The following is a 144,179-nucleotide window of genomic DNA, read 5'->3' on the forward strand; positions in this document are numbered from 1 at the left end:
GTGCACCATACAACGTACGGAGACCAGTCAGGAACGAACTCCTGGCCAGAGACCCCTCTTCTCCCCAAGCCACAAGGTCACTCTGACCTGCTTAGAGCTACTAGCAACTGGATACCTTCCTAAGTGTGGAGTGGTGGAGGCACTTGGAACAACTGGCCATTGACACCAGCAGTGACTGTCCAGTTCCTGAGACCCTACCCTGACAGCAGCTGATCCACTGTGATTAGTCCATTAAAGATGAGTTTCCTGCTAAGCCAGCAGGGTTGCCACTCCTTAGAAAGATCAGATCCCTGACAGAAAACGTAGTAGCTACATTTTCTTGTCTATCTGAATGGAGTGTATTTTCTCCCTCACTAAATACGAACACCACTGTGACAACTATGGTGAAGCGATGTAATCTCTTACAGAGAAACCTCAACTAATCTGTGCGATCGGGTAAGGCTGAGCGGGTGATGTGTGAGCTGAAATCAGAAGAAGGAGTGAGAGTTAACTAGGCAGGAGAGTTAGGGGACCAGCCCAGGCAAAATAACCTATGGAAAAGCCACCTGTGGCAGCAGGAAACAAAGGGGAAGCCTTGAATAAGGCCTTGCCACCATATTATAGTCACTGGTCACAGCCAAAAGGGCTCTGTAGAAATTTGTTGCATAAAAATAAAAATAAAACTAGAATGGTCTCTGGACCTTCAATTAACCAATTGGTAAAAGCATTCTGCCCTGTTTTCTCTGCACTCGGTCCTACAGGAACCTGATTTCTCCTCCCAACACTAGCTCATTATCCAATAAAATCTACTTGGCTGACTTTCCATCAAACCCTCATTCTGGTTATTTCAATGTCCCAGCATAGCTGAAAGTTGCAAGGTTTCCCTGGAGTACTGTCCCTATGTTCTCCATTACTGCAGACATAAAAAGGACATTTGGTGGGCATACCACATACTGAAAAGGCCATGGTGCTATAGGAGCATATCACTAAGACACGTGACTCTAATTAAAATCCTTACACAAGCATTTGATAAAGAATTTAACCTGTTCACTCCTTCCTTTTGAATTGCACTTTTGCATCTCCCATGAAAGAAGTCTTAAAGATTGTCATAGAGTCATCAGCCTTTTACAATCATCATAGTGACCTTATCTGAATACCACTTGGTAATTTACAATATGCTATAAATCCATCTTTCATTTGCTCTTTTTCATCTGTATGAAGCAGATAGGACATATACTATTACGAGTTCTAGTTTATACATGACCAAACCGGGGCACAGAATACTTGGTCTAATGTATTGTTGAGAATTTAAAAATAAAAATAAAAACACCATTATTCCATTATTCCGAAGCTTAAAACAAAAGCCATTTTTTTGCATCTCATGATTTTGCAGTTAAGTATCTGAGCAAGGCCTCAGTTATAGGATTCTTCTGTTCCATGTAGCACTGAGATCTCTCAGTGGTATTTATCCAGCAGTCCACTCTGGAAGATCAAAAATGGCATCACTCATATGTCCGGTGCCTTGACAGTCATAGCTGGAAGGCTGCACTCAAAGGGGACTTTTTCTTAACTTTATTGAAGAATAACTGACAAATATGATTGTGTAGATTTGAAGTAAACAATGTGATGATTTGATAATTTATGCTGTGGAATGATTATCAAGTACAAGGGGACTTTAGACCAGAGTGCCTACACATGGCCTCTCTACCATGATGGTCTCTAGTTAGTTCCAAAACAGAGTGTTCCAGTAAGCAAGGTGGAAATGGCATGACATTTATGACCTAAACACAAAAGCCACATAGTCACTTCTCCCACATTCTATTGGCCAAAGTAATCATAAATTCACACACATTCAAGATGAGAAAGCATAAACTCCATCTCTGGCTGGGAGGAAATGTCAAAGGACCTGTGATTATGTTTCAAGACTGCCATCGGCACACAGGAAATATTGGATTTGTGATTTAAACCCATGGTTTTCACTCCAAATCCCATTTCCTTGATGCACTGTCTGAGGCGCCCCCCACAACTCACAAGCCTGCAGCGAACTATGGCAGACTGGAAAGCAGAGATTTAGGACTAGCCTGAGAATCCATTGTTAGGTGTGTCGATCTATCACCAAAATCTAGAAATCCAGCTTTTTATGTGAAATCTCCCAGTTTTAAATTATTAGTAAATAAATTAGTAAATACTTAATAGTAAATCAATTTTGAATTACTAGTAACTCAAAATTTTAATGCACAGTATGCAATGTCTAACCCTATATCATCTGGTTCGAACCATTCCACTGAGTTTTTGTGTCTGAAGATAATTATTTGTTTCCTTCAAAGCAAGTATAGGTTACAAGTTTAGGTTAGGAGTCAGCCTTAGGCTCCAATCCCAGTTTTACCACTTGCTAATTCTGGGCCTGATGTTAAGTTACTTATGCCCTCTGAGCCTATATTCTCATTTATAAATGGGGATGATGATAATGATAGTACCTCAGAGGACGGCTGTGTGAAAAAATGATGCAATGTATGCAAGAAGCCCAGCATAGTTCATGACACACGGTGGGTTCTCAGTCAATCAAACCCATCATCATGAAGGGAAAAACATCCTTCCACACTTTGACATGAGCCAGTGTGGAGAATTTACACCAACAGTCAAAAGACCTGAGTTTTATTATGGGTTCTACCTCTGACTTTTTTTTTTTTTTTAAGATTTTGTTTATTTATTTGAGAGAGAGAGAGAGTGCACACAAGTAGGGGGAGGGGCAGAGGGAGAAGGAGAAGGAGGCTCCCCACTGAGCAGGAAGCCCAAAGCAGGGCTTGCTGGCAGGACTCTGGGATCATGACCTGAGTCTAAGGCAGATGCTTAATGTGACTGAGCCACCCAGATGCCCCTCTACCTCCAGCTTTTTGACTTCCGTTTTCTGGTTTTATCATTTCAGAGCCTTGGTGACCTCACCTACTGAATCGGAATGGTAGTATGGGCTCGACCTACCGCAGCATGCTGAGGGACACCAACCACACCTGTGAGCCTCATCGATTGCTCCCAACATCTAAGGCATAAACACAAACACCACCACGGGTCCCTGGACGTTCGGACCCCAATCAGATATCAGAATCAGAAAAGGAAAAAGCACACTGGGCAGGAGTGAATCCAGGCTGTGGATCAGCACATGGGGAAGTTAGAAGGAAGGAGGACCCTGCAAAGCCGAGGACCAGTTCGGGCTGTGAATCGAGCAGAGACAACATGAAAAACAGAAAGCACGAGAACAGAGGCCACGGTCTACACAGAGACTAAGGACCAGGCAAGCAGCATGATGAGCCCTTGGCTGTGAAGATGAACTGAACAAGCTCATGTGAATTATATGACAATGTCTCACGCATACCCTCAATGAGTGGTTATTGAATCTGACTGTAAGCTCTTCTGAAGTCAGGCAGAAGACTGGAGACGTTTCCTCTTTAAAACTCAGAACACACACACATACTGCATCTAGAACTAGTGAAACCTGAGTAAGTTCTGGGAACTGTATCAATGTCAACTTCCTGGTTTGAGTATTGTACTTAGTTATGCGAGATGTGACCACTGGGGAAAACTAGTTGAAAGGTATACAAGAGATTGCTCTGTGCATTTTTTTTTTTTTGCCACTTCCTATGAATCTGTAACTGTTTCATAGTAAAAAAATTTTTAAAAATCAGGGGAAACAATATAAACCAGAGAGAGAAAGAAAGAGAGAGAGAGAAATCAGCAAGACAGAAAATGAGGCAAAGAACAGAAAAGGGAGGGGTTGGAGGGTGCAGGAGAAAGTACAGGAAATCCACAAATATTGAAAAAGGCTCCATGAAGCCTCTAGGGAAATGAACAGCTGTGGAGTGCGAGTCCTAAAACCTCAAACCTGAGGCATTTTCTCTCACAGCCTAGACACTTCTTGCCTGGTTACTATTCTGTTAAGAGAAATATCTCAGTTTTTGGCTATTAGAAGTTGCTTTGAAGAATCATATATGGGTTTTTGTATGGACACAATGTCCCTCTCTGACCCTGGTAATTTTCTTTCTGAAGACTGTTCTAACAGAAGAACAGTCATTCTATTTCCCCTCCCCTTTTTAAAAATGTTTACATGGTATATTTTTTCCATTATTTTACTTTCAACCTACCCGTGTTGTTATATATGAAATGAGTTTCTTATATGCTATAGAGAGCATCGAGTTGGGTCATGTTTTTTAATCTCTTCTGCCAATCTGTCTTTTGTTATATTTGGACAGTTTATATTTAACATAATTATTGACATATTAGGGCCCAGTATGTCATTTTATTTTTTGTTTTCTGTTTCTCTCTCCCTCTCTCTTTTGTTTTTTTTTGTTTTTTTTTTTTTTTGGTTTTCATTTCTTCCTGTCTTCCCTGGGGTTATTTGAACCTTTTTTAGAACTCCATTATGATCTGTTTATAGTTTTTTAGCATATAATTTTGTATGACTTTTTAAATGGTTCCTCTAGGTCACTCTCTAGTACCTTCAGATAGGTTTTTTTAATGTTTTTTTATTATATTATGTTAGTCACCATACAGTACATCTCCGGTTTCCGATGTAAGGCTCGATGATTCATTAGTTGCGTATAACACCCAGTGCACCATGCAATATGTGCCCTCCCTACTACCCATCACCGGTCTATCCCATTCCCCCACCCACCTCCCCTGTGAAGCCCTCAGTTTGTTTCTGAGTCCATAGTCTCTCATGCTTCATTCTCCCTTCTGATTACCCCCCCTTTCTTTATCTCTTTCTTCTCCTACCGATCTTCCCAGTTCTTATGTTCCATAGATGAGAAAAACCATATGATAATTGTCTTTCTCTGCTTGACTTATTTCACTTAGCATTATCTCCTCCAGTGCCGTCCATGTTGCAGCAAATGTTGAGAAATCGTTCTTTCTGATAGCTGAGTAATATTCCATTGTATATATGGACCACAACTTCTTAATCCAGTCATCTGTTGAAGGGCATCTCGGTTCCTTCCATGATTTAGCTATCGTGGACAATGCTGCTATGAACATTGGGGTGCATATGAACCTTGGCCAGCTTCTTATGTTACCCAGGACAAAGCCAAAACCAACAAGACTGACTTTTCACCATTCTGTAGCAAGGTAGTGTGGTCAGCTCCTTCCATCTTAAGTATGTAAATATTTTTGTTACTTTAAGTGGATAAGCACTCCTGCCTTGACCATACATTCATGCTCACAGATAAATGAATGCATTCAACACATACTTATTAAACATTCACAAAGTCCATAAAGCTTATATTCTAGAGGAGGAAGACAAGTGATAAACAGAATCATACATAAATGTCAGACAGTAAAATGAGCTACAAAAAAGAATAAGGTAGAGTAAAAGGACAGGGTAAGGAAGGGGAGTGTTCTTTCAGGTATCCCCTAAAACAGTAATCTCTGAAAGGGGGGAATTCGTCTTTTAATTTTGAAGTTTTCTATAATGCAAAGTCAAAAAAAAAGCAAACACGTTCCCCTTTTCCACTTAATATTCATAATATACTAATAATATCTGCAAGCATACAATGGTTTTTATATTCATTCAATACATTTTACTGAATAGACACTGAAAGGAATACATGCAAACAAATAAGATGTGTAATAAAAACATATTTCCTGCCCTCAAGGACCTTAATGTCTAGTGAGAGATTCCTATACATGTGTACATTCCTATACATTTAACCAACTGCAACATATTTCATAATGAAATAATCGTTCAAAGGTTTTTTCCGGGAATAATGATTAATTGCAACTGGCAAGAGATACTGGGAAAGGGAAGGTTTTATTCAGTAATATTCAACAAACGTTTATATGTTCATATTCAGTAAGTAAAAATGAGTCATGTGAGGTAAACATCAGAGAGGAGAAGGAAGCCAAGGAGAGAAAGAAAAGCAGAGAGAGAAAAGCTAGTCTAAAAGCCAGAGAGTAGCCTGATGAGGCGGAAATGTGCAGTTGTGGAGACAAGACTCAATGTCTTTCAAGAGTGATTTGTAGTTTCTAGAATATAGATCCTTTACGTCTCTGGTTAAGTTAATTCCAAGGTAACGTATGGTTTTTGGTGCTATTGTAAATGGGATGGATTCCCTAATTTCTCTTTCTTCAGTCTCATTATTCCAATAGCCAAAAACTAGAAATAACTAAATGTCCTATGATAGGTGAATGGTTACAGCAAACTTTAGTGCACCCATATCATGGAATACTATTCAACAACAAAAAACTATTTATACAATAATTTGGAAAAAAAAACAAAGAATTTCGCCTTGAAAAAAGCCAGTGTGAAAAGGTTATAATAGGATTCCACTTAAATAACATTCTTGAAATGACAAAATTATAGAAATGGAAAAAAGATTAGCAGTTGCCAGAAGCTACGGAGGGTGGTGAAGGAAGAGAAATGGCCGTAAAAGGGCAACCCACACAGAAGACCTTTGTGGTAATGGAAATGTCCTGCTTTGACTGTGTTCGTATCAATATCCTAGCTGTGATACTATATTGTATTTCTGCAAGAAGTTATCGGGAAAAAGCAGGTGAAAGGTACACGGGACTGCTCTGTACTATCTTTGCAACTTGCCGTAAATGGGTTACTTTAAAATAGATGATTCTCCGTATATTAGGTTTTCATTGTTCAAACTATTCATAGAAACTTGATATTAATAAAAACTGACACAATACCTGTTTACACCTTTGTCCACTCAATCCATGATTTCTATTTAAAGACCCGACACTACTGGAGCAAAGCATTAAGCCAAAGCAGTATGAAGAAAAGAGCAGGTAACTTCACCCAACAATCTTAAAGGCAGGTTTGGATAGTGGTGGTAGTGATTAAAAAAAAAATAGACTTGGACAGAGCTCTCTAGTTAGTGGCATATTCCTCAATCTCTGTTTACAACGGGAAGACTCACTAAAACTAAAAGGAAAGAGCAATTCACACTTACTTGGTCAACCTCTAAAAGATACAGTCCCTCAAGATAATTTTTTAATTACACAGACTGTTTAAAAAAGGAACAGAAAGTGAACAATAATTTCCCTAACAAGGCAGACTATGGATATTTTTTTAAGTAATTATTAAGACTAGCCATAGGGGAGCCTGGCTGGCTAAGTCAGTAGTGCACGCAACTCTTGATGTAGGGGTCGTGAGTTCAAGACCCACCTTAGGTGTAGAGCTTACATTAAAAAAACAGAACAAAACAAAACAAAAAAACAAAACTAGCCATAAAAAAGTCATAAATGGGCCATAACTTAATAATAATAGGCCATAAATAAAACAAAATATGAGAACCTTTTCTCCCTGCGGACTACCACTGTAATCCTGCTCCCCAAAGGCAACCACAATTAAGCATCTGGTAACACATTCTTTAAAAAAAAAAAAACAAAAAGAATGATATCTACCCATTTATATTTTTAAAACAGCAATTACTTAAAAATCATACTTGCTTTTCTTTAGTAAGCTCTTTAAATATGAGCAGGCAGGGCAACCTGATTCTGTAACATCTGACTACTACAGTGAATGTTTAACAACTTATTTAAACAATGTCCATTTTGATGGGTGTTTTCAGTGTTAATATAAACAATGTTGAAATAAATATCTGTTTCTACTTCTCCCTACCTCCTATTCTACAGACAGTGGTCTCCCTTACCCAGGGAGGACACATTCCCACACCCCAGTGGATGCCTGAAACTGAGGATGATTATGCCTCTTATATACACTATGTTTTTTTCCTATACATACGTACCCAAGATAAAGTTCAATTTACAAATTAGACACGGTAGGAGATTTTTTTAAGGCACAATAAGAGATTAACAACAACTAATAATAAAATAGAAGAGTTATAACAATATACTATAATAAAAGTTATGTGATGGGGCACCTCGGTGGCTCAGTCGGTTAAGCACCTGCCTTTAGCTCAGGTCATGATCACAGGGTGCCGGGATAGAGGCCTGCATCATTGGGGCTCCCTGCTTGGCAGGGAGTCTGCTTTTGCTCTCCCTCTGCTCCTCCTCCTGCTCATACTCTCTCTCTCAAATAAAAAAAAAAAAAAATCTTTCAAAAAAAAAAGAAAGAAAGAAAAATATCTCAGGACCCAGCCAGACCAATGGCTACAGGTAGAAATAGGTAAAAGGGAACACATGACTAGAAAGAGACGGTGTGCTATGTAATAAAAAGGAGACAGGGAAAGAAGAGTGGCCATCAGAAAACACACCAAAAGTGGGTCATTCATCATGCTGTGTGTAGTCTGCGTATGTCCCGGAGCTTGCTCTGAGGCAAAATCTTGAATGGTGTATTTGGCTTTCAGGCAGATTGGTGATCATTTTCTTGTTTATACAATCCACAGAAAGGTTAATTATGCTAGTGACTGTGGTTGGGAAACAATTCTTGGAAAATGCTTTGGTAACAACAGGTTGGCAGTATATGGAAACCATCTGCTTCCCACAAATGTTAAGGTAAACTTTCAAACTTGTGGGGTTAGTAATTACAGATTGTATCCTAGTTCAGTGGAGGGAAAATACATGCTGTGTTGATGTACACTTTCTGGATCTTCCTGACACCCAGCCGAAAAGGAACACCGTGTTACAAGAAGGATGGTCTTTGGGCGTATCAAAACTTTAAGTCATCTTTGTTTGCACGTATTAAGCCCAAACGAACAAGAACATCACACAAGGGAATAGAGTATTTATACTGAATGTCTCCTAAGTAAATTAAGCCTCTCTGGTTTGGTCTTGCCTTGACCCACTAATGGGAACAGGATCATAGATGGAAGATTTGTTTCTTATAAAAATATTCAGTTTATTCTGCAAAGGAACGTAAAATGCTGCCCCTCTGACCCCGTGGCCTGAGCTGTTCTCAAGGGCTGCAATTGTGGTTGCTCCAGCTGCTTTGTCATGAGGCGGTCTAGTCCCCAAGTCTGCTGGAGGCCGAGCTTTCTGGCTCCCACCCCCGCTCTGGAGCAGAGAAATGGAAATGGCTAATGTGCTCCCAGCTCAGCAAACACTGCTAATCCATCACTCTGAGGGTACTTCTCAAAGAGGCAGATTCTTGTGAAACTCATTCAGCTGAGGCTAAGAGGGAACATTTAAAGCAGAGTGGAATTCCAAATTATGAATGGCAGTGGGGAGTGGACACAAATCATATTTGCTAATGGAAGTGAAAAATCTAATTGGTCCCTTGTGGTGTCAGCTTGAATAGCAACACCTTATAATGCTTAGGCCCTAGGTGGCTTGTGTCCATTACATATTGAGGAATGGCCACATAAATATAGGACTTAAGGTCTCAGGGAATCTTAGATCTACAGATGATTAACACTCGCCATGTAGCATTCCTACCCTGATTGACTGTGATGCTTCTGCTAAAGTCTGGGAAGGCAGGGGAGTAGTGGTGTTGTCAACCTCAATTTGTATATGTGAGCATCTTGTAGGAATGGTTACAAAAAAGAAAACTCACATCCCTACTGAAGACTACAGAGCATTAAAACAAACACAAAATTGGAAACAGATGACTTGTTTGAATAGAGACTTTGCCGCTAAATACTGGGCCTTATGCTGGCTAAACCCAACCACAGAATTCTCATCACTAAAGTAAATGGGCATCAATAATATGCTTTTCATAGGACTGCTGTGTGAGAGACGGGTATCTCTCCCTGTGATAGAAACCTATGAATCCCTCCTCCCTGTTAATCAGGTCTCAGTTTTGCTTATAGGGGTCATAGTCTCCCCGGCTATATTCAGAGAAAGGACCCCCTCCCCAGGCCCAAGTGGTTAATCTTGACCAGTCTAAGTGAAACATGGTCATCCTATTGCCACTGATGATATCTGGTTTAGGAGTAGGCATGTGACAAAATTCTGGCCAAAGAGACATATGAGAAGTCTTTGGGGGAAGGAGGTCTCTAGAAAATGGATTATTCACTCTTACATAGAGCCCCATAAAGACAGACTTCATTTTCCTACCTCAAGACAGTTTCAGCTATATGTGGCACCTGCAACTTCATCAGCCACGCAAGGACCATGAGAACAAAGCCAAGAGAATTTTAGAGCAGCCAAGCTAGATCAATGCAAAGTTTATGGATTAACAACCAAAGAGACTCATCCTATCTCTGGACTTCTCATTATATAAGATGATAAACTTATTTTGTTTAAGCTGGTTTTTTTTTTTTCTTTTTAACTTGCAGCGGCCAAAATATAAAGATAAAATAAATAATGCCTGTGGAGGGCTACTGTCTCGGTATGGGATAAACCAGAGACAAATGAAACCTTGCCAAAGTTGTAACCCAGCTTCAAGCCATGTCAGCCTAGGACTATATTAATCTCCTCTGTCCTCTACTTACCATCATGAGCGTATGATAAACTCACTTTGGAGGAAAATGCCATCACTGAGAGCTTCTATAAATTCCCATACATAGATTCAATTAAACCTGCCAGACATATCAACAAGCAGGACTAAGAGAAAAACAGAAATAATAGAAAAGGAACTAGAAATGACCTGGTTTGGGGAGTCATCAGATATGAACTTCAAAATAACTAACATGTTTTTAAAAAATAAATGACAGGGGCGCCTGGGTGGCACAGCGGTTAAGCGCCTGCCTTCGGCTCAGGGCGTGATCCCAGTGTTCCGTGATCGAGCCCCACATCAGGCTCCTCCGCTATTGAGCCTGCTTCTTCCTCTCCCACTCCCCCTGCTTGTGTTCCCTCTCTCGCTGGCTGTCTCTATCTCTGTCAAATTAAATAAATTTAAAAAAATCTTTAAAAAAAATAAATAAATAAAAATAAAAAATAAATGACAGTCCAACAAACAGAAGTCCAGGACCACATGGCTTCACAGGCAAATTCTACCAAACATTTAAAGAAAAGTCAATACTTATTCTTCTCAAACTATTGCAAAAAATCGAAGGAGAAGGAAGGTTTCCAAATTCATTCTATGAAGCCAGCATTACCCTGATACCAAAACCAGATAAAGACACTACAAAACAAGAGAACTACAGGCCAATATCTCTGATGACCATAGATGCAAATATCCTTAATAAAACATTAGCAAACCAAATCCAACAATACATTAAAAAAATCATTCACCACAATCGTGTGGGATTTATTCATAGGATGCAAGAGTAGTTAAATATTCACAAACCAACATCATACATCACATCAACAAGAGAAAGGATAAGAACCATATGATCATTTCAACAGACGCAGATAAAGCATTTGATAAAGAATAGCATTAACGCATGATAAAAATCCTCAAAAAAGTAGGTTTAGAGGGAACATAACTCAACATAATAAAGGCTATATATAAAAAAACGCACAGCTAACAGCATATCCAATGGCGAAAAACTGAGAGCTTTTCCCTAAAGGTCAGGAACAAGATAGGGATGTCTACTCTCACCACTTGTATTTAACACGGTACTGGAAGTGCTAGCCACAGCAATCACACAACAGAAAGAAACAAAAGGCATCTAAATTGATAAGGAAGAAGTAAAATTTTCACTATTTGCAGATGAAATGATACTATATATAGGAAACCCTAAAGACTCCACCAAAAAAACTGCTAGAACTGATCAATGAATTCGGTAAAGTTGTAAGATATAAAATCAGTGTAGAGAAATCTGTTGCATTTCTGTACACTAATAATGAAGTAGAAGAAAGAGAAATTAAGAAACAATCCCATTTAGAATTACGCCAAAACTAATGAAACACCTAGGATTAAATTTAACCAAGGAGGTGAAAGACCTGTACTCTGAAAACTATAAAACACTGATGAAAGAAATTGAAAAATAACAACAAATAGAAAGATAGTCCATGCTCATAGATTGGTAGAATATTGTTAAAAATGCCCATACTACCCCAAACAATCCCCAGATTTAATGCAATCCCTATCAAAATACCAACAACATTTTTCACAGAACTAGAACAAATAATCCTAAAATTTGCATGGAATCACAAAAGACTCCAACTAGCCAAAGCAATCATGAAAAAGAAGAACAAAACTGGGAGGTATCACAATCCCAGATATCAGGATATACTACAAAGCTGTAGTAATCAAAACAGCATGGTACTGGTACAAAAACAGACACATAGATCAATAGAACAGAACAGAGAGCCCAGAAATAAACCCCCACTTTAATGTTCAATCAATCTATGACAGAGGAGGGGGAAAAAGAAAATCTCTTCAACAAATGGCATTGGGAAAACTGGACAGCTACATGCCCAAGAATGAAACTGGACCATTTCCTTACACCATGCATAAAAATAAATTCAAATGGATTCAAGACCTAAACATGAGACCTAAAACAATAAAAATCCTAGAAGAGGGCATATGCAGTAATTTCTCTGACATCAGCGATAGCAACATTTTTCTAGATAGGTCTCCTGAGGCAAAGGAAACAGAGGTAAAAATAAATGATTGAGACTACAACAAAATAAAAAGCTTCTGCACAGTAAAGGAAACAATCAACAAAACAAAAAGATAACCTACTGAATGGGAGAAGATATTTGCAAATGATATATTGATTAGGGGTTAGTATCCAAAACATATAAAGAACTTATACAATTCAATGCCGAAAACCAAATAATCCAGCTACTATGGAAAACAGTATGGAGGCTCCTCAAAAAATTAAAAATAGAACTACTATCTGATCCGGTAATTCCCCTACTGGGTATTACCTAAAGAAAATGAAAACATCAGTTCAAAAAGATACATGCACCCCTATGTTTACTGCAGCCAGGATACGGAAGCAACTCAAGTACCCATCAATAGATGAATGGATAAAGAAGAGGTGGTCTATATATACAATGGAATATTACTCAGCCATAAAACAGAATGAAATCTTGCCATTTACAACATCATGGACGGATCTAGAGGGCATAATGCTAAGTGAAATAAGCCAGTCAGAGAAAGACAAATACCATACGATTTCACTCATATATGGAATTTAAGAAACAAAGCAAATAAAAAAAAAAAAAAGAAACAAACCAAAAAACAGACTCTTAAATACAAAGAATAAACTCGTGGTTACCAGAGGGAAGATGGGTGGGGGGATGGGTAAAATAGGTGAAGCGGATTAAGAGTACACTAATCCAGATGAGCCCTGAGTGAGATATGGAATTTCTTTTTCAAGTTTTTATTTAGATTCCAGTTAGTTAGCATATAGTCTAATATTAGTTGCAGGAGTAGAATTTAGTAATTCATCACTTATAAACAACACCCAGTGCTCAGCACAAGTACTCTCCTTAGAGCTGTTGAATCACTAGACTGTACACCTGAAATATAACTCTGTATGTTAATTATAACGAAATTTAAAAATACATAAATAGGGGCGCCTGGGTGGCACAGCGGTTCAGCGTCTGCCTTCGGCTGAGGGCGTGATCCCGGCGTTATGGGATCGAGCCCCACATCAGGCTCCTCCGCTGTGAGCCTGCTTCTTCCTCTCCCACTCCCCCTGCTTTTGTTCCCTCTCTCGCTGGCTGTCTCTATCTCTGTCAAATAAATAAATAAAATCTTTAAAAAAAATACATAAATAAGTAGATTTTCTTTCTTAAAAATAAATAAATAAATGACAAGATGGGGAATGCAATCAGAGAACTGGAAGCTGTAAATCAAAGATTCCGGAACTAAAAAATATAATAATCTAAACTAAGAATTCAATATGAACTAACAGTGAACCTGAAGTCAACAGAAACTATTCAAGCTAACACAAGGAGAGCAAAAAAGATGGAAAATTTAGAAAATATCATGAGAATATATGAGAGATGATTAAAAGGTCTATCATGTATATAAATGGAATCACATAAAAGGAGAAGAGAAAGGGTCAACGACAATATTTGAAATAGCTGAAAATTATCAAAAGATGACAAAAGATACGAAGTTACAGATTAAAGCAGGATATATACAAAGAAAACCACACCTAGGTCTATCATAATAAAACTACTAAAAACCGAAAACAAAATCATATTAAAAGCTGCCAGAGGAAAAACCACATTTACTTTCAAAGGAGCAATAACCAGACTTAATGGCTGACTTCTCAATAGAAACTTTAGAAGCCGTCGAACTATAAAAATGCTTTTAAAAGTGCTCCAAGGAAGTAACTATCTACCCCAAAACCAAAACAATGAAAACTGGTATATACTCAACAGAAATAAGTGTTTACGTCCTACAAAAAGACATGCACAGTAATGTTCATCACAGTTATTCTTAATGGCCAAAAATGAAAAACTCTACGGTCCATCAATAATAGAAAGGATAAACAAATCGTGGTATAGTCATATAATGGGATACAACATGGCAATAAAAAAAAATGAACTTACGGTACTCATAAAAGATGAATTATTTCACAGACCTCATGTTGAGTGTAAGAGCCAGGAAGAAAAGTACATATTGTGTGATTCCATTTATATGAAGTTTAAGAACAGACCAAACTAACTCAGGGCTGGAGAACACGGAATTGCAGTTACTTCTGTAGCAAAGTATGGTCTGGGAGAGGGAACGAGAGAGGTTCAAAACCTTGACTTGGGTGGCACGTGCAAAAATGCATCAAGCCGAACACGTAAGATTTGTGCTTTAGAATACATGTAAGTTGTTGCTCAATGAAAACAATGTTACTTATATCAAGAAAAAGAAAGCAAAGGGTAAATAAAACCATTGCCATACAAGCAAACAAACAACTCTCAGAAATGTGTTGTCAACAGAACTACACTAAAAGAAATGCTAAAAGCGGTTCTCTAGACAGGAAGAGAATGATCCTAGACAATAAAATAAAAATGCAGAAAGAATTAAGAGCAATTGGTAAAGATACATAAGAATATAAAGTGAAATGACTTATCTGTATAAAGCAATAACAATAATGTTTTGTGAAAGCTAAAATGTGTGTATGACTTCACTTGGCATCAATCACCAAAAATCAAGAAGAGAATAAATGGAGCCTAAGTGTTCTAGATCTTAGCAATGTCTGGGAAGATATAAAAGATCTAATATTACACTGTAATTAGTGAAGGACGGTTGTTGTGATTTCTTGGATACCCACTCTGGTAAAAGAATGTGTGACTAGTTAATGGAGGAGAAATCATAAAGACATGCGTGGCAGAGAAAATAGAATCCACAGACTTGTTAGTACACACATTAAGTGGACTGAATATTTCAACTGAAGATGAACATTGTCAGGCTGAACACAACACAACGATATGCTCCTTGTAAGAGACACTCTTTAAACATAAAGACATAGACAAACCATAAGTAGAAAGATAGCTTCTTAGGCCAGGTTTCCACAAAAACAGACCCTGGCACAAGACTTTGAGTGTAAATCGTTCGGTATTAGGTGAGGCCAGGATCATATGTAGGGTAGTAAGAAAAAGAAGACGGGGGAAAAAAAAGCAATATGGGATCTGTTAATGAACGGCTTAATTCTTGAGACAATCCTAATGAATCCTGGCATGGACTGCTGAGAAATGGTATAAAATATATATCACAGTTGTCTCCCCAGAGGGATGAGGAAACTGAAGTATTTATCCCTAAAATCCCTACCTTATTGGCAGAGGGCTGTATCTGGAGGGCCACTAACCACCGCCGTCCTGCCTGCCCCACGAGTCATGTCAACAACCCTTCAATCAAAATACAGAAAAAGAAAAACATGTTTAAAGGTAAAACTGTCAGGGAGAGTCACAGGTGGCTTCACAAGGACTCAGGAGGATGCTCTGGAATGTACTGGAAGAGGGAGCACGGAGGGCCTCAGCAGCTTCAGCCACAAATGAAAAATATATCTATCATGCAAACACTAACTAAACAAAACAAAAAACTAGTGTGGCATAATCCTAGTGTCAGACAATGTAGGCTTTAAGGCAAGGCATGTTAGCAGAAATAAAGAATATTTCAAAGGAACACCTGGGTGGCTCAGTCAGTTAAGCGTCCAGCTCTTGATTTCAGCTCAAGTCATGATTTCAGGGTCTTGAGGTCAAGCCTGCACTGGACTCTGTACTGAGCAGGGAGTCTGCTTGAGGTTCTCTCTCTCCCTCTGCCTCTGCCCCTCCCCCTTCTCTTTCTCAAATAAATACATCTTTTAAAAAATATTCTATTAAATATTTAGCATTTACTAATTAATAAAAATTCAATTGCATAGCTTCACAATATATAAAATATAAATTGATACAAGTAAAAGGAAAAATAAATCAACAAACACAGCAGAAATATCAGCATGTCTCTCTCAATAATGATATGCACACTGACAAAAAAATACCAGTTAAAAAAAAATGGCTCGGCCATTTGGACACCCACCCAATTGGAACCTTGGTTCCAGCTCAGGTCATGATCTCAGGGTTGTGGGGTCATGGGATTGTGGAACTGAGCCCCGCTGCTGGCTCCATTCTTAGCGTGGAGACTGTTTGTCCTTCTCCCTCCTCTTATCCTCCTCCCTCCCCCCTCCAAAATAAAATCTTTAAAAGAAAAAAAAAAGATCTGAATAACACAAATAATACTCTGTAACTAATTGACAGAACACTGAAAATGAAAGCAAGCAGTAACAGAACACACATTATTTTCAAGTGTACAGAACATTTATCAAAATTGACCATATGCTAGACTATAAAGTGAGTCTCAACTACTTGCAAATAATTGAAATCATAAAGAATATGCCCACTGAGCGCAGTGGTTTACAGCTAGAATTCAGTAACAAAAATCTACATAGAAGGTCCCTAACACTGGGGCACCCAAGTGGCTCAGTTGGTTAAGCATCTGCTTTTGGCTCAGGTCATGATCTCAGGGTCCTGGGATCTAGCCCCTCAATGGGCTCCCTGCTCAGCGGAGAGTCTGCTTCTCCTTCCCTCTCTGCCCCTCCCTCCCCCTGCTTGTGCTCTCTCTCTCTCTCTCATTCTCATGCTCTCTCTCTAAAATAAATATACAAAATCTCTTTAAAAAAGATCCCTAAAACCAAAACTTATGTAAAATATTTCTAAATGACTATTGAGACAAAGAACAAATAACAATGGAAATTAGAAAATGTTTTGTATTAAATTACAATAAAACATATCAAAACTTGCAGGATACTGCTGAAGTATAAGCTTAGAGGAAAATGTGTAGCCTTAAACGCACAATATTAGAAAGAAATTTTTAAATGCTCCAAATCCAACATTTTAAGTAATTAATTCAAAAAGTATAAGGATGGAAAAGTTTTTAAAAGGCAACAAATAATGAAATGAAAAAAATAGAGAAAATGAAAAAAAGCAAAAGTGATAATTAGAATAACGAATAAATTCCTAGCAAGATGGAGCATGGAGAGATAAAGAAATAGAGATGATAAACAGGTATGAAAAAGAGCATATCACAATATATCTTACAAACAGTATTTTTTTAAAAAAGAAAGAAGGATAAGAGGATATTCTGAATAAATTTATGCCAAAATTTTAAATTTTTAAAATCTAAATAAAATTGCCAAGTTCCTTAAAAAACAAAACTTGCCTAAATTGACACAAGAATAGAAAATTTGAATGATCTATATCTACTTAAAAAGTTAAACTTCCAATTAAACAATCTACCAAAGGTGCCTGGGTCGCTCAGTCGATTATGCGTCTGCTTTTGGCTATGGTCATGACCTTCGGGTCCTGCAGTCGAGTCCTGCATCAGACTCCTTGCTCAGTGGGGAATCTGCTTCTCCCTCTACCTCTCCCTCCTGCTCACGATCTCTCTCTCTCTCTCACTCTCACTCTCTCTCTCAAATAAATAAAATCCTAAAAACAACAACAGAAAACACAAAACAAAACAAATCTATCAAATGTAGAAGTCTCCAGGCTCAGAGAGCTTAACTGGTTCGTTCTTTCATATATTTAAGAAAGAAATATCAATCTTAGACATTTTTCCAAATAATAGTAAAAGGCACATAACTTTATGAGACCAGCATAACCTTGATTCACAATTTAGCAAGAATATTACAAAAAAGGAAAATGTCAAAAAATTGCTCTCGAGAACATGTAAAAATCCTAAACAAGCAAACAAACAAATGAAGTCCAATCTAGTGTATGTAAAAGTGGTTGTTCCCAAGACCAATTAGGGTTTACTCCAGAAATAAAAATTCTTGGTTGGGTTAGCGCTCAAATTTCAATCCATGTAACTCAGTACATTAATAGAATGAAGAATAAAATAACGACAATCTCAACAGATGAAAGCATTTGATCAAATCCAACACCCTCATTCTAAAAATTCCTAGCAAACTTGGAATGGAGTAAGCTTTCTTAATTGGATAAGTATAATCCTTTAAAAACATATTACTTATCATACTTAATTGTGAAATATTGAAACCTTTCTTCCTGAAACTGGGAATAAAAAACATGCTTGATACTACCATTTCTATTCAACATTATACTGAGGACTGGACTGGTACAACAAGGGAAGAAAAAAAAAGAAGTGGTATGGAAGAAATTAAAATGTTCTTATTCACAGGTGACAGGATTGTATGCAATAGACAATCAAAGAGAAGATACAATTAGAAGTAACAAATGAAATCAAAAAGGTTAATATAAATATGATTTTATATAGCAATAACAAATAGAAAATAGTATTTTTTTCCTTTTTTAAGTTTTTGTTTAAATTCCAATTAGTTAACATATAGTGCAATATTAGTTTCAGGTGTAGAATTTAGTGATTCACAATTTAGAACACCGCGTGTTCATCACAGCAAGTGCCCTCCTTAGTACCCATTACCTATTTAGCCCGACCCCACCCTCCTCCCCTCCAGCAGCCCTCAGTATGTTCTTTATAGTTAAAAATTTGTTTTCCAGTTTGCCTCTCTCTCTTCCTCTCTCTTTCCCCTCTGTGTTCATCTGTATTGTTTTTTAAATTCCATATATGAGTGAAATCATATGATATTTGTCTTTCTCTGACTTACTTTGCTTAGCATAATACTCTCTAGCTCCATCCATGTCATTGCAAATGGCAAGATTTCATTCTTTTTTATGGCTGAGTAATATTCCATTATGCATTCCATTAATCTGTTACTCCATTCCATTACACACATTCCATTGTGTGTGTGTGTGTGTGTGTGTGTGTGTGTATACACACACCACAGCTTCTTTATCCATTTATCCATGGACACTTGGGCTGTTTCCATAATTTGGTTATTTGATAATGCTGCTGTAAACATTGGGGTGCATATATCCCTTCCAATCAGTTAAAAAAATAGTATTTTTAAAATGCCATTTACGACAACATCAAAGACATGAAATACTTAGGAAAAAATGATGAAAAACGAGCAAGACTTCCACACTCACAACCGTGGGATATTCATTAGAGAAATTAAAGAAAACCAAAATGAAAGGAGGGATATACCATGCTTATATATTAGAAAATTCCTACTAAAAAATGTTAATTCCCTCCAGAATGGTTCACTGGAATCAATACTACCCATTCAACATCTCCAGCAAAATAGCTGTTTTTGTCAAAAATGACCAGCTGATTCTAAAAGTCATGTGGAAATACAAAGGGCTAACAATAGTGTCTTGAAAAAGAAAATACTGGAAGATTCGTCTACCAAGTATGAAGACTCGTTTAAATCTACACTAGCACATTGTAGTATTGGTAGTACTGATGTGTAGATAGACAACTGAAGACTAGGGAGTGTTCAAAATTAAACCTATACTTATGTGGTCCCTTGATTTGGACAGATAACTCTCTGCAATGCACTTTGCAACAAATGGTACTGGCTCGAATGGAAATTGTCATGGAAAAAGTAAGTCTTGAACCCTTCCTAACAATAAATACTACTTCCCATGAAACGTAGATCTAAATGTGAAAAGTAGAACATTAAAACTTCTAGGAAAAGAGATAATATCTTTATGACCTGAAGGTAAGCAAAGATGAAACAGGACAAAAAATCAACAACATAAAAGAAAATGTTATAAATAACACTATATAAAACTTAAGTATTTTTATATGCCAACAACAGCATTTAAAGAGTAAAAAGTCCAACCACGGAGTAGAATATATTGGCCAACATATATACAGCAAAAAAATCCATATCCAGAATTTTGAAAATGATTTTTTAAGAGACTTGAAAAAGTTTCTTAGACAAAGAGACAGAAAAGACAAAAACCAGAACAGGCATTTCATAAAAGAAGATATGCAAATGACCAGTAAGCGAATGAAAAGGTACTCAACTTTGGTAGGCATTAGAGGAATGCAAATTGAAATAATACCACTATATACCCAAAGGAACAGGTAGAAATTAAAATTCTGACCATACCAATTGTTAGCGAGTATGTAGAACTACCAGAACTCTCCTTCTCTGCTACTGAGAGAGTAAATTGGTTGAACTACTCTCTAAAACCTATAGCCAGTGTCTAATAGAGCTAAAGATTCACACGCGGGTGGTCCTGCTAGCTACCGAAACGTGGACATAACCTGTTCTTATACTAAACACTTTACAATTGCAGCAATCAATTAAGTCCCAGGTACCAGGCTCTGGGTTTTTCTTCGATCATGCCAAGGAGGTATTTTTGTACCCATTATACAGAGGAGTATAATGAGGCTTGGGGAGGTTCGATAACTACAAATTCACAAAACTAATAAAGACGGAAGTAAGGATTTGAATCCTTGTCTATGGGACTTCCAGGCCTTATTCCTAACTGCCACCCTCTCCTGTGAACACATGGCCAGTAGTTACCTATTTAGGTTTCTTTTTTGAAAGCCCAGATGAATAACAAGGCCTAAGGTTCTCCCACTTCCCACACGGTCTTCCTAGCACTTATCTTCCTTTATCTTTGATGAACAGCGTAGGTGTGACTCGGGAAATGAAAAGGGATAAGACATGGCAACAGCCTGATTTCCTACAAAGCTGTTTGGAGTTGGGTCCCCGGCAGTGTTTCCAGGGTTTGCACATGCTGAAGACAGAAGGGCTCTAGAAGTGTTTATATTGAGCGCTCCTTTCATTAAGTCACGGGAGAAAAGACATGCCATTTCTCTCAAAGCAAATTGTGCTCCTTCCATCCTACAGAAGGCATTCCTCTTTATTCTCAACTTAGCCTTGGCCTCAGGCTGCTCACTCACCTGCAGAGTGGAGCCCACACTGAAAACCCTTCTGTGTGAGGTCTTTCTTTCCCTGTGCACTTCTTTCACTGAAGACTGCTCAAGTGTTCAAGCACTTTCTCGACACACTTCAGCACCCAGTCCTACTCCTCTAAAATCTCATTAAAAACCTGCTTGTCGTGGGCTCCGGGCTGGCTCAGTTGGCATCTGAGTCCTGATTTAGGCTTGGGTCTCGATCTCAGGGTCATGAGGTGGGGCTATGCACTCAGCATGGAAACTGCTTGAGATTCTCTCCCTCTTGCTCTGCCCCCCTCCACATGCTCATGTGTGTGAGCACGCTCTTGCTCTCTCTTAAAAACAAAACAAAACAGGGGCGCCTGGGTAGCGCAGTCGTTAAAGCGTCTGCCTTCAGCTCAGGGCGTGATCCTGGCGTTCTGGGATCGAGTCCCACATCAGGCTCCTCCGCTGGGAGCCTGCTTCTTCCTCTCCCACTCCCCCTGCTGTGTTCCCTCTCTTGCTGGCTGTCTGTCACATAAATAAATAAAATCTTAAAAAAAATAAATAAATAAATAAATAAAAAAAACAAGCAAAACCAGACAAAAGTGCTTGTTGTTTACCTAGTAGGTGATTGCTACAGCCTTAGCTCAATTAATCGTCATCATACATCTTTAGGGTAACTTTTCAGATTCCCATTTTGCAGAGGAGGAGAGTGAAGGTCAGAGGTATGAAGGGGTATGTTCAAGGTCACACAAATATTAAGGGACAGAGCCAGGATCTATAGGATACTTGAGATCTCTCTTTCCTTTCTACGCACTACCTAACTAAAGCCCACAGCCAGAGGCAGAAACAGACAAAAGCCTTAGTAACCTGGGGCTCAGCAAAAGGCCAATCTTTCATATTTCAGTAGCTTCTAAAACATTCGTAATTGAATTGCATTGAAAATATTCAGATTTATTTTATAATGACTCGGGCCACTTATACATGCATTCGTGTCAGGCCTTTAGTTAACATTGGATGCCAGGTACTGGGCTAAGAAGTGGAAATTCACGTGGGGTTACTGTTATTATTATGACAGCATGCTACCCACCCTCACAGACCTTACCATCTAATTGGAAAGGTAAACCTTTTAATTAGCAACAAGGTCAAGTGTGCTATCTATTATGACAGGGGACACTATGACCTAGATCATCAAGTAGAAACACAATCATAATTAGAATTCTGTTGTCAAGAAGATAAGGTAGAGTAAGATATATTTTAGATTTAAATCAAGATATTATTAACATGAGTTTGGGGCATTTATATGTATATGCTTTAATAGCTAGAACAGTATCTGCTAGTTTTTTTGGATGCTGCAGAATAAATAAGAGCTTATTCCAATATGATTGATTATCTGCCTTTCTTTTACAGTAAAATCAAAGCCCATTAGCATGTCTTCTACCTTCTATGTTTAGCAGAATATTGTGGAAAGAGCACAGTATTTAGAAGCACAAACAGTGTACACATCAAGTGTGTCTCTAGTTTTTCTGGTTCTTTATTTTCCTTCTGTTAGAAAAAGCCGTTCATGAGGATATTGACACAGGCTTGCTGTGCGAACGGAGGAAACCAGTGTATGGAAACATACTTTGTCACGTATTCTATCAGAAACTTTTTGGTTGTGAGTGCTGAAGATCTAACTCAAATTAGCTTTAAAACTGGTATTGATTGAACACCACGTCCACACAAAAACTTGCACATGGATGTTTACAGCGTTTTACACATAGTTGCCAACACCTGGAGGCACCCAAGATGTCCTTCTGTTGGCAAATAAATTGATGAACTGTGGTACATCCAGACAGTGGAACGTGATTCGGCTCTAAATAGAAATGAGCTATCAAGCCACGAAGAGACGTAAACGAACCTTACGCGCATATTGTTAAGTGAAAGAAGCCAGTCTGCGTACTGTATGATTTCAACCACACGTCACCCTGGAAGAGGCAGAACTATGGAGACAGTACAAAGGTCAGTGGTTGCTGGGGATGGGGGCGGGGCACAGTGAGGGGGCGGGGCGCAGAGGACTTCTAGGGCAGTGAAAATACTTTATATGATACGATAATAATGAATTGATGGCATCATACATTTGTTCAAAGCCATAAAATGTACAACAGCAAGAGTGAACCGTAAGGTGAACTACGGATGTGGGGGGTCATGGATCAGTGTAGGTTCACCAATTGTAACAAATACACCTACTCCGGTCGGGATAATAGAGGAGATTCTGTATTGTGGGGTCTGGAGGATATGGGAAATCTCAGTACTTTCAACTATTTGGTGAACTTCAATTTGCTCTAGAAATAGGTCTTTTTAAAATAAAAATGGTATTTACTGACTCCAATGACCCAAAAAGGGTGGGGTGGATCTCACCTCCTGCACTACAGGACTTGGCAGCTGAAATGATGCCATCGGAATGCTCTCCATCTCTTGCCTTTGATTCTCTGTTGGCTTCATTCTTTCCTACTGTAACAGTCTTCCTGAGTCTTCATGCCTCATCCTGGCTGTCAAGCCTACAGGAGAGGAAGTCTCTCTCTCCACTCTTGTATATACAAATCCCAGGGATTCCGATTGTTCAAGCTTTCATTCTTGACCTACTCTTTGAGTCAACTAATGAGACTAGAGTGAATTCTTGTGACTGGCTAGGCTGGTCATACTTTTACCGTGTGGTGACGGAAGAGGTACGTGGCATTAGCAGCCGTATCAGAATACTGTGGAATATGTTCTGGTGGAGGGGCAATTCTCCAAAGAAGAAGGGATAGAGGAATGCAAGCTGGAGAGTCAAATCGATACGATCCACAACACGGCGTACCTAAAGTTAAGATCTGTGGATTTCTACAGACACCTCGCAGTAGTCTAGCTATGTGATCTAGGCCTGGACATTTCACTGCTCTGTGCTTCGTTTTCCTCAGCTATAAAATAAGGTACTTCCTAGGGCCCTAAGCATTACATGAAATCATAAACCCAAGATGCTTTGTATCTGGGACATAGAATTGCTCTGTAGATGGTAGCCATTCGTGATAATGTTAATTCCCGGCTCAAAGATATGGGAACAAAAGTTCAGAGAGGTTGTGACTTGCCCTTGGCCACATCCCTTGAACACCATGGTAGAGAGATCATAACAGCAAGTACAAGAGCCCGGAGCCCTGCAGACATCCTTTGCCAGCTGGGAATTACACCAATGATTTATCAATGATGACATCTGGTCCTGAGGGAGATAAGGCTCACTTTTAGCTGTGCTTCGGGACACTCGTATAATAATTGTAATGTCTTGTACTGCATGGTGCTTTTATTTTTCAAAGTGTTTCCCATCAATTACATCATTTTACTCTTAAATATCCCTATGAGTCAGGGAAGACATTATCACCATTAGTTGTTCTTATTATTGATTTTTTACTGCCCTGTTTGTTACAGAGCAAATACAGCCATTCTCACTTTTTTAAACTGTTTCAAATATTTTTTTTTCAATGAATTCTGGTGCTTAGCTTTCTCTAACTTGAATTGTTGTCTCCAAGTTGAAAATGGCAAATTTCCTTGACAAATGCACGGCAAGATGGCTTAGAAGAGAATCACTAAGGAGTGGGAGAGCTGAAAATGCATTTTTACATGCAAACAAATGGATTACAGAATCTGTGTTTCCCAATCCTGAACTTCTGCAGGAGCTCAAGTCAGGAAGACCAAGGAATCTGTGAACTAGCTAATACCACAAGTTAGCAGATGTTCACATGCGTCCCAGGCAGTTGCCAAATGAATACATTTCTCAACGCAAACAGAACCAATGGAAAATCTGGGCTTCATGAAATCCTGAAATCTGCCAAATTACTCCAGCTGAATGAAAATGAATTCTTACCTTTTCTCATTATAGAGTAGAAAGTGTGATGCAGAAGGGGGAGGTAAAGGCCAAAAGTTCCGGATTCTACCACTCAGCTCTGCCACTGACCAGCTGTGTTACCTTAGCAAAGTGAGTCCTGTTCCCAGAGCCCCAGTCCCTTCTGGAGAATAGATATACCGTGAACTTCTGAGGAAGGTAGATCTGGGTGTAAATCCAGCTTTCCTACACATTCTGAATGCATGACAACTGATCCAATTTTCCCAGCTCTGATTTCATCACTTGGACCGCTTATATTTGAAGATTAAATAGTTTCAATATGCATGAAGACCTAACAGTATATCCGGCACATAACAGATCAATAATTATTCATTTCTCTTTGTATATATATATATATATATAGAGAGAGAGAGAGAGAGAGAGAGCGCATTATGTGGATAAATTAAAATTCAGTCATTTAAAATGATAAGTGCATGCAATATATAATGTGTAATATATAGTACATTTTTATTCTCCATTATTTTGAATTCTTGAATAAATATTTTCTCTTCAAAAAGAATATCACTGTGTAAAAGCCAGGATTGGATCAGTCTATTCGGTCACACAATAATTATTGAAGGACGTCCTCTGTGCCAATCACTGTCACGCACACAACTACCAGCAAAACAAATGCATCTGATTGATGTTCAGGCGGTGATAACAAAGGGTTGCTCCTCCCTGAGCAAAGCACCTAGGGAGGAAATCCGGGGAACACATCAAACAGCCCCTAGACTCATTTTCAACAGTATTTAGCCCGATGAACACAGAGGTAGAGGATTCTAGATAGAGCAAAGGGCACACATGCATTAGCTTTAAGGAAGCAGCTGAGAGACATTTCCTAAGGCAGAATCTGTGGGAACTCACTGGTCAGAGACAAGATCCTTATCTATCCATGTAAGATAAGCGACCCCGTAGGATGAAGGTGATCTAAGGAATTCCAATTTCTCTTTTTAAAAAAAATGGTCAAACACAAACACAAGGCAGAAAGAAGGTTAGCTGCTTGACATCCTTCGGTAGCCCAAAATTCTTGAACAGGTCTCTAAAGGTAATCAGTCTGGCTAAATCATTCACTGGTCATTTGTCTCTGGGCAAGTTGCTTAACACCTAGACCTCAGTTTCCCCATTGTTAAATGTTGATAGCCATAAACCAGTCCACTCCTCTTTTCAACCATTCATAGGAGACCAACAGCTTTAATGAAAGGGGTGTTTTGATATCACCTCCTGCCCTGTGATTTTATGCATTTAACATAAAACCTGATTTTATCATCAGCCAATAGCCACTTATAAAAAAATGGAAACATCCTTGTATAAAAAGACTCTTATGGGAATAGTAAAGGAATTGGAACTCACTTATAAAAATCAAGTAGCAAAACGACTTAGCTGTTGGTTCACTCCAGCCTGGGCTGTGCTTTGCATGAGAAATGAGCTCATCTTTGAATGTAGCAGATTCTGCTTGTTTGGGTAGTGCTTCTAATCGAGGCATATATATTTTGCCTCAATCACAGGAAAACAAATTGTCAGTGGCATATTGCTTTGGTATTTCAACCATTTGTTGGATTTCCCGCCTCCCTAAATGTCTTAAACAGAAGCATGAAGCATGAATAGGCCAAACTAGAAAACCCAGTATTTACGAGCCTATTCGAACCTTGTAAAGATTTGATCAGCAAATATGCCAATTGATACACCATAATGTTTTACAACTGCAGTTGTCTTGGTCTATAAAACTTATTATAATTCTGAAGGGATTTCTGCTTTCTTTGCAGACATTTCAGTTTTACTGCCACCTAATGGTGTATATTAGAACTGACAGTTTTGCTGTTGGAGTTTCAGGCGGCCGAGGTTTTCAAGTATACCACAAACAAACCATCCCCATAGGCACCTTTCTCTCCTGTCTCACTCATCTTGCTTTTCCCACACACACAGACACTATTCCAGTCAGAATCTATAAGGCTCTAGTATAGATTATGGCCTATGAGGTAGAAAAGATCCCAAATCTACTTTTGCCAAAGAGCTGTGATCTTTACTAACTACTGAACCATTAACAAAGCTGATATTTTGACTCGTTTGACTCCTCTTTCCAAAATTTCGATCAGTCCTAATGCAATACAGAAAAGCTTCTAGTCAGAGAAGCTAGCAGCCAGGATCAGTTCCTCAGATTACTAGGCTTGAACTTGGCAGACACCTGGCCCTGGACCAGCACACTGGGATGGCAAGTGGAGTTCTTTTCTAGGAGATTCCTAGAGTACAGAGCAAAGGAACCAAGAGAAAAATCTCAGGCCCAGTGTACTGAGCATACAGAAAGAAAGGTCCTCTTCCACAGAGACTCTGTGGGTTCCCACAGAAATATTGGTTCTAAGGCTGCAGAGAATGCTGAGTCCCATTAGATCACCGATTTTCAATTCAAGAACAGCATCCCCACATGAGCATTTGAAATAGACGAAGGCCTATGTTTTGATTGCTACACTGAACGGGGTACGCTCCTAGAATGTAGTGTTCAGGGGTTAAAGTTGCTGAATGTCCTGCAATATTCTGGACAGTCTTGCACAAGAATGCCAATACTGTTCCCACCAGGAAACACAGCATTCACCTGAAGGAATCTTCATTCCTTCTTTCATTCTTTGATAAAGGATTTTCTGAGCCCCTTCGTGTCAGACCTCGGCTTAGAATCTATAGATCTGATAGTAAAGACACAGCTTCCCATAAATTTCAGAGGATCCCCATGGGTATTCCGTGCATTCTCACCAACACACCAACACTTTACTGTTGTTGATTTTCTTTTTTCCCTTGAGGATGTGATAACTGGCCAGGAAGCCAGTTGAGGAGGGCAGAATCTTGCCACTGTCAGAGATGAGGGTGCCCTCCAGGAGAATGTTGATTACTGGCCAAGGATGCTGTGGTCCAGAGAACTGAAAGCAACACACCCCCCAAAAGACTCTAGCAGAGCTGCCTTCTAATTTGTTAGTTTTCACACCAAAGTGGAAAGAAACAGTCTCTTTTCTCTTTTGTGTCACACCTTGTCATCTGCTCACCAAACAGGTGCTGCTTGTGTCTCTGTGTCTCAGAGTCTCCCTACACCATCCCCTTGATCGTTTGTTTCTAGTTACGTGCAGACTCAGGCTACATGGGTGGGATACCTAAATTGCAGACGAACACCATAATGTCTATCCTATTTCAGGCTCCGTCCTACATATTCACATAAAACCAAGTCATTTTTCTCCTTCAGCAACTCTTCTCCATCCCTGGAAAGATCCTTCACGCAGGTCTTATTCACCAGTTCGGTTCATTAGATACATCTAAATCTCCCTTTAGACTCAAGGTGAAACACTCTCTCCAACTACACAGGACCTGAATCAATGTCCTTATACATGTTAATGATAGATGATTGACTGATAGATGGACAGATACGATAGAGTATCACATGTAAAACACTTGGCATACACCTGGTTCTCGGTTTCAGCTATTATTATTAATATATCTTTGAAAACTCTTTGTTAGCAATGCCATTTTTTTTAAGTAGGCTCCACACTCACCGTGGAACCCCACACGGGGCTCAAACTCACTACCCTGAGATCAAGACCTCTGCTGAGATCAAGAGTCGGACGCTTAACCGAATGAGCCACCCAGGTGCCTGAGCAATGCCATTTTTAAAATGAAGAAACTGAGGCTCAGAGTCACAGAGGAGTTAGTTCATCGAGTGAGGCTTCTAACTTATCTCTGACTCCAAAGCTCAGGCACTTTTGATCAAATCCTACCAGCTCTATATTCCACTCTTTGTAAAAATAAGCTATTTGAGATCATGTAACATGTTAATATCACATGTAGGCAACCGTGTGTATACCCATCATGTAGGTGTTCTCAGTTCTTTAATTACGGGTTTTTCTCACCTCACACTCTGATGAGGGGGTGTTCGTTCGGAAGCTATGGTCTATGCTGGTTAGACGACAGCTCGCAGCTGAAGCCAACGGAGGTGTCAGCTGCGTGCTGGCAGAGCCTACGTCGCATGCAATGTATACCAATTCATGCTACTCTAGAGATAATAACAGGCAGATTACAGAAATAAGTAGATATCTTTCTTTCATTATGTGCTGTGGGTGGATAAACCGTAAACAACATTTCCTGCACTTGAAAGTGGTAAATGCAACAGATGGGAAAATTTCTGTTAATAGTATATTAGAAATCTTACATATTTTTATTTTGTTTGTAAATACAATCTTGTTCTGAATCATAGTAATTTTTCTTTAAGTGTGGATACCACATCCACATTACGAGGGCCCATCAGTATCCACTTCTGTCTGTTCAGGCATAAAGAAACCATACTTCCCAGTCCCCTTTTTTATGAAGTAGGCCATGGTACTCATCGGGCCAATGGGCTATAAGCAGAAGCAGTGCATGTGGGATTTCTAGAACAAAGCAGTTAGTTCCAGGTGGGTAACCTTCCACAACTTTCTTCCTCTTGCCACAGTCATCACAGAAGCATGTGTTAAAATGGAGGTGCCATGGGGTCCACAGAGACCAGACTGCTGAACCAACACATGGAGGTAATTGTCCTGGAGAACTGCCCAAGTCCACGGCAGAATGTGCAAGAATATAAAAATAAACTTTTGTTTTCTTAAACTGCTGAGATTTAGGTATGGTCTCTAACCACAGCATAACTTGGACTCTCCTGACTACTGCTGTGGGTGAGGACATTTCATCCTTACTGTAAAATAGAATCCATAGCTCTCTGTCCGAATCAAAAATACTATGCATTTTCATCTGATACTCAGGGCCTTCTACAATCTGGGCCAAACCTGCCATCCAAATTTTGTCTTCCACCATTCCCCAGATGAAACTAGACACAATTCCTTAACCACGTGTCACAATTTTTTTTTTGTCACCACTCCCTCTGCTTAGCATATTGTCTCTCCCCTTTTCACATGTCAAGTTACTACCTATCTTTAAAAAGCCAAACTCATATGCTGTCTTCCATAGAACCTCTCCCAATACCACTATCTTTCCTTCAAATTTTCATATTCATTAATACTCCTTTCTTTATATCCTCTATTATGTTTTTTTAACATATTACATTAGTTTCAGATGTACAACATGACTCAATATTTGTAAACATTGTGAAATGATCACAATAAGTCTAGTTAATATCTATCAACATGCAGTTACAAAATTTTTTTCTTGTGATGAGTCCTCTTAAGATCTCGTCTCTTAATAACTTTCAAATACATAATGCATTATTAACTATAGTCACTATGCTGTACATTACATCTCCATGACTCATTTATTTTATAACTGGAAGCTTGTACCTTTTGAACGCTTTCACCCATTTTACCCATTCCCCACCCCCTACCTCTGGCAACCACTAATTTTCTGTACCTATGAGTTTTGTTTGGTTTTTGTTTTTCAGATTCCAGATAATTGAGAACATACAATATTTGTCTTTCTGTCTGATTTGTTTCAGATAATGCCCTCAAGAGCCATTCATGTCATTGTAAATGGCAAGATTTCCTTTCTTAGGGGTGAATAATATTTCATTTTATAAATATATAATAGTTTCTTTATCCACTTATCCATCAATGGACACTTAGGTTGTATCCATGTCTTGGCTATTGTAAAGAATGCTGTAAGGAACATGAGAGTGTATTTATCTTTTGAGTTAGAGTTTTAATTTCTTTGGATAAATACCCAGTAGTGGAATTACTGGATCATGTGGTAGTTCTATTTTTAATGTTATGAGGAACCTCTATACTGTTTTTCATAGTGGCTTCAGCAATTTGCATTCCCACTAACAGTGCATGAGGGTTCTCTTTTCTCTACATCCCTGGCAACACTTGCTATTTCTTGTCTTTTTTTATATTAGCCATTCTCACAGGTGTGAAGAGATAGTTCATTGTGGTTTTGATTTGCATTTCCCTGATGATGAACGTATATCTTTGGGAAAAGAAAATGTCTATTCAGAGCCCTTGTACATTTTTTTGTACAAGGATTTGTACATTAGGATTGTTGGGGGGGGTTGCTATTGAGTTTTTATGAGTTATTTATGTATTTTGGATGGGAATCCCTTATCAGAGATATGATTTGCAAATATTTCCATTCGGTAGGTTGCCTTTTCATTTTGTTGATAGTTTCTTTCACAGGGCAGAACTTTTTAGTTTGATGCGATCTTGTTTGTTTATCTTTGCTTTGTTGCTCTTGCTTTTGAGGTCAAATCCAAAAAAATTATCGCCAAGACCAATGTCAAGGAGATTACTGCCTGTATTTTCTTCTAGGATTTTTATGGTTTCAGGTCTTACATTCAAATCTTTAAACCATTTTGAGTTGATTTCTGTGCATGGCGAAAGATAGTGGTCTTGTTTCATTCTTTTGCATGTGGCTGTCCGGTTTTTTCAACAGTATTTATTGAAGAGACTGTCTTTCCCCATTGTATTTTCTTGGCTCCTTTGTCACATATTACCACCTATGAATGGGTTCATTTCTGGACTTTCTGTTCTGTTCCATTAATCTATGTGTCAGTTTTTATGCCAATATCATACAGTTTTTATTACCGTAGCTTTGTAATATAGTTTGAAATTAGGAAGCATGATGCCTCCAGCTTTGTTTTGCTTTCTCAAGACTGCTTTATCTACTTGGAGGTTTTTGTGGTTCCTTACAAATTTATTACTGTTTCTTCTATTTTGTGAAATATTAAATGGAATTTTGATAGAGATTGCATTAAATCTGTAGACTGCTTTGGGCAGTATAGACATTTTAACAATATTAATCTACCTAGTCATGGATTACGATTATTTATGAGCAAATTTTAACTCTCCTATTGGTACTTTTGAGAGGATCATTCAAATCTGATTCATCATTGTATCCTCAGCAACCTGACTTGGGGCCTTAAAATTATGCCCAGTAAATATTTAATAGATTTAGATATATCAGTGCTACTAATATAGTAAGTTTAATCACAAAATCAACTGAGGTCTTTTTCAGGCACCATCAAGAAGCATCCCTTTTCTCAACCCCTTTCTTACTTCCCCTCCAAAAAAGTAGCATTATCTTAATCAAGCCATGCTTAGTAGCTGGTGGGGATACTGGGCACTGAAAAAATCCTATATCTACACAAATTCTTCTTCTAGGCCATGAAGCAGTATTAGGAAGTGGATCAGGCTCCCCGCTTTTCCCACAAGCATTCTAGAATGGAGTTTATGGCATTCAGGCTTGGTTGGCATTAGGCAGATTGGACCTGGGAGGAGGGGAGCAACCGCACTGATATTTATTGAGACTATAGAGTGTGCTTTATGTTTACCCCTTGCTCTAACCCCAAACAGCAGGGAGGTATTAACATGGTGGAGAGTACGTAAGCTTTGTAGCCAGACTGCATGGGTTTAAATCCCAACCTTGCCACCAACTGAGTGACCCGGGAGAAGGTAATTACTCTCTTCTACCTCAGTTTTCTTAATTGAAAATAATACTCCCCACCTCATAGAATTATTGTGATTATAAACATGTTGGAAAATACAAAACACTAAGAAGAGGTCCCGCATATACTAAGTGCACAATAAATACTGCTTTGAAAAAAGAAATTATATAACTGTTATTCCCCTCCTTTCACAGATTAGGAAACTAAGGCATACATGCTAAGCCCACTGTCCAAAGACACGCAAGAGTAAATGACAGGACTGAGATTCGAACGCAAGCCTTCTGGCCTCAAAGTCAATGCTCTGAATTCTTCTACCACAGTGCCTTTGGGGCCTCCAGAATTACTAGGCAAGAATGTTATAAAGAATATCCATGCTCCATCTGGCTGGGTGGAGGAACAATTAGACAAGGTAGCTTGTGAGGATCCTTTCAACCTTGAGATTTTGTGATTTAGAGATGTTCAAACTTAAAAGCAAGTAAGGTTCCTAACAATCCAGGGCAGAAGTGGCCAGAATGATTTTTCTCTGGTTTCAAGCTTCTCTGTGGTCATTCTCTAGAACCTTTTAATATAACCGCATTTTCCCAGGCCTCTTGTACTATACTATAAAGATTAAAAACCCATATTCCAAGGAGAAGATGCAATGCTTTAGAGTCACACAGATACGAATTTGAATCATTGCTCTACCATTTTTTTTTTTTTTTTTTTTTTGCGCTACAAGACCTTGGGCAAGTTATTCAAACCTCCTATCTGGTTAATCTCTACCAGATTCCTGTAACTTTCTGGACATTAGCTCTTCTCCAGAGCAAATGGCTTCTCCAGGATTTCAGGATTCTGCTACTACCTCTTTCTCCCCTGTGCAACAATTTATTGGTTCAAATGTCTCCAAACTAGGCCAAGAATAATTTTCCCCTAGTAAATGGGACTAAAAAATTCTAGGTGTACTGGTCTCTTGAATGGAAATGATGTAAACTCATGAATTGTTATGAGTGACTTTCTTTCCTGTGGTCTTGGGATCAGAAAACGGCAATGCATAGTCAAGAATAAATGATGTGGATGCACAGGGAGGAGCAGAAACGGCTTAGAAAAAGAGAATTCTCCCCCATGTCCCTAACTATGTCAGAGGGCTGTTCATTTCTACATTTGGCTTTTATGACCAGTGGAGTTTCTGCTATTTACCACCAATACTCCTGTCTAATCTAGCACTTGAGACCAGATTCCTCATCAGCAGAGCAAAGAAAATAACAGACCCCCTTTTAGGATCATTACTGAAATTAAATGAATGCCTCCCTCTGTAACTGGCACCTAGTAAACCTTAAATAAACAGAAGATGCTATCCTTTGTTAAATTGTGGTTTCTTAACATTATCATTATTATATGTCAGAACAAATTATCCAACCTCTGTTTATGATCACATACTAGGTACCAACACTGTGCTTAGAACTGGCCGCATAACAAGACAGCACTCACCATCAACAGGAGGAACTCAGCAGGGAACAAAGATCTTGAACTAGTAATGATAGTGAAGAGTAGTGGGGATTAAGACTGCTGGTTTACTGAAGAGAGCACACCTACCTGTCTGGGGACACTGAGAATAGATAACTTCACAGAGTTGGTAACATTTGACTTTATCTTCAAAGTTAGAAACAGGGCCACGAGGAAGGCATTTCAAGCAAACACAACCACCTCTGCAAAGGCTTAAGGGATAAAACTTACGGAAGCTTTCAGGAACTGCGGGTAATGTGGGGCAGCTTCGGTTAATGAGGTGGGGGGAGAGAAGGTGGGGGACAAGGGTGGAGAAGTGGGCAAGAACCAAGTCAAGAGCGGCATAATAAAGGGCGTGCATATTATATTAAGGGAGTAAGGCCTGGCAACAACTTCCTACCAGATACCAAACACTATCCCAACCATGTTAATTCCTTTTGACTTTCCGTTATTGTTGGTCTTGGTATTATCCACAAAGAAATGAAGTTACGATTGCCCGAAGTAACAGCATAGTAAGTGCAGAGCTAGGTTTGGAGCCCAAGCAGTTAGGGCTCGTATTGGGTTGAACTGTCTTAGCTGAAGGTACTAGAACAAAAATACCACAGATTAAATAGCTGAAATAGCAACCACTCATTTCTTACAGTTCTGAAGTCTGGAAGTCCAGCATCAAGGAGCCAGCCAATTCAGTTCCGAGAGACAACCTTCTTCCGGGCTTGCAGGGGTGTGACTTGCGGTATCCCCACAAGCCGGAGAGAAACGGAGCACGAGTCCCTTCATTTCCTTATGAGGGCACGGATTCCATCACGAGGTCCCGCCCTTATGACCTCACTTAAACCTAATGACCTTCTAAAGGCCCCACCACAGATACCATCACATTGGGGTTAGGAATTCAACATACGCATTTGGGGGGGGGGGGACCACAAATATGCAGTTGATAGCAAACTCTATCCCCTCCCAATTGAAATCCTAACCCCCAGTATCTTAACATGTGAGCTGATATGGAAATAGGGTGATTGCACAGGTAATTACGGAAGATGAAGTTATCCTGGAGTAGAGTGGGTTCAGATGTGCCAGTGAGAGAACAAACAGTTTGTGAGCAAACTCACAAAGAGGCTGAAGTTACCGGCCAAGGAAGGCCGAATATTGTCAGTAAACCACCGAAAGCAAGAAGACACAAGCATGGAACACATTTGCCCGCACCTCCCTGAGAAGGCAACAACCCGCCTGACACCTTTCGGGACTTCGAGTCCCCAGATTTGTAAAATAATAAATTTCTGTTGTTTAATCCCCCCACTTTGTCGTTACTTCATTATGGCAACCCTCGTAAATTAACGTAGCGCCCAGAATTAGCCCATCTAATCAGCATGCTCCATGATCTTGTTTCTCCAGAACTGTGAAAGGGGTTTTAAAAAGGAAAAGGGGGGCGCCTGGGTGGCGCAGTCGTTAAAGCGTCTGCCTTCGGCTCAGGGCGTGATCCTGGCGTTCCGGGTTCGAGTCCCACATCGGGCTCCTCCGCTGGGAGCCTGCTTCTTCCTCTCCCACTCCCCCTGCTGTGTTCCCTCTCTCACTGGCTGTCTCTCTGTCACATAAATAAAAAAATCTTAAAAAAAAAAAAGGAAAAGGAATGCGGCCATGTCCACACTCTGTTCTAAAATCAGCCTGTTGTTGCTCTTTATCTGAAGTCCTCCATTAGTCATAAAGATCATTGGCTTGGGTCCTGTATGTTTCTTAGGGGGAAAAAAGTATAATGCCCCAAATTCTTTGCAATACAACTCAGCTTAATGTCAATACCAGTCCCCTCTATTCTTGAACAGGGACCTCAATGCAAAATCTTTCATTTTTATAGATCTATGATTAAACTGTTCAAAAAAGCAGGTTTTTTTTTTTCAATTTTTAAAAAGATTTTATTTATTTATTTTAGAGAGAGAGAGCCTGGGGTGGGAGCAAGGGAGGGGCAGAGGGAGAGAAAGAATTTCAAGCAGATTGCACTGAGCGAAGAGCCCAACACAGGGCCTCAGTCTCATGACCCTGAAGTCATGACCCCAGCCGAAATTGAAAGTTGACTGCTTAACCCAACTGAGCCACCCAGGCGCCCCCAAAAAAGCAGTGTTTTATTGCTTCCTGTTTATAAACTCATTCTACTTTGACTTACATGGAGACAATTTTTTTTCTCCTTTTCCTTACTCTATTTCATGGTAAATGTAAAATCATGAAGTTTTAAGAGGTAGCATTCTTCGGTTTCCTTACAGCTATTCATCTTTCTTTGGGGAAAGAAAGAGAGCCGACTCTGTTGGAAAATGTTTCTCTGGAATTTTTCTCTGGCGACTTGTGATCTAAAGCTGTTGAATTCAAGGAAAGTTTTAACCACGGTATTTAATCTTCTGGAGACATTTATTGCATAGCTTTTTGTTTTGCCTTGTTTAATATAAACCACTGGAGAGACGTTTCCTGGTTGTGTCATTTCGTAAACCAGAGTGTGATGTAGAAAATCCCAGATAAGAAGAGGCCACTCCTCCTTAAGAATGCTATCATAGAATCTGCATTCTCAAAGGGAACTGGAACCTTAAAACAGTGCCAATGAAAACATTAACGTTAATAATAACAATAATAATAATAATAATAGAAGGGGTGCCTGGGTGGCTCAGTCTGCTTTCAGCTCAGGTCACGCTCCTGGAGCCCTGAGATCCAGCCCGGCATCAAGCTCCCTGCTCACTGGGGAGTCTGCTTCTCCCTCTCCCTCTGTCCCTTCCCCTACTTGTGCTCTCTCTTTCTCCCTCTCTCTCCGTCAAATAAATACCTTCAAACTGACAGAAGAGCTGCAATGGAAAGCCTCCCTCTATGTCCTTGTGTTTCAAGTTGGCATTTATAAAATCTTTAAGTCAAGATAAGGTCAAAGGAGAGTCTTTAGTAGAATATCTGATTTGATCAAAATTGATTTACTTCTTCAAGCTTTATCACAGAATTAACAATGAAACTTAAAATGCCATTGAATCAATTAACTGCACCCCACATATGAACCTGAACAACCTGAAGTTTGAAACTCTCTGCATTCACCAGGGCTCTTTGGGTAAAGACGAACAAACCTCAAAATATCTCAAGAAAGAGGGAAATATTTCACTTCTGTGTTTGGGAGTTCTAGAATCTTTCTAGCTTCAGGCATAGCTGGATCCAGGCTCTTTGCTCTCATCCCCTTCCCACACTGGCTCCATTTTCAGCTCTGATCTGGCTTCCTCCTCATCTGCTGAAAAGGTATTTATGAATTGACATAAATATCTGCCAACAGCCTCAAGACCTTATCCTCACACTTTAGTGACCCCAACAGACAGAAGGCCTCTTTTTCATCTGACACCTGCACATTGGTCATCAATAAGAACTCTGTTTGGCCTACTTAAGCCACAGAGTGAGACCAGTTCTTTAAGGAAGTGGGTCCTTCAATAGCATTGCATTCGTTTCCCATGGCTTGCTATAATCAATTATCACAAACTTGGCGGTTCATGACAATACAACTTTATTCTCCTTGAGTTTTGGAATCCAGATGCCTAAAATCGGTCTCACTGGGCTAAAGTCAAGGAGCTGGCAGGGTCTGGATCCTTCTGGAGCCTCCAAGTTGTTGTTGTTTTTGTTTTTCGTCTTCTAGCTTCTGGAGGCCACCAGCATTCTTTGGCCCAAAACCCTTTTTTAAATCATTCTAACCTCCTGCTTCCATGGTCATATCTCCTCTTTCCTCTTCTGTAGTCAAATATTCCTCTGCCTCCCTCTTCTAAGGACAATGGCAATTATATTTAAGACCCACCTGGATAATCCAGGGTAATCTCCCCATCTCAAGATTCTTAACTTAATCACATCTGCAGAGTCCCTTTTGCCACATAAGATAATATTAACCGATTTTAAGGATTAGGACATGGATGTCTGGGGGGCCATTACTCAGCCTACCACAAGCATCGTCCAGGAAGGTATGGCAACCGATGCAAAAAAAATAGTCATACTATCAGGCAAAGAAAGACACATTTTATAAAAGAGAGAAACCACAAATTATACAGAGAGAGGAGAAACCATTTTCAGCTTCTGGGATCTGACCTGGCTTCTGGACAGATAATTGTAATAATGATGACAGCAAACATTTATATTGCCCATTATGTGTCTGCCATTGTTCTAAGTACCTTACTTATATTACACAATTAATCTTCACAAAAAGTCATCCTCATTTTATAGAAGAGGAAACTAAGGCACAAAGACTTCAAGCGATTTGTCAAAGATCACTTTGAACTAGCACAACTAGGATTGGAACCCAAGGTATCTGATTCCCAGGTGCATACTCTTGACCATTTGAAATAGAACTTAAAGGATGGATTACACTAACACAGTGAGTAAACAGAAAGGTCTTGTACCAAGAGAACAGAATGAATAAGGCACAGAAGTAGAAAAATAAGAGACAGATTCAAGCCAGTTGGTAGACTGGATGCAGTGGAGTATAGCAAACCTGGGAGAAGTCGTGGGAGATCAAACTAGAGATCTAGCCTGGGGATAGGGCATAGAAGACTTTGAAACCATGGACAACCTCTATGACTGGTGGGAGTCCTTTGAGACATCAGGCTCAAGGGGGCTTATCACAACTGTGCCTTGGGAGGACTGATCTGGCCCAATGTGAAGCTGGGCTGGAAGAGTAAATAGGGAGCTGCCCCCTTTCCTCTACTCTGAGGTACTTTGTAGATCACAGAAAGTGCCTGTGTGTCTTGCTCACTAGAGAGAGAGCCCTAGAGGGGAGCTGAGTGTATCCTCACACTGCGTGTGCCAGTAGATGATACAGTGAACCAAAAAACACAGTGGAGCCAGAGGGTGGGGGCAGGCAGTATGGATGCCAGGGCTGCTGCTGCTGCTGAAAATAGTAGCATCATTTTGGAGTCAGTTTAAAATGTCTTTACCCATGTTTGCTGAAGTCTTTAAACATAATTAAAATTTTTCTGGAAATTCGGGAGGTGTAGGAATATATTCAAATCTAGGCTCTGTCAGTTGCCTCAGTGGGGTCTTGGGTAATTAATTACTCAACACTCCAAGCCCTATTTCTTTAATCTTTAAAATACAAATAAAATTATGTTATTCGTAATTGTTAACTTATAAGGTAAGAATAGTTGTCGCTGAAATCAGAGATCTGCCATGAAATTATATTTTTACTCTTATGTAATTTCATTGCTGACTTACCTATACGTCTGCGTTACTACTTTTCCTCATTTTACAGATAAGGAAATTGAACCTCAGGGAAAAGAAGGGATTTATCCAAAGCCATACAGTGGAAGGGCCCGGATTTGAGCGGGCAAGTGCAAGATTCCAATTTCGTGCCAATCTCGCCAAGGGAAAATGAACCTTAAGGGAAAGAGCGGGACAAGCGTGACTACACAGGTGAGCGAGATGAGCTTCAGGAAAGGTGCACACAGCCCTTGGAGAAGCTCCAAAGCACAGATTTGAGAACACTGAAACTCCTCGCCTGTCTGCAGCTGCACTCAGGCGCCCGCACCGGGATGGAAACGTGGTCCCCGCCCAGCAACAGCCTCTGCGTCCTTAGCGACCTGGGCGGGAGCAGCCCCAGAAGCCGGCTTGTGATTGGCTCTACTCCTGGGCTCCAATCGCCCGCCCTGCTAACCCGGCTGGCAGCCGTGAGTCTGGATCCTGGGGAGAAGCACAGACGGAGTACGCCTGAGCTGCCTGGGTGGGGAAACGCACCTCGGCGGTAAGGCCAATCCCTCTGTTCTATCCCAGAAAGGGCTCAGGACTGGCGCGCGGCTGCTGGGCAGAGAGGGGACCCCACCGTCACAAACTTGAAAGTTTCCAGACAGCTTCAAAGAGGTTGCAGGTCTTCTGGATACCCCTGCAGACCACACACTAAGTGAAGCTGGGGTCCTGGGGAAAGCGCTGGTCTGCCTCAAACCTGAATACTAGAAACGGGTCTGGTCACACTCGCTGTGTGAGCTTGAGCAAATGATACACCTCTCTGGGTCGTGGTTTACCAATCTATAAAGCCAGCTTTTGGATTAGAATGAACTCTGAAGAGCTTTCAGTCTGTGAGAGTCTCTGAGAGAGAGTGATCAGCCTGGAGCCAGGTTTATAGAACTTCTAAGTTGCCCTTGGCATCAGACCTGTATAAACACCCAGTGTTTATCTAGTATAGAATCTCAATTTCAGATTCACCGGATTATTGGAGAAACACACACCAACAATAACAACAAAAATCCCTCTTTCCTATGTACAGCACTCCTTCAGATGCGTTATCATATTGGATTCACCCTAAATCCCGGAAAGTAGAACTGGAATTATGCTGGTTTTGTAAGAAGGGAAACTGAGCCTGAGCGCTGAATATAAGATTTTCATATAACCCACTAAAGCCCTGGTCTCCTCTCTGACCTCACAAGAATCCCATCTGGTATCAGGAAGGTAGAGTCTCCAGATGGCTCAGTAGACCTGTTTTGCAGACCTCTTAAATGGGATTCCCAATTCTGCTAATTACTGATTCTATGCTACTGAGTAAGTTACATAACTATGTTATGCCTCAAGTGTAAAGCAAGAATGATAATAGTAATTAAGAATATCTTATCATGCCTTTATTAGGAATGTCAAGTGAGATAAGATAGGTAAAGCACTTGGTCCTGCTGTTAATTTTGTTAACATCGACAAGGACGCTACACTGACTAATGGGAAATCAAGAGGAAGAAAGATTTACTTATTTTCCAATCCAAGGGTTTGAAAAGGCTTCGAGAAGAAGCGTGCCTATCATTTGGGAGACTCCCTGTGGATCAGAAGCAATGCCTGAGACGGTGGTGAAAATCATTGGAAGTAAACACTTTCCGTACCTTGTGGAGAAGCCAAAGACGTAAGTTTACCGTTTGACAAATATCTGCTTCGCTGGGAAGATAATGAAGTCTGGGGCTTTTTTTTTTTCTTTAATCTAGAAATTTACATTTTTAAAATGTCCATGGAAAATTAAGTCATTAAGAAGTAACAGAAGTAAAATAGTGTTGATAACTTCCATGCACCCTGTTTTCCTGATATTTTTCATCTTTTTAATTCCCCTTCCCCTTTAATTACTTAGGCAGATTTTCCAAATAGATGAGGAATAGAAGCATTGAGACATTTATAACTATTAATGGGGTATTGCTGCTGCTTCTCATCACGTTTGTAATCCACTACATGTAGTAATTTGGCGGGGGGGGGGTAGTGTTAGTCAATTTGTTATGAATTAAAGGAATGGGATTAATAATGAATCATAAATTATAAGATTTTCACTTACTCTTATTTATATTCCATACTCCTCCAAGCAGGGGCTTCTCGGAGCATAGCTAAATGGTCTTTCTTCCCTTCAAGCTCATCATAGTCATATTTGAGGGAAGACACTCGGGTATCTCTAAAATTCACCAGATACTTGGCACAGAAGGGTATGACTAAGTCTTCCTTCCAACATTTTGGTGGTTCTCAAAAGAAAAAGGCGGCACTAGACCCACCTTTCCTCTAGTCATTCCGTAAGTACGCAGCAGCAGTCAATAGTTGCCTTTCCCGCCTGAGATTATTTCCATAGCTTTTGCCTTTATTTCAGAAGCCCACAGACCAAACAAATAGACAAACAGAAAAGACCCGACCTCACAGAACATAGGTACAGAAAGTAGTGGATATCAAACCTGGTTGTCATCAGAAACATCTGGAAAATCCTTAAGAATAAAGATTTGGGTTCCAACTCAAGACCCACTGAGTCAGAATTTCTGAAATAAGGCCATCGGGACCACTGTTAGGGAGCACGGCATCAGCAGGGCAAATTGCTTTCACTCTCCACCATCAGTATTGTCAGCCGAGAGAAATTCCAGAGTGAGTGCTGTAATCAATTAGTAATGCCTGTCCTGGCACAGGAAGTGAGCTTTGCAGCCCATGAGTCCTGCATCTGGGATCCCTACAGAGCTGAGAGATGTGAATTTGAATCCTGGCTCTGTGCCTTCCTGGCCTTTTGACATAAAGAAAGTTAATTAATATCTCTGGCCTCAGATTCTACCATCTCTCACATAAGGCTAAAACTCATGTATCTAGTAGGGTTGTTGTGAGGACCAAATGGGAAAAAGCATGCAAACCACCTTTCTAGGGCCTAGTAGTATATTCAACATGCTCAATCAATGGTTCTGCGATTATTATTGAAGCATATCTCTCCAGGGATACAAGACACTTAATAAAAAATCAAATCTCATTCTATTCTATTCTGTTGCCATCCGTTTTATATTCTATGTCTGGGAGGCAGTCAACCTCTGTTTTGTAGATGAGAAAAGTAAGACACTGAGATATAATCTTATAATAATCATACTTATAATAATAAGATCTACAACCAAATGCCCATGATTGGCAAGGAAAGTACTAGGATCAGTTTGGATGCTCTGCTCTGTTCTCCTCCCACCCAGAAGATGACATTACTGCTCTACTAATTCCACTCCCCTCTGGGGTTCGTTATTTACCCCTTTCATTCCAAATCCCCTCCTTTTTCCAGGAGTATCAGAGTCTCATGTTCCTAAGGGGGTTGCTGGGGGAGGGTCCTTGTCCTTTCACATAGGGAAAAACTCCCTTTGTCTTATGGAAAGATGCCTTTTATTTTTTCTCTCTATTCTTTAAACTTCATAATCCTGGAAGTAAAAGAGTACATTAGATTAGATACATAAATTGTGAAATAAAAGACAAAGTTCTGTTTCTTCTATGACAACTGTAAAAAAAAAAAAAGTTTAAAAAAATATCAAGATAGGTTGCTTTGTTTCTGTTTCCTATGGGTTTCATGTTACTGTTGCTGGAATGACACAGGACCATTGACTGTTTGCTAAAATATTTCTGTATGGTTCAAGAATAAAAGATTCTCAGAAGGGTTCTTGTTGCCGAGTAAGGACAGCCCTACCACTGTCATGTCAGGCATGTCCCAAACTCTGTCTCTGAAGCACTCTAGTTGTCTGCATCTATACTTTCAGCCTGAGCCTCAAGAGGGCTTCTTCTCTGGGCTGAATCTGTTGAGTCTATTAGTAAAACATCTATGTAAGAAACAGAAGTGAGGCTTTTTCTGCTCAGTGTCTCAGATTCATTCTTAAGGAACTGAGAACTTAATCTTCCAAAATGTCAAGAAGGCCATCTTCTGCCCCACCTCCCACCCCAGGTTCTTCCACACAAATGCCCAGCACACCAGGGTTTATGGGTTACAATCCATACAGTCCTCTCGCCTGGAACAACTGCAGGCTGGGCGGGAACCCGGGCACCAACAGTCAGGTCATGGCATCCTCCGATATTACGATTCCCAAAACCCCCAGAGCCACCAGCAAAGCCGCTGATGGCCTAACATGACACATAGCAGAAAGTAAAAGCTTCCAACTCTGACCGGAAGTTGTGGGAGATTGGCAAGATTATTGGCGGCATGTGGTGAGATCTCACTGATGAAGAAAAACAAGACTATTTAAAGGACTATGAAGCAGAAAAGATAGAGTACAATGACTCTATGAAGGCATCTGTCATAATTCCCCCCTGCATACCTTGCTCACATAAATGCAAAAGGTCACGCAGAAGCTGCTTTCGAGAAAGAAAGTCGTCAGAGAGTCTCGCCTGGAGAAAGGAGACCCTTTCATGAGAATCCAGCAGCTGAAGAGCCAGATGACCATGAGGATGGCTTTTCAGTGACACGTACGGCCACCGCCTGTTCCCAGGGAAGCCACCGCCTCGTCAGTGAAATCCTTAGTGAGAGGGTGGTGACACACATGCAGTTGTCACAACAGGTAGAATGCAGGTCCTCAAATGACAGGTCCAGTCCTTAATGGTTCATCAGTGAAAACTAGAAGCTGAACTTCTTTCAATAGAGAAGCGAGACCAGGAAGAGAAGAGGAAATTCCTGGAAAGCACAGATTCATTTAACAGTGAACATAAGAGGTTGTGCGGTTTGGAAGTCAGCATGGATCATGGAAAACACTACCTCTGAAATTGCCCAGGCAGAGGAACAGGCTGGTAAAAGGCAGACAGAAAGGGAGAAATTGGCAGAAGAGCAAGCTGAACGCCGTCAGAGCAGCATGGTTCCTGAGTAAGATCAAGGAGAAGGACGAGAGCATCCCAGTGGAGACGGGAGATGCCTCGAAGAAGTGACAGAAAGCCAACAGGATGGTGAAGAAGGCACGTCTACTCCTGAGGACAAGGAGAGCGGGCAGGGTGGGGTGGACAGGATGGCTGAGGAAGGGACCCGTGATGGTAATAGTGGCTTCGAGAACAACAGTGCCACAGTGGAGGGGCCACCAACAGACCCCACACTGGAAGACGAGACGAAAGAATAAATGTTGCCTTGTCTGATGTGTTCTGAATACTTTTTTAAAATGAAAAAAATAATGTTTTTTGAGTTTAAAAACAAAAAAAGAAACATAAGTGAAAGCCAAAAAAGGAAGAAGTCTTTAAAAAGAAAAATCACCAATTAATAATGGATGGAAAACAGAAATCTTCCTGTATAATCACACATTTAGTTCAGATTTCCCGTAGGACGTGTGGAGAGGATGGAATAGTATGTCAGACCTGAATGTGATCTTCGTGATAGAAATCAGTGTATTAATTTGCTAGGGCTGCTGTATCAAAGCTCCATAAACTGGGTGGCGTAGACAACACTGTATTGTCTCACGGTTCTGGAAGCTACAAGTCTGAAATAAAGGTGTTGGTAAAACTGTGCTTCCTCTGAAACTGCCCGAGAAGGAGAGCTTCCAGGTCTCTCTCCCTGCTTCTGGTAGTTTTGTTCCTCGTGGCAGCATAATTCTAAAATTCCCATGGCAGTCTCCCTGGATATGTGTCTGTGTACAAATTTCCCCTTTCTATAAGAACACCAGTCAATTGGATTAGGGGGCCATCCTATTCTAGCATGACCTCAATTTAACTAATGACATCTGCAATCACCCATTTCCAAATAAGGTCGTATTCTGAGGCCTGGGGGGGTTAGGACTTCAATGTATGAATTTTAGGGTTCCATTCAGCCCATAACAACCACCTCCCATTTTACAGATGAGACAACTGAGGTCTCGGTTGGGCTTAAAGTGAGGCCAGTTACTAACAATTAAGATTGGAGTCGAGCTCCCTCCCTCTTTCCTTAATTTAGCCTGTACAGTTATTGACAGATGAACGGAAAATACTCAATACCCATTTAGTAGTCAAATTCTTCACCAAGGAGATCAATCTCCAGGCTTCAGAGAGCGAAACAAGTGTCCCTGAGTTTTGCCACCATCATTTGCCTCCCAGATCACTCCACCATACTTTCAACCCGCCCTTTCTCTCTTTCTCTAATCTACTTCATAAAAGTATGCTCCCCAAAGGGTAGGCCATGGACCACCAGCATCAGCCTCCCCTGGGAGGGAGCTGGTTAGATGCAGACTCGCAGGCCCCTCTTCAGACACCATGAATCACAGTCTGCATTTTTGTCATTTCTCAGGTGAGTCCTGTGCAACATGACAGTTTGAGAAGCCCACTTCTCATGTATGGCCAGCATCATCTTTCTAAAATGCAGATCTGGGGCGCCTGGGTGGCACAGTCATTAGGCATCTGCCTTCGGCTCAGGGCGTGATCCCGGCGTTCTGGGATCGAGCCCCACATCAGGCTCCTCCGCTATGAGCCTGCTTCTTCCTCTCCCACTCCCCCTGCTTGTGTTCCCTCTCTCACTGGCTGTCTCTATCTCTGTCAAATAAATAAATAAAATCTTAAAATAAAATAAAATAAAATGCAGATCTAATGAGGTGCCATCACCTCTAGCTCCAGATTCACCCACCCCCCACCCCCGTGGGCTTCCATAGGACCCTTAAGGGACTACTACACTCTGTGATGATTTCCTATGCATTTCTGGCTCCTCCATTTAGCTGTAAATCCCGTGTGCACCACTGCACCCTCAGCACTGAGTACAAAGTCTTATACATACGGAAAGCCTAATAAATGAACTAGAGCACAATGGGTGCCAAGAAAAATAAAGATCTAGAAAGATAATACTTCGTTGCTTTAAATCCGAGCCTAAAGGCCCATGTTGCTAAAACAGCATGCACATGTTACCGTGGGACCCTGAGGGGTAATCTTTGATAGCTCATGGAGAGCAAGATAATGCCAACCGATAGGAGACAAATATTCCCATTTTCTAAAAGGAGATAAAAGTGTGTAATAAAATCACAAAACTTGAGGCCTGTGGGCAATCCCTGGCAAAACTGCAGGCCAAAGAATTAACTATATTAGTTGTAAAAACAAAAGACAAAAGTGATGGGCGGTAAGGGTTGGTACATGTTGACTAAAACCAGATTATGCCAACATGGTGGTGACTGAACAGTTGATGTCAACATTCTGTGGTAGAGGTGGAGAGGTTGAGATGATTTGTGTGTAACCCTGTTTTTAGTCAACATTGTTTAATCCATAACTGAAATCACTTCAGTAAACGTGTAGGTAGAAGAAGGCTGAAAAGACTTGGCAGGAAAATGAGCTAAAACCAACAAAATGAAATCAACGGAGATATACGCAAAGTCTGTCTTTAGAGAAGAGTACGTGTAAATCATTATATGGAATAAACGTCTGGGTTTTACTTGTTGCAAAATAATAGAAATTATATCTGTTGGTCTCTGCTCCCAGTTCCCGGCATGGAGTTCCTAAAACCCTTGCAGTTTCCTAAGAGATAATAGCCCCAGGTGCATTTTTGTCCTAATATTTGGTCTTTGACCCTCGTTCCTGACACAAAGCCCCTATATCCCTTGAGATTTCCTGGGGGATGCGGTGTCTCTGCTCCCATGAGGATACTCTCAACGGGCTCTGGACAGCTTCCGGATGGAGGCTGGTCACCAGAGAGACCAAGCCATGATTACAAACTTAGAACTTTCAGCCCTACCCGCCATCTTCTGGAAAGGGGAGAGGGGCTGGCGATTGAGTTAATGATTGAGCATAACTACATGATGAAGCCTCCCTAAAAATCTCAAAAGTATGGGGTTCAAAGAATTCCCAGGCTGCTGAACACATCTATGTGATGGGAAGGTGGTGTGCCTGGAGAGGGCATAGATGTTCCTCGCCCCTTCCCACATACCGTGCCTTACACATCTCTTCCATTTGGCTATTCCTAAGTTGTATCCTTTTATAATAAATCAGTAATTTGGTAAATAAACTGTTTCCCTGAGTTCTGTGAGCTGCTCTAGCAAATTCCTCAAACCTGAGGAGGGGGTTGTGAGAATCCTGATTTATAGTGGGTCTATCAGAAACACAGGTAATAACCTGGACTTGTGATTGATGTCTGAAGGGGGTGGGACAGTCTTGTGGGACTGAGCCTTTAACCTGTGGGATCTGTGCTGACTCTAGGCAGATAGCATCAGAACTGAATTGAATAGTAAGTATACCCAGCTGGTGTTGAAGAATTGCTTGGTGTGGGGAAACCCACACACATTTGGTGACTGGCAGTATGTGGTAGTCGTAGAGAGTAGAGGATAAAATGGAGTGTTTTCCCCTTTACATTTCTGTTTGTGCTCAGCATGAGCCAAGAGGCTGCACGGAGAGGGCTGCGGGAGGCTCAGTGTATTCGGAACTGGGTATGCCAACTATGCAATACTGTACCTCCTGCATGCCCCATTTTAGGAGGGACGCTGGCACACTGAAAGTGTGGGCACTAAAGCTGTAGCATGATGGAAGGTCCAGGGTGTGAACTGTGGCATAAGGGGAACATTTACAGAATCTGAGGATTGAGTTGTTCAATAAAAGAGGAATTGGGTCCATTTCCAGAAATGCCTGTGAGGAGAGATGCTTCGGTGAGTAAAGTTGGCCTCTGTAGATCCTTCCAATGCCAAGAGTCAATGACCCAAAGCACTTCATTCCACAGTTACACTGCTGTTGGTATAGTAAAGTACAGGGGAAGCTGGCTGCAAATTTTTACGGGAGAGGGTAGCAAATTTTTTAATAATGTGTGTTGATACTGGTAGCCTAGAAATAATAAAGTTTTGGTGTTTTCTCACATGACTATCCTGGATCCCATATTCTGTCATTTTTTGATCCCTCAAAGCCCTTCATATTAACACATTATTTTTTTTCCTTTCTTGAACTTTTTAAAAGCGTTGATGTTAACAGTTTTAGAAATTAGTGCATATATGGAATTCCATCAACATCCTTGCCACAAACATTAATTGAGCACCTACTGCATGCCCAGCCTTGGGAATACAGCAGTATACCTAAACTTCTAATGATGGGAGACACATAGCAAACCTATGAATAATAACTGTTCAAGTGAGCATAGTGCCTTGAGGAAAAATAGAGGAGGATCAAAAGGGTATATTGAGTCACAAAGGGTGTTCCCAGAAGGCCTGAGTAAGTGGCATTTGAACTGAGACAAGAGCCGGAATTATCCATGAGAATTATCCATGGTTACTTAGCAATGAGCTGGCTAGGATTGGCCCTACTTTATCCTGGTGGGCGTGGCTCACCAGATTCTAACTTCCATTCGAGTTTCTTCTTCCTGCTGCATCTTCAGAGAAGAGGCTGTAACTTCCCACAGCCAGAAGTTCTCCAAATATTAGCCATCTGGCTTTCCCAGCAACTGCTATACACAGCACCTGCTAGAAATAGCACCTAAGTTGACCACCTGGAGCCCGAGCGGACTTTTTTGTACAAGGCTGCCTTATCCTCACTTCATAAAAAGTGAGAGAACATGGTTTTGCAGGAGCACAGTACCCAGAGATCAGGGCACCCACAGAGCCGCCACCATCCTGCCCTGGAGATTCAGCCCGTCCCAAGTGACACCACAGGAGTTCACCATGAGCCTGGTGCCTGCACGGATCTGCACAGAGAGTAAACCATGCAAATCCCCGAGGAAAGAGCATTGTGGGCAGAGGGAACAGCAAATAGAAAGCCTTGCAGCATGTTTAGGGAGGAGCGAGGAAGCCAATGTTGGTGCACAGAGTGACCAAGGGAAGAGAGGATAGGAGATGAGGTCAGAGAGGCCAGCAGCGCTTGGATCACAGGCCCTGTGGGCCGTGGTGGGAACTTAGGATTTGTTCTATGTAGAATGAGAAGCCATCGGAAAACTGTGAGCACCAGAAGTCACCATCTAAAGGATGGTTCTGGCTGCTGTGTGGAGGATCAACTGGAAGAGACATGAGTAGAAAGAGGCCATTTAGGGAGTCATTATAGTAATCCATGCAGGAGACTGTAACAGTGACCAATTACAGTCTCTATATAAAACCTGGACAAAACGGTGATTTAAGAATTCAAGTCCCCTACTTAGTCTTTTTTGAAAAGAAATAACTGATCATAATACCTTATCTTTGTTTATTGCTTTTCTTGCTATATAATCGGCATACCTTAATATCCATGAATTCAGTCTTTCCTTAAAGCAACACCAGAGCACACACTATTATATCCATTTTCACAAGTTCAAAGTGATGGAGTATTATGTTAAAATCCTACTTCTCTTATGCCTTTTTACTACAGGAAGCTGTTTTTAATTATTCTCCAGGGTTGTAAGACATAGGCATAAGACCTTCAGTAAGAGTATACAGCAGTATGTGAATGAATGCCAAATCAGTGTTATATATATAAAAAAAAATAGGTGCCCATCAATCCTAAATATTGAGACTATGAAGTAAAAGTTGTTATTTTACCATTTGAAATTCTGTATTTAAAAAAGCAGAATAAAAAGTAAATTAAAAAAACAAAATACTATTTACAACATATATGACAGGGGAAAAATTAATCCTCTTAATGCATGAAGAGCTCCTGCAAACCAATAGGAAAACGATGAGCAGCCCAGTTTCACAAAGTGGCAGAAGACCTGGATGGGCAATTCACAAAAGAAGAAATAAAAATGAACCTTAGATATGTGGGTGGGGGAGATACTGATTGGCACTACAAAAAAATTTAAACAGCAAGGAGACATTACCTTTACCGATAAAATCAGAAATATTTTTATAATGGAAATATCCAGGGTTGACAAGGATTTAGAAAAAAGAGTACTCATGTGCTATTGGCTTTTTTTTTAATGATATTTTTTATTATATTATGTTAGTCACCATACAGTCCATCCCTGGTTTTTGATGTAAAGTTTGATGATTCGTTAGTTGTGTATAAGTATACTTATCAAAAGCCTTAAAAGTGCATGTAGTTTGTCATGCGCACTGGGTATTATATGTAAGTGATGAATCACTAAATCCTACTCCTGAAACCAATATTACACTGTATGTTAACTAACTAGAATTTAAATACAAACTTTTAAAAAGTGTATGTACTTTGGCATAAGATCTCTATCCATGAATCAATTCTGTAGAAACGATTATAGATGGATATATGGTTTGGTTTCAAAAATTTACATAATAATGTACAAGCCAGGTCCGGTAGGAAACAGATTACCTAATTCAGATGAGGCTGGTTCAAGAAGGGTTTGTTTATAAGAGTCAGAAAAATGCAAGATGTAGCAGGAACCACAGGCTAGCAGAGGCAAAGCTGTGACCAGCTCTCAGCCTGCAGAAATGGGAAGCAGAGAATGCTGCCAAGGAGGGAATGTTCTGTAGCTCAGGCCACCTCGAGAAAGGTAGTGACCTTTGAGTAAGAAATACAAGGAGCTTAAGGCAATGTTGCAGGACCGAGCATCTTCTGCCAGGGCTACACATTGACCCAAACCAGCCGGAATCAGAAGGCATGAGAGCAGATCATTAGTCCACACAGATCAGCTTCCCGGGGTGAGGAAGGAGGCAGGGAGCTAGCAGCAAAGGAACAGGTCCAATAGGGCAGCAATATTTAAATTAGCAAAATTGAGGAACAGTAAATGTTCAACAAAATAGGACTAGTTAAATAAACTCTTGCATCTGCATGCAATGAAATACCACTGAGACATTTAAAATGTTCTCACAGAGACGTAAGTATCAATATCTGTAATGATAACGATATCTGCATTATATCATGGACTGGATATTCTTGTAAAAGGTTATAAAACAGTATAATCCTAGTTTGGTTTAAGAGCAAAACAAAACAAGTTCCTGTATGCCTATGTGGAAATTTTCTATCAAGAGATACTATAATACTTTGCCACATTTAGTTTAACCACTTATAATTTTGAGAAATCACAGATTTGTATTTGTATAGTACACTTTTTTTAGAACTTAATTTTTCTTAGAGTAGTTTTAGGTTCACAGCAAAATTGAGAGGAAGGTACAGAGATACCACATACACCCTGTGCCCACCCGCATTTATGCATCGTCTCCCCGATTATCTGCATTCCCCACGAAAGTGATACATTTGTTACAGCTGATGAACTCACTTTGACACAGCATGATCACCTGCAGTCTACAGTTTACATTAAGGTTCACTCTTGGTGTCCTACAGTCTAAGGTTTTGGACAAATGTATAATAATAAGTATCCATTATCATAGTAGCGTACAAAGTATTTTCCCTGCCCCCAAAATCCTGTGCTCCATCTATTCAACCCTCTCCTCTTTCCCTACGGTACACTTTTTAAATCCATGATCTCCTGATACCCCGATTTAGTTCAACCTAATTAAACAAAATAACATAGCGATAATTATCACTCCCCATTCCCATAGACCACGTGGATGTGTCCAGAGAGAGAACTGTTTGTGCTACATTCTCTCACAATACGGACAGAAGTCCTGGATCAGAAATTGTGCCGTAAAGCACTGAGTTAATTAGGGGAAAGGTGAGTCAGTTGCACAATCACTTTGCTTAGACTTGCAAAAGCAAAACAGGCTAGAATGCAGTGCAAAGGACATGAAATTTCAAGCTGATCAAGAGTGGCTCCCAGATTTAAAAGCAGCACAGTCTGCAGAACTCCTGGGTATAGTCCACCTGAGGACATCATGATGAGACAATGTTTGGGTTTTTTTTTTTTTTTCTTGGAAAATTAAGGAAAATGATTCTGAAGAATTGTGCTTAATGAGAGCAGATTTTGATACTGATTAATCTGTCTTGTTTTTTAAAGTGAGTGATTTCTAGAAGTTGTATTCACTGTTACTCGTAAATTACAAGGTGGTCAGTTAGATTACATGATCTCTTTTTATCTATTTAAATAAATTTTCCTAAGTTCTTATGTATTACAAAATTTTGATCTTTTGAACTTTAGTTTTGCCTATCAATAAAGAAAGTTCTGAGGTTCCAAAGGAAAGAGCATCCTTTCTGTGCTCGGGTGATGAGGGAGGTGTTAATAAAGGAGATAGCTCTGTACTTTATGACTAACATAAAATCACTATTCGCTAAGGGTTGACTGAGAACCAGGCTTGGTGCTAAGTATTCTATACATCTTATTTTGATAAGGATTATTTTTCTAACCTCACAGATGAGAAACTAAAAATTAGACATGTGAAATAACTTGCCAAAGTCAAATGACATTTGGAGCTCGGATTCAAAATCAGGTGCATGGGACAGATAGTTCATGTCTTAAACCACTATACTGCTTGTCATTATAGGCAAATTTTCCACAATTATGGAAATAACTTTTTCTTTCTCTCTGCTGTTGTTTCTCTAACTTTAGTGTACATAGGAATCATTTGACATGTTTGCTAAGAATGCAAATTTTCTTGTCCTGTTTTCAGAAATTCCAATTCAATAAATTCCGTGCTATCCAAGTCTGTGTTTTACTATCCAGGTCCCTGCATGTTTATGACCCACCTCAGGTGGTCTGAGGTTCAAAGGTTAGAAATCACTGTCATTTTCTCCAGGTACAAGCACTTCATCCAACCTGGAGTATTTTTCCACATCTCATTTCCTCTTTCGGTTACATTTTAAATGTCAATTCCTTTGTGAAAGAAGATTCCAAAGGGAAATAAACATTGCTAAGAGAAGCATTCAAAACAGGGAGGAGAGGATATTGAGGAAGCAAGGCCTGTGCATTGTCTCCTGTTTCAATTTTTAGAACACCTTGGACTTTTGACTTTTGTCAATTGCAACTTGCCAATTGCACCTCCACCACCTCCTGGGACACATCCTTCCACTTTGGACTGAAACAGATATAATGTAATATCGATCAACTAAATAGCCACTTGGGTATTAGTTTCACTCTGTCAGCACCAATCAAAATTCCTTCAAAACAAGCTTTATAATCTTGTGGGGTTTGCCTTTTTAAGCGCGCACTCTCTGCTTGCAATTTAGAACACACGTTCCATTTCAGTCAACTGTGTGCCTCCAAAATTGCAATCCCTCAAGACCCCAAACAAATGCTTTTGCTTGCTTTCTAGCTTTTCCTTGGTCAACACCTTCATGGAATCATTTCCATCCTCCTTAAGCAGATTTGGTTTGAAATTCCTCTATGATCTCCTTTTTACATCCTCTATTTTTTCAGTTCTGACACTATTTTTCATGAATTTTGAAGACAAAACAGTCCACTGGATGCCCAATAAGACGTTGACCAATAAGGTAGCAATGCAGAGCTGAAAGACAAGTCAGACAGAAGAAAACATCCATGTGTAAATATGTATCTCAGCTCTAGAACTGCATGTACGTGAACAAAGCAGGACACAGAAGAGTAAGTGTGTTGGGGTATCATTTTCTAAAAGCTACAAGTGCATCCTACCAAAGGACAATTGTTGACTGGATGGGCTGCTAAGTTTGCGTCTAAAATAACCCTTTTCTTTTATTCTGCCCTGAAAAAATAAACTTTGGTTATTTTCATTGATGTCAGAATTTGGCTCAACGTTATAAGGAAAGAAATGGGATACTTTGGGAATATAATGCATTCCTTGCCCCTGGGAAGTTCACAAACCAAAGCTGAATGTCAGCCATTGAAGAGTTCTGTAGAGGGACTTTAAGTCTAGCTGGGAAGATAGACTAGATGCGTTTATGTATGTTCTTTTTTGTTAACATTTTAAAAGAGAATAAAAATCCTATTGTTTAAAACAGACAGTTTGTATATTATGGGTATAAAATTGAGGAGCAATTCAGAGGAAGGGGCATATGATTTAGAGCCACACAGATCTGGCTATGAGTCTTAGATCTCCACTTGCAGGGTGGCCTTGAGCAATGTACTTAATCTCGCTGATCGTCCATTTTTTTCATCTGCACCATAGTGATAATAACATCTACTTTTCAGGACTATTAGAATAACATGGAAGAATTTATGTAAATGTATATGTGGCATCTGATGTATATGTTAGGTCATATAATTCCGTTGGTGAAGAGATGATTTGGGCATAGGTTTGGGAGTTAAGTTAAAGTACTTTAAAAATCTTTCTGAAGACTAAATTTCTATGATAATAATACATGGTATAGCTCTCTGGCATTAAAAAGAGAGAGAGAAAAAAAAAAAACCCTCACACTTCATCACAATAACATTTGCTGCAGTAGCACGAACTTTACATTTCAGTTTCCCCATGGAGTTGGGTGAGATTTTCAGCTGCACTCCCCTCCGCAGCCCCATTTTATATTTTTATTTTGTTGTTGTCTTTTTAAAAAAGGAAAGTCTGGTTGTGTTGATTATCTGCTATTACTTCCAAATAAGAACATGCTTTCATTTACTGAAATTAGATCCCCATTCACTGCGTTGGCACACTCAGGACTGTCTCCTCCAGAGGGTTGGAGGCCTGTTAGATGGCGCACAGTTGGAAATTGGTGGCACTGAGTTCCTGCCAAGGCTGGCAGACCTTTAAGATGGCATCTGGTGACCTTTTTGCTGAGCCCCCCTGGGTCCTCCATTTGAGATTTGATGTTCTCGGCAGGGGTGTAATCCAAATCAAATGTGAGATCTGGTCGAGTTGGAGTTACATGGGAGGTGGGCCGATGGGAGGTCTCCACACTGCTCTGGGCAGAGGATGCTACCAGACGCCCTTGCAATGTTTCTTTCTAACCCCGAGACTCTGAGCTCTAGTGGAGGGTGGCACTGGTTTGCAGGAAGAGCCCAGTGTGACAGGAGACCACTGAACAGTTTTCGCCTCCTTTATTTATCATCTTCTCTAATTGCTGTAGTTCCGGGATGACCCTGAACTTCACAGCGTCCCTAAGAGCAGCCGCTGAGGAGGGCGGAAGTACATATGAAGAAGCTAGGTGTGCCTTGCTTCCAAGATAGTGTTGATGGCATTTTTTTTTCTTTCTTTCGAAATGGCAAACTTCTATTTTCAGTACCTCAGGTAGATAGTACACAAGTCTAGAAGAAAGAACTGTGAGGTTGTGAGCAGCATAACAACCCATGTTGTTGACAAACTGTTTGTGCTAACAGGCACATGCCGTTTCTCAGCTGGGGAGTCATTTTCATGATAATTTTGAAGTGCTATGTATGTTGTTGTTGTTGTTGTTTTTTTAAACAGCTTTTACTTTGAACAGATTTAACAGGTTATTTTTGGTTTTACATCTACTGTGACTGTTTTAACAGGCAGGCAGATACATTGCACGTTTCTCAGGCAGTTCTGTCTTGGACTGCCCACGAAAGGACGTGGAAGGTGATTAAAGCAAAGCTGATTGCCTTCAGTCAGAGGAGTGAACTCTCTGCCCCAAACCCATTTTTGCCTTTAAATCTGCACTTCTTCCTCCTCTACTTTCTGCGGCTCCTATCATGTAAACTTCCACGGGTTCTCTCCTGACCCTATTGGCAGTAAGTAGCCATCTTGGTGCAATCAGGCCAACTTGGGTTTCAATTCTGGTTCCACTACTGAAAAGCCATCTACGATTAGACAAATCACATAAACTCTGAGTCTTAATTCCTTCGTCCTAAGATGAAAATAATACAAGCACTTACCTGCAGGGTTGATCTGAAGATTAACCAACCAGTGTGAGTGGCTATGATGTGACTGCCATGTGGTTAAATGCTCAGCAATATTATTTTTGCAACCATTGCAAATCATAGTTATTTCTCTTTCTTACGAACTTCAAACAGCCCTGATTCTTTGTGATATTCACTTGACATTGATTTGTACACTAATTAGGTATGTTTCATATTTATGCAAATTTTATACCAATTTCTTTGAACATGTTATAGGAATATAATCTATTTTATGTACACACATAAAAGCACACATGTCATATATGTAGTCTTACTATATAGTCTTACTAGTCTTACTGAATTTTCACAAACGTGATATATCCTTGTGACAAACACCAAGATAAAAAACAAAAAAACAAAAAACAAAAAAATCAGAATACTACAGATACCATGGAAGGCCCTACTGTTCCTTTATGGGTTCTCACCTCCCTAAAAAGGTAACCACTACATAGAAGCTATCAATCTGATTTCTGGAAGCAAGTTTATACCAGTTGTTAACTTTCTTATTTGTGTTATTTTTGGACAGCCAAATGAAATTAAATTTCTTGAGGTCAGGGATCATATGTTCTATATCTTCTCTCATTGCAAGAATTATTTGTTAAATACACGCTATTGTTCTCACATTCCCGTCTTGCTCTGTTATCATTCAGTTGCACCTGTCTTGCAAATCCCAGCCCTAAATGAGCCCCACTCTCTCCTCTGCATCTCCACGAGGACTCAGGCAATCCTAGAGAAGAGCATGCACCTCTCAGACTGAAGCCACAAAACTGTGGCCTCCAGCCTTCATGGCTACCTGGTCCCACCCAGCTAACCTTGCTACTTGTTCTGATCAGCTCTTTTCCACTCTTCATAGCAGTTACCTCAAGCCAACTGCCGTTAGTTCAGACTTCCTTCCCTGGCGCTTCCCCCCTAAGAGCCAACAGGTAAGCATACCTTACATATCAAAGACAAAAGTCAAGCTGACAACAAATGTAGAAATAAATTTGCCTATATCCTCACCTATCTCCCTACTACCCTGCCCTGAGGTTTCATTTCTATCTCTGTTCTCTCAATGATGCCCCATCTCGCTTTGCCAGGGTTCATCATAGTTCATCAGTAATATCCTGTCTTTCGCTCTGGCTCAGTGGGCTCTTCACCATTGACGTTTAATGTGTTAAAGTCCCCATGATCCTTCAACATGATAATAATAAAGCCCTATCTGAAACCGATATTATACTCCAGTCACCAACCCCCCTCTCTCCGTTCTTGAAACCGAACTTCTTCACGGAGGTTATACTTCTGGTAATTCAGTTTCTTGGCCCCCTTCCTCCCCACCCACTTCGGTCTGGCGTCCACCTCCATTACCTCACAGAAGCTCCTTTGTCAAGATGCTGTCGGCATCCTTATGGCTTAATCCAATGGACACTTTTCAGAATTCACCTTTCTTCCGAGCCCCTGACACTGTTAACGATGCCCTCCCTCTGGGAACATGCTCTTCACTTTGCTTCCAAGACTCCACACTCCTGGTTCCCTTCTACCTTACTGAGAATTTCTTCTAAATCTCCTTTGAGGGCTCTTCTCTAAGTGTAGGTATTCCTCAGAGTTCTTTTTTAGGGCTTCTTTCCTGCCTGTCCTGCCACGACGAAGAAGATTACTATAAAAAGTATACATACATTCTAAATCATTGCCTTTGGTTTGGATTTTTCTTTTCTTTTTTTTTTTTATAAAGTTCACCCTTTTTATTTTTTTTTATTTTTATTTTTATTTTTTTTTTAAAGATTTTATTTATTTATGAGACAGAGACAGAGACAGCCAGCGAGAGAGGGAACACAAGCAGGGGGAGTGGGAGAGGAAGAAGCAGGCTCATAGCGGAAGAGCCTGATGTGGGGCTCGATCCCATAACGCCGGGATCACGCCCTGAGCCGAAGGCAGATGCCCAACCACTGTGCCACCCAGGCGCCCCTGGTTTGGATTTTTCAAATCAACAAGTATCAGAGCCACTGTTTTATGCTCAGATACTATGCCATGCTTTAAGATGGATCTTTTCCATTGTATCAGTACTAACAGCTAGAATTTATAGGATGCCTTCTATAGCTATATTGAAATTGACTTTTCCTGATTATAAAATAATATTTTCTCATGAAAAGTATTTAGAATAATAATTTTATAAGATATTATAGTAATATTCTGAGTTCTACTACCCAGAGACACTTACTGTTTATTTCTGGTATATTTCTTTTTAGATATACTATGTACTCACACATAAACACATATAATATGCACATGCATTTTTCATAGTTGAGTGAATTATATTCTTCACTTATTTGTATAACTGGACATGTTTTTGTGTCATTAAAATTATTCCTAACTATTTTCATGGCTTTATAAATTCTATCATATGAACATAAAATGAAATACTCAACATATTCACCTAGAGTTCAAAATTTTTCTTCTTCTGTATTTTTCCCCATAATACACAACCTTAAATGTTGATTTAGTAGGCTAAACCATTGCAACTTCCTGACTGACTCTTCCTATGTTTTGTCAAGTCACCCACTATATTAATTATATCTATTTCTATGGCCATTAGCATTTGACTTTCTTACTTCCAAAGAAGTTTCCTAAATTTAAAATATCTTATATAATTGTTTTGATTTGTGAGTCTTTAGTTATTAAACAAGGTTGAATCTTTTTAAAATTGCATTTCTTTGAATCATTCCTACAGTTTCTTTTTTCCTTTTCTTTTCTCTATTTAATATTAAGCTTAAATGGAGGACTACTGAGAGAAAAAGAAGCCACGGGTTGAGGTACCTGAGGAGAGACACAGAGCAGGACTGGAGCTAGCAAACCCCCTTGACTGGAGTTTTTCTTCTTCTAGTTGCAAACACTGAAAATAACCATTAGATTTGTCAGTAAGATATATGATAACCCGTAGGGGTCATTTTTGACACTGCCATTACTTACGTTAAGGGTCTGAGAACATTTGGATAGATTCTCTTTATGAATATGAGGAAGAGGGTAGGAGAAGTTAAACTCTGAGAAGATAATAACACAGTCTCTCTACGGTAAATGATTCATACATAGATAATCAATGTTTACTCCTTCGTTCCACCATGCTGAGTTACCACTGTTCACACCACCAGACTAACACCTTCTGTTTCTCATGCCAGCCTAGTGTATGCAGAGTCTGCCCTGTGAGTAACAAAGTGCAAAACTGTTTCCTCACAGCAAGGAAAATGAGAACTTGAAGGCAGAAACTCCAACAGGACTCCAGAAATCCATGACTGGTGGTGCAAAACAGAGGAGCAGAGACTCCCCAGCTCCTACCAATCCTACTAATCATTAAATCAGTCGTAACCCAGATGATAAGAAAGCAAGTGCCCAGAGAACAATCAGAAATTCCTGACAGGAGCACTCAGAAGCAGATTTCTGGATGGCAACGTGAGTGACAAATACCCAAACTTTTCTTGGTAATTGACTAGGAAAATTCAGAATGAGGTTGGAAACCAATTCATACCACACACTCTTGTACTAATGATAATTAATATATTTCATGTAAGATAGACTTGGAGTTCATTTTTTTTAATCTGAAACTAAATGCTTAGGTCATTGTGTATATTGCATCCTTATTGACCACCAATTGAGCTGGCCAACCTACTCTATCCGTGGCTAACTCAGTGATACTCGTGCAGTGATCGGAGTAAGTGTACGTGCACATTTGCATGTGTTGGAGGTGGAAGGTCTGCCTGCTTTCACATTAGAGGAAGAGATCATTTATTTTCAAAATCCAATGCAACTATGTCTACACATCAAAAAAATATCGGCCAAAAATCTTGATAGAAATATACATCACTGTACTCTGTTAAAAATCAACCAAACAATCCACAACAAACTAACTTAATAATGATGAATCTATAGGATCACTAATTTGTAATTAAAAAGCAAGAATAGCAGCAATTGAAAACTGGATCCAAATCAAGACAAAACTAATGATTCATTGATAACGAAGTACCATTTCCAAAAATTGCTGAAATTGCAATTAGACGGATACATAGAGTAGGAGTTTTGCAGTGCTGCCAAGCATTAAGTGACAGCCAAGTATTTTAGTAGAATACTGAATTAGAGTCTGCAGTAAACTCTAACATAACTATTTTTAGTTTATAATTTTAATACCCTTACTAAATCACTCAGATACTAGCTAGTCTTCAGTCATCTGAGAAAATAACAGCCTATGGATTTGTGGTCTTTTGCTCATAAGAACTCTGTAAAGATTATAATTTAAAGTGGTTAATGGCCCACCAGTGGACCTCAAACCATAATCTGCAAGGTCTAGTTGCATGTGGGTCCAGAAATAAAAGTGACTTGTCCAAAATGTCAGTGGCAGAGCCTACACTGCAACTTGAACCTTCGACATCCCCCGTTAATGTGTTTTGACTTTTTTTTTTTTTTTTTAAGATTTTACTTATTTGAGAGAGAGAGAGAGCAAGCAGGGGAGGGGGCTGTGGGCAGAGGGAGAGGGAGAAGCAGGCTCCCTGTTGAGCAGGGAGCCTGACACTGGGCTCCAGCGATCATGACCTGAGCTGAAGGCAGACGATGAACTAACTGAGCCACCCAGGTGCCCTTTTTTTGACTGTCTTATAAGTAGGTCTTGAATTGAAGGCCTGGTCGGAACTGCATCTGCAGAGGTGAAATGATCCGTTCTGAACATCTAAAGACCTCTGAGTTTTTACATAATTTTGACTCTAGCATTAATGTATTTGTTGTTACTCCCCAAGGATGACCTTGGTAATAATATTATAGTTATAAAACACTTTATTATTTCCTGATTACTTTCAGGTAAATTTTATCATTTGCTCCTTGAAATTAACCCCTTGCGGTAGGTACCAGTGTTTTTTCTATCACTATGGTAGAGATGATAAAACTGAGGCTCAGAAAAGTTGAAGTCACTCTTAAGTGTAGAGATTAGAGGTTTATCCAGGTTTTCTTCTCTAATCTTTTCTTCCTTTTTTAAAAAAATCATCTTTTTAATTATAAAGTATTGCATACTCGTGTACAATTTTGGCAGATGGAGAGTATAAGCAAGAAGAAAAGAAAATTCAATGAAAGAAAAAAATAATATATTTCTTTCTCTTCTTTTCTCCATGCATAGATATAGAATGAGAATCATATGTATATATTCTTTGTTATCCTGCTTGATTCATTTCATATCAAGAATTTTCACCCTGGCTTCAAAAAATTCATCCTAAGCATCATCTTGATAGGCTCTCTGAGAATCATACTCAGAAAGAACACTTAAATGGCATTTACTATGTGCCGGGCACCGTTCTAAGTTCTTTACATGTATTAACTCACTACTTCCAAGCACCCAATGAGGTAGGAACTTATTGTCTTCAGTTGACAGGTGAAGCAACTAAAAAACAAGGTCAAGTGCCTTGCCCAGGTCAAAAGGCTGAGAGGTGGCAGAGCCAGAATTAAAGCCTAAATCCTAAATCCTTAATCACCAACTGTAGTCATTCCTTTTTATATATAACATGGCTCATTTACTGATGGGCACGGAAGTCATTTCTAGTTTCTCTCTTAGAAATGGAAATTTGTTTCTTGACACTCCCTTCTGCCACATCAAGCTGCCCACTCTTGGTCCAGATTCTGCATTAGCCATTATCAGGGGCAGAATATTCCTTGAGTAAGCTGTTCTTGGACCTCCGAGATCTGGATTCTTTGCTAGGCATGTAGTGCCAGAGGGAGATGATTTGCACCTCCCCTCCCAGAGCTCAATGAGGCTTCTTGTGGGAGACTCAGCAGAGCTGACACCCAGCCACCAAATACAGCAAGACCTCCTGGGAGGTGTGGGGCCTGACTAATTGGTTCTGTCTCCCGAGTGTGTGGTGCTGGCCTGCCAGATGGCAGCCACAGTTGCCTGGTATGGAGACCCTCATTACCACCTTGACTAAGTGGTGAATGGAATTCTGCTGCAGTGAAAGAAGCAAACCAATCAGAACTCCTTCTAGATCCTTCTCCCTCACACATAGATGAAAATAAGCTTTCCTGCCTGAGATATAACAGGCAATCTGGACTGCCTGAATTTGCTCCAAAAGAAAAGTTGCTGATAAAGACTGAGCTAACGTGGGTGAGGACAGGCAAGTGTGAAACTCTTTTCTAAATTACAGATCAAGTTTGAAGAGTATCATTAGTTAGTAGGAGGTAAGTAAAGCTGAAAATGCTATGAGAACCCATGGTTTCATGTATCCGAGAACAGCAAGATATTTTAGAAATCAACAAGTACAAACCTTCACTTCGGAAACGAAGAAGGGGAGGCCCAGAGAGCTTAAATGATTAGTTGGAGGTCTCACAAGTCAAGAGCCTGGCTCTTCTCAACAGTAGCCTTAGGATCTTTTTTTCCTCCAAGTTCTGTTCCTTATGTGTCTTTGAAAATACAAATATCATTTGTAGTATTTCTCAGAAGCATCAGCTCTGTCTTCTCTCAGAAAATAAAAAAGAATGTGTGACTAGCTACAAACTCGGTAGCACAGTTTCAAAAATAAAATTAGAGTGTGTTTTTTGCATCTGGCAGCATGAAAATGAAAGTGTTAGTGCTTTAATTTTAATAATTATCATAGTTGATTGGTAATGTGTTCTTTTCAAAGCACTTTTGTGTGTTTTTTATCTTGTCTGTTCTGCACAGTAGCCCTGTGAGGTAGGTAGGGGCACACGATGCCATCCTCATGTTGTGGGCGAACAGACAGATGTCAAGGCCATTTCCACTTGGCTCTGCGTTGGTAGGTTAACCAGGTTCAAAACAGAACCTTTGACCCTGCTCTTTTTCTGTGGTCTGTGGCTCCCAGAACCGTCCCACAACTCTCCCAATTACACCAGCAAGAAACCTGGGCATGCTTTCCTCCTCCCTCTCCCCGAGTCTAATATCACTGAGCCCTTTAAATTCTACCCCCCCCCATCTCTCAAAAATAGCTTCTTATACTTCTGCTTCCTCTGCCATCATCCTAGTCAAACCACCACAGTACTTCAGCAAGATGATTTTAATGACCTTCAAACTGGCTGTCCTTGTCTACGCTTCCCTCTCTGTTTTGCTCAGCTATTATAATAATACTACCGTGTGACGAATCACCCCAGCACTCAGTGGCTTCTAACAATAATCATTTATGCTCAGATCTGCAGATATGAGCTAACATAGCTTTTGCTTTTTTTCTTCAATTAGACTTTTCTAGGCGTGGCTCCAGACGGTAGATTTGGTTCAGATCTGCTCTGTGTTTTTCTTATTGTTCTGAATCCAGTGGGCTCCTCAGAGCGAGTTCTTCTTATGGTAATGGAAACATTTCAAGAGGACAGACTCAACCACAAGTATGTTTTGAGTCTTTGCTTGTGTCATATCCACTAACATCCATCCCACTGGCCAAGGCAAGCCACATGCCGAAGCACATACCACTGGGGTAAGGATATGTGTTCTGCCTCTTTTAGGAGGAACTTCAAAAGTACTCCAGTGTGGTCACTATTTAAAACACTTAAAACCATTATTTAATCCCCTTTGCCCTAGTATAAAATGCAAACTCCTTGATCGCCTTTCCAACTCACTTCTGTCCACTCTCTACTTCTTCCCCATGCCCACCTTTCCCTAAACAACCTCTATTTCCCCCATAGAGTTCTGTTCCATTTTATCTTCTTTGCTTTGCCCATACTATTCCTTTAGTATGAAAATTTCCCTTCATCTTCATTTAACTCCTAACAACAGTAGGGACTCAACTTAGATATCGACTCTACCAAGAAGCATCATTGCCTGATTACCAAGATAAGTGCTTTTCATAAGGTACTCATAAATCAGTCTTTACATTCCCTTGTAGCAGTTGTTGCTATACTACTAAAATGGGCTGTTTCCTCTAATGTAACATTATGTGTCAATTACACTCAAATAAAAAAATTAATTAAAAAATTAAAAACAATGGTGTGAAGTATAGTGGTAGTATCTCTATTTTATAGGTGAGAAAACTGAGATACAGTGACATTAAGTAATTTGCCAAAGCTCATACCACCAGTCGAATATTGGTGGGTTTAGGACGTGAACCTACCTAAGTAGTCTGGATCCACCACACCAATGTTTCTCAATCTCTTTTTCATTATTGGATCCCACTCCTTAGGAGAAAAATTAAAATCTCCCTAACAAGAGAGGTATTAAATACAAAGAAACGGGGCGCCTGGGTAGCGCAGTTGTTAAGCGTCTGCCTTTGGCTCAGGGTGTGATCCCGGCGTTCCGGGATCGAGTCCCACATCGGGCTCCTCGGCTGGGAGCCTGCTTCTTCCTCTCCCACTCCCCTGCTGTGTTCCGTCTCTCCCTGGCTGTCTCTCTGTCACATAAATAAATAAAAATCTTTAAAAAATAAATAAATAAATAAATAAATAAATAAATACAAAGAAACACTCCTTTGTTGAGTAGACTTGAGCTTTGGAGCACTAGAAAACACTGTAATATTTTGGAAATATTTGCCCCGAAGAACCAATTTTTGCCCCCTTAAGGACAACATTTAGAAAAATGCGTGCATTGGGGCACTTGGGTGCCTCAGTCAGTTAAGTGACAGATTCTTGGTTTCAGCTCAGGTCATGATCTCAGGGTCCTGGAATCAAGCCCTGCATCAGGCTCCGTGCTCAGCTGGGAAGTCTGCATGAGGATTCTCTCTCTCTCCCTCTCCCTCTGCACCTCCCCCTGCTTGCGTTCTCTCTCTTGAATAAATAAATAAATCTTTTTAAAACATGCACTACACTGCCTCTCATAAACACATAACTTATGGTAAATTTCTTGCAAATAAATCTTACAAATAAGTGAATAAGTCTTTTATAAATTAAAAAAAATAGGCTTCCTTGCCTCCTTCCACAAGTCTGTAAATCCCCTGAGAATAAGAATTTTCTTGTTCACTTTTGTTTCCAAAATGCTCCTCTCTATATATTAATGCAAAGCCAACATCCTATTTAATCGACAAACACAGGAGGCTTTTACATTAGAGTCTGGAAGAAGTCAAGAGTATCGTTATTTCCACTGGTTTTTAATATTACATTGGAAGTATTGGCCAATGTAATTAAACAAAAGAAAGCACTTATAGGAATAGTAATTAGAAAGGAAGAGGAAAAACTATTTCCAGATGATAAGATTATACATATAAAATTTCAAAACAGCTTATGAAGAAATTACTAAAACACTAAGAGAATTTGGCAAAACAGGATTATATCATCAATATATACAAATCAGTGGCCTTCACATATATAAACAAAAATTAGGACAAAAAATGGATGGCAGCATTTTTAATAACAAAAGCATAACTAAATTAACTAAATAAGTAAATAAATCAAACACATAGTCAGACTTAACAAGAAATGTCCAAACCTTTATGAGAAAAAATATAAAACTCTCCTAAAAGACACAAGAGTGGATTTGAGCAATGGAAAGGTATGGTATGTTCTTAAACAGAAAAAAGTTAACATCATCAATCTCTATCAAAATCCCAATGACATTTTTTTGCAGAAATATAAAAACCCATCCTAAAATTCATATGGAATCTCAAGGGACCCTGAAGATCCAAAGCAAACCTGAAAAAGAAGGTACTACAAAGGTACAATAATAAAAACAGTGTGGTACTGGCATAAAGACAGATCTAGAGACCAACAGAATAGACTAGGGTCCACAATAAATCCTCAAATATATGGTCAAATGGGTTTTTTAACAAGGGTACCAAGATGATTCAATGGGGGGAAAGATGCTCTTTTCAAGAAACGGCACTGGAAAAACTGGATGTCCACATGCAAAAATATGCAGTTGGACCCTTACCTAACACTATATACAAAAATTAACTGAAAATAGATCCACTACTTAAATATAAGATCTAAAACTATAAAACTTTTAGAAGAGAAAATAGGGCAAAATCTTCTTACTGGATCTGACAATGATTTCTTGGATATGACCCCAAAAGCATGGGCACCAAAATAAAAAAATTGACTAATCAGGTTTCATGCAAATTAGAAAAAAAGTTGTGTGCCACAATACACAATCAGTTGTAAAAAGGCAGGCCATGTCATGGGAGAAAGTATTGGCAAATCGCATTTCTGATGAGAGATTAATATCCAGAACACAGAAAGAACTCCAAAGCTCAAAAACCAAAAAACAAGCAATCTGATTAAAAAATGGGCAAGGATCTAATAGACATTTCTTTAAAGAAGATTAAAAATGGACAATAAGCACATGAAAAGATATTAAACATCACTAATTAGGGCAACGCACATCAAAACTACAAGGAGATAACACTTCACACCCACTAGGACAGCCACAAGCAAGGAAGACAAAACCCACAAAGCGACAAATGTTAGCAGGGATAATGGAGTCGTTAGAAACTTTGTGCGCTGTGGGTGGAAATGTAAAGTGGTATAGCCACTGTGGAGAACAGTATAGTGGCTTCTCAAAAAAATTTAAAAATTAAAAACAGAATGACCATATCATCCAGCTAGTCCACTTGTGGGGATCTACTCAAAAGAACTGAAAGGAGGCTCTCAAGGAGATATTTATACCCCCATGGTCACAGCAGCATTATTCACAGTAGCTAAAATGGGGAAGCAACCCAAATATCCATCAAAGGTAAATGAATAAGCAAAATCTGGGGCATATGCACAGGATGGAATATTATTCAGCCTTAAAAAGGAAGGAAATTCTGACCTATGTTGTAAAATGGATGAACCTTGAGGACATTTATGTACTCAGTAAAATAGGCCGGTCACAAAAAGATAAATACTGCGTGATTCCACTGGCAAAAGATACTCAGAGTAATCGAATCAGAGCAACAGAAAGTAGAATAGTGGCTTGCAGGGACTTAGGGGAGGAGGGAACAGGCAGTTGGTGCTGAATGGGGCAGACATTCAGTTTTGTGTGATGAAAAGAGCCCTGGGGGGCGCCTGGGTGGCACAGTGGTTAAGCGTCTGCCTTCGGCTCAGGGCGTGATCCTGGCGTTATGGGATCGAGCCCCACATCAGGCTCCTCCACTATGAGCCTGCTTCTTCCTCTCCCACTCCCCCTGCTGTGTTTCCTCTCTCACTGGCTGTCTCTATCTCTGTTAAATAAATAAATAAAATCTTAAAAAAAAAAAAAGTCATGAAAAGAGCCCTGGGGATGGATGGTGGGGGGGCTGCACACAATAGGAATGTGCTTAATCCCACTGCACGGTCCTTTCAGAAAGGGTAAGATAACAAGTTTTCTGTTATGTATATTTTACCACAATAAAAAAAAATCTTGAAAAAAAGTTAATGACATCAAGATGTTGATCCTCCCTGAGGTAATTTATAAATTTAATGTGATTCCAATAAGAATGGTATTAGATTTTTGTTGCATTTTCTTTGGAACTAGTCAAATTGATTATAAGTTAATTTCAAATAACAAAACCAGAAAGAAGAGCCAGGAATAGAAGAGCAATGGTGTAGGGCCAGCATTAACAAATATAAAATGTAAAATCTCTGTATCTAAAATAACGTGATTTGGGCACATGAATAGATAGGAGACTAATGGGATTGAAAAGAAAAATCAACAAACAGACCCAATGGCATATTGCAGTTTTGTATATAATAAAGATGATAAACTGTAAATTAGTAGGGAAAAGATGGACTTCTTAGTAAGTAATACGGGGGTTACGGGATAGCCACAGAGAAAGTCTTAAATTGGGCCTCTCGTATATTGTACATACATAGGAGGTACACTGGGATATATTCCAAATGGATCAGAGGTTGAAATGTAAAAAAAATAATAAGCCTACACGACAGTGCAAGAGAAGGGAAGATTTCCTCTGTAATCTGAGATAAGGGGAAACTTCTCAACTGTGATTCAAAATGCAGATACAATAAGAAAAAAGGGATAATTTTGACTATATGTATGTGGTCAGAACCACTGGGTGCAAAGCGTACATACATACCTGACAAACTGTGGAAGAAATCTGCAGTTTATATCCTAGATAAATATATCCCTAACATATAGAATCTTCTATCAAAAAGAAAAAAGAAAAAGAAAGACAGTAAACTCTTAGAAAAATGGGCAAAACATATGGACGGTTCACACAAAGATAAATGTACGTGGTCCTTAAGCATATCAGAAAATACAGTGTTGCTCTTAATAAAAGGAATATGAATTAACACCACCCTGAGATACAATTTCTCACAATTACACTGGCAAAAGTCCAGAAAATCGACAACATACTTTGTTGGAAGGTAGAGGAAGTTTTAAAGTAGAAAACCGCTTTGGCAGGAAATTTGGCAATAATTAGCAAAACTACATATGCATTTATTGGTTGACACGAAAAATCTCACTTTCAAAAACCTATCCCAAAGATACACTGGAAAAAATGTGAAAAGATTTATGCAGAAAGTATTCATTGTAGCATTACTTGTTGCAAAAAAACAAAAAAACAAACAAACAAAAAAAAACGATAAACAACCTAAATTCCCATCCATAAGGGACTGGTTGAATAAATGACACAGTACATCCACACAGAGTATTATAAAAACTTTAAAACTGTAAAAAGGAATGAAGACTATCACAATATATACAGTTTTACAGTATGTGAATATCCCTATGTATCATTGTATGGAGTCATCTAACTAGATCTATCATTAACTAAATGAAAGCAAGGTGAAGAAAAGTACGTAGATTATGCTTTGAGGTATCTATCTGTCTGTCTATCATCTATCTATTGCTTATGCTTCTAAAAATGAAGGAAATAATAAAAAGGATTTTAAAAAGTGGTTATCTATTGGGGATAAAGGGAAAAGGTTGGAAGGATCAAGAACAGAAACAACTCATCTCTGAAAAAATCGTTTTTGTAGATTTGGCTTTGGAACCACATAAATATTTCCCATAAGTAAAAAACAAATTTAAAAATTAAAAAATCAATTCCTAAAAATAAAAAACGAAACAAGTGTGTGTTAGTTATCTATTGCTGAATAACAAATTGTCCCCAAACATAACCACATACATCAATAACCATATATCGTCTTGCACTGTTTCTGAGGGGCAAGAATCCAGGAGCAGCTTAGATGAGTGGTTCTAGTTCAAGGTCTCCCCCAAAATTTCACTCCAAATGCTGGCCAGGAATGCAGTCACCAGAAGACGTGGCCAGGGCAAGAAGATCTACTTCTAGGCCTGTTTGAATGGCTCTTGACAGACGCCTCAGTTACTTGGCTAGCTGTTGCCAGAGAGAACTGTCTTTTCTGTATTGGGGCCTCTCCACAGGACTGCTGCAGACATGGTATCTGGCATCCGAAAGACGAGTTAGCCCAAAAAGAAAGATAGAGTATGTGCACCCAACCATAGCAGTAAGCCCCATGTCTGTACTAACCTAATCTCAGAAGTGACGCACCATACTACAGGATTTTGTTGGTTACAGGGGTAATCCTACTGAGATGTGGTGGGGGAAGGACCGCACAAGAACGTGAGTCCTAGGAGGCAGGCCACCTAGAGCCACCTTAGAGACTGGGTACCACATGAACTTATGTACTAACTGGCAAGAAAACCAAAGAGAATGGAACTATTTAAATGACCTTTTTTAAAAGATGTATTTATTTATTTGAGAGAGAGCATGCGCGTGAGCCAGTGGCGGGGGGGGGGTGGTGAGTTCCCCGCTGAGTGCAGAGCCTGACTCAGGGCTCTATCTCACAACTCTGGTCTCACAGCCCTGAGATCCTGACCTGAGCCGAAATCAAGAGTCAGAGGCTTAATGGACTGAGCCACCCAGGTGCCCCGAAAATGACTTTAACACATAATGACTTCACTGTGTGTCTCTAGTGGGATGTATGCTCTAAGGAAAATATTTTTTGAAAAACTATCTTCTGATGTTTTCAGTAACCATTACACTGACATTATTATCGTGTGTATGTATGTAGAATAAAGCAAATGGGTCCTCATCTTGGTGGTTTTAGATTTGGGATTTCTGGTGTAGGAGAAATGAAATATAGATACAGTATTGATAAGATTATATAAAACCCCAAAGTCCTACATTTGAATTGGGAATATTAGCATGAATGCCTCTTAAAAAAAAATAGACTTCCTAGCTTTGTTCACTGAAAAAACACAGAACCAATGACCAACCTGTAGCGATGGGTACAGCACCTGCATCGTGTTCAGCACATTCTGAAGGCTGATCCCACCTTTGGGCCTGGAACATGTATTTATACCAAAAGCAATGAAGATAGCAAACACCTTCCATGACTTGTCAAAAAAAGACTTGAAATCTAACTTAAAATGGCTCTCACCACAAACAAAACAAAACAAAAAAACAAAACCAAGGGGAAAAAAAACCCCAAACCCCTTATATTTTGGCTATCAGTAAAAATAACAATTATAATGATTTAAATGCAGTGTACATGTATAAATCTATAACATTATAGTGATTCTTTAAAAAAAAAAAAAAAAAACCTCATTGGTTACCTCCGAAGAATGCTAGGGAACAAACTTTTTAAAACTGGTAAATCAAAGCAGCATTTATTGTTTGTCTTTACTATACAAACGGTATTTTAGATAATAGTTAATGAGGGCAGTTTCTCCGAAAAAAAAAAAAAAAAAGGTATTCCTATTAATCTATTAGTAAATGAGAGCTGATAATAGGATAAGATATCATCATTTCCAAAACGCTAATGAAAAAAAAAAAAAAGGACTAAAGCAACAAGTTATCAGTGCCTGTGAAAGAAACAAAACCTGACAGCATTTGTTTACACGGGGCAATGCACCACCTATGTAAAGATCTCGCTTAAAACAATTGAACTTGAAGAAGAGCAAGACCCTAGTTCTAACTATTATTTTACAAGAAATATGTGGGAGGGTTTGTTAAACGGCATAGAAATACAAACAACAAAATCCAGACTGCAGAAAATTTTATAGGGCAGACAACACAGCTTCTTCAACAAATAAATTGCAAGGGGAAAAAACTGCACTGAAAGGGGCGGTGGGGGGTGCAGATAGGAAGAACTAGAAATTTAAAAAGATGTGAGAGATTTAAGTCAATTGCAATATATGGATCTTCTTCGGTTCCTGTTTTGAATAAACAAACTGTAAAAATAAGATTTATCAGATGATTGGGGGATTTTGAACAGTTGACTGGATATTTGATGATGTTAAGGGATTGCCATTTTTAAAAGTATTATAATGTTATCATGGTTATATTTTCAAAGAGTCATTATCCTTAAGGCAGTGGTTCTCAAATGTGGGCATGCATTACAAGTATTGTGGGGCTTACTAAACCACAGATTTCTGGATTCCAAACCCAGAAATTCTTATCCAGTGGCTTTGGCCTGCGTCTCAAGAATTCACATTCCTGAGTAATATTCCATTGTATATATGGACCACAACTTCTCAATCCAGTCATCTGTTGAAGGGCATCTCGGCTATCAAAAAGAACGATTTCTCAACATTTGCTGCAACATGGACGGCGCTGGAGGAGATAATGCTAAGTGAAATAAGTCAAGCAGAGAAAGACAATTATCATATGATTTCTCTCATCTATGGAACATAAGAACTAGGAAGATCGGTAGGGGAAGAAAGGGATAAAGAAAGGGGGGGTAATCAGAAGGGGGAATGAAGCATGAGAGACTATGGACTCTGAGAAAACAAACTGAGGGCTTCAGAGGGGAGGGGGGTGGGGGAATGGGATAGACTGGTGATGGGTAGTAAGGAGGGCACGTATTGCATGGTGCACTGGGTGTTATATGCAAGTAATGAATCATGGAACTTTACATCAAAAACCAGGGATGTACTGTATGGTGACTAACATAATATAATAAAAAAAATTAAAAAAAAAAAAAAAGAATTCACATTCCTAACACATTTCTAGGTGTTGCTGAGGCTTCTGGCCCAAGGACCACACTTTGAAAACCACTGCTTTATAGATGCATGCTGAAAAAACTGTGGGTGACATAATATACCATCTGTGGTTTACTTCATTTCTGGTGGCGGGTGATGTGGGTATAAATAAAACAAGAATGGCATTGATAATTACGGCTTGGTGATGAGTATATGGAGTTCCATTATACTATCCTGGGCACATGTGCCTAGGCTTGAAGTTTTCCACAATCACAAGTTAAAATGTAAAGAAAATATAAATTTTTACAAATATAAATAAAATAGTCAAATGATTAATTCTAACGTTGTATTGATTGAAGGTATATATTAACATCATATGTTAAATCTATTAATTTGGAAATACTGCTTTTTTCAATTCTACATTTCTTGAGAAATCCTATCAAGCTTTTTATATGCATCTTTCTCGTGGTTGTATTTATTATCACTAGCATCCCATTTTGAGCCATTTAACAGCTTTCTAGAACACATCAACACCTTGGTCTAAAATGTTGAAGAAACAGAACTTTTCAAATCTGCATTTGATGCTGTCTCTGCAGATTTTTTCCCAAGCCCCAGCTATGCATTGTACAATATTAAGACAATTTGTTGTGTTCACTTGTCTTAGAGGAAAGTGTTCACGGATTCCAAAATATAACCACTTTAAAATAATTTATAAGGAATCTTTAAAAAAAAAAAAAAAGACTTGTTTACACTCCTAACATTTGCAAGTTTCCAACACCCCAAGAAGGATTACTAAATCTGTGTTCGATTTCTGTGCTCCATTTGTAACAATTCCTCTAGGTAAATATCACAAAACTAGTGTTACGCCCCAAACTCATTTCAAGCTACTGTGTCATCCGCAAGCACTATTTTGTGATTCAAAGTAAAGGAAATGACAGAAAACTATAGTATTGGAGATTTTACAGATACTGTAGCCACTCTTGACATCAGAAACATGATGCTTCTTGGTCAACATTTTCCATTTTATCTTCTTTGATACTTTGTGGATACACTGTTTTGAAAAACAACAGCCCAGGGTGATTGATGGCAGTGAAGAGAGAGATCTAAAGCCCCCGCATAGGCTGGGCCTGAACAAGCCATCATCACCATTTGACACTGTGTTTCTCCATTTGTCTGTCCAATTTGGCACTGTTCTTAAATGCCGGGAGTCAGCAGGACACAAAACAGTTCTGGCCCACACAGAGTTCACACTCTATTGGAGGGAGATACACAGCAAATAACAAAGTTTTGAAATTTACAAAATGTTGAAAATACATTATAGTGCTCATTGCTCACAGCAGTCCTGGGAGTAGAATATATATTCCTCTTTCCATTGGAGAGGCTAAAAAATGTATTCTGTGACAGTAAGGCTGAAAGATCTATGAGGGCAGGAATCCTGCCAGCCTTGTTCACCTGTATCCATCGTGCTGAAAACAAAGGCGTTCAATGAGAGACTATGGACTATGAGAAACAAACTAAGAGCCTCAGAGGGGAGGGGGGTGGGGGAATGGGATAGACCGGTGATGGGTAGTAAGGAGGGCACGTATTGCATGGTGCACTGCGTGTTATACACAACTAATGAATCATCAAGCCTTACATCGGAAACCGGGGATGTACTGTATGGTGACTAACATAATATAATAAAAAATCATTAAAAAAAAAAACAGAAAAAAATAAATAAACTTTGGTGTTGAAATGAGAAAAGGGACACCTTGCCTCCGTTAGAATGATGAAGTACTGATAAATGCTCCTTCAGCGGACTGCCAAAGAGAAGTGTATCAGTTCTCAGAGGCAGAAAAGTATTTCTACGTGCCTGAAAATGGAAATGTTTTCTATTACAAGTAATTTCCAATGAAACCTATTGTTCTAAGAAAATGTTCTAAGAAACACCTGAAATGCCTAGCCAAATATTTTAGAGAATGAATCTGCTCTCTGGACCGAGTGAATGTGGAATCCCTCTCGTCCTGGGGTTGTGATAAAAAACAGGGTTCAAGTATTATCTGCACAATTTACTAGGGGGTAAATTTAGACAGTTCTGACCCAGTCATAGCTCTACTGAAAACATTTCCATGGCTCCCCATTGCCCTAACAAGAAAGCACAGAAGTTAATTGGACTTGTGGCAATTCACCCCCTTTTGCCTGTCTCCCACTGCAACCTTATCGTTTGTCTTTTTCAAAAACTTAAACTATGCCCTGGAAGCATCCATCTCTCTCTCGGGAGCCTGGGTGTAGTTTTGAGGTTTTCAATACCCAGTTTCCTTTTCCTGGGCCCTTCTTTCTTCTCTTCTCCTCCCTCTCTACTCGTTAGCCTATCCAAATCCTAATCTAACCCATCTTTCAAGCCTAGACTTCAATGTCTTTGCCCCCAGACCTGGGCCACCAAGTCCAGGTTAGGTGGACCTGTGGACAGTTCTGACGTGACCCTCACTGCTCCGCATGATGCTGTCATGAGTGTTTGTTGTCCCCTCACCATCTGCAAACTCTGAGAGACCAGGAGCCAAATCCGTTTTGTTCACTGTAGGCCTATCGCGCTGCCTGGCCCAGGTTAGGCAAGCCATAAATATTTCATAACTGATATTTAATAAACTGACTTAGCTTCTCAAAGCCTTGGCTTTCCAAATATAAAAGGATGCTAACACTACCCGCCTTATAGGCTTGTTGCAAAGATTAAATGGAACGACATAAACAAAGCATCCATGCTGTGCCTTGTACGGAGTATGTGCCCCATTAATGTCTTGTTATTTTTATGCCTATTCTAGAACTCTCTGGCACTCCTGCTCACTCACTCTAGAGAGCCTCCTGATTTTTCTTTAAAATGCTTCCTGACTGTAAAGCCCCTGTGGGTTGCTCTCCGTATGTCAGGTTCTGTAACAGGACTACTGAGTACAGACATTCAGTTTTCAGTGAATCCTTCTGATAACCGTCTCCTTTCAATTGTCTGATATTAAAAATAATCATGTGCCTCCATTTGTACACAGAATGTTATTTTTGTCCGGTATGACAAGATAACAGATATAGCGACACCTGCCTTTGAAAGAATAGTTTCTTAACATTTCCCACGCAAAGGGGGCATGCGACATCACAGGAGGAAGCGCCGTGCTCAGTCGGGAGGCAGCAGTGAGCAGACAGCTCGGGCTACAGCCTTTACTGCAGTTTCCATGGGGAAGGCAAGGCAGGGTAGGGTAAACAGCTTCGGACTGGCTAGTCTGCATAATGCCAGCAGGCTTCGAGCCTAGGGGCTGTCCCTAGTTGTCTAGTATCTGGACTGGGTTGATTCGGGGCAGGGGAAATATTTGCTTGGAGAGAACTTAATTAACCCTGGGAAGGGCAATCTCTTGCAGTGAGCAAGTCTACCCAAGATGTCAAAACATCATAAAATCTAGAAAATTAAAAAAAAAAAAAACCAACCATGATTAATATACCATACACCACTGCAGGAGGAAATGGTACTTGATCACTGAACTATATTCCATCATTTGTTCTGTTGTAACCTTTAATAACATTGCTCTTCGGATATAACATGCTGGGCTTTTTAATCTCTTCTATTCCATTCTTGACAAACTTGAAATTGCCTTTGCTGCCCTTGCTCAATCTGCTAATTAAAACAGCCTAAGAGGGCGCCTGGCTGGCTCAGGCAGGAGAACCTGTGACTCTTAATCTCAGGGTTGTAAGGTCAAGCGCCATTTTGGGCATGGAGCCTTCTTAAAAAAATAAATACAACAGCCTAAGGATACCCTTATCTCTAATGAGAACCTAACTTTTGCCTATAAATACCTTACGTTATACCCTATATTTCAGACACCTTTTCTCTTGCACAAATGAAACCGCATTGTTTGACTGGTAATGTGTTTGTCAGACATGTTAATTGCATAATGCTGAGACGGATGTTGAGGCAAGCTTTCTTCTTTGGGAACTGAAAGATTCAGTGACTATATGGGCTGAGTCATTTGGAAGTGGGAATGTGTTTTTAAGAGATTCGTTCCTCACTCCTATTCTCCCTTCTTTCCTCTTTCTCTTTCCCTCTCCCCTCTTTCTTTTCCCCTCTCCCCTTCTAATCCTTACCACCATTTGTCTTTCTTTCTTTAAGATTCCCATCCAGGCAAATGCCCACTCCAGCTCGGTACCAATTGGAGACCAGTCCCTCTCCTATATCCATGGCCTCCCCAGGAGAAATATTAGAGACCGGTCCTTGGAACAGATGGCAAGGGACAGCTCTGACCAACCTGAGGAGCCTATACTAAGACTGGACTTGTTTTCTACTGTGGATGAAGGGTATTATTTGATGCCTGTAGATTTTAATGTGGAGCAGATGAGACATTCTGAGGATGGACTGGGGGACATCAGAGGCCATATGTCCAACCAGCCTCCAAGAAGCTCGCTGGTGAGCTCACAGGCAAACCTCAAATGTCTCAACTGAACTTCTCATCTTTCTCCTACCTTCTTCCTTACAGATCCAATGGGTCTCTAAGACTTGGTAGTCTAAATTCCCTTATAATTAAAAAAACCACATTTTACAGAAGGCCTGTGATATAGTTTATGGAACCTTCTAACAGAGTATGCACTCCAAAATGATTTGCTTCTTTGCTTCTCCTGAAGGCAAAGTCCTGAGGCATTGCAAACAATGAATACACCCAGATTGAACACCTGTCTCCAGTGTTAGCAACTTGTCCTGTTCTAGGCTACGCCTGAAAGTGGATGCTCTGATACCAGCCCCACTAGGCTTCTGCTCGCTTGCATTGAGCCTCAGCCTTTTTATCTCAGAGCCCCGTTGATGTATTGTTGCTGTTGCTCCTGTGTCAGGATTTTGGCCAGAGGCCAAGTGGAACAAGAGAAGATGCTTTTCTTCTCGCCCTGGTCAGAAGAGAACTCAGATCACGTCCTTTGAGTTCTGGCTTACTAGAAAAACTTCAGAAAGAGCTGAAGACCCTGGATCCTATCTCTTCAGGATTTCTTCTCCAATCTCAACTGAGCCGCCTTTTCTTGAGGCACGAAGTCCCTCTGCAGCTACCAACAGTCAAGAGCCTTTGCCAGAGGTTTTCTAGGAAGGACTCTCCAGAAATGGTACAGCCATGTTGCTATTTTAAGTGTGGTTTCCTTTTGTTTATTTTACTCGTACCCACCAGAGTAATTGAATTAAAAGGTTCGTTTCTTTCTTAAAAATAACCTTTACTATTGAGCCTTAAGATACAAAGCTTATTTTTATTCATATGTGGAAATTTCTAGTCAAAATAGATGAGAATAAAAAATAGATTAAGTTCTTTTAGCCCTATTTGATATCTTTTAAAAGATTTTTCTATCTTGACTTTCTTTGTCTGCTCTTAGCACTATTGGGCTGGTTACAGATTTAGGATAATGGGCTCACTTGAGTCTCATTGACAAGTTGGTCAGGCTGTAAGTTCTCAGATAAGAATGGAGAATTTGACCAGATGTAACAGGACAGTTCCTAGAGAGTTACAGGTGGGAGGTATCTTTGAAATTGAATATAACCACCATTTTACTAATTAGGAAACTGAGACCCAGAAATTGCTCAGTGCACCCAGGGAATTAATGGCAGACCAGGGCAGGGATAAAGGCTCCCCAGTGGCAAGTTCAGGGTTCTTGCTCTGAGCACTGCACTTTCCAAGCTTATATTTGTGGGTGCTACAAAGCACAGTCCAAGTGCAACCGAGTTCTAAGGGAATATATTCTACAATAGGAAAAAGTAATGGCAATGCGTAAATCATGAGTGAGCATGTGCTGATAGAAAACCAGGCCCAGGGGCGCCTGGGTGGCGCAGCGGTTAAGCGTCTGCCTTCGGCTCAGGGTGTGATCCCAGCGTTCTGGGATCGAGCCCCACATCAGGCTCCTCCGCTAGGAGCCTGCTTCTTCCTCTCCCGCTCCCCCCACCTGTGTTTCCTCTTTCACTGGCTGTCTGTCTCTGTCAAATAAATAAATAAAATCTTTAAAAAAAAAAAAAAGAAATAAAACCAGGGCCAAACCAACCTCATAAGAGTAGTCTGAGAATTTAGTAATATCATAAATGCAAATTACCTGGTCATGTGCTTAACATTTAATAGGTACTCAAGTAAATGTTCTCTCTCACGCCCATTTCTAACCAGCTATAATTAGTTGTATATTGATGATAAGTATTTGTGATACAATTCGACTTAGTACAATCACTGTGAATCTTCAGTTCCATCAAATTCTCTGGCCTGAGACCAAATTTATATCAGAACCCTATATAGCTTCCCTCCCCGACTGTTACCTCTTCCTCTACCCTGGGATTGTCTGCCCACCAGAATCCCTAGGATGTCATCCAGACCCGCAATGGACATTGACAAATTCCTTCAGTCCTTTCCTCGGGGAGAAAAAAAAAGTGTGGAGGAGAGGTCCGTGAGATTTTTCACTTAGCTTAATAAAAGCCTGTCCTCAAATAATCTGAATATATCTGCTGGATATACCTACATAGAAGCCTATGCTATATATAATAAATATATAAGAGATGTGAGAGAGAAAGATGCTAGAGGTTAGGTTAGGCTGTAGTAACAAATAACCTCAAAGTGTCAGCGGCCCAAATCAACAAAAGTTTATTTCTCACTTAAGTTTCCATAATAAGTCAGCCATGGTACTGTCATTATCTTAGCTCCAAAACCCAAGCTGATGAAGCAGTGACTCTGGTATTTTTGGATATGCTGGCAGAAGAGAAAAAAGAAAGCTCTGGAATATCTCGTGTAAGCAGTTTAATCCTCAACCAGAAGGAGCACACGTCACTTCCGCTCACAACTCATTGGCCAGAAATGTTCCCATGCCCCTAGCCAACCACAGGCAATCAAAAGGGAGAATAATAGGAATATTTGGCAAAAAGCACGAATAATTATTATACATAATTTTTAAAACGAGTTAAGAAACTTTTAATGGAAGTTATTTTTTAAGATTTTATCTCTTTATTTGAGAGAGAGAGAGCACAATTGGGAGGCACAGAGGGAGAAGGAGAGAGAATCTGAAGCAGACTCTATGCTGAGCTCAGAGCCCGATGCGGGGCTCGATCTCACGACCCTGCGATCATGACCTGAGCTGAAACCAAGAGTCGGACACTTCACCGACTGAGCCACCCAGATGCCCCTTAATAAAAGTTTTTTTTATTAAAACATTTCCAAATACTCTATCTCAACAAGCATTTCCCTTATGGGCATTTCTTTCTCCTACATAGACGTTAAAGGAGGATGTTGTTTCCTGTTGGATTTTCAGGTGAATTATGGAAAGCTCCTCTGGTTTCTAAAAGCTGCAGCTTCAGATGATTCACAGCAAAGCAAAGAAACTGTGGGCAGCAACCCGAGGAAAACTCAGGGTTGTCATCATCATGGCCAAAGGTACTTTCTTTCTTTCCTTGGGCATAGCGTTCCTAGACTTCTAGAACTGGCAGTGACTTTGGAGGCCCTTCACCCGAAAAGCTCACCCAATGTAGAATCACTTGGCCCTTCACCAACAGTTAGCTTACGCTTATCAGTTCCTCTCTCTCGTATACAGACCCGCACAGGTTATCTGCAGCAATTGCATAGGTTTCTTGCGATCAAGCATGTGTCTGATTTTATGAGGTTGCCATATGCCAGTGAAAGCCCTCATCGTGGAATAAGAATGATCGTGTACTGGTGCAGAGCTCCAGGCTATGAGTGTGATTCCAGAAATATGTTCGGTCAGTGCACTCCTGGCTTACACGCACGAGCAAGGAAGGGTTTCAGGTACCAGAATCAATAACGTAATCTCAAGGGAAAGAAACAACACAAAGTAAAAATGGGATGTGAGGAGTATCTTCAGAGAGGAGGCACAGTAAAGCATGATAGTCTCTGTGTTCTCCAAGAAAGGTGACAAAGTGCAGTGGTTAGGAGCAGAGCCTCCATTAGCAGAAGCCTAGGCTCAATTCCTGTTTCTGCCATTTAATGGCTTTGTAACCTTGGGCTAGTCACTTGCCCTCTCTGTGCTTCCATTGTGAAACGGGAGCCATAAGAGATTTCCCTTCACTTCATAGATTTGGAGAGTAACTTAACACAAAGTTCTTAAAAACAGTACTTGATACATAAGAAATGCTATATAAATTTTTTTTTTCTATTTTTAAACTATCCTACCAGAAGACACCCTTCGGTTACAAATAATGGGACACAGTGGGTAAGAGCCACGGTATTGACATTTATCACTTCACTCTAGGAAAGTAGTTTCCTGTAAAAATGGCCCTGGGGCAAGTGTTGGACTTGCTTCCTTTCTACAGTGTCCCTTTTTGTGCCCTTTTGTATTCGTCGAATACCAGCTGCTTGCCAGGCACACCTTGCCAGGCACAGTGAATTCAGAGCTTGGCAAGACCCCGTCTTTCCCTCAAGGCTCAGAGTACAAAGAAAGACACTGCCAGGCGGGCCCACCAGTGAAGTATCTGGGAGCGACTGTCCTATGGAGAGCCATAAAGCCCCAGAAATATTTACTAATCAGCAACCACACTTCATATTTACTAATATTTACTAATATTATTAATTTACTAATATTTACTAATATTACTAATATTACTTCATATTACTAATATTTACTAATCAGCAACCACACTTCATAAACACAGACCGCAAGATCTGGGCCCTGCTAAATGGTAGACTGTGCACTACACACATGCTACCCGTTGGCAGATGTGAGTCAAGGAGCCTGGACAGGAAGGCGTTCTTGAGCCCTAGACTGCGTTCTCTCTCTCTGCCTCTCTCTGGAATGGTCCCACACTCCTTTCCCTGCCTGACAGCCATTGGAACTACTCACTTGACATCTGAGGTTAGTAATAGTGTCTGCCCTGGACAGCTCGTGTCTAGCATCGTTCCCGGCACCTGGGAGATGCTCAATGCGTATTTTTTAATGTAATTGGCACCTCCAATTATCCACTTGCAGAGACATCTGGATACCCACTCTATAAAAATGGTGCCTAGAGAGATCACTTTGAACTCATCGGAGAAGGTGCTGCTTTATACAAACCAGACAGTGTGTTTGTGGAAGTGCAGAACTGACGGCCTATAAGGCACCCGGACTCTTTGTTAATTCACGTGCTGCTCGGGAAAAGGCCCTCCCGTGTTTTGTCAGGTAGAGCCTTTAATGGGGCAGCTCTGTGATGTTTAAAGAGCCTGCAGCATCACCTGTGGCAACGCGAGCGGCAGCAGCTCTCATTACCTAAGCTGGACCAGATGCAACGGCCTCCTGCAGCAGATTTCCTAAGAAACCCCACCGGCTGAAGCAAATGGCTTCCATACAAGTCCTGCCCATTTCGTACTTGCCGTTCGGAGACAGGAGCCAAAGCCTCACGAATTCATACCCCCAGGAACTGGCATGGCAAGAAAAGGAAAGAGGAAGGGAAACGTGTGATTCAGATCTGGGACGGATACATCTGATTGGCAAGGCCTGGGTCCTGTGCTCCCTCAACAAAGAGAGCCTCGTAAAGCACATAGCTGGTGTTTTCCTCCACTAGAGTGAGAGGCAGATTCCTGAGCTGGAGAATATTCTGAAGCGGGAAGGAGGGTGCAGAAACTATATGACCTAAACAAAGACAAACAGCCACTTCTTTTTTCCTGTACCATGTTTTCAGAAAATATGAGCTGTTAGGCCAAAACTCAAGTAAGACTCACAGACACAAACTGCAGAGTCAAGGATAACACGGAAAGTTCACTTGATTCAAGATTTCCTTCTATAGAGGTTCCATGGTTACAGGGATCTGGCAGGATCCGCTTTGCTTTGCCTGTGGCAAGGGAGAGTTTGGAAATTTGATTTGCCATCAATAATTATCTGGGCTTTAGAGAAGTAAGATCAAGCAGCTAAACTACTGTGGTCACTTGGAATTTTTCGCCTCAACCTGGAAAAAAGATTGAGAGTGAATTACAAATTTTGGTTTATGTTCTAGCCAAATTGGTTGGTGCCTCCTGGAGAAGAGACTCTGGTGGTCAGTAGAATGGAACAGACTGGAGATAATCTATGAAATCTCCATGCACAGACCCCATGACCAGGTTCCTAAGATTTAGGAGACCTTACTGGGTGGGTTCTCAGGGTTCACAGTGTACATCAGGGCCAAGAGATGTGGTGTGAAAAACACACAGTGGCTTTGAGTGGATCATGTATTCACAGCCTTTCCCCTGCCCCTCCACATGGTACTGTTCCTCGAGATGCCAGCCCGCAGTCAGAGGTGAGCAAGAACATGCTGGAGATCCTGACGGCACTAAGGGCAACCCATGGCAAACTCAATATCGAGGGGCTCAGCCTGAGTTTCTGAAAAGAAGACCGCTCTTTCTCCTGCTGCCTGCCCCCACCCAAGGTAACCAAAATTAGAGTTCCGATGTTTTTGTCTGCAAAGGCTACCTCAGGGTCTAGCAGAAAGCGCAGTTATGATCTGTGTTCTGCCTGTGGACCACATCATATAATTGTGCCTGAGAGGAGAAAAACAAAAGGAAAAAGGAATCGTAGAATGTGCAGAATTGGTCCAGGAATTACTTACACTGGGATATGTTCTATGTTAATAATAGAGAATATGACGACACCCAAATAATATTTCACAATGGAAAACAAATATTTTTTTTCCCAACGCCAAATGTTCATTTCTCACACCCTCTACCAGCTTCCAGTGACATCAGCATGCGACATCTCATTCCTTAGGAACACCCAATTTTTAGGAACTAATGCGATTTCTTGCTGATAGAGATTAGCGTGCTGTTCTGGGGCATTAACAGTGCAGACATGTTTTATGGAAGAGGATCCAGAACCATACGAACTCAAGTGTTGTCTTTGGCCAAACAAACCCTAGTCGTGAGGCTACCAGGTGAAATAATACAGGCAAAGTAATAATTATGACTATTACTACAATTCCATCAACAACAGCTTGTCACCACCAAGCTTTATTGAGTTCTTACTAAGTGCCAAGTGCTGCACTAAATGCTTTATTTACATTCTCTCATTTAACATTTACAGATAACTGCAAAATCTAGATAGATGTTTTAATACCCATTTAATGAAAAATACTAAGTCTCAGAGAGGCCAATCGAATCACCTAAAGGCCACAGCTAGCAAGCCACAGAGCCAGGGTTCAAAGTACAGAAGAGTACTGGATATTGAGAGCCAGAATTGGAACTCTACTTGGCAAAAGATATCTGGAACCATCCATTGAGTCCAGGATATAAGACTTAGAATTCCAGAGGAGTAGAAGGGATTTACAATTGCAGGGAAAAAAAGAAAAAGAAAGTGCTATAGAAAAGGTTGGAAAATGCCTTTCATCCAGGTGAACAGGGATTAGAATTGAGAGAATGAAGAGGAACAGATGACATTTACTAATGAAGCAAGGACACAGGGCGCTGGAAGTGGATTCTTATTCCAGGACAGAAGCAGCTTTCTCTGTGCTTTCATTTACACAGTCAGCTAAGCATGCAAAGGCAAAGGTCATGATAGTGTGTACGTATGTGTGTGTATGTGTATGAATAGTACACAAACATGTTTCACTGGAAAGAGAGAGAGAGCACACTGCAGGAGATGCCACACAATGCCAATGACTTTTATTATGTTCATAAGATCAGTGGAAATAGAATAAGCAGCAGCAATTCTGTTAGATTGGAAATTACATAAACCATCAATGAAGCTTGCATGTTCTCGGGTGATACTAGTAGACTAAAACATAAATAACTTGCAAATCAAAATAAATTTGCTTAAACTCTTAGAGTGTTCAGATTTTTCAGCTTGAAAAAAACTGGGTTTCAAATATCTATCTCCTACATCTATTGTGAGGATTAAGCAAGATAAGTATCTCAAGGCACTTAGCATGCTAATATATGAGGCATTCAGTAAATCCTAGTTTCTTTTTCTTCTAATAAAAAAAATAAGTATTTGGTTAAATTATTACTCAAAATAGCCCATGGAAAGAGGCTATTTCCAGGGTCAAGTGATGGCCACATTGAGCACTGGCTATCAGAGCTGGCCCTGAAAGCTTAAATTTGTGGTTCCTATCCAAGGAAATGGGGCACATTTTCCTTGAAGCTGGTCTGTCTCTCTTGAGCCATCTGGCATCTCTTAAGACATCTGGAACTCACTCAAAGTATATTGCAGTCTGGGAGGCATGTAAAATAGAATTCTGTTTCCCCAGAACGTGAGACAAATTGAGGCCCAAGGGACATTGGATACAAAAAGCAGCAGCAGCTGTACCCCCACATTCATGATCCTGGACATAAGACTTCAGGGTAGACTGGGAAAGGCTGTGAGTTGAGAGGGCTTCTCTTTTTGAACAGCAATTCTTAATCTCCTTGGAGTGTAGGAGAAAAAAATCACAGACTTCCTTAAGTTTCTCATGAAATCTATATACCCCATGCCCGTGTGTGTGGGGGGGGGGGGTGTCATCCTCGCAGCCATTTCAGAGGGCTCACAGATCATCTGTAGCTTCTCAGATAAATAAATGTAGCTTTGAAGAATAATCTGTGGGTCTTGCCACTCGAATGAAATTTTACCATTCTCAAAGAATGGTCTAAAAACATGTCAAATATCTACCATCCCCATTCTGTGGACTCACCCCTCCTGTTCCTCTAGCCCATTTTTGATGCAATGATGGCTTCTGGTAGGATTGCTGAGGCCATGGAGACCCACATCCAGGGTTCTGAGCACTGTGATAAGCCACTAAGGACAAGAGACTATTATGATTTCGGTTTCTGAGTTCTCCAGGAGCTCAGGGGAAAGATGACATTTTAAACATGTCACAGTTCTGTATGACAGATGCAGTGATGGCAGTAACTTGGAACACAGAGAAAGAACCACCACCTAGCCTGGCTTGAAATCCTCCCAAAAGATGATATAAATGCTAAATCTTAGAGGACAGGTGAATTTGGCAAAGAATTAGGAGGAGGGGCAGAGGAAGGGATGGGAAAGGTATTCCAGGTAAAAAGAATAATGTGAAACTGGACTAAAATGAGAGCACAGCTAATTCAGTGATCTGGAAGTCATTCATATAGACAGAATATAGAGGGTGTGTGGTGGCGGGGGATGGTGGGAGATGTTGCCCAAGTCAATGTTCGAATGGAAAACAGGAGCCGGTTTATGAAGGGTCTTTCTAAGGAGCTGAACTTTATCCTGAAGGCTCAAAGGGGTCATCAGAGCATATTATATATAACAGTGAATTATAGGATCAAATTTAAAATTTGAAAAAAGCACTCTAATGGAATACGAGGAATTAGGGGCAAAGAGACATTTTAGTAGGCTATTCCAATAATTCAAGCAAGGAATTAGGAGGTTTTAAACCAGAACAGTTAACAGGAGAGAGAGAGATACTAAGGAGGTGGGAAAGTAGGTCTCGGTGACTAGATATGGACCCTGAATTAGGAAGAATCAAAAATGACCCCCAAGGTCTGGCCTTGGCAGCTTGGTGGGTGGTGGTACCATTCTCTGTGGTAGAAAATAGATAAGGAGTAGCTTTGTTGGGACAGAGGATAGAATGAGGAGCTCAATTTTAAACACTTTGTTCTGGGTTGAGAGATTAAAGCTAAATAATGATTTAAAGGTCTTCAATGTACAGTTGAAGCCATGGGAGTAGCTAGGGTTATCCAAGGACATAATGGAAAGTGAGAAGGGGAGGTAGAGGAGGTCACTTATTGTTAAGGAATAGGTAGAAGAAGAGAAGCCGACAAAGGAGACTAAAAATAATCACAAGAGGCATGGGAGTGGTCAAGAGAGCCAAAAAAGAGATTTATAGAAGGTTGGCATGATCAGTCATGTTACATGCTATGAAGAGACCCTCTATAATTAGGACTGAAAAGTAGTCATGCAGTTTCAAACCATGGAAGTTACCAGTGACTTGGCAAATACAGTTTAAGTACAGTGATGGGGTAGAATGCAAATGGAGCCTTAAGTGGGAAGAGAGGAAGTTGAGAGAGCATCTGTGCGCCACTCTTTCAAGGAGCATTTTGGGGAAATGAATATTTATTTCACATGTCATTTTCTAAATAACATAGACATTTTATTTACATTCGATTAAAAAACATTTCCTTACTAAACAGAAGAAACTACACATAATGAAATGTTTGCTTTTTGAACAAGGGTCATCATTATGAATATTCAAGCTTTAAACAATTTTAGTAATAATCCTGAATAACATTAAGTTGCCAGGATTTTCTGGTAGATGTTTTTTTTTTTTTGCTCCTTTATAACTGTCAGCTCTTAGCAGCCATCAATCAATCTGCTTCTAGGAAACTTGATGTACGATTTCTAATCTGCTGTTCATTTTAGCCTAGAGCAAAACTCGGTGTTGCCAGAAGTAAATGAACTGTTTTTAGAATAACCTCTTCCACTGATGTTTAAAAATACATTAATAGGCTGTAATCATGGGGATAATTCAATTTTCATTTAAGGAGTAAAATGGCATAATGTGACTAATTTCTACCTCTCTAAATTTATTTTTACCAGTCTCTGCCCATACACACTTTACTCTTTACTGTCTTCAACTCATTCATTCACTTCCCTGTTCATTTACATAATTACAAGTCTCAACAATTATTGATACTTTATTTTTTAACATGGTGCTAGACAAATGGTGATTCAAAAAAATGAATGAAACACAACTGTAGGCCTCAGTAAGCCAGTGTCTTGTAGAGAAGCTCTAGTGACCAGATCATTACTGCCTAGACTAGAAAAGGGTATAAAACTATAGTAGAGTGAATAATGTCAAAATATATGCAGTTTCATCAAAAACTAGGGATGTACTGTATGGTGACTAACATAATAAAAAATATTATTATAATATATATATACAGTTTCTGAAAAGCACCATAGTCTTTCTCATCTATTAATCACACATGATTTTTTTCTGCCTGGACTTTTCCCTGACCCCTTAGTCTTCTGGTAAACTCTTACTCAGTTTTTTATGTTCCAAATTGATCTTTTTCCTCTGTTAGGCATCCGTGACAGGACTCCTCTATACAAGTTTTTTTGTTTTGTTTTGTTTTTTAAAGATTTTATTTATTTATTTGACAGAGATAGAGACAGCCAGCGAGAGAGGGAACACAAGCAGGGGGAGTGGGAGAGGAAGAAGCAGGCTCCCAGCAGAGCAGGGAGCCCTATGCAGGGCTGGATCCCAGCACCCTGGGATCACGCCCTGAGCCGAAGGCGGACGCTTAACGACTGAGCCACCCAGGCGCCCCTCCTCTATACAAGTTTTGAACCTAGATTTGTTGTTTGTTTCCTTCCATAAAGATAAACAAAGATTAGTTTTTTGTCACTTTTAAAATCTAGGTTTTATTATTATTGAGCTCTGTTCAGACCAACAGATGAGGAGATGACTGCCACTGAAGAGATAGTTTGTTACACAGTTTCCAAGGCAAGGGAGCATGGCACACCCACACAGACTCCCCCAGAAGCAGCAGGGGTGGTCAGGAGGCAGAGGGGATGAGGGGAAAATGTGGGCAAGAGCCCTCATTGTGGAATGGGTGAGGCAGGGTAAGCAGATTAAAGATTGGCTAGTTTAAATAATTTCATTGAGCTCTGGGGCATAGGGGCTGTCCCTAGTCACCTAGTACTTGATGCTGGGGTGATAAGGGTAAGGAAATCACTCCCATTAAAGGAAGAGGTTAGTTTGCTTATGAAAGAAAAACACACTTTCAACCCAGTCCTTTACCCTCTCCAGGAATTGGTTAGCCCTGGGAGGGGCAATCACTCCAGGGTTAGCAGGGCCCCAGATGTCAAATCATCACAGTTAAAAAAAACATGCATAATACAGTCACTATACTGAACTTCCTCTCAAAGTAATAACAGTAGCTACTGTTCAGTCCAAGCACTAAATTAGACATCTCTTTTTCTTTGCCCTTTCCTTCCTTTCTTCCTTCCTTCCTTCCTTCCTTCCTCCCTCCCTCCCTCCCTCCCTTTCCTTCCTTCCTTCCTTCCTTCCTTCCTCCCTCCCTTCCTACTGTCCTTCTTTCTCCTTTTCTTGTTTTCTCTCTCCCCCTTCTCTTCTTGCCTCTCCTCTCCTCTCATCCCTCTTCCCTCTCTCTCCTCTCTGTCTTTTCATCTTAACAAATATTAATCAAATGCATACTAAAAGCGGGGCATTAGCTGTCCAATTTTCCCAGCATCATTTATTGAAGAGACTGTCTTTTTTCCACTGGATGTCTTCAATAAATGGTGCTGGGAAAACTGGACAGCTACATGCAAAAGAATGAAACTTGACCACTCTCTCACACCATACACAGAGATAAACTCCAAATGGATGAAAGACCTCGATGTGAGACAGGAATCCATCAAAATCCTAGAGGAGAACATAGGCAGCAACCTCTTCGACATCGGCCACAGCAACTTTTTTCATGACACATCTCCAAAGGCAAGAGAAACAAAAGAAAAAATGAACTTGTGGGACTTCATTAAGATAAAAACTTCTGCACAGCCATGGAAACAATCAAAAAAACTAAGAGGCAGCCCACGGAATGGGAGAAGATATTTGCAAAATTGACCCCAAAAAATTGACAAAAAATGACACTACAGATAAAAGACTGGTATCCAAGATCTACAAAGAACCTCTCAAACTCAATACACGAGAAACCAATAATCAAATCATAAAACGGGCAGAAGATATGAACAGACACTTTTCCAATGAAGACATACAAATGGCTAACAGACACATGAAAAATGTTCAAAATCATTAGCCATCAGGGAAATTCAAATCAAAACCACATTGAGATACCACCTTACACCAGTTAGAATGGCAAAAATTGACAAGGCAAGAAACAACAAATGTTGGAGAGGATGTGGAGAAAGGGGAACCCTCTTACACTATTGGTGGGAATGCAAGTTGGTACAGCCACTTTGGAAAACAGTGTGGAGGTCCCTTAAAAAGTTAAAAATTGAGCTACCCTATGATCCAGCCATTGCACTACTGGGTATTTACCCCAAAGATACAGACGTAGTGAAGAGAAGGGCCGTATGCACCCCAATGTTCATAGCAGCATTGTCCACAATAGCTAAATTGTGGAAGGAGCCGAGATGCCCTTCAACAGATGACTGGATTAAGAAGATGTGGTCCATATATACAATGGAATATTACTCAGCCATCAGAAAGAACGATTTTACAACATTTGCAGCAACATGGACAGGACTGGAGGAGATTATGATAAGTGAAATAAGTCAAGCAGAGAAAGACAATTATATGGTTTCACTCATTTCTGGAACATAAGAAATAGCAGGAAGATCGGTAGGAGAAGGAAGGGAAGAATGAAGGGGGGTAAACAGAAGGGGGGAAAGAACCATGAGAGACTATGGACTCTGGGAAACAAACTGAGGGCTTCAGAAGGGAGGGGGGTGGGGGATTGGAACAGGCCAGTGATGGGTATTAAGGAAGGCACATATTGCATGGTGCACTGGGTGTTATACAAGCAAATAATGAATCATGGAACACTACATCAAAAACTAAGGATGTACTGTATGGTGACTAACATAACATAATAAAAAATTATTAAAAAATAATAATAAAAGTGAGGCATTATTCTAACTGCTTATTTTCTCATGTAGCCCTCACAGAACCTTACAAAGTAAAAAATACTAGTCTTATTTAGTAGATGAAACAATGGGCATGGAAAGGTCATCTCACAGATCAAAGGCAACAGATCTGGTGTCCAAAATAAGTCCTGTTTCATTCCAAAGTCTATGTTTAAACATTATGCTAGGGGCACCTGGGTGGCTCAGTTGCTTAAGTATCCAACTCTCGATTTTGGCTCAGGTCATGATCTCAGGGTCATGGGATCAAGCCCCACATCTTGGAGCCCGTTTAAGATTCCCTCTCCACCCCCCACCCCTCCAACCCCCACGTGCCCATGCTCTCTCGCTCTCTCTCTCTCTGTGTCTCTAAAACAAATATATATGCTAAACTCACAAAACATGCGATCATACCCCTAAAATTCTGACATGTTTGAATCTAAGTGTCACCCACCCACCAACCTGAGAACTGAATTGATTTGTCAGCTAGACTCAGAAAATATTTAGTACCTTGGAAAGTACAATGACATTTTATTCATCGATCCAAGAGAAATTTATTGGGCATCTGGTTTCTAGACTAGTTCCATCATTTATGAACTGTGTAACATCAAGGAAGTGATTTAATCTAAGTCTTGGTTTTGTCATATATGAAATGCAGATAGCAATACTGACCATGCTAATACATCAAGCTTATTTTATAAATCAAAGGAGATACACAAAAATTCTTTGCAATTTACCTGTATAATAAGTATATATAACTTCTAGGTTTTGACCACCCATTCCATCGCTGGCAAAAATTTAAGATCAACATCTCAAAGTTCAATGGCTCTGAGTAATGAGCTATACCTCTGCATCAATCAAATTAAAATTTGCTATTTTTATTTTAATTTTTTACATTTTAATTCCAGTATAGTTAATATACAGTGTTATATTAGCTAAAATTCAAATCTTCATTTCATTATAATGAAACTCCAAATCCTTTCTTATTTTGCAGGTCAGGGCTATATGTGGAAAGCATGGATTATATCTAACTTTGAGTCTCCTGGAAACATTGCTAAACCATCAAGATTTGGGTTACTGTGGTGAAATAAAGTAAGTCGATTTTTTATTCACATAGTCTTCTATTAGGATACCAAACACTGAGATCTGTCTTTAGAAGTTTTATGTGTGAAGCAAACAGTTTCTTTCTTTAAAAAGATTTATTTACTTAGAGCGCACACGTGAGTGGGGGAGGGGCAGAGGGAGAGGAAGAGAGAGCATTTCAAGTAGACTTCCCACTCAGTGTGGAGCCTGATGCAGGGCTTGATCTCACAACCCTGAGATCATGACCTGAGCTGAAATAAAGAGTCGAACACTCAACTGACTGAGTCACCCAGACTCCCCTGAAATAATTAATTTCATCACTTGAAGATAATCAAGGAATATTTGCTTATATTAAGGACAGAGTCTTCTTGGTCATTGAAAGACAAAGCAGGACACTTCAAATTCCAACCATTATGGACTATCAAGAATCAGATTTACCATTCCACCTTAAACAACTAAAAAACGGGACAAAATATATGAAACAATGGTTTTCAGACATTTGACACCAGGCAGCACAGAACAGTGATTCCTAAAGAAAGAAAAATAAATGAGGTAAGCTAAGCTTACTGAACAAGAAGAGGAAGTCCAGAGCCCAGAATTCTTCAGTTAAAGAGATGGAGTTTGGGGTTCAAGAAGGCCAAGGAGGCTAGAATGCACAGTACAGAGTAGTGGAGAAGAGAGATCCCCAGAAAGTTCTCTCTGAAGATTTCTAAAGAGTTGCTTTATTCACCCTCATGAAGCTTGTATTCTAAGGGAGAAGAGAAACAATAAATAAGCTGGAATATGTGATATATATCACGTGATGATAAAAGCAATACAGAAAAGCAAAGAAGGGTAAAGGTTATGGGGAACATCAATCGATAAATAAATGATGGAAGGAGGTTGAACCTAGCCAATGAATTTCTACCAGACCGGCTTTGGGACATGGGAGTTCCCTTATCTAAAACCTTGGGGGTGGTAGGGTAAGGTGGAGGGATGTGGTTAAACTGCAAAAGCAGAAAAGTGGGCTAAGAGCCAAGTAGAAAACCAATAATCATTTTTTCAAGCCCCAAAAAGGCACCAATAAAAATGGAGAAAATGCAAGTATTGGAGCTCACATTATACCTGGTACATAGTATACTTGATTAAAAGATGGGGTCCAGAACCAAGATTCCAGGAAACAGAGATATGACAATAAGAATGACTGGGGAGCAAATGAGGTTAGGCTATGTATATCAATATCCTCAACTTCCCACTGTTTCATGTGCATATCAGAGAAACACACCAATTTCTTTATTCACCTGTCTTTGACCTTTGAATGTTCAAGGACATCAAACCATGAGAACCAGTGAAGAATTGCATTTATAAGTGATAAACCTGTTTCATCCTTAAACAGTCATTGGCTAAAGCTTCTGTGTTGAATTAAATCCATTCCGTTAAGGGCTTTGTATGCAAACCTATATCCTTAAGAGATTAAAGATGCAATTTAGACACACATTTTAGGAGCTGAATGCACGAATCATTATTTTAGTACATATTGTCCATTAATCTGCTGTTCAATTGGGAACCCATTTGGAATGTGGCTGCTTGCTAATTAGCAGGATTCTAGTGCTGAGCTGCTTCCTGATTAAATGTCCTTTAGAATCAATAAAACATCAGGAGGGATTATGGTGATGTGGGATTAGCCCCATCTAACCAAATAAAATGAGTTGTGTTCCCTTCTTAAACTGTCACGTTGCAAGAGCTGATGAGAGGAGCAATTTCACAAACGCTGTTACAAAGTTGCTGTTTTTTGCGTTGTTGGTTTTTTTTTTTTTAAACACTGAGATTTTGTTTTTTGCCATTTGCCTCCCAATTAGCAGAGACATTAGTGATTGTCTGCTAGGGTAAGGCGATTTTGAGAAAGACTTGATTACGATTTCAAATCTCTACTCTGAATCACCCTTATGTAAAATGAGTTCAGGTTGTGTTGGATGGAAATTATTATCCTCGTTCTTGGCCAGGAACATGTAAGTCAGAATTAGCATTTAATGTTTCTGTGTGACTTTGCCATACATGGTAATTAAGGAGGGCAGAGAGAGAACAGGAGGCACACTAATACCCTAAAATTGTATTGGCAAAATTAAATGCTTCAAACCCAGTTTAAAACACAGGCACACAAGCCAAGCTGTGTTGGGGGAGGGGATAAATAATGAAGCTGCTCTGGAAGCTGTGTAAACAGAACACAGCAATTGACGCAGCCACAAGCAGGACTTACCGCACACATCTGGCCCATTATGAAGAGTGCAATTAGGTTGAAAAGGACTGGTTTGATAATCCCACGAACAACCAGAGGATTTTAGGAGATAAAGCAAACATGAGGTGTCCGATTCAGCAATTACTTATAAATGGGAATAGGACAATTGGTAGATAGTGAGCAATTAGAGACATGTTATGGATCTGCCCATCGGCTGGGTCTTGGAAACTAGAGCTGCCTTTTAAGAGTTCATTAATTTTCTTTTCTCTTGCAGAGGTTCATATCCATATGGGGTGAGAATAATAATAATAATAATAATAATAATAATAATGTTAAGAGTCAATGTTTATATACTGCTTACTATATTACAGGCAATATTCTAAGTGTTTTATACATACTAACTCTTTTAATCCTTGTAAGTACTCCATGAGGTAGGTACTATTTTTCAAAAGAGGAAACTAAGGCACAGAGAGGGTAAAATCAATAGGTAACTGATAAATGAATTCATCAATCAGTCTGAGTCAAAAGCAGGCTCTCTCACTCAATGTCTTCATTCTCAATACACCATACAGACTCTCCCACAAGTCCTAGGAATCTCAGAAGCTTCTAGGACAGTGACTAAGCACAGGGGCTTTAGGCAAACCCACTAAGTTCCTTGGCCGGCTCCACCCTTGGGGCTGGTGCTGAGCAGTCTGGATTTGAGGAGGTCAGTATCTTCTGTCCTCTCCCCTAAGACCCACGAGAGGTGTGAGATTCAGATACAAAAGCAAAGAAGCTCGTAAGTTCCAGGGGAAGGCATGAGCCAAAGAAGCCCAGGGACCAGCCCAGGGGTCACTTCTCCTCACTGTGTTGGGCACTTCCCCTGGCCCTTCAGCCCTGGTCCTTGGGGAAAAGCAGCATGAGCTTTGGAACCATATGGGTCTAGATAGAAAGGCATGCTCTGAAACGCACAAGCTTTGGGAAGTTGGGCAAGTAACTAATTTCTCTTAACTTTACTTTCCTCATCTGTCAAATGGAAAAAGAATTCTTTTGTATGGATTTGAGAGTTTACTGCGTATGAATCAGGGAAGGACCGTGCTTCTCACAGTTAACTGGAAGGCAAGAAGAATACCATGCAGAGTTCATGATCGAGAAGGTGAACACAAGGAAGATGGTGGAGATGAATGGGCATCCCAGAGGCTGAGTTAAATAACATAACCAAAGTAACCTCCTGACTTGAGGCTGTAAGGGGTCAATGCATATGGCACCTAATATGCCCCAGGCATGGGACTAGATGCTTTACATGGCTTATCTCATTTCATACTCCCAACAGTTCCATGAGTTGTTTTTATACCCACTTCACAGATGAGCAAACTGAGATAGAGACATTAAGTAAATTGTCCCAAAAGTTGGGCTTCTTTGAATCTTTGTTTCTGTTATTGGCTGAATTGCATCTCCTCAAATTCCTATGTTGAAGCCCTAACCTCCAATACCTTACATAATGACCCTGTTTGGAGATGAAGCCCAAGGAGGCAACTGAGTTAAATAAAATGAGGCCATTAGGGTGGGCCCTAATCCAATCTGACTGGTATCCTTATAAGAAGAGGAAATTTGGAAATAGAAACACCAAAGATCGGTTAACACAGAGAAAAGACCATGTGAGGACACAGTGAGAAAGCGACCATCTGCAAGACAATCACAGAAGCCTCAGAAGAAGCCAAACCTGCTGACACCCTGATCTTGGACGTCCAGCTTTCCAAACCGTAGAAAATAAATTTCTGTCGTTTAACCCCCAGTCTGTGTATTTTGTTACAACAGCCTACCTACCTCCTCCTTGTAGCGTATTTGTACCCTCTCAGCTGGAGAAGATTACAGGATGTTTAAGGGAATGGCTAGAATGAGTAAATGCTTCAGATCATGGGACTTAACCTATGATTCCAGCAGTCCAAACAGAGCTGGCACTTCAGCACTCGTCTATACCACATTTCAACTGAGCTTGGGGGGACCTGTGGGGACTAACCAGATACGAGAAGTAGAAGAGTGTCTCAGAGGCAAAAAGAGTGGTATGTGCCAAGACAAAGAAGCAAGAAAAGCATCGCAAGTTTGGAAAACTGTGAACTATTGGTTATGACTGGAGCGTACATTTCACAAGCTGGAGAAAGGGAATGGGCTTGGAAAGTAAACACCAGCATACTTTTAGTGTAAGCTTGTATAAAGCTCATAAAGAGACATGTCTCCTGTAATTAACTTCACCAAGATTACCAGGGTGTTTCTGTGAAATAGCCCACATTTTGTACGCTTGGTTTGTTGAGGCTTTTGTTTCATTTTGTTTTGATATATAAGACTTACTGTATAAAATGACTTATTGTATAAAATGTCATCCACTTAACAATCTGTGATTAAAATTCCAACGAATAAACAAAGAGGCAAAACCTGCACCAGTAGCAGAAACTAATACGCACTCTAGTGTCAAAATCTAGAAGGAATATCCACTAACTATAAGTAAATGGAATCTGGGAAAATCAGTGAGTTGGCACCCATGCTTTGCCCTGTCTACCTGTGAGAAGTACAGCTGACAGAAGATCTCTCATCCTTTCACCAGACCTCCCTGGATTTGGAGGCTCCAAGTCTTTTTTTTTTTTTTTTTAAGATTTTATTTATTTATTTGAAAGAGAGGGAGTACAAGCATGGGGCTGGGGAGGGGGAGGGAGAAGCAGACTCCCTGCTGAACAGAGAGCCTGACATGGGGCTCAATCCCAGGACCCCAAATCATGACCTGAGCCTAGAGCAGATGCTCAACTGACTGAGCCACCCAGGCGCCCCTGGAGGCCCCAAGTCTTAACCCACTAGAAAATGACACAGGCAGCACTTTCTGTAGCTGTCTGAGGACTGTTGGCCTGTGTCCGTCCCCATCCAAGGCTACACACACATACACTTACTCACACACGGCTTTTCTGTACCTATGCAGAGAGCACAACTTCTAAGAATGACAGAGCAGAAAGCTGGGGTGGGAAGGAGGGGAGGGGCAAACCGGGCTGTGACGTCTGCATTCGATGAGGTGTAATTCCTGGCAATAAAGTCATGTGGGTTGCAGCGGAGAGAGGGAGATCCCTGAGAGTTGTATATGCTGAGTGTATCGATTATGACATACATGTTAATTTCATGTCTGATAATGCAACCCGTCTCTGAGGTGGACCCAACGAAGGGCCACCAGGCATCAGTGGGGGTTGTCACTCGCTCCTTGACTGTAGGGCTGAATGAGCAGTGAATAGAGCCGAGGAAAATCTATGCAACTCATCTGTTGGATTGTGCAGGATGTGAACAGTTCTTCGCTTGACAGTGAATAGAGAAAACCCCAAATATGAAGCCTAATTTAAAAAAATACTGCAGAACATGGAAAGACAATGACAATCCTGCAGACTCCAAATAACAGCAGGTTTTTGAAAATAATCTACTCTAAAAACTAGGAAACCTTTAGAAAACCATTGGTGTTCTCTGTAGGCCATATGGAGCCATGTCCTCTATTGAAACTAACTGGAAAGTAATAAGCACAATAAGCTATTAAAATGAAATTCAGGAAGCACTAAAGTGAACAGAAGAAATTAGAAAGAACTCGGTAAAACATGGACAGTTACAAGGAAACAGAAGCTTCTACAAGCCAAATTAAGAAGCCATCAGGATTGTAGCTATGTGTGCTGATGTACTTTTAACTAGACTATTTGGGATCATTTCTCTATATATACATATACTGAATCATTATGTTGTATACCTGAAATTAATATAATGTTACGTATCAATTATATCTCAATAAAAATTATGAGACAAACAAGGAAATCTGATTATTGCTAGATATTCAATGATATTAAGATATTTGTATTACATTTTTAGTTCAACAGACTTTTTCTATAAAGGGCCTGATAGTAAGTGTTTTGGGTCTACAGTGTGTTTTCACTATTAAACTATGTCACTGTAGCCTGAAAGCAGCCACAAACAACACATAACAAAAGGCTGTGTTCCAATAAAATATTAATTAATGAATTTTTTTGAGAGCAAGCAAGTGTGAGCAGTGGGGGGAGGGGTAAGGAGGAGGGAGAGAGAGAATCTTAAGCAGACTCCATGCTCAGTGTGGAGCCCAATGTGGGGCTCGATCCCATGACCCTGAGATCATGACCTGAGCGGAAACCAAGATTCAGATGCTTCACTGACTGAGCCACCCAGGCGCCCTCCACTAAAATATTATTTAAAAAAATAAAAGAGGTAACCAGGAATCAATAAAAAGTTAAAGTAACACTAGAGAAAATCTATTACAGAATGTCAAACTTGAGAGGTTTCCACAAAATCTAGAAAAGAAAAACTGAGACGAAAATGAGAGAGGATAGGAGACACAGAAGAGTAAGAATAGAAGTTGAACCTAAGAGGCCTTGGCATTGTGGAAGAAGAAACTAGAAAAATGGAACAAGAACCAACAACAAAAGCCACAGCTGAAAAAACTTTGCAGAGACGGGTAAAAAGAAAAGAACCCTCTGTGTACAGATCGAAAGGACTCAGCATGACTAAGCTAAATAAAGAAAAAAATGTATCCATGTCTATCCTGACAAAAGTTTTGTGTTTACAGAGACAAAGAAAATTACTTAAGGATGTAGGCCAAAACCAAAATAAAACTAAACCAAAGCAAAGGAAGGAAAACATTAATTTTAAACGAACCCAAATCAGACTGACCTCAAACTTCTGCAGTAATGAATTTCAGAAGACACTGGAGCTGTGTTCATGAGAAAAAATGTCACTGAAACCAGATTATATTACATTCACGTGTAAGGCCATACGATACAATGGTTGAGCATGCAGGATTTGGAGTCAAACAGCCAGAGTTTAAATTCTGGCTACCCCATTGATCAGTGTGTCCTTGGACAGCTCATTTACATGTTTCATAGGATGGTTGTCTCCATTAAATGAGATAACGCACACAAAGTACTCAGAACGCTTACTAGAGCCATTTTCATTTAATAACCTAGTGGAAGGTAGAATTTGAACTCAGATCTGCCTGAATCTACAATCATGCTCACAGACCTTGTCTTCCAGTCCTGAACTGACTCTCTATTGGGAGTTTATCACCTGCTTCTGTCATTTGAATTATAGTGCCTGTTATGGTAACTGGAACCATTGTCACATTTAAATAGTCAATGGATCTTTGAAGGTCCTAGGGTAATGTAAAGAATATAGAAGAAAGAAAGAATTTAATTAAAAGGACCTCAAGGATTTCATAAATCCTATATACCCTTTAAATCCGGCAGGGTCCAGGCTCAATACTTAGAAAAATTTCCCCACGGGCTCCTCCCCCTACTATCGGCACTATTCAAGAAGGGGCAGAAGAGTTTCTGGTGCTGTTGGTCCAGATGCATTATCTCATATTTAATAACTCCTAACAGCTCTGAAAATAAATGTGCAACATGGAAACATCGATGGATCTAGATTTTTGTTGTCGTGTTGTTGTGGCTGTTTTTCTAAGGGTCAGAAGATACTGTAGCAAGCAGAGAAGATGGGAGTTGCTTCCACTGCAATTCACTGAAAGTGAACTGCTAACATCAGACCTTTGCATGATTATTGATATTTCTCCACTGTGCTGCTTTTCCAACTTTCCCTGTGTAGCCCTTCAGCAGCTGATAGAGTAAGCAGCTTATCTGCCTTGTGATTCTGCATACTGACACCTTGTGTATTCTCTTGGCCGAACTGACAGGAAGCTCCAGAGGCTGTATTTCCACACCAACCGAAGAACTTTTCTGACTTGTGATGTCATGTATAGGAAAAGTTTTAGGAGGTATAAGCAAAACAATGAATCATTTTTATTTAAAGAGAATAAAATCACATGACATTCAAACTCTTCTAGAAAATCCAGGGCTTTTTTATCTCACAACTTGGTCTTTGCGTTTGCTTGACTTTTCTGATGGGCAAGGAGGAGATAAAAATTCCCATCAGTGGCAGTTTGGTTGTCAGCAACAGAAACTGCCTTTTGTTAACATAAGCAAAATGAAATATTTTGAAAGGATATGGAGTTATACACACAACTGGGGGAAAATAAAACTTTGGGAAGAACGAGAACCAAAAATTAATGAGAGATACAGAGACATGGAATGGGAGAGAGGGAGGAAAGTGGGGAGGGATGAGTGGAGAAAGTGATAAACGGATAGAGACTAATTAGACAAGGTGAGTCACAACATGGGCCAGGGTAGGCTATGGGGCATTGACTATAGTCCATCATCCCAGAGAAGAATATATTTGTATATAAATGGAGGCTAGATGCCGGGCAAGCAAATACAGGTGATTTTCACTACCAAAGTGTTGCTAAAGTACCGGTAAGCCTTCAATGACTGTCTGACTATCGCGCATACATACGTTGCTTAATGCAGTTGCTGCTTGCGGATTTCACTAAATATTGTCTCTTTGCTCTCAGAACCCATTTCTATCCTCTCCTATGTTTTCTCCTGTATCGCAATACTTCCCATTCTTGGGAAGGCTACAAAAGAACATTTCTAATTCCCTTGACACCAAATTTCTGGAATTGATTTAAGCTCCATCAGTGAGATGCAATTGGGTGAGATTTGAAAGGCAGAAGGGGTGAGGGTGGGGCCAGGGACATTTTAAGTATTTATTTTCCCGAAGTAGTAGCAACTCCAGACCCTGGCAGGCATCAGTTTTTGCAGTGGCCAAAACGCATTTTGTACTGCCTCGTCACCAACCTCGTGGTCAGGGACGACTGAGATGTCAGAATTTCCCGCAGTTCACTGGTCTCCAGAACTGGTGAAGCCTAATCCTGAGCCTAGTAGCAGGTGCCAACCTCCATTCTACTAACCCCTGCAAGAATTCTGTAGGCACCTCATTTCCTATGGTAAAGCCCTTTTCTAGTAGAGACCCCTACAGTAGTTTCTGTTTCCTGAATTATACCCTGAATGATACAGGTATCAAAAAGCTCCTTCAATATCACTATTAATATAAACTTGACCTTTATTGCCCATTCTTCCAGAGCTTTCTACATTGATCACCAATACCATGTTTCCTTTTCTTGCACAGATGGCAGAATTTTGTGGAGCTGTTGAGCAAAGCTGCCTCCGATTTGTCACGTGATTTGCCTACAGGTGAGTTTGTCGATTTTGTACCTTGAGGACGTCCCATTTCTCAAAGCTACTGCTGACTCTACTGCTTTGCTCCGGTGGTTTGCTTGTTGGGTTTCACCTCATTGCTCTCAGAAATGTAAATGGCTCAGCAGTGCAGAAAAAATAAGAGTCAGAATTGCCTAACCATTCTTTTAGGCCAGTGGGATCATAAAAGGCATAATTCTCCAAGTCGTATTATATCATGAAGCATTCTCTAGTGAGAGCCTTTCAGATGAAAGCAGCACTTACAGAAGAAGTGGACATTATTTATCAGAACTTCAATTGTACAGTCCCTTTGATCTAGGAAAGCCATAGCTAGGTAGTTACCCTACTGGCATCTCACAAAAAATAAAAAAATAAAATAAAATAAAATAAAATAAGTTTAGTAGCATTTTTTAGTAAATGCCTCTAAAAATGGAAATAAACAATTTTTTAAAAAATTAAAAATAAGAATGGGAAGAATGAGAAATCCTTCAGGGACAATTTAATTAAATTACAGTATATCCAATTGATAAAGCTATGCAGCTGTAAAATAACACGGCTGGCCTTGCTACAGGAAGATTTCCAAGACATATTAATAAGTGAAATTATAAAGATTAATTTGGGCAAAATATTTAGCAATTAGCAAGTTTTAAATATGACAGGTGAAAAAATATGCAATGAAAAATATGAAAAAATTGATATTAATCTGCTGTTGCAATTTCTCTATTTACTACATTCATCAACCATTTACTGATTACCTTTTGGATCAAAATACAAGGTACTGAAAGTTTGAGAGGAGGGGTAGTATCTCGGTTTGCATTGCAGCAGAACAAGAACCTAACTGGGTATTTCAAACAGGGAATTTACAACAGAGGATTGGGGGACTGGTTGTACCAGCATTAGACTGAAAGAGCGAAAAGAGGATGGTGTGTGTATTGATTTCCTTAGGGACGCCATAACGAAGTGCCACAAACGGGGGGCTTAAAATAACAGAAATCTGTTCTCTCACAGTTCTGGAGACTAGAAGTCTGCAAGCAAGGTGTCAGCTGGGCCACGCTCCTCCTGAAGGCTCTAAGAAAGAGTTCTTCTTTACCTCTTCCAGCTTCCGGTGGTTCCAGGCATTCCTTGGCTTATGGTTGCTTAATTCCACTGTCTGCCTCGGTCTTCACAAGGCCTTCTTCCCTCTTTGTCTCTTTGGTGTCTCTGTATCTCCTTTTTCATAAAAAGCCACCACTATTCATTGGATTTAGGGCTCTCCCTAACCCAGAAGGACATCATCTTAACTTGATGACATGTGAAAAGATCCTGCTTCCGTGATTCACTGTTCATGGAACACGACGTCAAAAACTAATGATGCGCTGTATGGGGACTACCGTAACATAATAAAAAAAAATAAAATTAAAATTAAAAAAAAAAAAAGAGCCTGCTTCCAAGTAAGGTCACATTAACAGGGACCAGTGGTAGCTGTGTTTGAAGACATTATTCAACCCATGACAGTTGAGGTCACCTGGAGCTTATGAGTTGTCGAAAGCAGCTCTCATCCTGAGGGTGGAGGGAACATAGTGAAGGGTGTACTATTAGCAGAATCTTGCAAGTGCTACTCCGTAGCTGATTCTGGGATCTCCAAGAATATGCCAAGCAGCCAGAGAAAGAATTCTGAAGGAGGTGCCACACAGCTGGTTACACCACGTAGTTGGAAACGCGGGGTTTCGCAGAGGGGCTGGTGCTAGGACTTCTGACAGAACGCCATGTGGTCAATGCTGGGCCTACTGAATGGGAGGTCCTGCGGCTATTCATCTAGGTTTTGAATTTTCACATAAGACTTGCGCTGGGAATGTTGAAAACACTTCAACAGTCTCCTTCAGACCCAAGAGCGAAGTCCGGGAGGCTTCTCTGACAGCTCAAATCTTAGCAATGGCTAGCTGTAGCAACAGCAGGAGCTCTCCCCTGCTGCCAGACACTAACAAACTCCAAAAACAAGAAAAGAGTACCTTTACTCTTCCCACAGTCTAATCTCCCTCCAAACGTCCCCCATTGCTGGAACTCAGCCTGAAGCCAGTGAGCCAGGGTACCCGCGAAATGCAGTTGCAGATCCCCAGCCCGGAATTCCTGACAAGAGAGGGAAGGGAGGTGCTAGAAGACGACAGGGTGATAGCGAGTGAGGGTTCATTTCTCATGATGTCATCTATAACTTCAGAGAACTTAGTTTTGTGGAAAAGGCAAAACAAGTACATCAACAGGTGATTACAACCAATGTTTAAATCAAATATTTCCTCTTTCTCTGATATACAGCCAGGTTACTTGATGCATTCGTTTGCTCGGATGGCTTAAACAACAGATGTTTATTTTCTCATAGCTCTGGAGACTGAAAGTTCCAAGTTTCGCCATCAGCAAGTTTGGTTTCTTCTAAGGCCTCTCTCCTTGCTTGAAGATGGCCTCGTTCTCACCGTGTCCTCACGTGGACTTTTCTCGGTGCACGCACACCCCTGGTGTCTCTTTGTCCACATTTTTGGTCTTATGAGAACACCAGTCAGATTGGTATCTTCATTTTAATGACTTCGGTTGGACTGAATCACCTCTTTAAATGGCCTGTCTCCAAATACACTCACATTCTGAAGTACTGGGAGTTAGTGCTTCAACTTATGAATTGCGGGGGGGACAGAAGTCAACCCATAATGTATGACATAGAAGAGTTTATAACAAGAGGAGTTGAAGTCTCACTTTTGCAACTAAGTAACCACCTTACATTGGAACACTTACTTTACTTCTCTTGGACTCATTTTTCTTATCTCTAAAATGAACTGAAAACATGAAATTAAAAAAAAAAAAAACCACCTGCCCTATTGCTCTGATAGGGTGATTACAAGTATGACAGAGTTTTTTCGTCAGTATTGCACTCCACAGAGCAGCAGGACTTTAGTGATACTTCTGCGATATTGTTGTTGTAATAGCCTGTTGCTTACTGGGAAAGCTAATGCCTTGATCTCTTCCCATTTCTGTATTGCTGGGGCTTTGATGATTAAGTGGTCTGAGGCACTGAGGGGGGCATTTTATTTGTCTGTTTACTAGCTCCACAGGTGAGTGTTATGAAAGAAGGTACATTATAAGAAACTAAAGGCAGCTACTCCTTTTGGGTGTGAAGAATTGTGAATTTTCTCATTCCTGGGGCCTGTTTTCACTCAAAGATTCTATAATAACCTGTTAAAATGACTCATTTTACATACACTGCCTTATATCACAACTATCTCATCTGTACTCACAAGAATCCTATAAACCTGTTTTTTAATGTACACACAATAATCACATAAATAATATCTGTGACTTAGGCTAAGGTCTAGAATGGACTAGTTTACAGAGACCAAACCTCTCGGCAAGATCAACTAGACGACTAGATAAAATACAAAACAACATCTCTTTGAAAGCTATTATTTGGAATTCAAATTGAATACCAGGAAGAAAGGAGGAAAAAACCCTCTGGAAGAAGTTAATATCATATAAAATCTCTAGAATTATTTATACAAAATGTCCAGCATTCAATTACAAATAATCACAAATGATTAAAAAACAGGACACAGATTTCCAAATAACCGTAATTAATATGTTTAAAAAAATGGATAAGATGGAGAATTTCAGCAAGTAATTTGAATCTATATAGAATATCTAGAACTGAAAAATATAAAAACTAAATTTTTAAAACTCACTAGATGAGCTGAACGGAAGGTTGAGTATAGATGAAGAGAGGATTAGTGAACTGGAATATAGCTCGGTAGAAAATATCCAGACTGAAGCATGAAGGGAAAATGAGGCTAGAACATACCAAAAAAGTGTATGAGACAGATAAGGAAATGGCAAGAATGTCGCGATACATCTAATGAAGTCACAGAGAGATAGGAGGAAGAGAACAGAGCTGAATCAGTATTTGAAGCCGTTGTGACTGAGAAATTTCCAAAAGTGATAAAAGACCTCATGCCACCTATCCAAGAAGTGCTATGAACTCCCATGAAGACAAATACAAAAGAACTTAGACTCCTCCAAACAAGCTATGGTCTGAGGTCTAAAATAGTATTTCATGGGGCGCCTGGGTGGCACAGCGGTTAAGCGTCTGCCTTCGGCTCAGGGCGTGATCCCGGCGTTCTGGGATCGAGCCCCACATCAGGCTCCTCCGCTGGGAGCCTGCTTCTTCCTCTCCCACTCCTCCTGCTTGTGTTCCCTCTCTCGCTGGCTGTCTCTATCTATGTCGAATAAATAAATAAAATCTTTAAAAAAAAAATAAAATAGTATTTCACAAAAATGAAGTATGGCTCCAACTTTGAATCTCTTCACTGTGGAGCCTGTGAGTGAGGAAGAGGAAGAAAAAGCATAAAGCACAGAGCCGGGTTATAGTAAGGCTGCTAATGGGGGGACATTGGAGGGAATAACCATAGCTTCAGAGGCTCATTGATTCCCTCAAACATCTCTTGAAGACCTATCGCTCGAGACAACACAGAAAAATGACTAAGAGTTTAATCCTCCCTTTTATTAAGGAAAAAAAATATATCCATAGTAATTCCCACTTAAAACTACTTAGAGGGACGGAAAAGCCAACTCAGTTGGTTTAGACAATAAAGAGGTTTGGTTTATGTACATAAAAAGTTTGGCAGCAGCAAGAGCTATAGGCTGGTTTGATGTAGTCATTAAAAATGTCAAAACCCAGGATCTGGTTTCTTTCTGGCTCTCTGCTCTGCTGTGCATGGTACTGGCATCATCTCGAGCTCTACATGGTGGTGCCTCCAATACTCCAGACACTTCTTCAATCACAAAATAGCTATGGCAACCAAGGTCATCGTATCTTCCCAGCACTCTCTTTTGGCCAGTCCTCCCCAGAAGGAGAATTTTACAAGTTGAGAAACTACAGCAGCGGTCTCCTCTAGTCTCAGAGCCTTAGATTACACTGAGTTTTATGCCCACCTTTGAGCCAAGATTGTGATTAGGACACCAGGACAGTCTTCAACTAATCAGAGACCAACCTCGGAGTTGGAACTGGGTGTCATTCTTACCAAACTGCAGCAGTAGTTTGCTTTCCCCACAAAGCAAAATAGAGTTGCTATCACTAGAAGGGGATAATAAAGAAGACAATTGCCAGAGAAGAAATGGATGGTGGAAGAAAAAAAAATTAATTCCAGTCACATGCATGCCCTGTGAGGCCCTTCAGTTCTGTGAATACTTAACCCTCTTCCCTTTTCCTCCTGCTTCAGCGAGGCTCCCCTCTCGGCTACTGCCTGAATGCACCAAACACTCCTCCCTCCCTTGTGACCTTTGCCTTTATGATAGCTTTTTCCTGAAATGCTCTTTCTGCAGACCTTTGCATGCTTTCTCCCATGTTCCTCAGGGCTCTGTTTGAATGTCACTTGGAGAGGCCTTTGGTGAATTCCCTCCCTAAAATAGCAACTGCCAAGACTCTCTACCCCCATAATTGGCTTTAGATGTGTTTCTAGCACTTATCACGACTTGATGTTATTTTATATATCTGTTTGTCCTCACCACTAGAATGCGCACTCCATGGGAAGGTTCTGTCTTGTTCATTGTATCACAGTTAGCATTTAACGAATGTTTGTTGAGTGAGTGAATGTATCAGAATCCAGGCCTAACCCTACCTCTGTTGTCTGAAGCAAGAAACTGAAACTGGTGTTGCCTCAGCCCCCTCATTTGTAAAATGGAGATAATCTCTACCTCAGAGTTATTTATATTAAGAAAACCTGTGAGAAATGTCTGGTATATAGAGATGTTTAACATATATTTATGTTTCCTTCTCATAAAAGTTTCATTCACTAGGTCCAATGAGGCCAGAAGTCTTTATTTAAATCCGTTGTTTTCTCCTGTGGCTTCACTTTAGAATTACCTAGGGAATTCTTTAGAAGTCCTGAGCTGGGTTTTCACCCCTCGAGATTCTGATTTAATTGGGCTGGTGTGCCGCCCAGGCCCTGGTAATTTTTAAAGCTCCCCAGGTGTGAGCATATTAGCAGCCATCGCTGAAGACCACTGATTTCAAGTCATTAGTTGGGGGGGGGGGGGGGTAGGGTTGGCTGTGTGACTATCAGAATCCACTGGAAGCCCTGTAAAACCTGGCCCTTCCAACACCTGGAAATCTCTAGAAGCCAGCTTGGCTTATTTCCTCCAGTACAAATCATCAACTGGCAGACTAGACAGATGGTTATTATTTATCCTTCCTGCTGTGTTAGAAAAAAAAATTAGCTCTGCCGCGGGTTTCTCAAACCATTTTTACATGTGCAAACCATTATCTTTTTATATGCTCCTAGGTATTAGAAGGGAGAAAGGGAAGCTTAAGAGAGACCAGGGAGACTAGCTTGGATTTTCTCCTAATGTAACTTTGAGAAGCGCAGACACCAGAGAGAAACTGGCCTGGGACAAAGACTAGGTTCTAGATCTTATGGCTAAAAGGGATAATGTAGAGGAACAGTGCCCAGAAAACTGCTTGGCACATGATAATTAATGTGAAGTCTTCTCTTCTGGGGAAGCTAGGCTGGTTTAAGATCATATGATAACGATAACGCGTAACAGGTAATAATCCTGGCACTGAGCATCTTCCCCGTGTTAAGTATTTTGGGTCACTTTTTTTTTTTTTAATCTCCACAATCTTCCTGCAAACTGCTGGTTCCCTTTCCACAACTGACAAAATTAGGATCTGAAAGATTGCAGCTAGTAAAGGGAAGAATCAGGATTAGCATTTGGGTCTGACACCAAAGTTTCTCTTATGTGCTATGTATACTGCTTCTAGAATCCTTTTAACTCTCAAGTTTGATAATTCAGAGTAATTGGAACCTTTTTGCACCTGCAGCAACCAGAAAGCTCTTCTTTCACATACTGGGTGAAATAAGCAGGGGCCAGGGTTACTAGGGGATGATGGGTTCCCATGACAAATTTTCAGCGATTAAAGCAGATCTGTCTTGAAGGGGCTGCCTTAACTGGCTATCATGATTCTCATTAAGCATCTATTAAGTTTTACTCTATCTAGCATCTGGGTTAGGGATGGGAGGATAAAGAAACACGGAGAAAAAAATTCTCCTCCCGTAGGGCCCGAAAAGGAATTGGGAGAAATAGACGTACATATTCAGCGGCTTTAATTTTTAAACTCCCCATGGCCGTCCATTTAGCCTACAAGCAGGCACTGAGTACTTATGCTAATGCTGGGTGCTGGGGCTTCGGATGTTATGAAGTCACATTGTCTTCATCAAGAGACTGAGGGGGGAGATTCATAATGATCCATAGGTGCAATATTAAAAGTGCAACAAGGGGCGCCTGGGTAGCACAGCGGTTAAGCGTCTGCCTTCGGCTCAGGGCATGATCCCAGCGTTATGGGATCGAGCCCCACATCAGGCTCCTCTGCTATGAGCCTGCTTCTTCCTCTCCCACTCCCCCTGCTTGTGTTCCCTCTCTCGCTGGCTGTCTCTATTCTGTCGAATGAATAAATAAAATCTTAAAAAAAAAAGTGCAACAAAAGCTTTTTAATCTGACCTGTGAGTTAATTTACATGAACACCCTTCCATAGATGACACTCTTAGGCAACATTTATTGAGCACTTGCTATATTCCAGGTGTTTGCTTTATAGTTTCTAGCCCACTTAATCCTCACAATAATCTATGGATGGCATTAGCCACCTTTTACAGAAGTGGAGACTCGACACAAAGAGGACAAGTCACCAGGCCAAGGTCACGCAGCTCATAGAGAAAGGAGCCACGACTGACTCAAACCCAGGGCGTCTGGCTTCAGAGCCTCCACTCTCCACCGCTACGTTACACTGCCACTCTCCACCTTTGTAAAAAAAAACTTATTGATTGAACCATCTTTATTGAAAGTAGTGAGACACAACTCAGAAGCACATGCATATGTGAATTATGCACCAAATATGGAAGCCGAAGCTTCCAGAAATCTGTACTGTGTGGTCGTTGCATGGATTTGTAAAATAAAGAAGTCACCAAAAGTGCTAGTGATGAATGAATGACACCCGCCATAAGCCTAAGAGGACCTGAGCGGAAGGTCTCCATGTCTTTTTCCTGGATTCTAAGGAAATGTCTATTCATAAGGCAGCAGCCTGAGCAAGTAGCCCCTGGGCGGTAGAATCGTCTGGGTTAGGGATGCTGTTCAAACCTCTGCCTGTACAGCACCTGTGAACATTGAAAGGGGTAAGGAAGGGGGACGGCAAAGCTTCTACCTGATCCTTCAGGCACACACCTGCGTGGACAGAGGGGCAGAAGTTCCTGCTTCTCTGGAAAGAGGCAGAGCTATGGAAAGAGGCCCCTTGCCGCTCTCCAAACTGGAGAAGCCCTCTTGATTCAAGGCGGTTCTATAGGCTGTTGCCTCTGCTTTTCTGGAACAATCTGCAGTGCAGGAGGCACCACCAGCATCACTTTTACCTGGCAACTCCTCTTCATCCCTCAGGCCCCCAGTTTACGTGTCACTTCCTCCAACAACCTTCTCCCTCCTCCCCCACTCCTGCCCCATCCCAAAATAAGTGTAAATATTTTCACCTTTGGTTGTGTTTGTGGTGTTTTGTAACCAAGTAATCATTGTGAGTGGTGACTCAGCACCTACTTCCCCTCTGTGAGCTCCACCGGGGCAGGGCCAGAGCTTTTACCTACCGGTGTCTCCCTCTGTGCCAACCATATAACAGAGCCTCCACCTTCTCCTGGCCTGGGTGCATGCGTGTAGGTGCTAACACGAGGAGACCAAACTAAACCCTTCCATGTTTTTCTTTCTTGTCTAGGAAAGAACGTAAAGAAAACCTCTGGCGCGGCAATGCAGGCTGAAGTCCCTGCGATGTCTCCAGGCGAAACAGAACATATGGTGTGCACCTGGCTACACAGAGCCGGAGGAAGGGCTTCACCCATCCCTTGCCTTCTAGTCTCTGACGCTGGGTGGGGCCCTCCCTCTTGGGTTTTTGATTTCCACCCAACACCTTGATGTCAGGCTCTCTTTGACTTTGAGACTCTGCTCCAACACAGAAGAGAGGCAGAACTGTGAGAGCGTTTGGGTTGGTTCCTGGCCCAGCTGGTAGGCATGCAGAAATCTCTCAACGCACCATGAAGGGCCCGCCGTCTGCCCCGAGAAACTGGACTTGTAGCATGGATACAGGTGTCCTTCCAAAGCCTGTGACCAAGCCACCAACTGCCGTCAAAATAAAAGATGGTTATGAGACCTATTTTAACATCTTAAGCCCAGCTTCCAGAAACTGAGGGTGACCTTTTCCCCAGACATCACATTTTAAAATGTAATGGGCTCTTTGATTTAAAAAAAAAAAAATCTGGCAAGCAGTTAAAATCCGTTTTAATATTCCCAGCACTTAGCCAAAAGAAGATGCAGACAGAATTGAAAAACAGCCTGAGTTTTTCTGTTGTTGTTGTTTTTAAAATGCCCGGATTAGAACATAATTCATCTTAAAATGACGGGAGGCCTCTTCATGCACTTCACACTTCGAAATATTTTAGAAAATAGTATCCATTTTGGCAAGCCTCTTGCCACGCAAGAAACAACAGCAAATGCTTTTCTCCTTGAGTGTTAAGTCTGTTGTGAATAAGATTATAAAAAATATACTTTGCTCTTTTATTTTGCCTCTTGTTTGAGGATTTTACTGCATCTCTGCAATAATTGATTCTTCTCACATTCCTCTATAAGCAGCATTCATTGCCCCACTTTTAGAGGGTGAAATTGAAGCAGAAGTTTGGTAAAGCACATTTCCTCTTTTCCCAGAGAAAATCATTTATTCATTCCCTTATTCATTCGGTTAACACGTCTTTAGAACAAACTATGTGCCAGCCGCTAAGCAGAGCTTGAAGGTCCACAAACGACGACCTCCCAGGCCCAGTCTCTAGCTCTGGTAGAGGACAGAGATACTGCGACAGTCACAGTGCCCTCTAATAAGTGCTGCGATGGATAAAGAGGTTACAAGGAATCACCCCTCACCCTGCCTGGGGCTCTGGGGAAGGCTTCCCACGAGAAGTGAAATATGAGCTGGGTCTTGAAGGATGAATAGAAGCCCAACCAATCAGGACATGAGTGGCAAGAAAGGTTCTCACGACGGAGGGAACGGTGGGTATAAAGCATAAAGGTATCCTGTAGCTTCATTTTTTTCTGGTTTTAAGTGGCTGGAAAAAGATTGGAGAAAAGGATGTATACACACGGCTGAAAGAAGAGAAGCAAGAACAAGAACTGGCGTCGTCTTACGTGCCAAGGAATTTGGACTTTATCCTGATACAGTGGGACCAAAACAGTATAGGGTGTGTTACTTACTCCGTACTTCTTTAGTTGAGCCTAATTCAGGTCCATACAAATCCCCCCTTCCCCTGCCTTTCGTGGTCAAAGAGAACGTTGAACTATCTGAAAGAATATGGAAATTTATTGAAAACCAGCTTCTCAGATCCAAGGACCTCTTTGAATTCTCTAAAATCATCCACCAAACTCTATGCAAATGTGCATTTCGCTGGATAGATTATCTCAAGTTTGCATCTGGATTTCTAAAGTCGTCCAAAGCTCTAAAAAGTATAATAATCCTATTTATTTACTTTATGAAAACTTTCAGCTGTTTCTCAAAGTTGATTTTATCAAAGTGGAATTCTTTTATAGTAATCTCTTACAATTTACTGGTTGCTGGTCACCCATATGGTTACAATTTCATATAGCATTCTCTTCTTTCAAATAAAACAGTTCTTCACATTCCCCAGCAGCAGCTTAATGCATGTTTGTTAACAAACTCAATACCGGGTGTCGTATTGCAATTTCCATTCTTCAGAGCTATGGGATTTTCACAACTTATATGTGAGAAGTTTGAGACAAAGTTACAAAACTGGAGAAATTCAGATATTTGAAAATTGGGGTAAGCACAGATATACAGAAGTTAGAGACATAATTCTATGGTAGGTTAGTTAAGATTATTTGCATTGAGGTGAACAGAACCAACTCTACCAATTTAATATGTTGGATACAAAGGATAGACAAGCGTATCACGCTACCTAAGGACAGAACCATAACAATAAACTAAACTCAGAGACTTGAACAACATCATGACCTCCTGCATGTTTTCTCTTCTCTCTGCCGTCAGCTTCATATCCTCTACCTATCTTTCCATCTGTCTGTCTTTCTCAGCAGACCATCTTTTTCTCATTTCCAATACACAGAGTGGAAAACCTGCTAGCATTCCTGCATCTCACATAGAATGATCTCTTTTTTTCTATCCTTCTGTCTTTATCTCTCACAAATAGTTCCAAAACCATGGGACAGTGTGTTTATTGGCCCATTTTGCATCTGATGCCCAGTCCCGCGCCATGTACTTACACACATGGCGATTCTCTCCACAGCCATGGAGACAGGAAGGATGGGCAATTCCTGGAGCAGAGGGCTTGGGCTGATCAAACAGTCAATGTCCACGCTCTCTCTTCATGGTAGGTGATAGGATGTCTTACATGGTGCAGTGGGGACTCATCCGTCTACTTGTTCTAAAAGCATTTCTGTTTTGTGCTGGACTTGGAGTTAGAATACCAAAATGAGCTGGACGTACCTCTGTTCCTCCTTCTAGTTTTGTGTCTACCATTACTAAGGTCTTAGTAAGTCCACTCCCCGGGCCGCAGCTTCCTTCGTTAGATGGACTGGCAGACCACAGAGGCGTCTTATGGTTTGTCAGAATGAGCCTATAAGCCTGAGATAATATCAGTACTGTTTCAATCACTTTTCGTCAAGAATCTCACACTCATGATGCAGAGGTTTTCCCACCAAGAAATTATAAGCATTGCCTGAAGCCTATCCCCTGTGTACCCCACTAGTAGAAAACAGAGTGGAATATCATGAACAGTCTCAGTTACAGAAACTTTTGTTTTGTGTAAATCAGAAATGTAAACTGAACAAAGTCATGATTTCATCCTTCCCTTAAAAAAAAACAAAAAAACAAAAAACGACTCAACATAGTAGTTTATATCCAGCAAGAATTGGCAGATGTGGTCCTATGGCACTGAGGACTTGAAACACATCCTGTAGCTTTACAAAGCCAGACCTTGCAATAAACCTTGCTAGCTGTGTGGCCTCCCCTTTGGCCAAGAGCCTGGAGGAGCTTTGTGTGGTGAATGTATTGCCAGTGAGATGCTTGTGTTGTTTTGGTAGAAAACTCCAGAAGAGGAGCCGCAACCAGAAAACCCTCCTGCTGAGATTTCCACCCCCAAAGATCCCCCGAATGCTCTGAAGGTCAGGCCAGTCTCACAGCCTGTTGTGAGTCCGACAACGAAGAACGAGTCTGAAGAATATGAGACATGGATCGACAGGTTCAGGGAGCTGGAAAATGCCCTCTACCTACGTGATCTGAGTCGTACAGGTGAAGTGAGAACCTCGGAGCTGCTACGCCTTTCTATTTGCATTTTAGTCTGGAACGGACGCCTCCTTTTCTTGCACGTCTTAACAAATACAGTTTGTATGTAAACCATGTGCACTGGCACCAGGAGCACAATTGGGAAATTCAAAGGTGAGTCAGAGCCAGACATGAATCCCCCACCAGGTCACTCACAGTCGCTTTGTGTCTTTGATCCTCCTCCATTCAACTACTGGAGTGTAACCTACAATCTGGTCTTGTAACTCCCAGCTGAAATCTTCAGCACGCCCACTGACGGGCTGAACTCCAAACTCCTTAGCAAGGCAAAAGCTGGTTCTGTCCACCTGACCAGTCTCTTTTCCTTCAACTGGTAATCTCTCAGCTTATCCTACCCTATCATAATGAATAACTTGCCTTCCTCAAACACACTGTGCTTTCTCCTGTGACTGCTCCTTTTCTCACCCTATGCTCTCCATCTGAGCTGTCTGCCTCTCCTCTTTCTACCCCACCCCCTGCCAACTCCCCAACTTGTCCACCTGACTAGCTCATGCCTAAACACGTTTTAGGTTAGAACTCAGGCTCTACTCCTCTGAGACTCCCAAAATTTGCCCAGACAGATCTAGGCTAACCTTTGTCTGGCCTCCTAGAGTTCTTTAACAACCATTATCATATTTGATATATATTTTTTTTCATTTGGGGACTTCTTACAATCTCACCAGTAGACTACATTCCTTTTTTCACCCTTGCACCTTGCACAATTCTGTTCAACTTTTTTTTTTTTTGAGGGAACGAAGAAAGGAACGAATGTAAATACATAAACAAATCCAAGATGGAAGGTAATAAATACCATTACAGTGTGAAATGTGGGCACTCAGAGAAAGGAGTATTCCTTCCTAGTGATGTGATCAGGGAAGGTTATATTCATGTGAAATTAACCATTAAAGATAAAAAGCAGCTTACATATGAAGTAATGAAATAGACCTTTCTGGCAAAGGTGTATGTTAGCCAAGCAAAGTGTTATGTGTGAAACTCTGTGCAGGAAGTTTTGATTGGAAAGACTATAAGGGCAATTAAGAAGAATGTTAAATGATAAAGGTAGAAATATAAGATTCCAGATCTAGGAGGATCTTAGGTGCCAAACCAAGGAATTTGGATTTAGTTCAAAAAGAGTGAGTAGCTCTGAGAGTTTCTAAGCAGGGAAATGGTAGGATGAAGTTGTATTTCAGAAAGATCCTTGATGGTTGTGTGCAGATTGAAGGAGAAACTGAAAGTAAGGAAAGGAGTAAGGATTTGCAACGTCCACGTGAAAATGAAGTCCCGAACAAGGTCAGAAACCTAGGGAAGAGGAAGCAGGTGCAAAAACACATGGACTGAAATGGTGATACTTAATTACATTCTGTAGTTACGGTGAGTTAGTGTATTATACGTGGAGCCTAAAAACATGGAACCCATAGAAGTGGAGAATAGAATGGTGGTTGCTGGGTAAAATGCGAGACATGGTCAAAAGGCACAAACTTTCAGTTAGAAGATTAATGAGTTCCAAGAATTTAACGTACAGCATGATGACTCTAGTTAACAATGCCGTATTGTATACTTGAAAGTTTCCATGAGAGTAGAGCTTTAACGTTCTCACCACCATAACAACAACCACAATAAAACGGTAATTACGTGGGATAAAGGATATGTTAACTAACCTTATCGTGTTAAACATTTCCCAGTACGTACATGTATCAAATCATCACATTGTACACCTTAAACTTATATAATGGTATATGTCAATTACATCTCAACAAAAACATAGTGGCTACATTAGCACTCTCTAGAAGTACTCACGTAACCGTAGCAATGCGTTTCCATTCTCTGTGTGTTTCTGCTTCATTTTGTTTTGAAATTCCAAAGCACTTAACTCTAGACCACATAAAGTATAACTACCATACAATACCCAAGGACTTCTAATAATCATACCAAAGAGAGGGGTAGATGAAAATTTCAAATGAAAAATTCATCTAGCTTATTAAACTTATTAAACATGTGTTATGAGCCCAGCACTGTGCTAGAGGCTGAACCAGAAGGGAAACCAAAAGAATGAGACATGATCTCTGGCCTTGAGGACCTTTTAGGTAAGGCACCAAGACAGACAGTAGTTGAACGCCAAAAAAACAAACATTCTCAAGGGCAACGTATAGCAAAGTATTATAACTGAAGATACAAATATGAGCTGAGTTTTCAGACAGGGTTCCATGGAAGAAAGAGCTTGAGCGAGCCTTCGGGAGAGGTTGGTGTTGACTTTGGATAGCTGGGGAGGGCGTTCTGAGTTGAAACTATCTCCTGCAAAGCTTAGAAGGATCGTGTTAGATTAGATAGTGAAATTGAGACCCTACTGTGAATCCTGTGTGCCAGGATGAGGCTTAATCCTCTACCCAATGTTTACCAAAGGTCTGCCCAGAGGAGAGCACAATAAAAGCAGAGATGGATAATTTAGGGAAGATACTGGAGAAAAGGAGATCAAAAGGTTACTGAAATAATCATGAGGATGGGGTAACCAGATGATGGACATGAAGGAGGGCACGTGACGTGATGAGCACCGGGTGTTATATGCACCTGGTGAATTACCGAACTCTACCTCTGAAACTAATGATGTTCTATACGTTGGCTAATTGAATTTAAACTAAAACAAAACAAAACAAAACAAATCACGAGTCTAGGTATTCATACCAGAGAGTGGTGAAGGGGTTACAAGCAAATACAAAAACCATCAGGTGGAGAGGGAAGACATTTCTAAAGAAATAAATGCTGAGTTGCAGTGATGGATGATGGATCGTAAACTTAGTTGCTAAGAGACTCCCCCAAGACTGGGACCTTTCTCATACTGCTGAACTGTTCTGAGGAAAAACAGAGTTTTGTTGACTTTGGAGGCAGATTCCGGCAGATTTGAAATGCCTCTCTCATGGCCTCTTCACTATTTATGCCTGTTTTCTCTGTTTCTATGAAATTCATTAGTTCCTCGTCCGCCAGAGAATGTGTCAGCCTGATCTGGGAACATCTATAACTATCTTTAATGAGGAAAGAGGATTAACTGAGGTCATTTAGTTGGTTTATTAACCACAGTATTTAGATGACCACCACAGTGTCATTCAAGACACTGAGCCGATGATACTACTTATTGATGAATCAGTGTTCTTTATTATGTGCAAGGAAATATGTAGGCCAGGGTGTTCTTCCTTCAGGGTGAAGACAGACCATCCATCATCAAGTTAGTGTTTCTGGGAACTTACTCTGTGCTTATGTTCTAACAGGGGTTGTCAAGAAAATATCCTTGAGGAGAAAGAATAAGAAATGAATGTGAATGACGGCTCATGTTTTCTAAAGAAAGAAGGGCAGTTGGGATAAATGTTTGGGAGAATGGGAGATTTGGAATTTTCCCAATGAACTGAAGCCTAAATAGAAAATGTTTTCCAGTTCAAGGAGGCAGAATGCGAGGAGAGTCCTCAAGGACATTCTTTGCATGAGTCTGGACTCTGCACACAGTGAATCGCTAACTCCTTACATCAACCACATGCTGAAGGGATTAATGGCCTTATTTATGGAGGAAAAAGCCAAGCTCAAAGTGGTAGAAGACTAGCCAGTAGGAAGAGGAGCCATAATTCAAACCCAGTTCTGTTGGCCTTCCCACTACACTAAACTCCCATGACATACCAGAAAGAACATGAGGTTTTGCTTGTTGCTTTGCTGATTGTTTCTTTGTTTGGTTTTACCAGAAGACTTAGATTCAAGTCCAGACTTGACTATTTGTTGAGCCCTGAAAGCTAGTTATTTATATCCTCTGAGCCTGTTTCCTCATCTATAATTGATAATAAAACATATCTCCCTTCTTGGAGAAAGGATTACACGAGATTTGAGATTTCTTTGCAAACTGTAGAATGAAGTCCTTGTTAAAGAGGTTCTTCTTATTCCTTTCATTTTGGTTCTGGTGGGACAAGAACAGGCTTTTCAGCACCAAGATGGATTGTAAGGGTTATTTTATGCAGCTGTCCTGGGCAGCCCCTAATGACAGCAAATTAGACAGATACAAATTTCAGTCAATGGACTTTGGTTGACACTAGGATTCCTCTACCAATGGTAAAGCTCAGCAGATAGCAAAAAATGCCCCTCCACACACCAGTAGTGATCCCTACATGTATTTTTTTAACACTACTTTTAATTTTAGTTAAAATATAAACTACATTTTATGCATTTTAAAAATTTCTTCTTATGAAGACACATTCTTATTGATTTAGAATAATATTGGTGCTATAACTATTATAATCATCCTATAATAATGCCTGCATTAATGAGTGCTTAATAGTTCTGGGCACGGTGCTAAGCTTTCATTATTTTATTTATTTTCATACAGTTTAATTATCCCTATTTTAAAGTTGAGACTGAGGCTCAGAAGGTTAAAGTACCTTCCCAGTCAGACACTTCATCCAAAGCCCATGACTTATACTTCCAGAGGAGATGTCTTGAGGGATCCAAGCTAGACCAGACCAAGAGAAGCCACCCAAGGCAGAGAACTGCAGAAATGCAATGGGCCAACTCACAGAAAGATATTTCTGCAGAGGAAAGGATCAACATTCTAATAGAAGAGAGAGAGAATAAACAAGCCTACATAGAACAGAAAATAAACAGGGATGGGACGGGACGGGATAGAACCGAATAGAACTGAATAGAATAAATCACATTAGGACACCGTCTGTCTGCAACCCACTGTTAAGAACACCCATCACAGAGAGGTTCAGAGGGGGGCATGATGCTCCACAGTCCTTGCTCATTTAAATAGGAACAATACCTGGCAGCTTAAATGGAGGTAACAGGTGTCCAGTAGACCCAAACTTTAAAGGACTGGTTGTGGTGTTCACAAAATGACTAGGGGACTTCATCTGGCCTCTTTCAGAAAGAATTTCACAATCATCATTACAGCCTGCACGAGCACAGGATAACAGAAGAACATACAAGGGATGCATCTTTAGTCCCTATAAAAGATATTGAAAAGCTTTTCTTGACACCTGCAGTGTAGATCTGCACAGTTCAGGGAACATCTTTAGGAAGTGATCTGAGCCTTACTCGCAACAAACTCTTCCCCCTTATTCTATGACGCAGTGTAGTTAAATGCCTGGATTCAAGCAACTTTGGGCAAGTGACTTACCACTTCTATGCCTCAGTTTCTCCCTCTGTAAAATGGGTTGTTATGAGCATTAAATGAATTACTACTGGTAATATGTTTGGAAGCATGCCTGAAACGTAGTGAATGTTATATACATGTGGAAGTATCAGTCACTATTCGGGCACTCCAGCTAATTTTCTGCATATCTTACCGTCTCAACTGGTTGGGGATCTTCTTCAGGTAAAAGTTTCCTTGTCTAAATCCTCTATATTCCTAAGCACAGCATCTGCCCTAGATGAGCTCACAATGAGGAGCTTATGAAGGAGTTATTTGTCTTGGCTGATGCCATGTTCTCCACTGCAACCACCCAAATCCACGTATCCTGAACTTGGAAAGCACCTTGGCGTTGATACATACAAGGCATGGGTACCAGAGTACACCCTGCGGTGATACACGCTACCGTCTCTATTACACAGCTTTCAACTCCGAGCGATGAGAAATGAGATGACTTACCTGTGATCACACAGCAAGCAGAAGGGAGGCACAGTAAATACATGTCCAGAAATGCACAAGAATGAGCTGTTCGAATCCTGCATGGTTGGGAACATGTTTGGCTCTTTCAGTAAGATAAAAAATTACCCAGAAAAATTAGAAACTGATTTTAGCAGGCACCCGCCTGTTTTAAAAACTGGCCTTTAAAGTTTTATAGCCACAAAGAATAAGCTTCAATTGCTTTAACAAGCTGAACGTGTCAAAATATTAGCATTTTGTTTTTACTCGGAAGTCATTCAAGCTAATATAGATTTTTTTTTCTCTTTTTTGCTTTCTTCATCCTCTTTTCAAAACTTCCCACCCACCCAACCCAATCACAGGAGTTCTGGAGAAGGAACGGGCCAGACGCCTCATTCACAACTACAATCTCATTTACAACCTATCCCTGAGCCCTCGGAAAATCGACCAAGCCTTGCGGAGATTCCGTGCGGGAGAAAATATGCTCTTGGAGCCAGCACTTTGGTACTTAAAGGAGCTATGATAACAAGCCCATATTGTGAGAACAGATGTTTCCTTTATCTTCCTTTTTACCCAGACACGTGTTTCTCTCCGGCCTGAGTGAGGCCGATACAGTGACTGGAGACGCTTTGGACTCGGACTTCTTTTCTGGCCATGACGCTCCCTCACAAGCCGCTCAGAGTGACCCGAGAAAACTGGATTTCCTCTCCCGAGGTGGCAAAAGCCCAATTTCTTAAAGTCCCCTTCTATTCTAATAAAGCTCCTTATTAACATGATTTTTTTTTCTGTATTGTTGATGAAACTTCATTTTTGCAAACCCTGCAATTCCATAGAGTAAAAAATATGCTAGATATTGTGGTCAACTCCCCAAAATGCCTGTCACGTAAGAGACCTCGATACATCATTTTTGGATGAGTAAACCAGCCTTTCCTCTAGTCACTATTCTAGGAAGGATGTCCACATTATCAGAAAAATAAAATTATTAGCAAGACATTAAGACTAAGGATAGGAGCAGAATTCCAAGTGAGTTTTCTGAATAAGTGAGATATTTTCTCTAGTACAAAACTAGGTCATGTTACACTGTCCCCAAGGATATTTTCCCAGGGTATTAGATAGAAGTTTTAATGATTGACACCTGGGACAAGGGGTTCTGGAAATAGGGAACATCTCTACTTTCTCTGGCAGGAAAATCAAGCAAAACTTTCCACGAGTTCCCACAGTTCTTCTATCCAACTTTGCACCTCCCAGGGAACACACACTCACATGCACATAACACCACACAGAGAGCATGAGCTCCCCGGAGGAATACCGACCCAGGACTTCAGAGACAAATGTGTTCCCAGAACCATCGTCAATGCTGAGTGGCCTGGATTCTGGTTTTCAAATTTGTGCGGGAGACAGGACAAAGGAGTTAGGTCAAGGGGGAAAGTAAAAAGCTCTCTGAGCATCCCTTTTTATCCATTTTATATAGGGGGATGTCTCATAAAATCTTATAAACAAAACCTTAAGAACAAAATAATTTTGATCCACTAACATCAACGATCTTTAAGGGCTTCAAGTTTGACCTACTTTAGTTTTTATAATCCTTGAGTAACCCAGAAAAATGCCTCTTGAGTCCAACTGACCATCTCTCTAACATTCTAGAACCCTTGGACCTGCTAGCTGTGTTTTAGGTCAAGAAGTAATCAAACAAACATGGCTTTCTCATGCTACTAAAATGTCAAGTGAGGAAAAGTAGAATATTAGGTCAGACAAGTCAGTATACATTGGGCAACAAACACGTGTTGGGAACCGGACGTGCTCTGTTTCACCCAACTCTGACAACTCAGTGTGCCGGGGTTTACCGTATTGAGTAAATGGTACTCAATACCGTTGAGGAAAGAGAGGCTCAAAGAAGTAAAGGGTAGAAAAGCTGTTGGGCTGTGCCTGTTGATAACTGGCCAGAGGGATAGAGCCTTCTGGAAAACATTGGTCACATACCTAAGAATGCCCTGTCCACCCTACATCTCTGTGGGGAAGTGGGCTGGAAAGAGGGTTGGATGATGGGAGGCCCTAACCATGAAGCCAGGGTTATCAGACGCAATCATGGGGCCTGGAGGGTGTAACCTTACCTTACCCAATTCGTTGTATGCAACATCTAGATTCGCTCCTGACGGATAGCCTCAGCACCCCCCAACTCACGCAACTAGAGGAGACCCTGTTGACACAGAAGGCAACACGAAAGGTGGCCCAGAGCCACGCGACTACAGGTCATGCACACCCTGTACTCCCTACAGAGCTGGCTGACCGAATGTTTCTGGAAGTGGGGGAGCCATGGCCATATCTGGATCCACAGTCACACCACCAGTACTACCCACCCTTCAACAGAGGGCAGAAAAAGAAAAAGGCTTTAAAAGCAGCCAAAATCCAGCTCCGGCACTTAGTAGGTGGGAGGCTTGGCAAGTGTTCCATCTCTCTGAGCTTCAGTTCCTTCAACTGTAAAACAGGAATAGTTTACACTGAGTGTTTCACAGAAGTGTTACTGAGAGTCATGCCATTTGGCCAGTTCTTGCACGTGGTAGGGATGGACCTTTCTTGTGCCCCTCCTTAGCTGCTGAGCGTCAGGATGCTTGAACAACGTCTCTGTGAAATGACATAGGGACATAAGGCTACCCCCATAGCAAAAACACATTTTGAGATATATCTGCCTTTTAGAACCAAGGGACAATTATTCTTGGGTCCTCTCCTGTCTGGAAGTGTCCACTACTTTACCCCAAGGTGTGTGTGTGCACACGTGCATGTGTGCATTTGCAAGACTTCCACTTTGCAAAAGTAAATACCCATTAGATTTTCTCTGAGTAAACCCTGAAAGAAACAGAATTCAACTTAAGTCATCGATAAAGCTAAGATATCAAGGTGACAATGTGACAGCAGATGTTAAATGAGGCCTTGCCATGAGACGAACCGCTGGACACAAACAGGAAAATGCTATGACGTCATTATGCTTTAGAATCTTGGTTGACCTCTATCCTAGGACTTCTCCATGATTTGCTTATGGAAAATCTGCCACCTTTCTCTTTCTCTCTCTCTCTTTCTCTCTCTCTCTCTTTCTCTCTCCTCCCACCCCCAAGATCAGTGTTGTTTTGTATACTCCCTGTGACTGTGTCACTGTGAACTTCTCACACTGGGGAGAGAAAGTCTGGTGTCTGTGGTCTTGACCAGGTTTCTCTAGCAGAACCTTTCTACACAGGTGAGTGTGTGCGCGGACTGTTCAGACTCCAGTATGCCCCGGAGAGACCCAGAGTCAGCTATGTCTGCCCGAACTGTCCGGAAGCCTCAGCCTCTAAAGATGGATCACTGAAGACATGACAGAGGCTGAATCTCACCAGCTGGGCAGACCCCTCCCAGATGTATGACCCTGCGCAATTCACTACCTACCCCGCAGAGTCAGTCATGTTACAGGAGATAATGGTGCAAACCGCCCAGCACTATACCTGTCACGTAGACATGCTCCATAAGGGGAAACTGGTTTCCTATTTTATTCTTATACAGTATCTCCATTTACCCCAGTCAATGGACCAAATCATCAAATGACTTTTCCAAGTACAGACTCCTTCCAAGCCAACAGGGGGCTCCATGATCACGTGGTCCTGGAGGGCAGAGACCATGCCCTCCACGTTCTTGTTCTCCATTCTCTCACCTGCTCTGACTCCTCCCAGTAGCCCAGCTAAGCTGGCATTGCTGTGCTGCCATACATATACGATGTACATATGAGAACTGAAGCTCAGGGTGGTCAAGGCACTCGCCTAAGGGCTAACAGCTATTGAGTGACTGAGTCAGGATCAGAACCCAGTGCACAACTTCAAGTCGAACAGTGGCTTGCAGGTCACAGAGTGAATAACCTGCAAAATTCTCTCCAGTATGTGTGGTCTTTCTCCTCAGCAAGTCTGGAGGTCACTCCCAGAAAGGGCTAAGGTCTTCCCCAGCTTTGTCTCCAGCACGGAGCGCAGATTCACCCAAGTGGGCACCCGGAAAACATTTGTAGAACGGAGCCCCCGCATGAAACTTTTGAAGCCCGATGGCCTCCTGCCCTTTTCCGGATCTCCCAGCAACATCACTGTCTTGTGGGGACTGAAATGAAAGGTGTTTTCAGGACTCTGGGCGTTGTGTGTTCACACAAGCAGAAACACAATGGTATAGATCGCGCAGTCCAAAGAGCTTGCTAAGTGCTCCCTGACTCTTCAGAGGAATTTCCCAAGATCATTAAGGGAAGCAATACAGGGTTTGATATTCTAATTGGGACCAGCAACTGGACAGCTTTGGAGCAGGCCAGAGAACTGTGGAGCTCTGCAAACAAATGCTGGCCTTTCTTCTCTTTCTCTCCTTGCCCCTCCTACTTACAGCCTTCCAGCTACAGTTCCACTGCTCCTTAGCAACAAAGGCAGGGTCCCAGAGCTGGGGTGCCTCAGGAATGCCAGTCATTCCTCTCATTAGCATTCAGGGCCCTTCATCTCCCTGCACAGTTAGCTGCGGGACCATGCAACAGGCAGTGGCTTGGGGGAGGCCCAGCACTTAGCGTGGCTCATTGGGAAATGGGAAGCCTCCAAAAAGAGTTTCCAAACAAAAGGCATCAATATTATTTGTGGAGCCATCAGACTGTCTGGGGCACAATATGGCTCCGGCTCAGCCACATGCTCTCTCCCCGGGTTCTGTGTGAAGGCCTGGTGGGGACTTCGCAGACACGTCATGGCCCTGAATGCCAACACATCGGAAGGTCTCCCCACTTCCTCCCCTCTCTGCTGCCCAGTCTCTCCTCAGACTCAGTTTATTCAGATTGGACAATGGGTAGACTCTAACTGGCGGTGGGGGTGCCCAGAAGAAGGAACTTGACAAAGGGTAAATGGTCAGATGGTAGGACAATCGCAAACAGATGGTGCTGATAGGAATGGATTCCAGACAAATTCGCAAGCAGATTGAGCTCTGACGAAGACTTAGCTGGTGGATAGCAGGCAACTGGTGCCTTGCACCAAGCCCTTGCTCAAAACACACATCCCATTCTCCCATACGATCTTCAGCAGTTCCATGAGGGGATCCCTACCTGGGTTCTGTTTCACTGGAATTCCAAAATACTGATCAATAGGCCAATCCCTGGGAGATTCCAAACAGCAAAATCATTTTTCAACATTCTCATGCTGTCTCTAAGCACAGTTTCCTTCAGACTCCCTATGTTTGAACACCTCCAGGGATGTGAACCTCACTACTTGTCATCTCTAAGACAATGCCTTCTCCAGACAGTTCCAATTTGTTCTTCTAAAATTGGTCTCTATTTTAATCTCCTTTCTACCCTCTCTTGTGGCCAAAGAGGATGTAAAGTTTGATCAATCATGGCAACAACAACTGCACTAACCCTGTGTCTGGCCCTTCTAGGCATCGGGGAGTTAAAAACAAAAAACAAAACACCAGCACCACCACCACCAAGAAAGAAAGAAAGAAAAGAAAGAAAAGAAAAAAGAAAAAAGAAAAGAAAAGAAAGAAAGCTTCGTTTCTCTCTTCCAGAACTGACTCTAGTTGGGGAGGGAGCTCAGGATAGGGCCCTTACTGTATAAAACTTTTCCATAATCCATATCCTGGCCTACACTCCCCACTTGCACCTTCCTATGTATGTACCTCTGAATAAACAGCCCATCCCAAATAAGTCATCTCAACCCCAGAACACCCCCACCCACTGCCCTTGGTTAGCAACGCTTCTTACTCCTTTTTTTTTTTAAAGATTTTATTTATTTATTTGACAGAGAGACAGTCAGCGAGAGAGGGAACACAAGCAGGGGGAGTGGGAGAGGAAGAAGCAGGCTCCCAGCCGAGGAGTCCGATGTGGGACTCGATCCCGGAACGCCGGGATCACGCCCTGAGCCGGAGGCAGACGCTTAACGACTGCGCTACCCAGGCGCCCCTTCAACGCTTCTTACTCCTTAACCACGGCACCACCTGCCCCTGATTCAGCATGTGATAGAGCGAAGAAACAGAAAGGCAGGTAGGAGAGGCACTCTGTCCCCCTTTGGGTCCACGAGTGGAGTGAGGAGTGGATAGGTAGATGGATTTTGATTCAACCAGAGAACAGACATGCTAGGGATCAGCACCGATAAACAAGGAAGTGGGCTGCTTCCTAAGGTCAGTAGCTTTCTGTCCGCAGAAGCACTTGAGATGGATGAAAATCTGTCAGTGATGGGAAAGAGGAGTAGCTCCTTCCAAGTACAGGATCACACGAATGACAGGATATTCCAGTTACGAAGCATCAGGAAGGTTGCCAGGTCTCGGCCACCTTCTTCCAAGGACAGAGAAGGAGAGAGAAGGTACCACTATCCCTTGACCGGTTCAGTCTCCTCTGTTCTTTAGTAACCATCCTCACGCTTGTAATTCAATCAATATTTTCCTTAGCTGGCCTGCATGTACTCTAGTCAGGCCCCGGCTATTTCTCAGGCAGACCCAAAACAAAGACCTATCTCTGCACAATGGGAGCTTCCAGAGCCTGAGATCCAATCTACATCCTGCCTCTGGAAGACACATTTGGGGCTCATTATTCCCCCACCTCCTGGAGGAATGGGTTTCTGACCAGGTCAGCTGTGATGGCCGGTGCAGTATCCAGGGCATGTGTCCAGGGAAACCCTCTCTCCTGACGGGGGGAAAGTACCAGAATGGGCCAGAGTGGAGTGAGATGCAAGAAGAATGGTGGCATTTGCAGGTGAGGACGCTGAGCGTCCAAGAAATTCTGTGGCTTTGCTGAAGTGCAGGAGTGGGAGACAGATGAGAACTCGCCTTCCCTCACACAGTTCTTAGAGGACGTTCCTTGCCAGTCCTGCCAGTCCCACTCCATCCTGGCTTGGTTTCCAGCAAGAAGCAGTAGGTCTGCCCCAGTCCAAGAGCCAGATTGGCAGGGTGCAAGAAACCGTGTTCCCACACACTGTACGCCTTGGGATTTGTGTCCTGCCGCCTCATGCCAAGGTCCCCTGAGCCCAAGGGAAGGGGAAGGGAGCTCTCAGTATTGAACACATGCTGTGGGCCAGGTGCTATAATTTCACCTGATATTCATGACAGCATTTAGAAATGGGAATTATTTCCACTTTACGAAGGAAGAGTTGAGGTTCAGAGACTCAGCCAAAGAGCAGTAGAGACATGATTTAACACAGAGCTTCCCAGCTCCAAACGCTGTGATGACCCCCACCCTTGGTTGCCCATGCGGGCAGAAATGGCGCGGGTGCTGCTTCCTTCTGGGGCTTCTAATAACTTGGGGTCATTTGTGTCTAGGGAGGGAAAAGAGGAACTCAGACCTGTACAGTTCTCTCTTTTTTATTTAACAAGTATTTCCTGAGCACCTTGTATGGTCAGGCGTCAGTAAACAGTTTGAGTGGATTTTCCAAAATACTTCTAGACTTTCCGGAAAGTGCCCTTGCCCAAACACCACTGACTGACTTGGACTTCCTTCCTTCTGATAGCGACCCCTGTCTGGAATTGGTCTGTTGGTAGCTTCTACCCCTGGCTCCTAGTGGATCAGAAAATGCACGTCTACTCCCTGTTTACATCTCTCCCCACTTAATTCTTCTCGCTCTGAGAACAGCACTCAGCCAACACTACGGTTTCCCTCAGCCCTCTCTAATGGGGCATTAGTGACTTATTCCTATATGGATAACTTAGTTATTTGTTGGTCTGAGGCCATTACAAAAACCACAGATATACCGCATAGATGATTTAGCAGGAAGCATTTGTCTTTCTTATCCATTCATCCATTCATTTATTCATTCATTGGTTCAACAAAAACAAACACCCCACTCTGCTTAGCGCTGTAGTGGGTACCGGGCACATGGTGATGAATGACATAGGACTCACAGTCTGTTAGCAAACGCAGACACTAAAGCTTTTGAGTACAACAGAGTATAAGTGCTGGGCGAGAGAAAAGCCAGGGGTCCTCGGCCCCAGCGGAGAGGCACGCAGCTCAGCCCACTGATAGCAGCATGGCTGTTGTCAGGGAAGGCTTCCTAGAGTATCTATGACTGAGCCAAGCCCTGGCAAAGGAGAAGCAACTGGCCAAAATGGGGATGTGAGTGGGGTGCTTGGGTGGCAGGGCTGAGTTCTCCAGGTAAGTCGAAGAAGATGAACAAAACCCCTGAGACACGAATCTGTCCTCTGTCTGGGAACTAGGCTACATACACTTCAAGCTCTGGATGAAAGTGAGGAGGCAAAGCTGGAGAAGGTAGAATGAGGTCTTGAAGGCCCTTGATGCCCAACCAAGACTCCATACGAAGCACAAAGGGCTGTGATACGACCAGAGGAATGTTTCGATTGCTCAGGGGCCATTTGGGGGAAACTGCTGAGGTGCAAGAATAGAGGCAGGAAAACCTCTTCCATACGATTGTGTGACTTGGGTAAGTCACCTAGTACCAGTGAAGTTAAGGTTCTTCAGCTGTAAAACAGTAGGCTTTAAAGTCCCTCTTCTGCAGGATCATTACAAAGGCTGCATATAAAGTATGGAAAACACACACAGTGTCTAACGCTAAACAGGTCTCATAAAGTGATAGCTATGTATTTTCTAATATTCATGTTCCATAATAACCTGATCACAAAGACAAAGGACCTTGCAATAAGAACAGTCTTTCTTAGGAAGGGCATGAAGGATAACGCCATCAGCAGAACAGCTTCAAGGGAGTCATTGACACTGACGCACACACAAGTAAATAATTTATGTGTTTGAACCATTTTTTGAAGGCCCCATTATTATTCCTACTCCCTGCCTCACAGTGACGCTGGTAGTCACAGTGCATTAGTTAATTTCATGGCCCTGTTGTGCATCTTACAATATTTCATCCTCCTAATTCAAAATATTCATTCCAAGTGGTTCCAACTTCACAAATAAATAATTCCTGTTGGAAAATGGAGTTTTTCCATCTGCCCAGCCCATTTTCCATCTGTTCCTACGAGCTCAGGGTAGGATGGAGCTGGGTCTTGAGGCCTCGTTGATTAGTCCTGATTTAAGAAGGAATGGTTTTCTCCCAGATGGATTGTGCATTAGTGATAAAGATTAGTTTCCAGCGTTATTAGTTACTATGTTGGGAGACAGTTTTAGAGATCTGGAAGTGGACCAAAAAACATGCTAGATAAAAGGAAGGAGAGAAAAGTCACATTGACCTCACTCCCACCACGCACTTGACCTTGTAGGCACCGTATGCACTGAACACATGTAATTTGACAATTGCAACAATTCAATAGGTCAGTGTGATTACGTCCATCTGACAGATGAGGGAACTGAGGGTCTAAGGGGCTTTAAAAAGTGCCCCAAATCACATAATTTGTAATAAGGGAGCTAGGATTGAGTCCAAAACTCAGGCTCTTTCCAAAATGCCAGGGATTCAGGGGAGCACTGTGCTTTTTGAATGGAAAGTACATTGACCAAAGAATTATGATGTTGTTTCTTTGGATAACCATGTCGTATTACAATAGAGTATCCAATGAAGGAAAGATCATCTATTTTTAGGTCCTTACAATGACATGGAGCTGGACAGAGGAAGAGAGTCACTTATTGATATGGTCAGAACACAGTCCTATCTTAGAACTTAGAACAATGAATTATGAGTTAGAAAACCTGGACTCATACTTTGGACCCCCAACTTATCTCAAGAGCAAAAACAAATCATTTAATTTCCTAAGCCTTAGTCTCCTCAACTGGAAAGTGAATCTACCCTATGTTGCCTCTTCAGTGAACCTCAAAGGGTGTGGAAAGGCACACCTATAAGAAGCATGTAAGATTACAGAAGGGAGTACAATTTGTCAATGGTAAAATTCTGTGCAAATATTAGATGACATTTTCATTTCTGTGCCTGCTTGCAACAAAATGTTTGCCTGCAACAAGATAAGGAGCTTGTGTCAGTGTATAAATCTATGCAATCCTTCCTTCATTGAGAAAGTCTGGCCATATATATATATATATTAGTTGAACTATAATGGTGTGCTTAGTGATGCAAATGATTTAGTCCAACACAGACTTAAGCAAACAGTCTTATTGGCCAACACCAGTCTGTGGCCCACACTTTGAGTCTTGCCATCTCCACTAATCGAGGAAAGCAGATGGTGTAAGCACTGGAATATAGTCTCAGGTGACTACTTATGAGCTTTATGTGACCTTGACCAAGTTATTCAAGCCCTCTGTACCTCAGCTCCCTCTTCTATAGAACAGGGTTAACAATACCAAACCCATAGGGAGGCCATGAAGATGAAAAGAGACCATGACTACATGTGTGACTGTGTAAAACAGGGCCTGGGACATAGCAGCCAGTTATGGTGTTATTCATCACCATCATCAACCTAAAGCATCTGTCCTCCTGGTCTACCAAAGTGTGTACATTCCCACTATTAGGGGATGTATTTTGGTTATGGTACAACCAACTCAACTCAAGGAGGTTATGGTGCTACTGGCATCCCGTGAGCAAAGGCCAGGGACGCTGCTACAATACACAGGACACCCCCTACAGCAAGTGTTATCCAACCCAAACATCAATAGTGCCAAGGTGAAGAATCTTGCATTAGAGTCGTTCCTTTGGGTTGCGGTCTCCTGTCATCATATGGAGATTTAATAATACACTTCAGGCTCTACATAAACTTGTGGTTTCATAGAATGTCAGCCCTAAAAGAGACTTTTGACCCTAAGAGTCACCATTGTGTGGTCCAAATACCTGATTTACTGAAAGTAAACCTCAGAGGGGCAGGACTTCCCTTCTCCCTCTCTCATGCAGTGACGGAAATGATATTTTCGTTTCTTCTGTCTTTCAGTCTTGCCTCCTGAAAACACTCTTCCCCAGATTGATTAGAGAAACCCAAGGTCAAAGTCACCAGGCTACCAACTGAGAGAGCTAAAATTATACCCCATGTTTCCAGATCCAGTGGCTGAGAAACTCAAGCAGGGGAGATGTCAATGTATTCCAGGACACCTGCAACTCAGAGACTAGGCTTCTGCATCTCTTGACCTCTCACACCCACAGAGCCCAGCACAGAGGAGGGATGTGTGTGGGAAACAGGGTAGCAGTAAAAAGCAGTGAACTTCGATTGAGATTTGGAAGTGAGTTCTGCTCTCTGACTCTTTTTCTGTGTTATTGGCCAATTATAGGAAGACTAGAACATTAGCACTGTAAGTATCTATTGAACACTTCAAGCCCAAAGTCTGCAAAGTTCGTTCTCCCTTATTCTCTGTCTCTCTCTCTCGGCCCCAGATTCTCCACTAATAAAATAATAGTAATAAAATGTACTTATCTCATAGAGCTGTCTATAAGATCAAATAAAATGAAAAGTACAAATGCAACTTGTTATTAATGGCTAAGAGTACAGAAAATTATTAGATGTGTAACCATGGAGAAGTCACTTAACCTCCCTCTCCCTCAGTTTCCTCATCCCCAAATGTGCTTAGTAATATTATTACTTACCTCATACTGCTGTTGTGAGAATCAATGAGTTAACATACATGAAGTACTTAGAAGTGTGCTTGACTAGTAGCAAATTTTATGCGGAGTGTTAGCTAATACTGTAACTAACCATCCTTTGCCCTCTGGTTCTTCCTAGTGAGGTCTAAGCCATCCAAGTGCAATTTTCCTAAGTAAATCGTGGAACTCTATGACAGCCAACAAGGAGAGGTTAAGAGTCTCCCAGACTCCAAGATGGTCACCTTCCTGCCAAATATGTCTTTCAGGATTAGGAAACAACAGCTCCCTCTGCTGCCCAGAACCAAAACAGCACTATTGTCCCCTATGACAGTTTCATTAATATTCTGTCCTTTCTGCCCTGCCAATCTTGCCTCTTGAAAATGCGCTTCCCAGACTGATGAAATTGCTTCTATGTACTAATATCATCAGTGAGGCATTTTCCTAAGCAGCTGACTCATGACTTTTTTTTTTTTTTTTTTCAATCAAGAGGGAACCATCCTTCTAGGCTCTAGTTAGAATTTGAATAGCTGCCTGTTCTCCAGTTCCCATTAGGAAGCAACGCTCTGGAGCCTCAGTAACTGAAGAGGGCATTCTCCCCACTGGGAAAGAAGCAGTGGAATTGGAGCATTATAACAAATTGTTCCCATCCAGCAATCACTTTGAAATGTGACTATTTTCAAGGTAAACTCATTCGTCTTGTTGAACAGATGGCAAAAAATAAAAAAATAAAAAATAAATAAGGTCTGTCTTTGCATTTCTGACTCCCCTAAAAAAAACAAAACAAAACAAAAAACCAACAACAACTCTCTCCCAGATTCAGAGGTAAGTAAACAGGCTTTTTATCCAGATGGGTCCCACAGCCTGAGTAAAATGGGACAGGGTGTTCCTATTTCCCCAGGAAGGAGGCTAGCACTCACTGCAAATCTACTATGCCAGACATTTTTAAGTATTATCTCCTTCAATCTTCATGATAGCCTGGTCAGCTAAAATTTGCCATGCCCAGTGATAGATGCAGAAACCGAGGCTCTGAGAGGTTCAGGAGTGTGGGCCGGCAGTCACGTGATGGGTACGTGCCAAGGCCAAGAATCTGAGCTTTTCCCACCACACCATGCTATCTCCCAAAGACTGAAAATCGTTCTGGGAAGATCATGACCTACACATTGGTGAGAGAGCACTAGAAGTGACTGCAGAAGAGGAGCCTTGGGTGTGTGATTTGGAGGAAAGCAATTCCCCTATTTCTTTATTCACAGGGAGCTTCTAAAGGGCCTGAGGTGGGCCAGCCCTCCAAACCTACCCCAGGAATCACGCTCACTTATCCTGCAACCGCCTAGAGCATGAAAAACCTTCAAAGTGATGGAGTCTACTGAAAAATTCCACCAAACATTTAAGGAAGAAATAAAACTAGTTCTATACAAACTCTTCCAGAATATAGAACGGGAAGGAACACTGTCCAATTCATTTTTTAGATTACCCAGCTACCCAAACCAAAGATATTTACAAACAAAGAAATCTACAGACTAATATCCTTCACGAACATAGGCTCAAAAATCCCGAACAAAATATTAGCCAATGAAGTCCAACAATCCATGAAAAGTATAGTGCCAAATGAGGTTTACCCAAGGAACGGAAGGGTGGTCCAACAATCAAAAACTAATCGATGCAATTCACCATCTCAACAGACTAATGAGGAAACACCGTATGATGGGGCACCTGGGTGGCGCAGTGGTTAAGTGTCTGCCTTTGGCTCAGGGCGTGATCCCAGCGTTCTGGGATCGAGCCCCACATCAGGTTTCTCCGCTATGAGCCTGCTTCTTCCTCTTCCACTCCCTCTGCCTGTGTTCCCTCTCTCGCTGTCTGTCTCTCTCTGTCAAATAAATAAATATCTTAAAAAAAAAGAAAAGAAAAGAAACACCATATGATCACCTGGTGTTCTCCAGATGAGCAGCTGAAGCCCAGGGTGGAGAAAATACATTCTTGGTGTGAGGAAGGTGTAACAAATGTGGTGTGACAGATCTGACAAATGCAGATTGAGAATCCAGCTCTCCGGACCTCAGAGGTGTGCGGGCCTATCATCCCATGGTGGGAGCCCGAGAAGTCCTTCAAGTATAGACAGGCAATAATCCAGAGACTTCATTCGCAGCTCTCACGTGATGCGGTAAAGTGAGGCAGTCCGCACAAGCTGACTCTAGCCCACACCGTGCTCGGAAGCACCGGCGGTCCATGCACAGAAGCACAGAATGGAGAGAGCACTGCGTTAGTGGGGGACGACTACGTATCCCGTGTAATTTTCCAAAACCGGTGGAAATTCCAACTGTTGAAAACACGACATAAAATAATCCACTTCATAATTTGAGAAATATGAACCAGGCTGTATTCTTTTGAAGCAGTTTTTAAAAATCACAGAATTTTTATTAAAGCAGGCAGGGGGCAAGAAAGGCTGTGAACACTTTGGGATAGCAGAAATGACACAATCCTCCCCACCCTACCACCCAGCTAGGGGTCAGCTCAGTGACCTTCACAAATGTTCGCTTTTGTCAATACTCTACGTTAAACCATTTGAAAAAGCTTTCTGACTCTTCTTTAGTAATTTGATATTCGAGTCACTAGGATAAAGCTGGCCATTTCTTTACTCTTAGTTGTGGTTATTGGAAAATAATGTCAAGACCAAAGTGTCTTTTTTTCCTCCAGGCAAATTCTCAGTGATTCTGTCCCCAGAAAACCTTCTCTCTCTCTGCCATTTCCCTCCCCAAAACACGTAAACACACACACACAGATATGAACGCACACATACACTTACATACACAAATACAAACACACACACTCCTGTCCTTTCTCTGCCTCCCTACCTGGTTCAGAACTGGTTGGGTGAGGTGAGCGCAAACCACCTGTGTCACGAGGGCAATAATCAATCACAAACTAGCCTCAGCCCAGCATCTTCAAAGTGAAGCAGAAATTCAATATGCCTCTGCTCCATGCATTGCCTCTCATACCAGCTCTTTTAAGTTGACTCAAATCGCTTTTGAGCTTTACGGTTTCAAAGGGACTCAGATATTTAATGCTCTTGATGATTTCATAACCCCAACTTACAGACAAGGAAAGCAGAGCTCAGCAGGGTGGGTAAATTTCCTCCACTCACCCAGCCATGAGCTCGGATCATGCGGCAGGGTGCACCTGACCTCGAGGAGGGCACTCCGCCTGCTGGCATTAGGCAAATATGTAAATAGTGAGTTAACAATAGCAACCATTTAATGAGTTCTTGTTCTTTTTTTTTTTTTTTGAGAGAGAATCTTAAGCAGGCACCGGGCTCAGCACAGAGCTCAATACTGGGCTTGATCTTACAACCCTGAGATCATGACCTGAGCTGAAATCAAGAGTCGGATGCTTAACCGACTGAACCACTCAGGCGCCCCCCATTTAAGGAGTTCTTATTGTGTTCCATACACAGAGTTACAGATTTTCTTCTCTTCAGTAGCTCATTTAATCCACACGACAACCCAGTGAAATAGACGTGATTATATCCATTTCAACAAAGGGGGAAATGAGGCTGGGAGGTCATTCAACATGTCCAAAGCTAGACATAACAAGTCAATGGCAGGCTCAGGACAGGAACTCAAGCCTGAGGCCAGAGCCTGGGCTCTCCACTGCTCTTGACCAAATCCTAGAAAGTCACGGATGCTGAAAGAAACGTACACAGTATGCCGTGGGGTTAGTGTGTGGTGGAAGTGGGGGTGTTAGGAAGGGGTCTGTTGTTGAGAAGTGCTCGCATCTGCTTGGGGAAGAAGGGTATATCGGAGAAGATGAAACAGTAGTTGAGAGCTGTCTTGATTGAGGGACAGGATCTGAAAAGGTACAGGTGAATGAGAGAAGGGCACCAGGTTTCTGGATGGAGGCAAGGTGCCAACAGGGGCTCAGAGGTAGGAGACTATACTTTGTATGCAGATACCCATCATCCTGTTTGGAGGGAAGACATGGGCACCTGCTATCATGACCAATTGTGATGTGTTTTGCAAGAAATGTGATGATACAATGATGCAAGAAATGAATGATAAAGGATGGGAGTTTTTATTTCAGGTAATTTTTTTTATGAATTATAGTCAAAATCATTCCTGTAAATATGGTTTCTGCACTCAAGAAACTCACCTTCTATCCGGAAGGTAAACAAAAGAGCAATTACAGCACAGCAGTAAGTCCTATGAGAGGGTAGGAATGGGGTGATCCTGCCACGTGGGACCTCATGAAGGCATGCCAGAGAGGGATGTCTAGGCTGAGGACTGAGGGGCTTGTGGGCATTGCCCACATGATGAAGGATGGGGTCCTGGATTGAGGCAACAGTTTGTTTGAAGATCCAGGCAGGAGACAGACCAGAGCTTGTATGTGGGGCTGCAGGTGTTGAGCCCGGCAGAGGAGAAGAGAGCAGGTGGGAATTGAGAACATGTGAGGCCAGAGGGGCCTGCAAGGGGTCAGCTCGTGATGAGACTGTGTGCGATGTTCGAGTATATCGTGCCCTGGCCCAGCGCAGGCACGGGCGGGCTTCCCACTGCAGCCAGCAAATCAATTACGCCCTCCACCGACTTTCGCCTTGTGTGTTTAGAATGCATGGAGCTAGCCTGCCAAACATCTGCTCTCGCTATTAAGCATGCCATGGTAACCATTGCACTCCCGGGTGTCAGCGCCACCAGGATTGGTAATAATCACAAGTGTCAAAAACGAGAAAGAATGGAGAGGGAAAGCTGGGCAAAACCCAGCGGCAAGATGATTGGGCTGGCGGCTCCACTCCGGGGCCCCGCCAGCTGCACCTTCTGCTGCCCCTGTTGGGGGCAGGGGAATTGATGCGGTTCCGGCCTCCTCTTGCCCCTTCTGTTGATCCCTCTCCCTGTATTATTCATCCACTGCTTCGACCGACATTGGAAAATGCGCCTTGCCTTTGCCAGAACAACATATGTGCCCCTGCGTCATTGTGTGTGATAGATAAACCCGCCAACAGCTCGCCAGACCCAGGGGCCCTCTGGGTGCAGACCCCACATTGACACAGGCAGGCAGCATGGTGTCCTGGCAGGAGCGCAGCTCCGAAGACAGACCTGGCTGAGGATTTCAGCGTGGCCAATCTCTTATCCTCTCCAAACCCCACTTGTCTCTTTTGTAAAATAAGGGTAGGGATGCTTGCCTCATCGGGTTGTTTGAGGACTCGGAGATCATGAATGGGAGACGGCTCAATGTCTTTCACGGAATAAGCATTCAAGGTTAACGACTATGCTCTTTTGTCAAAAAAATTGGGCTAAAAAACAAAAAAGAAAGAAAAAGAAAGAGAAAGAAAGAAAGAAAGATGCTAGGCACTATGCTGAATTTTCTCCAAATTATTGATTCTCCACAACCCTGCAAAGGAGACATCCTTATCCCCATTTTACAGAGAAGAGCGCGGAGGCTGAGCGGTTAAGTGACTCATCCAAGTCGCAGAGCTAGTAATGGCAGGCCAGGTGAGCTCCAGGCTTCCTCCGCAGCCCACGCGTACGCCTGAACCAGGCCGCCTTCCACACCTACAAAGTTCTTCCTGTGTTCAACTGAAGTCTCCTTCTTGATCAATATCATTCATAGGGCCCCGTTCTGCTGCTGGAGACCCATGAAATAAGTCTAGTCTTTCTCCCAGACAAAGCCCTTCAAGAACGCAGACCCAGATCCCATCGCCCCGATTCCTTTCCTCTGAACTAACAGGACCTGAGTGCCCCCCGCCGTGGGTTCTCACAGAACCACTTCCTGCAGGGAGCCCATGCAGGATACCCTGCCAGCTAGGCCAATGCCTTTCTCACAGGTAGGCCCAGACCCCACGCTCCTGGATGCCGGGTGGGGCTTATGTCGAATCTCTGCATCAGGGGTACAGGCTGAGTACCTGAAACCACGAGCTGGCAGGGCCGGTGCCATCCCCTGGAACACACCGCAGCCGCTTTTCTGTCTTTCCCTGCGTCCTCGTTTCCGAGCCAAGCGCGCCGTACCGTGGGCTCCAGCGCCCTCTTGTGTAAAGGGAGAGAAATCCGCAGGAAATGAACAGGCTAGAGGGGGAAGAGGAAGAAGGGATTGTCTCTGTTTAAAAAAAAAAAAAAAAAGGCAGTTCACCCACCCCACCCCCACAGCTGCTGTAAATTTGTGTTTCTGGCTTGAATGCCCCACCAGGCTGTTGTGCGGTGGAGGACTGCCCTGCACGGATCTGTAGGTAAACCTGACTCCTGATGATGTCGGTCTATCAGGAAAGAGGCAAGCCTATCCGCCGTTCCTCCCACCCCCTTCCTTTAGTAAAATCTCATTTAAACCCCCATCCACAGCATTCTTCAGCCATGCTAAGGACATAAGGAGAAGGACATGTAGCCATGCCTGGGCCCAAGCATCTGAAGTAGACAGACCTTCTCACCTCTGCCCCATAGGGCCAGGAAGACGACAGTGTGGGAACATCATCAAAAAATGTGCCCACTGCCTGACCGATGAGCTGGCCTAGGGCATTTGGAGGCTCCTTCCCGCCTCCCCTGTCCTCGGAATGTAGGTTCAGCTTCCCTTTCCTGCTTCCAGAAGCTGCTGCAAGGACACAGCCTTGAGACAGTAATGTGGTGCTGAGAACACCTGTCTGGCCTACGTGACTGGACCCACTTAAGACCTCTTTATAACCTTTTACAGTTTGGTGGGTGGGCGGGTCCTCATCTGACTCCTGCCCAAGGCAAGACTCACGTGTAAGTTCCCTTTGCTTATTACAACTGCTACCTACCAACCTGGAGCAGTGCGCCTCTCTGTTCCATCTCTCCCTGCCCTCCTCACAGGGGGCCTGGCTTCAGATTATGCCTGGGAAGTTCCTGAGAGCGTTTCCAACCAACAGTGACAGCAGTAAGGGAAATGGGTTGAGGAAGGCTATATCTGAGGCAGTAAAGGGGAATAATTAGGAGCAAGCTGAGGTCAGAGAGCTCCTTGAGCTAACTCTCAGGGTTGTGGAAATACCCACCACTAGTCCCACTCTCCTGCTTTATGCAAATGTTACATGGGAAGTTTTGCAACCATTCCTTTCTCTACCCAAAACTCTCTCATTGGGCAAGTTACTTCTCCTCCTCTGTGCCAGGGGGTGTCCCTTCAGTTCTAATACTCAATGAGCTCTAACAGAGAATCATCACCAGACCAATTTCAAGCATCCCACAGACTCCTGAGAGACTGGGCCACGGGATCACTAGGCTTTCATAGCAAAATACAAAAATATATAGAACACATTTCCATGGAACGTGAACTATCATCAAATATTTACTGAGCATCGACACTACTCAAAGACATGGTGTTGACACCATGGTTTTCTTCCTTTGTGGAAACAGATCGGTCTTCAAGAAGCCGAGAATGGACAACAATGTGAAGGATTTCTATTGCCCTTCATTGAGCACCCTTACAACCAAGGGAGCTTACGTGCAGGAAAGGAACTCGAAATTACAGCTGTCCTATCCCTCAGAGAGAGGCTATAGAGCATCAGCTTTCCCTGATTAAAACTTTTCAGTGGTTTCAAAACTTTATGAATGTAGCATGAGCCACTGAGTCCCCCTTGGGTGGAGCCATGGGGAGAGGTACGTGCCCATCACAGAAAATGGCACATAACTGCCCTTTTCCATTTTGTGTGCTCTGTCCCTCTACTTGTGCCCCTCATGACTCCCCACCACTCCCACAGATCCATCTCTGACTGGTGATAGTTCATGGAACCACACACACTGTCCCCGTCCATGCAGCCAGTGCTGATGACCAGAACCGCGGTGCCCCAGGGCTCTGCTGGGACCCTCCATGGAGAAGCCTGTGCAGCGAAAGCCAGCGACTAGCTGCCCTGCCCCTCTCTCCACCTCTCCTCCCTGCTTCTCTACCAACCCCACCAGCTGTCGTCTGCTAGGAGGGTCCAATTACCTCCTTCTGGGGGGCAACTGGGACCAAGAAGGGAAAGGAATGAAGCGGGGATGCAAGACAGAAAAGAGACAGAACAGAGAGGAGGGGAACAAGGGAGGGGAAAAAGAGAATGATGAAAAGATGGGGTTGTAACATAATTTTAAATACGTTCGTGTGATGCCACTCAGATAATCCCATCTCTTGTTTGATAACTTTAGAGATCTTTTTTTAAACAAATATTTGGGGGAGGGGGCCGAGAGAGGCAGGCAGTACAAGGTTTTTGTTGAGAGCATGGTTTTGGTTTCAGATAAGCCATTCTGGATTCATCTCTGTTTCCTTCAATGTTGCCATCTACCGATGGAGATCCCAGTGAGCATGGGGCTCCTGGCACCCCTTTCAGTTCACAGTCCACCCCGTTGGGAAAGCACAGAAGAATCCTTCTTTCAATAGAAGCTTTGTGATTCACGACCTGGGGGCTTCCTGGGGATGTGAGCCAAGCAGTCCTGGCCAGGCTGGAAGCCCGTCGGGCAATGTGTCTTTTCCCATGCCTTGAGAAAGTTGAGTCTTTGATCTTGATCTCAAGACATAAATGATTCAGATTTCAGATTTGTAAAAATACCAAAACTAGTATGATACTACCCCCAAAGGCCAGTATTTCAGTACTCAAAAATAGCATGTTGCAGCACAATCCCATCATGTCTACACCCAATGCAGCCCATTCTTTCTCATGAGATACGAACATGAGCATGAACTTTGCCCCATGACGTAGACACAGGAGGCAGAGGCTATGCTGAATGTGTTTTCCATCTCATTCAAAATTAAAGCCCAGGAAGCCAAACCTTGCTCACAGATACATACCCAGTGACGGCGCACACGAAGGCAAGTCTCGTCTGCAGGAGGCAGATAACAAGGCAGGGGCAGGCGAGCAGAGGCTGCTGCAGCCTGGAAAGGAAATGCCAGCCCAGAGAATGCCTTGATAACAGAATCCCCATCCCTGCTGCTCGTGGTAGGCCATGGTAATGCAGCTTAAGGGTTATTTTCTCCTTTAAAGAATAGGTCGAGTTTTAAAACCTCATCTTCCAGCTGACAGGCTCATGCCCTGCCAAGCTCTGTTAGATACTGATTCATTGGAAAGGAACAGCCCTTTCTAAAGAAGAAATTGGATGTGTATTTGTGTAAACCTCCTTTAAGAGGTTTGCATAAACCCCTTGTGATTACACGGCCTGGAGATTTGTTCCGGGCTTTGTGGGTCCTCCAGCAAGAGCTTTCCTTAGTAGTTATCACAGCTCATTCTTAACACTTGTGTAAGCTTTTGTGTCTGGAGTTCTCAACCAAAGCCATAAAACTGAATCTGTCAAAGGCTGTCTGGTTCAGAGACAGAGGCCAAGGTCACATTTCAACGGGAGAAAAAGGGGGAAGATGAGATAGACATTGGAAATGCAAAATGATTGGTTTGGGGAGCACTTTCGCCTGAAGACCTCAGGTTTCCTTGATCGAAATACCTGTCCCTTTAAATCGCCCACCACCAACGCTGCCTGAGCCACTGCCATGACTTCACAGTGCATGAACGATCACCCAGAAGGTAAAAAATTCCATCATAGGTGTTTGGTTTGGTGACATGGATGACAATGTATACTATTTACCTCTTTCCTCCAACGTGAATTCAGCCAGCTTGGTGTGTTGAAGACAGTCACAACTGGAGCTTTCATCTGCCTTCAGTCCCACTCACTGTTGTGGCAAAGATGTTCCTACTAAAGAAATCCAGCTGGGGCATCTGGGTGGCTCAGTCGGTTAAGCATCTGACTCTTAGTTTGGGCTCAGGTCATGGTTTCATGGGTTGTGGGATCAAGCCCTGCGTCCTCAGGCTCCATGCTTAGCGGGGAGTCTACGTGAAAGATTCTCTCCTTTTGCCCCTCCCCCTGCTCACACTCTCTCTCAAAAAATAAATATGTACATAAATCTTTAAAAAAAAAAAAAGGATGGGGCGCCTGGGTGGCACAGCGGTTAAGCGTCTGCCTTCTGCTCAGGGCGTGATCCCAGCGTTACGGGATTGAGCCCCACATCAGGCTCCTCCGCTATGAGCCTGCGTCTTCCTCTCCTACTCCCCCTGCTTGTGTTTCCTCTCTCGCTGGCTGTCTCTCTCTGTCAAATAAATAAATAAAATCTTAAAAAAAAAAAAAGGAAATCCAGCTTTTGGCTTTTTTGCTTGTTTGTTGATTGGTTCATTTATTCGTTTGTTTTTTATCAGCCCCACCTGCATTTTCCTAGGGCAACCTTAGTCGTAACCAGCAACCACTAACCGTTGTTGCACGTCTGCACTGAATGCATTAGGTATCTCATTAGTACAATAAAGCAAGACGAACATGGACTTTGGAGTCAAACAGACCTGTACCTGGTTCTTGGTTCTGCCACTCACCTGGTGCATGACCTACCTGAGTTTCCGTTTTTTCATCTGTTAACTGGGGATAGTAAGAACTAAAGGAAATGTATATCATAGGATTGCTATGATGATTCTCAATTAAATGAAATAATAAATATTCTTAAGGTAGCACGCCTTTTATCAATGTCTTCATGAAGGACTCTAAGTAAAGACTGCCCAGGAAGGCCTTTGGACACAAGAGAAAATGAGGGAGGAGAAGAGCATTGCTATGGAGGTTTGAGGCACCACCATAAGAAGACCGGGCTGAGTCTACATTACTCCTGGGCTGAGGGTCAGGCTTACCCAGCGCTGCTTCTATTTTTACCCTCTTGCTTCCGGGTCAACTCATGACAGGACAAGTAAGGATCTATGATACATGTCAGATGATGGATCTTGAACAACACAACTCTTCCAAAATAAATTAACCCTGCCATACACCAAAAACATGGGAGCTCCCCAAGCAATACAACTAACTGGTTACCCAACTAACAACAAAATCATAATACCTGTGATGATCAGAGTTACACCGTAACACTAAGTTCACTGCCATCTTTCCACTGAGATGCTGACGGGTAGGCCCATCACACAGCAGACACGGTAAAAGGGAATCTGGGGAGTCCATGCTGCCAAACAGACGAGCTGGACCACTCTGGCAGTGGCTGACCACCCAGTGGCTCTCATGCTCTGTGTCTTTTCTCACATGCATAATAACTCTCTTGGGTTAGTGGCACAGAGATGGAGGAACCCAGGTGTCTGCTCTCTGAACACTGCTCTTCTCTCTCCACACACACCCTCCAGTTGATTCCGTCTAACCCATGGATTTGTATACCACCGACTTCCGGTGTTTCTCATTTATATTTCCAGCCTGGTCCTCTCCTCTGCACTGCTGGCATCCAATTCGCTACTCGATATCTTCTCTTGCATGTCTAAGAGTTACCTCAAATTTAACAGTTCCGAAAATGAACTAACCCCCCACCACCATCACAACTCCAAACCTACCCCACCCTCTTTCAAAAACATGACAACTCAGTTGATCAAGCCAAAACCTCAGAATCATTCTTGATGCCTCTATTTTTCATATACTCCATATTCATGCTATCGGCAAATCTGATAAATTCCCATCCCAAAATACATTTTCATTCTGACCTATCTTGTGACCTTCCAAATATCATTCTAGCCAGAGCTCCCATACATTATTATATGAGACTCTTAACAGACCCCAAGCTTGAACAAACCCCCTCCCAATATAAATCTTCTTTCCACATAGCATGAAGAGTTACTCTTTTAAAATACAAGCCAAATCATGTCATTTCTTGAACAAAACCTTCCATTAGCTTCCCATGGCATTCAGAATAAAAGACAATCACATTTTTTTTAAAGCTAATCACTTTTAAAATCTTTATAATCACTCAAATTTTACTGAATTAATCAAACTAGAATTTTTAAAGTAAATTCATAATATGGAATATTTATCCCATTTTCCAGAGGAAAGAAATCAGGACTTCAGGGGACATGAGTCCAATTGGTGGCCAACCATGAACTTTGGATATGTCTCTTATATTTGGGGAACTCCCCATATTACACATGTTATCTCCCCAAAGTAGAAGCCAGAACTCAATTTTTCCAGTCTCCCTTGAAACTAGGACATAGGCATGTGACCTAAGCCAGCCTGTTAGTTGCCACCTTGGCAAGACTTTCGTTCACAGTATAAAATGTGAGGAAGCAAGCCCTGGCTGAATCCATTCCTGGAGTACATAGATGGCAAAACGTTCTAACGTGAGCTTCCATGGACATCAGTGCCAGGTGTCCTCCAAGTGGTACTCAGCCTCCATACTGCCAGCGCCCGGTAGAGGTAAGATGGTAATTACAGACATTCCAGAAGGCATTTGGACATTGTTCCGCCTGCGCAACTTTAGGCTCCATTCTCTATCCAACCTGGAGTTTCTTTGACCTGCCTAACACTTTTCATACATTTTGCTTAAACCAGTTCAGATGGGTTTCCTTTATTGCCATGATTAATCAGAGATCAAATCTCTTAGCACGTTGAAAAAATTAGGTGGATGGTCTTGTGCTCAGAAAGAGATTCATCAATGGGCCAAATAGATAAAAACTGTTATTAATAGTCTCAGATTTCATTTCTTAGGTATCAAAACAGCATAAATTATGGTCACTGTTTTGCATTATAAACTCGAACTTATAAAATATGCTTACACTAATAGAATACAACTTTTATGTGTTTATTTTTCAAATGAAATCTTATGTTAAACCTTAGTATCTAAAAGTATTCCAATAAAAAATTTTAGAGCTACCTTGTATAGATGAGAAAACTGAGCCCAGGGAGAAAGTTATTTGTTCAGGACTTATAGCTATTCATAGGCAGATACAGGGCTAGCCTCGAGGTCCCCTGACTCCCACTTCCAGGTGAGTTATAATTCAAGATGGTGTCTCAGTGGATGAAGGGATTCAAACAGATACTTACACGACAATGTTCACAGAACCATTAATCACAATAGCCAACAGATAGAAAGAACCCAAGCATCCACCAACAGGTGAATGCATAAATACCGTGTGGTTCCATACACACAACGGGATATCATTGTCTTAAAGAGAGACGAAGTGTTAATATAACCCACAACATGGATGAACTTTGGAAACATTATGATAAGTGAAATAAATAAGACACAAATGACAAATACTGTATGATTCTCCTTATGAAACATCTAGAAGAGCCAAAATTTTAAAGATAGAAAGTAGATTAGAGGTTACGAAGGACTACATTGTGGAGGTTTGGGGGAGTGATTGCTTATTGTTTCACAGAATTTCTGTTTGAAGTGATAGAAACGTTTTAGAATTAGTGGTGATGGTTGCACTGAATTATACACTTAAAAATATAAATATATATATTATATGTAATATTATATGTAAATATAATATAATAGGTATTGTATTTATATATGATTTAATTTTATATAACTTGATAATATACCAACAAACACTGAACTATATACTTTCAATGAGAAAACTGCATCTCAGAGATTATACCTATATCAGTAAGCAAATTATATCTCAATAAAGCTGTTTAAAAACAAAATGTCCAGATAACATGAAACAATTTTAAAAATTATTGAAACATTAAAAATGATAGTGTCTCATCAGTTCTCCCTCATTGGAACTGCTTTTGAGTTCACAGGGGAAAACAAAAACGTCTTCAAAAGCCTAATAGTTGCAAAGGGCTAGAATGGGCTTTTCTCAGAGATTGATGGGATAAATACCCCAGAAGAGATGGTTGAAACACCCTAAAGTGAAGCCAATGTCACTTTCAAACCCGTGAGATAGAGCGTGAGCCCAGTGTTGTGGCCGACACTGAACTCAGACAATACCCCATTCAATCCCGACTTGACCATTTGCTCCTTGTGCTGCATTGTCTATCGTCCGCTGGGCAAGGCCAATTGTATCGATATTCAGTTATCCGTTTGGATAATGAAAACAAGCTGGCAGCCTTTGAAACAGCAGGTAAAATGAAGTTGGAACAGTTAGCACTTAGAGAACCTGTACGGTGTAGCTCTCCAATGCGGCAGAGGGGATGCCTGCTTTTCCTTGTCAATTATTTCACCTATTAAAATTAGTTTGGATAAAAAGACAAAAGCATAACCAAAATTTGAACATTCAAAAAACAGTGCTGTGCTCTTTCCAAAATGCTTTACTCGTGTGTTTATTTTTTAATTTTTTAAAAATATTTTTAGATTTATTATTTTTTAAATTATTTTTATTTTGTTATATTACCGTGTGTTTAAATTCAAATGCAACATAGGTTACAAAAAATATGCCTGCATTGACTGCACTCAGAAACCCACAGAACTATGGACATATGCAATATTCCTACTGTAAAACCCTCCAACATCTTCCCATCACTCCTGGAATAAAATCTACACTCCTTACTCTCGCTTACAGATTTCTTTTCTTTCTTTCTTTCTTTCTTTTTTTTTAAGATTTTATTTATTTATTTAACAGAGATAGAGACAGCCAGCGAGAGAGGGAACACAAGCAGGGGGAGTGGGAGAGGAAGAAGCAGGCTCCTAGCAGAGGAGCCTGATGTGGGGCTCGATCCCAGAACGCCGGGATCACACCCTGAGCCGAAGGCAGACGCTTAATGACTGCGCCACCCAGGCGCCCCTGGCTTACAAATTTCTACAAGATGTAAACTTGACCGCTACTCCAAGGTCATCTATTCTCTTTCTGGGATTATACTCTGGCCACACTGGTCTTCTTGCTAAGTGTTCACACTTACCAAATTTTCACCGCATTAGAAATACTTTGCATATACTTTCCCCCACCTGGGATGCTTTCCCCATGACCTTCACAGGGCCTCCTGCCTCAGTCCATTTAGGTCCCCATTCAGATGCCACTTTCTCAATGAGGCCATCCCTGACTCAAGTACTCCTTCCACGCCCACTGACGTCTCTCTCTCGCCAATTACTCCATTTTCTTTCACAACAACTATCACTACAGAAATGATAGCTGTTGTTCATTTTTTGCTTTTTTTCTTTTGTTTTCTTTTTCCCTCTAGAACGAGGGCAGTCTGTTTTTGTTGTATCTGCATAACTCATCATGGTAGCCCCAGGGCCTAGCGCAGCGTCAAACACAGAGAAGATGCTCAGTAAACATTGGCTGGACACAAAAACGCATGCCGCGCCCACTCATCACCAGAACATACGCCTCAGTAAGACAGGTAACGGGGGCTTAGCAAACATTCCAGGGGAGAGCGGGCCTGGACTCGGAGACAAAGGGCAGCCTCCCACTGTTGTAAGGGCTTTGACTTGCTCACACACATCCTGGCAATCATTCGCGCTCTACCTCCTGCAAGAGCAACTAGGACCAACCAGAGGAGAGTTTTTCCTGGACTTTGCCAGAATTTTGCCAGCTCTATGGTCTGCCTTATTTCTCTCATTCTGCTGACAACACAAACTTTGAGTCTCTTCTAGTTGCTGAATATTCTTTCCATGCCAATTGCACTGTCTACCGGAACCGCTTCCTCTCAAGCTAAGTGACCCCTTTGTTTGTTTATGGTATCACGTGCATGTACTTAATTATGTTCACGCAAACCAGTTACAGATTCTAGAGGGACCAATGTCTTGTGCACTGCTGTATCTCGAGGGTCTGGCTGCATTGGATGGAGCGTGGTACCCAGTTAGGACCTCACCACATACTTGTTGAATGGAAGAATATGTGAATAAATGGAGGGTCGCAGTTC

General features: G+C 41.3%; 1 protein-coding gene and 1 pseudogene across 1 annotated transcript; both read left to right on the plus strand.

Annotated features, from left to right (window-relative positions):
• Nucleotides 1–40,430: 40,430 nt before the first annotated feature.
• On the plus strand, nucleotides 40,431–118,116 carry CUNH1orf87 (chromosome unknown C1orf87 homolog). The gene is given in 12 exon segments (XM_008690846.2): nucleotides 40,431–40,609; nucleotides 58,673–58,809; nucleotides 58,812–58,885; nucleotides 75,394–75,532; nucleotides 76,105–76,367; nucleotides 78,534–78,655; nucleotides 81,345–81,609; nucleotides 89,773–89,870; nucleotides 99,121–99,185; nucleotides 107,947–108,026; nucleotides 111,330–111,537; nucleotides 117,547–118,116. Coding segments are annotated over 12 exon segments (1,791 nt in total). The 3' UTR covers nucleotides 117,708–118,116.
• Nucleotides 42,807–44,063, plus strand: LOC103663081 (annotated as a pseudogene).
• Nucleotides 118,117–144,179: the final 26,063 nt, after the last annotated feature.

This window comes from Ursus maritimus, unplaced genomic scaffold (assembly GCF_017311325.1).
Source record: "Ursus maritimus isolate PB19 unplaced genomic scaffold, ASM1731132v1 scaffold_12, whole genome shotgun sequence".
NCBI lineage: Eukaryota > Metazoa > Chordata > Mammalia > Carnivora > Ursidae > Ursus > Ursus maritimus.